Source organism: Xiphophorus couchianus, chromosome 6, assembly GCF_001444195.1.
Source record: "Xiphophorus couchianus chromosome 6, X_couchianus-1.0, whole genome shotgun sequence".
Lineage (NCBI taxonomy): Eukaryota > Metazoa > Chordata > Actinopteri > Cyprinodontiformes > Poeciliidae > Xiphophorus > Xiphophorus couchianus.
In genome coordinates this window covers 4,542,606-4,660,393 of record NC_040233.1, presented here as the reverse complement: position 1 = coordinate 4,660,393, position 117,788 = coordinate 4,542,606, and the positions used below count along the sequence as shown (strand labels likewise).

General features: G+C 39.2%; 3 protein-coding genes and 2 long non-coding RNA genes across 6 annotated transcripts; all 5 read left to right on the top strand.

The window, feature by feature from the left end:
• The first annotated feature begins 504 nt into the window (after nt 1-504).
• LOC114146832 (phosphoglucomutase-1-like) lies at nt 505-37,671 on the top strand. Its single transcript, XM_028021227.1, has 11 exons — nt 505-762; nt 32,196-32,358; nt 32,507-32,653; nt 33,331-33,456; nt 33,549-33,739; nt 33,885-34,039; nt 34,151-34,266; nt 34,337-34,472; nt 36,017-36,200; nt 36,277-36,405; nt 36,865-37,671. Exons 1-11 carry the CDS (start codon nt 505-507, stop codon nt 36,952-36,954), a joined length of 1,695 nt encoding a protein of 564 aa, XP_027877028.1. The 3' UTR covers nt 36,955-37,671.
• LOC114146834 (uncharacterized) lies at nt 7,174-10,516 on the top strand. The gene is made up of 6 exons (XR_003595970.1): nt 7,174-7,551; nt 8,142-8,247; nt 8,995-9,064; nt 9,179-9,353; nt 9,489-9,654; nt 10,313-10,516. It is a non-coding gene; the product is annotated as an uncharacterized LOC114146834 (long non-coding RNA).
• Nucleotides 19,073-22,415, top strand: LOC114146835 (uncharacterized). The gene is made up of 6 exons (XR_003595971.1): nt 19,073-19,450; nt 20,041-20,146; nt 20,894-20,963; nt 21,078-21,252; nt 21,388-21,553; nt 22,212-22,415. It is a non-coding gene; the product is annotated as an uncharacterized LOC114146835 (long non-coding RNA).
• Nucleotides 37,672-39,348: 1,677 nt separating the features above from the next.
• On the top strand, nt 39,349-45,119 carry leprot (leptin receptor overlapping transcript). Its single transcript, XM_028019956.1, has 4 exons — nt 39,349-39,507; nt 39,882-39,957; nt 42,562-42,745; nt 43,790-45,119. The coding sequence occupies exons 1-4, from the start codon at nt 39,492-39,494 to the stop codon at nt 43,904-43,906; spliced, it is 393 nt and encodes a 130-aa protein (XP_027875757.1). The 5' UTR covers nt 39,349-39,491; the 3' UTR covers nt 43,907-45,119.
• A 4,175-nt stretch (nt 45,120-49,294) lies between these two features.
• On the top strand, nt 49,295-117,080 carry LOC114146139 (cAMP-specific 3',5'-cyclic phosphodiesterase 4B-like). Of its 2 annotated transcripts, none has more exons than XM_028019954.1 (18): nt 49,295-49,585; nt 55,208-55,269; nt 67,619-67,730; nt 73,332-73,579; nt 81,919-82,113; nt 82,209-82,245; nt 82,763-82,833; nt 85,566-85,615; nt 102,185-102,297; nt 110,154-110,247; nt 111,994-112,190; nt 112,282-112,380; nt 113,178-113,342; nt 113,631-113,730; nt 113,873-114,027; nt 114,304-114,426; nt 114,517-114,699; nt 114,928-115,269. In XM_028019954.1, exons 3-18 carry the CDS (start codon nt 67,689-67,691, stop codon nt 115,267-115,269), a joined length of 2,214 nt encoding a protein of 737 aa, XP_027875755.1. In that variant the 5' UTR covers nt 49,295-49,585; nt 55,208-55,269; nt 67,619-67,688. The 2 variants fall into 2 exon arrangements, with proteins under 2 accessions (XP_027875755.1, XP_027875756.1); XM_028019955.1 differs by lacking the exon at nt 49,295-49,585 and adding an exon at nt 50,072-50,207 and having other exon boundaries at nt 114,928-117,080.
• The last annotated feature ends 708 nt before the right edge of the window (nt 117,081-117,788 follow it).

The window sequence follows — 117,788 nt, the reverse complement described above, 5'->3', positions numbered from 1 at the left end:
CATTACCAATTACTGTGATTGTGCTAAATATGTTTTTATTTGTTGTTGTTGTTGTTGTGTGTTTTAGGTTTCTGTAAGTCATGTGCACATGCTGCTGATGGATGAGATGAGAAATGCCATCCCTGTTTTTTCACATCATTACCAGGAGCACAGCTGCATCCTTTCACACGCTGATAAATAACCCCCCACTCTGACACACACACACACACACACACACGCCCACATACATAGTTCTCTCTGACTGGACCTGGAGCCCTGACAGTGATCTCCCTGCACATGTGTGAAGGAGCGTCTTCAGTTACCACCCTGCCTCTGCACACACATTAGTTTGCAAAGGTTATTTTGAGCTGCAGACGTCCTTCTGTAACCCAGTGAAATAATAGGAGGAGTCGAGCTCTTCACTGTCCATTCTGTTCCTCGGAGCTCATTACTGCGGCTGACGGAGGGGGGGAAAAAAGTGTTCTCTCTGCATGGAACTTCAAGTTGGATCCTCATTTTAAAGCGATGGAGAACGGGCCTCTGCAGGTCCTGACCTTCCCCACGGCCCCTTACCCCGACCAGAGACCAGGAGCCAGCGGCCTTAGGAAGAAGGTTTATGTGTTTCAGTCCAAGAGGAACTATCTGCACAACTTCATCCAGAGTATCTTCTCTTCCATAGACCTGCCTGACCGTCAGGGTGCAACCCTGGTGGTGGGAGGAGACGGACGTTTCTTCAACAGAACGGCTATCGGGGTCCTCGTTCAGATGGCAGCCGCCAACGGGGTCAGTCGGTGTGTGTTTGCGTGAAGGGGCGCGTGTGTGAGGGTGTGTGTGTGTGTGTGTGTGTGTGTGTGATCACTAAAAAAGTGGTTGGCTGCACACACAAATACTGCTGACTCTGTTTACAAATAACTATGCATGTCAGTGTCACCTGCCCCATCACTTGATTGTATGAAGTGATGAAATATTTTGGCTGTGTTGCAAGTTTTTTAAAAAATTTTTTATCTTTAGCATTTTGTCACTTTACAACCAGATACCTCAATGCATTTTTTTTTTTAGATTTTATGTTGTCAAATCCATTTTCATTTGGGGGCCGGATCAAGATCATGAATGTTCTCAAATGTCTGGTTGGTTGTGCCACAACATCTTAATTAAACCGTATTAACAAACTGTTCAACTAGAGAAAACAGCTGTCTCTGCATTAAATAAGTACTTCTTAAAATTAAATACTGTTTTCACTTTGAACAGTCCCTACAGTATTTTGCGATTGTTTTTCTGATTTCTTTCAAAATAACTGATTTTGTGGAATTAATTACAAAATATTTCCAAGCAATTTTGCATGTATCGTATAACGTCAAATGTGACTTTTAGCTACTCGTCATATACATCACAGACTACAATTGACATTAGTAAGGTTGAGGCAGCAGCGTAGTAACAAGTAAAAAACACTGCCACCTACTGGTTTGTTTAGCAGTCATTTAAACCCGATGTTTTGACCATTTTTCCAAAATAATTTAATATAAACTCAGAGTTATGCATTAACGTGAAAAAAAATGGAGGGATCTGATGATTGTCTGTGAGTTTCCGTGATTGTGGAAATGGAAAATATTGATTTATGTAATTTGGCGTCAGGAGTCTAGAGGGCCACATAGAAAGCTATGATGGGATGGATTTGGTCCCCAAGCCTCGAGTGTGAAAGTATTCTGTAAGTTGGAAATATGAGGCAAATTATTCATGTTTTTGTTCATTTTTGCAAATGAAAATGTTAAGTGTGTTCTCAATTGATAAAACATCTTATTTGCTATAATTTTTAAGAGTGGGCATACGTTTAAAGTCACTTAAAGCAGTGGTCCCCAACCCCCGGGCCGCGGACCGGTACCGGTCCGTGGACCAATTGGTACCGGGCCGCGGAAGAAATAATTAAATACTTCCGTCTCGGCACGCAACCCACCCCCATCCCCCCGGTCCGCAGCGAATTTTCGAAGTCTTGACCGGGCCGCGTTACTAAAAGGATTGGGGACCACTGCTATAATGAATCCAAAAAAAGGAACATAGAAGAAAAAAAACTTTCTCGTGTGCACCATTGTAGCCAGCTTTCTCTCAACTTTACCTTACCTTCTGTCGGGATTTGAGATTTTTGTGTTTATTTTGAGTTCTCTGTGTTCTGAGTCCCTGTGCTGTCCTGTCCTCCCCTTGATTGTTCCCTGGTGTGTCTCATTTCCTTTATTACCCTCTGTGTATTTAACTCCACCAGCTTTATTCCGCCCGTCAGCGCCTGGTCATTGCCACATGCATGGTCCTTATGCTAGACTACTGGATCCTGCGACTTCCGCACCTGGGGCTGGCGGAGTTGCAGCAGGAGGCAGAATGGGAGCGCCTGACGGCGGTTGCCGTTCTGAAAGGCAACACTCTGCCTCCCAAGCCGCACAGTCTCTCCGCCAGCCCAGACCCAGCGTCTCCAGAACCAGCACCTCCAGAGCCCGCAGCAGCCCCCTCTCCTGTTTCTCCTGCCCCCACAATACCTTCAGCCGTTGCTGTCTCCGTGCCTCCAGCCCCTGCGTCCTCCACACCTCCGGTCGTCACCGCTGTGGCTGCCGCTCCCACGCCCACAGCAGCCGTTGCTCCTAAGCCTGCTCCAGCCCCTCGGCGAACAGAGCCCACTCTCGCCTTCGCTCCGGTCCCCATGGTGATGGGTTTCCAGGCGGCCGCCTGACACCGGGCCGACAGGGGGCGCGGCTCGGGGGCGCGGCTGATGGCGTGGCCTGTTCCCCGTAAGTGAGCCTTCGGGCCCAGTTAGTGGGTTCTTGGCCCCTAAAGAGCTTCCTAGTTCCTCCGAGTTTCCTAGCGTCCCCTCCAAGCTCCCTAGCTTTCCCTCCGAGCTCCCTAGCGTCTCCTCCAAGCTCCCTAGTGTTCCCAATGTTTCCTCGTTGCCCCCTAGTGCTCCTCTCGAGAACCAGCCTCCTAGTGCTCCTCCAGATTCTCCCAGAGACTCCTTGTCGCCGCCTCCTGTGGCCCGGTCCCTGCGCCGACGTCACCTGGCAGACCCGCCTCCCACAGCCTGGCCTCTGTGCCGACGTCGACCTCCGGACCAGCCTCTAGGGGCCCGGCCCCAGCACCGACGTTGCCCGCCGGACCCACATTTGGCTCCTTCCTGTGTCTCCGCCCACCCTGCTGGGTTGGTTTTTGTTGTTATTTGGACTCTGGCCCCTCGTCCTGCGCCCCTCCACCCACCCTTGTCAGGTCCTCGTCTCATTTGGTGTCATCGTGCTGTCTCTGTCTTTACGCCGCACCTCCTGGTTCCCGTCCCCAGTGCCGCGGATGTCCTCTGGACCTTCTCCGGCGCCGTAGACGCCCGCCGGACTTTCCCCGCGGGTTCCATCTCGGTGCCTCTGCCCACCCTGATGGGTTGTTTTCTGTTGTTTTTGGACTGCTGGCTCCTTCGTGTGTCTCCGCCCACCCTGTTGGGTTGTTTTTTGTTGTTATTTGGACTCTGGCCCCCCGTCCTGCGCCCCTCCACCCACCCTTGTTGTGTTTTGTTTTTCAGACTTTGAACCCTACACTGTATTGGTCCTGTACTTCTGTGGCTTTTTCATAGACATAGATGTACCCATTGCTGCAAACGTCAGCTGCACAGTCGATCGTTTCCAGTGATACCCGCTCATCCTCCGCCTTAAACACCAGTTCTCCACACATCAGATATGTGTAAATGCTGCTGGTGTCAGAAGCAATGGAATGTCTCCAGCAAATGACGGAGGACAGATGATATAACTGAGTTCCATTTTTCACAGGAACTTCCAGGGCTGGGTCAGGTATCACAGGATGTCTATCATCTGGACTGTCCGGCCATGGCAGTATCAGGGTCATCACATCAGTGTCATTAAAAAAGCAATCCCTCTTTTTGTTTGACTTGCAGGTGTCGCAACTTTCTAAAATTAGACTCCAATAATCCTCCAGAAGAGTTGATGTAGTGTCATTTTCTTGTTCCTTTGGCAGAGGAACGACAGGACCAAGGTCACGAATAATTCGTGAACACTTCTGACAATGTTCACAGTAGTCAGTTATATATATTTTAGTGTTTGTGTAGATGCCACACTCCGCCAGATAGTGCAACATGTAAAACAACAGGACTCCTGGCCTGTCCTGATGTTTCACATCCTTAATTTTCAGAATATCAATTAGTTCATTCTGAACAGCAAACACTTCATGTGCAGGAAAGTCTCTTCCTGGATGGCACATTGCTGTGAAGAAGCATCTCGCAAACAATGGTGTCGCTGAAAAAAGTTCAGAAATCTCCTCAGGATGCTGAGCCACAAACCTTCTAACAACAGTCAAATTAATTATGCTTTGCATTGTGGAATTCATCCAACAGTTAAAAAAGGAGTTGGAGAATTTACAAAAATACATGGCTGGGTAAATATTTACATCCATGGCATCGAAATCGTTGGTGTCATTCTGATTTCCGTCTTCCGAGTTTTCTTCTTCAGAAGACCATTCTTCTGATGAAGAAAGCTCAGACACTTCATCAAAATGTGGCACAACATCATCCTTATCTTTAGTGTCCAGGTTCTCACAGTGGTCTGTGTGACTTTTAATTTCTGTGTCCCCAGAGAAGGTTTCAATTTCCAGCTCCACTTTGCTATCAGGAAGACAGATGCTTTCCAAAGCAGCAGTTTCTCCAGATGTCTTTACTGTCAAACACTTATTGATGATAACTTCCTCGACTTTAGAGGAAGCATCGATGTCCTTCTGATTTTCAGGAAAAATGTCAAAACTCATGTACTTCCCTGTCTTAAACTCTACGAATTCTCCTGAAATCATATCGTCTTTTACATCGTCTTCGGACACAATGTCAAAATCAGAGGACTCAAATCGTTCATCTTCAGATGAGCTCTCTGAAGAACCATCACTGTGTTTTTCATCGTCTTCGGAGACAAAGTCAAAATCAGAGGACTCAAATCGTTCATCTTCAGATGAGCTCTCTGAAGAACCATCACTGTGTTTTTCATCGTCTTCGGAGACAAAGTCAAAATCAGAAGACTCAAATCGTTCATCTTCAGATGAGCTCTCTGAAGAAACATCAGTGGGTTTTTCATCGTCTTCGGAGACAATGTCAACAACAGAGTAGTCAAATCGTTCATCTTCAGATGAGCTCTCTGCATAAACATCCTTGTGTTTTACACATTCTTCAAAGAAATCTTCAAATCCAAAATACTTCATACGTTCATCTTCAGATGAGCTCTCCTTTGAAACATCCTTGTGTTTTACATCGTCTTCGGCGACGACGTCAAAATCAAACTTTTCTGAACTTTCATCAGTTGATCTCTCTGCTGAAAGGTCTTCATCTTTAATGCGATATCCCAGCAACTTTTCTACTCCCTTCGTGACAAGATACCCAAGGCCCCAACCGATGGTTAAAATCATCTTGACTGTAGTTGAAATGGTTTCTAAAATCACTGTCCGAAATCGTCTCTCTATCAAAGTGTTGTACCTCCAACGGCGTTGAAAAGCAAACTGAGAATTCTTGGATTCCAAATGATAATAATATTCGCTTGAACCTTTATGACATCATCGATGAGAACACCGATGACATGATGATGTCACACGACCTGTGTCAGGTTCTTGTTTGTTTTAGTTGCTATGGAAACACAAGGAGTTATGTATGAGATAAAACTACTGTCAATTAAAAATGCATGCGTAGACATCTAAATTTGTGAATTGAAGTCAGTAAATGTGCATAAATGTAAGTTTTGTATTTGTCCTGTTTTTCAACTCATACGTACGTGTAACTTTACCTATGAGAATACTCGTAAACAAATAAATTAATACAAGTGTTTTTGATTGGTTTTATAGAGAGTAAGTATTTTCCCAGAACTTAGACACACATCAGTCACATTTAGAAACTGGCTCTAAACCATCTGCTTGATCTATTTTGAACTGGGAGTGAGGAGGATCCTCTTCAACTTATCATGTCTTGCCTTAATTACTTGCTCTGTTCATAAGGAAAACATTTAACGACGTCTAATAATGACATTATTATTGTTTTTTTTTACATTTGAACTCAGTGAAAAGGATGATTCACCAAGCAGATCATCAGCCAAAGAATTTTATGTCTAATCTCACCTTATTTATTTATTTTTTAATTTTCTCATTTTCTAACACCCCCATCTCAGCCTCTTTTCTGTGTTTTTATGAATCGCCCCTTTCAGAGATCTTCTGTTTACTCTTACCACTGCAGCATAAAGTGACACCCTACCCAAAACATTTGCAATGGAGATTTTATTCTTGAGTTTGCTTCTTTGATTGCATTGCAAGACCAGTTAATGTGGTTCTTCCAGTTTAGCTGCGTTTTGTCGCCCCCTCCTGGTCACTTTTGAGTAATTGAGTTTTTTTTCCCTGTTGTGTTATTAAACATGTTGCAATAATAAAAAAAGAAACATAATAAAAGTAGCAGCAGACAATAACTGAACAGTTTGCCAGTAATTTGTGGCACTTCAGTTTAAGTTCAATTTAAATTAAGACCAGATCAGTTTTTGGTCTCTTGAACAGAAAAATATTTTTATTCTCTTACCATAAAACTAGGGTTTAATTTCCTTTTATTCCTGGACTCAATGAAAGAATGTCATGTCAGCTTCATCTTCAAAAGATATCTACTTTGAAAATTGGTGACGTGTTAAATTCTTGTTACTTGAACATAAACGAAACATAGAAACATAAACAATGATAACTCAAAATGCTTTTCTGAAATACTGAGTAAGGTTTCTGTGTAACGATAGGCTGTTCTAACTAAATGTTGTATTTTTACATGAGAAAATATCAACCATTCATTAATGCATTAGTGTGGATTATCAATCATTAAGATGAAACCATCCTAATACCTTTAGCTGAACTGATGTAATTATTCCTGTGCTGCGGTTGTTACCACATCTTCATTTCTTGTTTTCTCATTTGGATTTCTTTCTGAGGTTGGCAAGTAGGACACGGCTTGTTCAGATCCACATCTGGGTAGAGCTTAGAAATCATTTACTTAACTGATTTGATCTCTTTCAAAGAGTCCAAACTCACTGTTATCCTTTGCTGTATTTTCTACAGTTAAATACCACAAAATGCCCAGTAAAACTACCATAAGACATCTTTACAAGTAGTTACTGTAATTTGCATTGCATTATGGGTATAGTACATAGTATTACAGTAATTTACTGTATGTTTTGAATTTGCAGTAATTTACTGTTTACACATTACAGTAGTGGTACTGTACTTATAATATACAGTAAGAATTATATTTGATTTCCAACCGTCATCATAGCTGCTTCATCGTGGTTCCCTGTTTCTGTATTTTTACTCCTTTAGTGGTTAACATATTTTTAAGGCAGAAAGAGAGAATGTACTTTTGTTTTTTTCACATACTAGCTAACATTAATATGCAGTTTATCTAGCTACGTCATCAAGCGTGGCTTCGCTTCCAACTGTTTTCTGATGACGTTTGTTTTAAACTCCGAAGCTTTTTCTCTCCAAGTGCAAGTGCAGCTCTGTCTCCGTGCTGTGGGCTCACACTGCTTCAGCTCTTCAAGACAGGTAAAAAAACACTTCTTAGAAAACTGTTTGAAGCCAAAGCCTAGTCTGGAAATGTACATTTTAGATGGAGTTAACGTAACTTATAGCATCATGCTATAATGCTATAACTTAGCATTTTAGCATGAGCTGGTTTGTGCTGGTTAGCCTGGTAACATAACGTTACCTTTACGTTACTAACTCTGGTGTTTTATATAACTGGCATATTGCAACCTTATAAGTTACGTGTCTGTAAATGAGGTGAAAGATAGGAAAATATGATGTTCTTATTTTTTGAGCTGGTTCGGAATTAACGTTAGCTAAGGTGCTAATTTTACCGTTGAAGGTTTTAGCTTGACTTTTGCCGCTTAATCTTCCTCGGGCGGCTTTGGGTTGAGATGAACTCAGTGCTGAGTGTCTGTTAGCATTGTTGCTACATCCTTTGTCGAACAATATAACCTTAACTGATAATTGATCCCCCCCCTTTTCCTTTTACATCTAATGACTGTTCATTTGTTTAAACCATGATCTTGCAAATGTTAAAAGTGCAGATTAGCTACGTAGGTCAGCAAGGATGAATTTCTAACTTTGTTCTTTTTTTTCCTTTTCTTCAGATGACCTTTTTTTTTAACTCCCAAGCTTTTTCCCTCCAAGTGGCTGTGCAGTTCTGTCCTGCTGACTGCTAACATAGCTTCATCTCTTCAAAAGACAAGACAACAGGTAAAAAGACAGCTCTTCAAACATATTTGAAGCCACAAAATAGTCTGGAAATGTAGAGGAGCAGCTAACCTAATCTATAACTTTGAGCTTGCTACTGCTGGTTAGCCTGCTAAAGTACCATTACATCTCCAACATAGTGTATAAGAGTCTGTAAATGAGGACAAAGGTGAAAAACATTAAAGTAGTTTCTGTTATTTTTTGAGTTGGTTCAGCCACAGTGGCAGGTGGACAAAAAAGTTAATTTCCAACCCTGGTTACATATAAGGACTGTTCACATGTTTAAACCATGCTCCTGTAAATTTAAAGTTAAGTCAGTACTAACAGGTGCAACTATGTACAGGTGTAAATTCTGCAACATTTGTACTTCAGAATTTACAGAATTTTGTAGTCATGTGAAGAAACATCAACACACAGCTAATTATCGGTTTGCATGTGGAATAGAGCAATGTCCTGCTTCCTTCAGAACATTTTCTGCATTCAGGTCCCACATGCACAGGAGTCACCGCCATTGCAGAAGTCAGACTGAACACTTGTGGAATGTAATGCTTTAAAAAATGCATTTAGCCCCACAAACTGTCATTCACATCCGCTGTTTCAGAGTGGTAGCAGGATGTAGGGGTAAAGTCTAGTCTGGTCTCCGGGATGAGGTTCTCAAAGACCTGTTGTAATCTGGGTGAGCTGGCCCTTTAAATATAAATTACTACCAGTAATTCATATTTAAGAGAGTTTTCCTTTTATGTTTTAAAGGTATCTTCCACCAAGATGTCTGTTGAAATGGAAATGACCTTACCCACTACACCAAGGGTAATCATGCTTGGTAAGAGGAATATTTTCTATCACTATAATTTTTTTGTAGCAATGTATGTAATTGTTATGGTAGTCTGTACTTTTACTCACTAGCGTTAGCCTGACAAGGGTTTGTCTATTTTAGGAAATAGCTTGATGTCTGCAACCCGGTGGATGGTCAGTATGGAGGAGAAGGTATTTTTCGAGCCAGAGCAACTACATGACTTTGCCAGCGTCCTTGCTGTCTTTTTTGGGTCATATTCTGTCTTCAATCTGGAGTATCAGGAGTCAGCATCCACCACGCTGGAGATGATACAATGGTAAGTACTCTACACCAAGCCATTTATGACTTAAATTTAATGACAGTTTGACTGATGACGAAGAACCATAGCTGATTGCTGTATTGTACGTCTTCCTTAAAAAATACAATTAATATATTTTATTTCTGTTAAAAGATTCTTTGTGAGGATCAATCCAGATGTTGGTACCAAATGCACAGCCAAAGTCGGTACAAGCCGCAAGACGGGAAGTCTTGTCAAGAGGAAAGTAGTCAGTGTCAACTTCCAGATCACCACCTTCTTCCAACAACTTGCTGAATTTGAATGGAGGACTTCCAACTAGGTAAGTATTTTACCAAATGTAAATGTTTATTATTTTGTTGTCTTTTCCTCCTATCTTGCATGCTCTGACTTTACTTTAGCCTTTTTAATCTGATTTTAATGATTATTTATAAATGGCATGTGATTCCTACACAATAGCCCTTTAGAGTAGCCTGCATCTTTTCTGTGTCCGTGGTAAAAAGTGGATGTCGCTGCATCTCTTAATAAATCACAGAAATGTATAAGTGTGTAGTCGTTTAAGTGTGGTGTATTTTTATACTATGCAGTTTTCAGTTTATTAGGCACACCTTTGCAGTAATCCGTCAGCACCAACAAAATGACTAAAAAGATTGTTGTACTTCATCGTCCCCTTGGGGACATTTGTAGGACGCAATCTTTTGAATTACTGAAGACTGACTGACTGCTTTTGCCATAAACGATCCAAAAACCTGAAGTGAAGCCAGTCCTGCTCATTCTTTATGCAGCTTCTATTATCACTTCAGTCCAATTGATTTTTTTTTTAAACAAATTATCAACTTAATGCTACTTTATGACAAAGATTTTATGCATGTGAACATTGTCACTTCAGCTTAATTTGTCAACTTCCTGTCGATTTGAAAATGTAGATAACTTCCTGACCATCTCATGACCTCCCACATTGTCTGTCTTATTCTTTACAGTTCAGCTTCCACAAGATGGATCCCACTGATTTTGTTTGACGAATGGAATAAAAGTTCTTCTGATGTAGGAAATGTGTTCTATGGTTTTGTTGTTTTACAGCACATTATATTGTATTGTGACATTGTTTTTTATGACATTGCGAATATGTAAATGGATTTTATTTCTACAAATCTGCTGAAAATAAATACCTGTTATTCACAGTACTTGGACTAAAATTTCTTTTATGAAATTTTTCGGTTTATGGTAAAATATTCTTATCTTAAAGAAATGTAAACTTTAATTTACAGTAAACCTGACATTATGTTGTGAAACAAGTTTACAGTAGACCAGCTTTACTATAAAATACAATTACTGTAAAGCAGTTATAACTGTAAAGCACACTCACAGTAAAAATTAACTGTGAAATATCATAACAGTAAAGGTACTGTAGAATGGTAATTACAGTAACTTGCTGGCAACACTGTTGCCAGCAAGTTACTGTAAAATTACAATAAAAGGTCTAACAGTATATTCTACATAAACTGTGACATTTTGCTAATTGTAGAAATGATTGCTTACTTTTCTTTCTGCTCAGCTCAATGAGCCATGCACTGCCTTGCAGGAAACTGTTGTAACTTCAGTGTATTTATTTTTTAAATGCCACTCTGGCAATAAAGCTGTGCACAATTGTGAAAATGAAGGAAAACTAACTCAGGGCTTGCAAACATTTTACAAGCAAAAATCTAAAAACAAACTATTCAGCCCCCCTGAGACGATGCTTGAGCTGCTGCCTGTCGCTGCGATCACAGCTGCAGGTTACGTCTGCCTTGCTCTCCTCAGTCTCACTAACTTTTCCTGGCCAGTAGAATCAAAATGATCCCCACATCATCCTGCTGCCACTGCCATGTTTCACTCAACACACTTTGTTTGCAGGGATAAAAAACTGATTTAAAAAATGAAAGAAGAAAAAGGAAAAGATTTTCTTCACTTCTGATATTATTTGAATAAACATGCAGAAAACATTCATATGATGAGCCATCAAGACATCAAGCTGCTTATGAAACACTAAATTGTATACACAATGTACAGTGGTAAAAAAAATAAATAAAAACACTGTTAGAATAATTAACAAGAAGAAAAGCTAAACTCTGTTCTGTTCATTTACTGATCTATTGTTGGTAATATTGTAGCATTGATAGAAAACATACATTTTGCAAGTTTTCTGAAACACAATCTTTTACTATCTTTAAACCATAATCTTAAATTATAATAACCTGTTGTTACATTCGGCTTAAAGCAGAACTTACAAATACACACAAGGGAGATCTGTCCCAGGAAATCAGGTAAGGTATGCTACACCATTAATTTGGAAAAATAAATAAATAAATACCCAATCACTCAATAAGAAATAAGTTGATCCTTAGCAACAATTATTTATTCAAAAAGAATTACAATACTACAAAATAATAATAGCTTATCTTGATAAATAGATCGATAACTCCATTCCCTCAAAAAAAATAATTATGGTTACTCGGTTTCAATCAGCAAAAGACCTAATTAATTAAATGTCCAAAATTTTCCCATCCTTATTTCAAAGAGATTATTGTCCACAAAGCAGTTCCATATCCTCGAAAAATAAACAAAGTCCTGGAAGTATTTCCCCAAGTCCCGATCCAAAACGAAAAATCCTAACGTCCAAACCCCTCCCCAAAAAGATACGGAAAAAGAGTGGTACCACCAAAAATCCCCAAAAAGAAAAGTACAGTCCAGATCTCACCGGGAGCGTTTCTCTTTCCCCTCGGTGGCGTCCTCTCGCACTGGCGGCGTCCACTTGCACCGGGCGCCGTTTCCTGGGTGCAAACTCCGATCCAGTTCCTAAAATACCATCTGTGGCACGGGGCGATCTTTGATAGGTGTTTTTGATGTCTTTCCTTTGATTTTTACTAGTTTTAAACGATCAGACAAGTCAAAACTCCCGCAGCACAGATCCTACGGTCAGCGTCTTCCTCCCCGCTTGCGCCTCTCGCACCGACGCACACACCCCTTTTTTAATTACTAATTCGTTCCACACACACCTGAACATATCAGGATTTACCCGAAATCAGTTATAAACAGTGGAAATTGGAATACTTTTTAACAATGAAATCACAGCAACTGTTCTACACGACAGGTTGATACATTTACTTTTTAATGTATTTATTTAGGAAAAAACAAACATAGTGGTTATGTTACACTGTTTAGATTTCACTGTGTTGTGTAATGAATTTATATTTTCTATTAGTTTCACTTTCTGAAATGATAACAAATATATATATACATATTTTTTTCATGATCCTCCAATGTTTGAATGGTACTTGCATATTATATCCTTTGAAATGTTAAAGCCTGAACATGTAAACTCTAATTTAAGACCAGGTTGGTCAGTCGGCTGATTTACTCATTAGCGGAGCTCGAAGACTGAAATGCGTTTTTATCAGTCGGATCCATCATTGGCTGGCTGCAGCAATCTATAAATAAAAAGACCCGTTCTTTCAAAATTTCATAACATAATAAAATGAACTTAAGGTGATTTATTTGGTCTCACCTGTTGTCTGCTGAGTTACATACAGCCTTCCTGTGAAGTGTGGTAAAAGTCTCATTTTTAATTACTTAACTACTTTTAGTTTATGATGACAAAATCCTGACTTCTCTGGTTTTCACTGCTTAGCTGTGTCATTTATATATTTCCTCTGTCCTGTTGTACAAAGGTTTTTTTTAAACATTTGATCTCCAAAAATATAGAAATGTTATGGATGAAATGAGCAACTCACCAATCGGTAAGATGGGTACCAGTCTCCACATCATCTTAGATGGTTTCTGAATTTGTTCTTCATAAATGAATCACAGAGAACTGAATAAGATATGAGGCAAAAAGTTATTTGCACAAATTCCTTCTCCACTGTGAAACTAATAACAGCTGAATCATCTAGTCATGTTGAATTCATGATGTGCATCACGCAAATCTCCTTTGCATTAGAAATCTCTTCTGAGGACAATAGTCTTGTTCAATGTGCCCCTTTTTTAAATTTGAGCCCCTGCCCCTCCATAGGTCTCTGCACGGCCCTGCTCCCTCCCACCCCGGGCCGCGGTAATAAAAGGTTGGAGACCACTGTTCTTAAAGTTTAAGGTAGAACATGTCAAACTTTAGTCTTTCATGACTGGCATCCTCCAACTTTTAGCTGTTCCAAGTCCAACACATCTGAATGAGATAACTGAATGACTTACTCATCCACTCAACTTTCTACTGTGTCCTGCTAATATGCTAATTATGTGCAATAGTTGTGATTTAGGTGTGTTGACACAGAGATGCATCTAAAAGTTGTAGGACAGTGCTCTCTTGAGGACTGGAATTGGAAACAGCTTGGGCCAGTTTTGAAAAACCATCTTTCTTTCTTTTTTTTTTTAATCATACATTTTCAGTGGCTTAAAATCCCTCCAGCAAAACTCCAGAGAGATTTCTGAAATTAGCACTTTGAATCAAAGCTGGTCCTCCCTTCCCTGTTTCACAGATTTCATTCTCATTTCTGTTGTTTACAAGAACGACAGCCAAGTCCTTGGAAAGATATAACGTAAAGTTGGCTAGCGAACTGAGACCAGCTAGTTAGCCGACAAATATCAGCTTTCAGAGGAGCAGAACAGCATGAAGCCATGATATTCTACACAAGTAGCACATAAATGCTTCTGCTAAAGTCAGCAGGCGTTTGCTCCTTTAACTACTTCAATCTCTATGTTCATCTCTTAAAAAGTAATTGGCTCGTTTTAAACTGACACTGACTTGAACTTTATTTGACCACTTGTGACTGAAGTAGCATCTAATTATTTTTTTCCCCTCTTGAGTAACTCAAGGACTCAAGTATGTCAGTTAACCTTTGAACCACAGTTCCTAGGTTAACTCAAATACTTAAAACAAAAATGTCCTTCAAGAAATAAACAAAATATTAACTTGGGCAGGAAGCTAATGTTTTGTTTATTTCTTGAAGGACATTTTTGTTTTAAGTATTTGAGTTAACCTTGGAACTGTGGTATGGAATATGTAGTAGTAATAATAATAATAAAATCGGGTTTCAAAATGTAATAAAACAAAATTAAAACTGCATTATGTAATGATCGAAAATTTGATCAAATCCAATTTTCAATCCCTTAAGCCACACATGTAATAACATTGTGTGGCGTTTATTACAAAATGTGAAAGTAGTTATTAGGGTCATTGTAGATTCATATAAAGCAGAGAAGAAGTAAACTTCTGGCCCCGACAGGGGGCGCGGCTGATGGCGTGGCCTGTTCCCTGTAAGTGAGCCTTCGGGCCCAGTTAGTGGGTTCTTGGCCCCTAAAGAGCTTCCTGGTTCCTCCGAGTTTCCTAGCGTCCCCTCTAAGCTCCCTAGCGTCTCCTCCGAGCTCCCTAGCGTCTCCTCCGAGCTCCCCAGTGTTCCCAATGTTTCCTCGTTGCCCCCTAGTGCTCCTCCCGAGAACCAGCCTCCTAGTGCTCCTCCAGATTCTCCCAGAGACTCCTTGTCGCCGCCTCCTGTGGCCCGGTCCCTGCGCCGACGTCGCCTGGCAGACCCGCCTCCCACAGCCTGGCCTCTGTGCCGACGTCGACCTCCGGACCAGCCTCTAGGGGCCCGGCCCCAGCACCGACGTTGCCCGCCGGACCCACATTTGGCTCCTTCCTGTGCCTCCGCCCACCCTACTGGGTTGGTTTTTGTTGTTATTTGGACTCTGGCCCCTCGTCCTGTGCCCCTCCACCCACCCTTGTCAGGTCCTCGTCTCATTTGGTGTCATCGTGCTGTCTCTGTCTTTACGCCGCACCTCCTGGTTCCCGTCCCCAGTGCCGTGGATGTCCTCTGGACCTTCTCCGGCGCCGTAGACGCCTGCCGGACCTCCTCCCACGCGGCGGACGTCCGCCGGACTTTCCCCGCGGGTTCCATCTCCTGTCCCTCCGCCCACCCTGATGGGTTGTTTTCTGTTGTTTTTGGACTCTTGGCTCCTTCCTGTGTCTCCGCCCACCCTGTTGGGTTGTTTTTTGTTGTTATTTGGACTCTGGCCCCCCGTCCTGCGCCCCTCCACCCACCCTTGTTGTGTTTTGTTTTTCAGACTTTGAACCCTACACTGTATTGGTCCTGTACTTCTGTGGCTTTTTCATAGACATAGATGTACCCATTGCTGCAAACGTCAGCTGCACAGTCGATCGTTTCCAGTGATATCCGCTCATCCTCCGCCTTAAACACCAGTTCTCCACACATCAAATATGTATAAAAGTTGCTGGTGTCAGAAGCAGTTGAATGTCTCCAGCAAATGACGGAGGACAGATGATATAACTGAGTTCCATTTTTCACAGGAACTTCCAGGGCTGGGTCAGGTATCACAGGATGTCTATCATCTGGACTGTCTGACCATGGCAGTATCAGGGTCATCACATCAGTGTCATTAAAAAAGCAATGCCTCTTTTTGTTGGACTTGCAGGTGTCACAACTTTCTAAAATTAGACTCCAATAATCCTCCAGAAGAGTTGATGTAGTGTCATTTACTTGTTCCTTTGGCAGAGGAACGACAGGACCAAGGTCACGAATAATTCGTGAACACTTCTGACAATGTTCACAGTAGTCAGTTATATATATTTTAGTGTTTGTGTAGATGCCACACTCTGCCAGATAGTGCAACATGTAAAACAACAGGACTCCTGGCCTGTCCTGATGTTTCACATCCTTAATTTTCAGAATATCAATTAGTTCATTCTGAACAGCAAACACTTCATGTGGAGGAAAGTCTCTTCCTGGATGGCACATTGCTGTGAAGAAGCATCTCGCAAACAATGGTGTCGCTGAAAAAAGTTCAGAAATCTCCTCAGGATGCTGAGCCACAAACCTTCTAACAACAGTCAAATTAATTATGCTTTGCATTGTGGAATTCATCCAACAGTTAAAAAAGGAGTTGGAGAATTTACAAAAATACATGGCTGGGTAAATATTTACATCCATGGCATCGAAATCGTTGGTGTCATTCTCATTTCCGTCTTCTGAGTTTTCTTCTTCAGAAGACCATTCTTCTGATGAAGAAAGCTCAGACACTTCATCAAAATGTGGCACAACATCATCCTTATCTTTAGTGTCCAGGTTCTCACAGTGGTCTGTGTGACTTTTAATTTCTGTGTCCCCAGAGAAGGTTTCAATTTCCAGCTCCACTTTGCTATCAGGAAGACAGATGCTTTCCAAAGCAGCAGTTTCTCCAGATGTCTTTACTGTGAAACACTTATTGATGGTAACTTCCTCAACTTTAGAGGAAGCATCGATGTCCTTCTGATTTTCAGGAAAAATGTCAAAACTCATGTACTTCCCTGTCTTAAACTCTACGAATTCTCCTGAAATCATATCGTCTTTTACATCGTCTTCGGACACAATGTCAAAACCTGAGGACTCAAATCGTTCATCTTCAGATGAGCTCTCTGAAGAACCATCACTGTGTTTTTCATCGTCTTCGGAGACAAAGTCAAAATCAGAGGACTCAAATCGTTCATCTTCAGATGAGCTCTCTGAAGAACCATCACTGTGTTTTTCATCGTCTTCGGAGACAAAGTCAAAACCTAAGGACTCAAATCGTTCATCTTCAGATGAACTCTCTGAAGAAACATCAGTGGGTTTTTCATCGTCTTCGGAGACAATGTCAACAACAGAGGACTCAAATCTTCCATCTTCAGATGAGCTCTCTGCATAAACATCCTTGTGTTTTACACATTCTTCAAAGAAATCTTCAAATCCAAAATACTTCATACGTTCATCTTCAGATGTGCTCTCCTTTGAAACATCCTTGTGTTTTTCATCGTCTTTGGCGACGACGTCAAAATCAAAGTGTTCTGGACTTTCGTCAGTTGATCTCTCTGCTGAAAGGTCTTCATCTTTAATCTGATATCCCAGCAACTTTTCTACTCCCTTCGTAACAAGATACCCAAGGCCCCAACCGATGGTTAAAATCATCTTGACTGTAGTTGAAATGGTTTCTAAAATCACTGTCCGAAATCGTCTCTCTATCAAAGTGTTGTACCTCCAACGGCGTTGAAAAGCAAACTGAGAATTCTTGGATTCCAAATGATAATAATATTCGCTTGAACCTTTATGACATCATCGATGAGAACACCGATGACATGATGATGTCACACGACCTGTGTCAGGTTCTTGTTTGTTTTAGTTGCTATGGAAACACAAGGAGTTATGTATGAGATAAAACTACTGTCAATTAAAAATGCATGCGTAGACATCTAAATTTGTGAATTGAAGTCAGTAAATGTGCATAAATGTAAGTTTTGTATTTGTCCTGTTTTTCAACTCATACGTACGTGTAACTTTACCTATGAGAATACTCGTAAACAAATAAATTAATACAAGTGTTTTTGATTGGTTTTATAGAGAGTAAGTATTTTCCCAGAACTTAGACACACATCAGTCACATTTAGAAACTGGCTCTAAACCATCTGCTTGATCTATTTTGAACTGGGAGTGAGGAGGATCCTCTTCAACTTATCATGTCTTGCCTTAATTACTTGCTCTGTTCATAAGGAAAACATTTAACGACGTCTAATAATGACATTATTATTGTTTTTTTTTACATTTGAACTCAGTGAAAAGGATGATTCACCAAGCAGATCATCAGCCAAAGAATTTTATGTCTAATCTCACCTTATTTATTTATTTTTTAATTTTCTCATTTTCTAACACCCCCATCTCAGCCTCTTTTCTGTGTTTTTATGAATCGCCCCTTTCAGAGATCTTCTGTTTACTCTTACCACTGCAGCATAAAGTGACACCCTACCCAAAACATTTGCAATGGAGATTTTATTCTTGAGTTTGCTTCTTTGATTGCATTGCAAGACCAGTTAATGTGGTTCTTCCAGTTTAGCTGCGTTTTGTCGCCCCCTCCTGGTCACTTTTGAGTAATTGAGTTTTTTTTCCCTGTTGTGTTATTAAACATGTTGCAATAATAAAAAAAGAAACATAATAAAAGTAGCAGCAGACAATAACTGAACAGTTTGCCAGTAATTTGTGGCACTTCAGTTTAAGTTCAATTTAAATTAAGACCAGATCAGTTTTTGGTCTCTTGAACAGAAAAATATTTTTATTCTCTTACCATAAAACTAGGGTTTAATTTCCTTTTATTCCTGGACTCAATGAAAGAATGTCATGTCAGCTTCATCTTCAAAAGATATCTACTTTGAAAATTGGTGACGTGTTAAATTCTTGTTACTTGAACATAAACGAAACATAGAAACATAAACAATGATAACTCAAAATGCTTTTCTGAAATACTGAGTAAGGTTTCTGTGTAACGATAGGCTGTTCTAACTAAATGTTGTATTTTTACATGAGAAAATATCAACCATTCATTAATGCATTAGTGTGGATTATCAATCATTAAGATGAAACCATCCTAATACCTTTAGCTGAACTGATGTAATTATTCCTGTGCTGCGGTTGTTACCACATCTTCATTTCTTGTTTTCTCATTTGGATTTCTTTCTGAGGTTGGCAAGTAGGACACGGCTTGTTCAGATCCACATCTGGGTAGAGCTTAGAAATCATTTACTTAACTGATTTTATCTCTTTCAAAGAGTCCAAACTCACTGTTATCCTTTGCTGTATTTTCTACAGTTAAATACCACAAAATGCCCAGTAAAACTACCATAAGACATCTTTACAAGTAGTTACTGTAATTTGCATTGCATTATGGGTATAGTACATAGTATTACAGTAATTTACTGTATGTTTTGAATTTGCAGTAATTTACTGTTTACACATTACAGTAGTGGTACTGTACTTATAATATACAGTAAGAATTATATTTGATTTCCAACCGTCATCATAGCTGCTTCATCGTGGTTCCCTGTTTCTGTATTTTTACTCCTTTAGTGGTTAACATATTTTTAAGGCAGAAAGAGAGAATGTACTTTTGTTTTTTTCACATACTAGCTAACATTAATATGCAGTTTATCTAGCTACGTCATCAAGCGTGGCTTCGCTTCCAACTGTTTTCTGATGACGTTTGTTTTAAACTCCGAAGCTTTTTCTCTCCAAGTGCAAGTGCAGCTCTGTCTCCGTGCTGTGGGCTCACACTGCTTCAGCTCTTCAAGACAGGTAAAAAAACACTTCTTAGAAAACTGTTTGAAGCCAAAGCCTAGTCTGGAAATGTACATTTTAGATGGAGTTAACGTAACTTATAGCATCATGCTATAATGCTATAACTTAGCATTTTAGCATGAGCTGGTTTGTGCTGGTTAGCCTGGTAACATAACGTTACCTTTACGTTACTAACTCTGGTGTTTTATATAACTGGCATATTGCAACCTTATAAGTTACGTGTCTGTAAATGAGGTGAAAGATAGGAAAATATGATGTTCTTATTTTTTGAGCTGGTTCGGAATTAACGTTAGCTAAGGTGCTAATTTTACCGTTGAAGGTTTTAGCTTGACTTTTGCCGCTTAATCTTCCTCGGGCGGCTTTGGGTTGAGATGAACTCAGTGCTGAGTGTCTGTTAGCATTGTTGCTACATCCTTTGTCGAACAATATAACCTTAACTGATAATTGATCCCCCCCCTTTTCCTTTTACATCTAATGACTGTTCATTTGTTTAAACCATGATCTTGCAAATGTTAAAAGTGCAGATTAGCTACGTAGGTCAGCAAGGATGAATTTCTAACTTTGTTCTTTTTTTTCCTTTTCTTCAGATGACGTTTTTTTTTAACTCCCAAGCTTTTTCCCTCCAAGTGGCTGTGCAGTTCTGTCCTGCTGACTGCTAACATAGCTTCATCTCTTCAAAAGACAAGACAACAGGTAAAAAGACAGCTCTTCAAACATATTTGAAGCCACAAAATAGTCTGGAAATGTAGAGGAGCAGCTAACCTAATCTATAACTTTGAGCTTGCTACTGCTGGTTAGCCTGCTAAAGTACCATTACATCTCCAACATAGTGTATAAGAGTCTGTAAATGAGGACAAAGGTGAAAAACATTAAAGTAGTTTCTGTTATTTTTTGAGTTGGTTCAGCCACAGTGGCAGGTGGACAAAAAAGTTAATTTCCAACCCTGGTTACATATAAGGACTGTTCACATGTTTAAACCATGCTCCTGTAAATTTAAAGTTAAGTCAGTACTAACAGGTGCAACTATGTACAGGTGTAAATTCTGCAACATTTGTACTTCAGAATTTACAGAATTTTGTAGTCATGTGAAGAAACATCAACACACAGCTAATTATCGGTTTGCATGTGGAATAGAGCAATGTCCTGCTTCCTTCAGAACATTTTCTGCATTCAGGTCCCACATGCACAGGAGTCACCGCCATTGCAGAAGTCAGACTGAACACTTGTGGAATGTAATGCTTTAAAAAATGCATTTAGCCCCACAAACTGTCATTCACATCCGCTGTTTCAGAGTGGTAGCAGGATGTAGGGGTAAAGTCTAGTCTGGTCTCCGGGATGAGGTTCTCAAAGACCTGTTGTAATCTGGGTGAGCTGGCCCTTTAAATATAAATTACTACCAGTAATTCATATTTAAGAGAGTTTTCCTTTTATGTTTTAAAGGTATCTTCCACCAAGATGTCTGTTGAAATGGAAATGACCTTACCCACTACACCAAGGGTAATCATGCTTGGTAAGAGGAATATTTTCTATCACTATAATTTTTTTGTAGCAATGTATGTAATTGTTATGGTAGTCTGTACTTTTACTCACTAGCGTTAGCCTGACAAGGGTTTGTCTATTTTAGGAAATAGCTTGATGTCTGCAACCCGGTGGATGGTCAGTATGGAGGAGAAGGTATTTTTCGAGCCAGAGCAACTACATGACTTTGCCAGCGTCCTTGCTGTCTTTTTTGGGTCATATTCTGTCTTCAATCTGGAGTATCAGGAGTCAGCATCCACCACGCTGGAGATGATACAATGGTAAGTACTCTACACCAAGCCATTTATGACTTAAATTTAATGACAGTTTGACTGATGACGAAGAACCATAGCTGATTGCTGTATTGTACGTCTTCCTTAAAAAATACAATTAATATATTTTATTTCTGTTAAAAGATTCTTTGTGAGGATCAATCCAGATGTTGGTACCAAATGCACAGCCAAAGTCGGTACAAGCCGCAAGACGGGAAGTCTTGTCAAGAGGAAAGTAGTCAGTGTCAACTTCCAGATCACCACCTTCTTCCAACAACTTGCTGAATTTGAATGGAGGACTTCCAACTAGGTAAGTATTTTACCAAATGTAAATGTTTATTATTTTGTTGTCTTTTCCTCCTATCTTGCATGCTCTGACTTTACTTTAGCCTTTTTAATCTGATTTTAATGATTATTTATAAATGGCATGTGATTCCTACACAATAGCCCTTTAGAGTAGCCTGCATCTTTTCTGTGTCCGTGGTAAAAAGTGGATGTCGCTGCATCTCTTAATAAATCACAGAAATGTATAAGTGTGTAGTCGTTTAAGTGTGGTGTATTTTTATACTATGCAGTTTTCAGTTTATTAGGCACACCTTTGCAGTAATCCGTCAGCACCAACAAAATGACTAAAAAGATTGTTGTACTTCATCGTCCCCTTGGGGACATTTGTAGGACGCAATCTTTTGAATTACTGAAGACTGACTGACTGCTTTTGCCATAAACGATCCAAAAACCTGAAGTGAAGCCAGTCCTGCTCATTCTTTATGCAGCTTCTATTATCACTTCAGTCCAATTGATTTTTTTTTTAAACAAATTATCAACTTAATGCTACTTTATGACAAAGATTTTATGCATGTGAACATTGTCACTTCAGCTTAATTTGTCAACTTCCTGTCGATTTGAAAATGTAGATAACTTCCTGACCATCTCATGACCTCCCACATTGTCTGTCTTATTCTTTACAGTTCAGCTTCCACAAGATGGATCCCACTGATTTTGTTTGACGAATGGAATAAAAGTTCTTCTGATGTAGGAAATGTGTTCTATGGTTTTGTTGTTTTACAGCACATTATATTGTATTGTGACATTGTTTTTTATGACATTGCGAATATGTAAATGGATTTTATTTCTACAAATCTGCTGAAAATAAATACCTGTTATTCACAGTACTTGGACTAAAATTTCTTTTATGAAATTTTTCGGTTTATGGTAAAATATTCTTATCTTAAAGAAATGTAAACTTTAATTTACAGTAAACCTGACATTATGTTGTGAAACAAGTTTACAGTAGACCAGCTTTACTATAAAATACAATTACTGTAAAGCAGTTATAACTGTAAAGCACACTCACAGTAAAAATTAACTGTGAAATATCATAACAGTAAAGGTACTGTAGAATGGTAATTACAGTAACTTGCTGGCAACACTGTTGCCAGCAAGTTACTGTAAAATTACAATAAAAGGTCTAACAGTATATTCTACATAAACTGTGACATTTTGCTAATTGTAGAAATGATTGCTTACTTTTCTTTCTGCTCAGCTCAATGAGCCATGCACTGCCTTGCAGGAAACTGTTGTAACTTCAGTGTATTTATTTTTTAAATGCCACTCTGGCAATAAAGCTGTGCACAATTGTGAAAATGAAGGAAAACTAACTCAGGGCTTGCAAACATTTTACAAGCAAAAATCTAAAAACAAACTATTCAGCCCCCCTGAGACGATGCTTGAGCTGCTGCCTGTCGCTGCGATCACAGCTGCAGGTTACGTCTGCCTTGCTCTCCTCAGTCTCACTAACTTTTCCTGGCCAGTAGAATCAAAATGATCCCCACATCATCCTGCTGCCACTGCCATGTTTCACTCAACACACTTTGTTTGCAGGGATAAAAAACTGATTTAAAAAATGAAAGAAGAAAAAGGAAAAGATTTTCTTCACTTCTGATATTATTTGAATAAACATGCAGAAAACATTCATATGATGAGCCATCAAGACATCAAGCTGCTTATGAAACACTAAATTGTATACACAATGTACAGTGGTAAAAAAAATAAATAAAAACACTGTTAGAATAATTAACAAGAAGAAAAGCTAAACTCTGTTCTGTTCATTTACTGATCTATTGTTGGTAATATTGTAGCATTGATAGAAAACATACATTTTGCAAGTTTTCTGAAACACAATCTTTTACTATCTTTAAACCATAATCTTAAATTATAATAACCTGTTGTTACATTCGGCTTAAAGCAGAACTTACAAATACACACAAGGGAGATCTGTCCCAGGAAATCAGGTAAGGTATGCTACACCATTAATTTGGAAAAATAAATAAATAAATACCCAATCACTCAATAAGAAATAAGTTGATCCTTAGCAACAATTATTTATTCAAAAAGAATTACAATACTACAAAATAATAATAGCTTATCTTGATAAATAGATCGATAACTCCATTCCCTCAAAAAAAATAATTATGGTTACTCGGTTTCAATCAGCAAAAGACCTAATTAATTAAATGTCCAAAATTTTCCCATCCTTATTTCAAAGAGATTATTGTCCACAAAGCAGTTCCATATCCTCGAAAAATAAACAAAGTCCTGGAAGTATTTCCCCAAGTCCCGATCCAAAACGAAAAATCCTAACGTCCAAACCCCTCCCCAAAAAGATACGGAAAAAGAGTGGTACCACCAAAAATCCCCAAAAAGAAAAGTACAGTCCAGATCTCACCGGGAGCGTTTCTCTTTCCCCTCGGTGGCGTCCTCTCGCACTGGCGGCGTCCACTTGCACCGGGCGCCGTTTCCTGGGTGCAAACTCCGATCCAGTTCCTAAAATACCATCTGTGGCACGGGGCGATCTTTGATAGGTGTTTTTGATGTCTTTCCTTTGATTTTTACTAGTTTTAAACGATCAGACAAGTCAAAACTCCCGCAGCACAGATCCTACGGTCAGCGTCTTCCTCCCCGCTTGCGCCTCTCGCACCGACGCACACACCCCTTTTTTAATTACTAATTCGTTCCACACACACCTGAACATATCAGGATTTACCCGAAATCAGTTATAAACAGTGGAAATTGGAATACTTTTTAACAATGAAATCACAGCAACTGTTCTACACGACAGGTTGATACATTTACTTTTTAATGTATTTATTTAGGAAAAAACAAACATAGTGGTTATGTTACACTGTTTAGATTTCACTGTGTTGTGTAATGAATTTATATTTTCTATTAGTTTCACTTTCTGAAATGATAACAAATATATATATACATATTTTTTTCATGATCCTCCAATGTTTGAATGGTACTTGCATATTATATCCTTTGAAATGTTAAAGCCTGAACATGTAAACTCTAATTTAAGACCAGGTTGGTCAGTCGGCTGATTTACTCATTAGCGGAGCTCGAAGACTGAAATGCGTTTTTATCAGTCGGATCCATCATTGGCTGGCTGCAGCAATCTATAAATACAAAGACCCGTTCTTTCAAAATTTCATAACATAATAAAATGAACTTAAGGTGATTTATTTGGTCTCACCTGTTGTCTGCTGAGTTACATACAGCCTTCCTGTGAAGTGTGGTAAAAGTCTCATTTTTAATTACTTAACTACTTTTAGTTTATGATGACAAAATCCTGACTTCTCTGGTTTTCACTGCTTAGCTGTGTCATTTATATATTTCCTCTGTCCTGTTGTACAAAGGTTTTTTTTAAACATTTGATCTCCAAAAATATAGAAATGTTATGGATGAAATGAGCAACTCACCAATCGGTAAGATGGGTACCAGTCTCCACATCATCTTAGATGGTTTCTGAATTTGTTCTTCATAAATGAATCACAGAGAACTGAATAAGATATGAGGCAAAAAGTTATTTGCACAAATTCCTTCTCCACTGTGAAACTAATAACAGCTGAATCATCTAGTCATGTTGAATTCATGATGTGCATCACGCAAATCTCCTTTGCATTAGAAATCTCTTCTGAGGACAATAGTCTTGTTCAATGTGCCCCTTTTTTAAATTTGAGCCCCTGCCCCTCCATAGGTCTCTGCACGGCCCTGCTCCCTCCCACCCCGGGCCGCGGTAATAAAAGGTTGGAGACCACTGTTCTTAAAGTTTAAGGTAGAACATGTCAAACTTTAGTCTTTCATGACTGGCATCCTCCAACTTTTAGCTGTTCCAAGTCCAACACATCTGAATGAGATAACTGAATGACTTACTCATCCACTCAACTTTCTACTGTGTCCTGCTAATATGCTAATTATGTGCAATAGTTGTGATTTAGGTGTGTTGACACAGAGATGCATCTAAAAGTTGTAGGACAGTGCTCTCTTGAGGACTGGAATTGGAAACAGCTTGGGCCAGTTTTGAAAAACCATCTTTCTTTCTTTTTTTTTTTAATCATACATTTTCAGTGGCTTAAAATCCCTCCAGCAAAACTCCAGAGAGATTTCTGAAATTAGCACTTTGAATCAAAGCTGGTCCTCCCTTCCCTGTTTCACAGATTTCATTCTCATTTCTGTTGTTTACAAGAACGACAGCCAAGTCCTTGGAAAGATATAACGTAAAGTTGGCTAGCGAACTGAGACCAGCTAGTTAGCCGACAAATATCAGCTTTCAGAGGAGCAGAACAGCATGAAGCCATGATATTCTACACAAGTAGCACATAAATGCTTCTGCTAAAGTCAGCAGGCGTTTGCTCCTTTAACTACTTCAATCTCTATGTTCATCTCTTAAAAAGTAATTGGCTCGTTTTAAACTGACACTGACTTGAACTTTATTTGACCACTTGTGACTGAAGTAGCATCTAATTATTTTTTTCCCCTCTTGAGTAACTCAAGGACTCAAGTATGTCAGTTAACCTTTGAACCACAGTTCCTAGGTTAACTCAAATACTTAAAACAAAAATGTCCTTCAAGAAATAAACAAAATATTAACTTGGGCAGGAAGCTAATGTTTTGTTTATTTCTTGAAGGACATTTTTGTTTTAAGTATTTGAGTTAACCTTGGAACTGTGGTATGGAATATGTAGTAGTAATAATAATAATAAAATCGGGTTTCAAAATGTAATAAAACAAAATTAAAACTGCATTATGTAATGATCGAAAATTTGATCAAATCCAATTTTCAATCCCTTAAGCCACACATGTAATAACATTGTGTGGCGTTTATTACAAAATGTGAAAGTAGTTATTAGGGTCATTGTAGATTCATATAAAGCAGAGAAGAAGTAAACTTCTGGCCCCGACAGGGGGCGCGGCTGATGGCGTGGCCTGTTCCCTGTAAGTGAGCCTTCGGGCCCAGTTAGTGGGTTCTTGGCCCCTAAAGAGCTTCCTGGTTCCTCCGAGTTTCCTAGCGTCCCCTCTAAGCTCCCTAGCGTCTCCTCCGAGCTCCCTAGCGTCTCCTCCGAGCTCCCCAGTGTTCCCAATGTTTCCTCGTTGCCCCCTAGTGCTCCTCCCGAGAACCAGCCTCCTAGTGCTCCTCCAGATTCTCCCAGAGACTCCTTGTCGCCGCCTCCTGTGGCCCGGTCCCTGCGCCGACGTCGCCTGGCAGACCCGCCTCCCACAGCCTGGCCTCTGTGCCGACGTCGACCTCCGGACCAGCCTCTAGGGGCCCGGCCCCAGCACCGACGTTGCCCGCCGGACCCACATTTGGCTCCTTCCTGTGCCTCCGCCCACCCTACTGGGTTGGTTTTTGTTGTTATTTGGACTCTGGCCCCTCGTCCTGTGCCCCTCCACCCACCCTTGTCAGGTCCTCGTCTCATTTGGTGTCATCGTGCTGTCTCTGTCTTTACGCCGCACCTCCTGGTTCCCGTCCCCAGTGCCGTGGATGTCCTCTGGACCTTCTCCGGCACCGTAGACGCCTGCCGGACCTCCTCCCACGCGGCGGACGTCCGCCGGACTTTCCCCGCGGGTTCCATCTCCTGTCCCTCCGCCCACCCTGATGGGTTGTTTTCTGTTGTTTTTGGACTCTTGGCTCCTTCCTGTGTCTCCGCCCACCCTGTTGGGTTGTTTTTTGTTGTTATTTGGACTCTGGCCCCCCGTCCTGCGCCCCTCCACCCACCCTTGTTGTGTTTTGTTTTTCAGACTTTGAACCCTACACTGTATTGGTCCTGTACTTCTGTGGCTTTTTCATAGACATAGATGTACCCATTGCTGCAAACGTCAGCTGCACAGTCGATCGTTTCCAGTGATATCCGCTCATCCTCCGCCTTAAACACCAGTTCTCCACACATCAAATATGTATAAAAGTTGCTGGTGTCAGAAGCAGTTGAATGTCTCCAGCAAATGACGGAGGACAGATGATATAACTGAGTTCCATTTTTCACAGGAACTTCCAGGGCTGGGTCAGGTATCACAGGATGTCTATCATCTGGACTGTCTGACCATGGCAGTATCAGGGTCATCACATCAGTGTCATTAAAAAGGCAATGCCTCTTTTTGTTGGACTTGCAGGTGTCACAACTTTCTAAAATTAGACTCCAATAATCCTCCAGAAGAGTTGATGTAGTGTCATTTACTTGTTCCTTTGGCAGAGGAACGACAGGACCAAGGTCACGAATAATTCGTGAACACTTCTGACAATGTTCACAGTAGTCAGTTATATATATTTTAGTGTTTGTGTAGATGCCACACTCTGCCAGATAGTGCAACATGTAAAACAACAGGACTCCTGGCCTGTCCTGATGTTTCACATCCTTAATTTTCAGAATATCAATTAGTTCATTCTGAACAGCAAACACTTCATGTGGAGGAAAGTCTCTTCCTGGATGGCACATTGCTGTGAAGAAGCATCTCGCAAACAATGGTGTCGCTGAAAAAAGTTCAGAAATCTCCTCAGGATGCTGAGCCACAAACCTTCTGACAACAGTCAAATTAATTATGCTTTGCATTGTGGAATTCATCCAACAGTTAAAAAAGGAGTTGGAGAATTTACAAAAATACATGGCTGGGTAAATATTTACATCCATGGCATCGAAATCGTTGGTGTCATTCTCATTTCCGTCTTCTGAGTTTTCTTCTTCAGAAGACCATTCTTCTGATGAAGAAAGCTCAGACACTTCATCAAAATGTGGCACAACATCATCCTTATCTTTAGTGTCCAGGTTCTCACAGTGGTCTGTGTGACTTTTAATTTCTGTGTCCCCAGAGAAGGTTTCAATTTCCAGCTCCACTTTGCTATCAGGAAGACAGATGCTTTCCAAAGCAGCAGTTTCTCCAGATGTCTTTACTGTGAAACACTTATTGATGGTAACTTCCTCAACTTTAGAGGAAGCATCGATGTCCTTCTGATTTTCAGGAAAAATGTCAAAACTCATGTACTTCCCTGTCTTAAACTCTACGAATTCTCCTGAAATCATATCGTCTTTTACATCGTCTTCGGACACAATGTCAAAACCTGAGGACTCAAATCGTTCATCTTCAGATGAGCTCTCTGAAGAACCATCACTGTGTTTTTCATCGTCTTCGGAGACAAAGTCAAAATCAGAGGACTCAAATCGTTCATCTTCAGATGAGCTCTCTGAAGAACCATCACTGTGTTTTTCATCGTCTTCGGAGACAAAGTCAAAATCAGAGGACTCAAATCGTTCATCTTCAGATGAGCTCTCTGAAGAACCATCACTGTGTTTTTCATCGTCTTCGGAGACAAAGTCAAAACCTAAGGACTCAAATCGTTCATCTTCAGATGAACTCTCTGAAGAAACATCAGTGGGTTTTTCATCGTCTTCGGAGACAATGTCAACAACAGAGGACTCAAATCTTCCATCTTCAGATGAGCTCTCTGCATAAACATCCTTGTGTTTTACACATTCTTCAAAGAAATCTTCAAATCCAAAATACTTCATACGTTCATCTTCAGATGTGCTCTCCTTTGAAACATCCTTGTGTTTTTCATCGTCTTTGGCGACGACGTCAAAATCAAAGTGTTCTGGACTTTCGTCAGTTGATCTCTCTGCTGAAAGGTCTTCATCTTTAATCTGATATCCCAGCAACTTTTCTACTCCCTTCGTAACAAGATACCCAAGGCCCCAACCGATGGTTAAAATCATCTTGACTGTAGTTGAAATGGTTTCTAAAATCACTGTCCGAAATCGTCTCTCTATCAAAGTGTTGTACCTCCAACGGCGTTGAAAAGCAAACTGAGAATTCTTGGATTCCAAATGATAATAATATTCGCTTGAACCTTTATGACATCATCGATGAGAACACCGATGACATGATGATGTCACACGACCTGTGTCAGGTTCTTGTTTGTTTTAGTTGCTATGGAAACACAAGGAGTTATGTATGAGATAAAACTACTGTCAATTAAAAATGCATGCGTAGACATCTAAATTTGTGAATTGAAGTCAGTAAATGTGCATAAATGTAAGTTTTGTATTTGTCCTGTTTTTCAACTCATACGTACGTGTAACTTTACCTATGAGAATACTCGTAAACAAATAAATTAATACAAGTGTTTTTGATTGGTTTTATAGAGAGTAAGTATTTTTCCAGAAGTTAGACAAACATCAGTCACATTTAGAAACTGGCTCTAAACCATCTGCTTGATCTATTTTGAACTGGGAGTGAGGAGGATCCTCTTCAACTTATCATGTCTTGCCTTAATTACTTGCTCTGTTCATAAGGAAAACATTTAACGACGTCTAATAATGACATTATTATTGTTTTTTTTTACATTTGAACTCAGTGAAAAGGATGATTCACCAAGCAGATCATCAGCCAAAGAATTTTATGTCTAATCTCACCTTATTTATTTATTTTTTAATTTTCTCATTTTCTAACACCCCCATCTCAGCCTCTTTTCTGTGTTTTTATGAATCGCCCCTTTCAGAGATCTTCTGTTTACTCTTACCACTGCAGCATAAAGTGACACCCTACCCAAAACATTTGCAATGGAGATTTTATTCTTGAGTTTGCTTCTTTGATTGCATTGCAAGACCAGTTAATGTGGTTCTTCCAGTTTAGCTGCGTTTTGTCGCCCCCTCCTGGTCACTTTTGAGTAATTGAGTTATTTTTCCCCTGTTGTGTTATTAAACATGCTGTGTTATTAAATAATAAAAAAAAAGAAACATAATAAAAGTAGCAGCAGACAATAACTGAACAGTTTGCCAGTAATTTGTGGCACTTCAGTTTAAGTTCAATTTAAATTAAGACCAGATCAGTTTTTGGTCTCTTGAACAGAAAAATATTTTTATTCTCTTACCATAAAACTAGGGTTTAATTTCCTTTTATTCCTGGACTCAATGAAAGAATGTCATGTCAGCTTCATCTTCAAAAGATATCTACTTTGAAAATTGGTGACGTGTTAAATTCTTGTTACTTGAACATAAACGAAACATAGAAACATAAACAATGATAACTCAAAATGCTTTTCTGAAATACTGAGTGAGGTTTCTGTGTAACGATAGGCTGTTCTAACTAAATGTTGTATTTTTACATGAGAAAATGTCAACCATTCATTAATGCATTAGTGTGGATTATCAATCATTAAGATGAAACCATCCTAATGCCTTTAGCTGAACTGATGTAATTATTCCTGTGCTGCGGTTGTTACCACATCTTCATTTCTTGTTTTCTCATTTGGATTTCTTTCTGAGGTTGGCAAGTAGGACACGGCTTGTTCAGATCCACATCTGGGTAGAGCTTAGAAATCATTTACTTAACTGATTTGATCTCTTTCAAAGAGTCCAAACTCAAAGAAACAAACTTAATTCATTGTTTATCCCAGTTTGACAACAAGGAGAAAGTTTAGTTTTAGGACAAAAAACGTTAAGCATCAGTTTTTTCCTCAGGACATTCAAGGCTGTTGCTTCAAAAGACCAACATGAGCTCAGTGTGTTTGGAAAGAGGATTTTAAGTGTTTGTAGTTTATGTAAAATTGTGTCTCATCCACACCACCTTTGGTGCTACAATCCAACTATGTATATTCTACATAAACTGTGACATTTTGCTAATTGTAGAAATGATTGCTTACTTTTGTTTCTGCTCAGCATGATGAGCCATGCACTGCCTTGCAGGAAACTGTTGTAACTTCAGTGTATTTATTTTTTAAATGCCACTCTGGCAATAAAGCTGTGCACAATTGTGAAAATGGAGGAAAACTAACTCAGGGTTTGCAAACATTTTACAAGCAAAAATCTAAAAACAAACTATTCAGCCCCCCTGAGACGATGCTTGAGCTGCTGCCTGTCGCTGCGATCACAGCTGCAGGTTACGTCTGCCTTGCTCTCCTCAGTCTCACTAACTTTTCCTGGCCAGTAGAATCAAAATGATCCCCACATCATCCTGCTGCCACTGCCATGTTTCACTCAACACACTTTGTTTGCAGGGATAAAAAACTGATTTAAAAAATGAAAGAAGAAAAAGGAAAAGATTTTCTTCACTTCTGATATTATTTGAATAAACATGCAGAAAACATTCATATGATGAGCCATCAAGACATCAAGCTGCTTATGAAACACTAAATTGTATACACAATGTACAGTGGTAAAGTTACATACAGTTACATACTGAGTTACATACAGCCTTCCTGTGAAGTGTGGTAAAAGTCTCATTTTTAATTACTTAACTACTTTTAGTTTATAATGACAAAATCCTCAGCAGTCATACAGCAAAAAGTGGCAGAAGAAGTGAAGTTCTTCACATCAAAAGTAAAATCTAAGTCAGCAGAATAGTTGCAGCTCCTGCATCGAACCGTTCTGGTTTCAGGCGCGCAGCCAGCATCAGTGAAACGCTCTCAATGTTCTCTGGGTTTAAATTACATCGCCTCCGAGTGGCTCGGGCTTTTTTAGCTCAGCAAATTTATAATACGGGGTTAAAATACACTCATCCGTGTTGGAACTTGTTCTTAATGTCGGCGTTAATCCTAGTTCCACTTACATGTAGAAGGAAAGGGGACATGCCCGCACCAATCCCCTCTGCCCCGACTCAAACGGTCCCGTGTGACGTTTCCACAGATTGGCCGCCTTATCATTGGTCACCATGGGATGATGTCAACGCCAGCCGTGTCCTGTGTGATCAGGAAATACAAAGCCATTGGTGGGATCATCCTCACTGCCAGCCACAACCCTGGCGGACCCAATGGAGACTTTGGCATCAAATTTAACACAGCGAGTGGAGGTATGGCAATGTGAGAGAAATAATGCCAGACACTAAAACTGACAGTTCAAAAGCTTCTTTTGGATAATACAAAGATGCATTTGGCAACTAAACCAGGGCTTATGAATATCGATTTGGCTAGAAAAAAATTCTTCTGCATTCCTTCCAGGTCCAGCCAAGGAGGAGGTCACGAGCAAGATCTACCAGCTCAGCAGAACCATCGAGGAGTTTGCCATTTGCCCCGGATTGAGTGTGGATCTGAAAACGCTCGGCAAACAGGCGTTTGATCTGGAGAACAAGTTCAAACCCTTCACAGGTGACGGGGGTTACTAACATTCTTGACTCAGTCCCACCACAGGTTAAGGAGTTGAACGGGTTTTTCAATTAGTCTGGATCGTTAGACACAGTGTGAAAGTGAACCACACCAGCTGAAAATGTATTAAATGTTGCAATTTTGGTCCCCAATCGAACTGAGTCTACCTGACTATATCAGGTGTGAAAATATCCTAAGAAAACTGTTAATCACATAAGTTTTGTGGCATTGTGTATATATATATATATATATTTTTTTTTTAGTTACGTGCTGCAGAGCCCTCTAAAAGTACTCACACCTTTTGAACTTTATAACCACATAGCTCAATGATTTCTATTGGAATTTTATGTGATAGACAAACAAGCAGAAAACTGTTGTAGGTAGTTGTCAGCCAGGCAACTTGATCTACATAAAACACCTAAAGAAGAAATCCTCATATAAGGGAGATTTGGAGTTTCACAACATTTGAGAAGAACAATTACCTCCCTTATAATGTTACCAACTCCTGAGGATTTAAACCAAAGGCTTAAAAATTCGAATACTTCTTGCAAATCGAGAAAGTAGAAGACATTCGGTAGATTAGTTAGCATACAGACTTGTAGATAAGCTTTTAGACATCGTCCTACTGTTCTCTAACTTGTCTCTAATGTCATTTGGTTTCTACTGTTTGTTGTGTTCAGTGGAGATAGTTGACCCTGTGGAGTCCTACGCCAACCTTCTGAGGAACATCTTTGACTTTGCGGCTTTGAAGGAACTTCTATCTGGCGAGAATCATATCAACATAAGGCTGGACACCATGCATGGAGGTGAGCGATGTTTTTAACTCTGAAGAATCCAAGCTTCTGAAAAATAAAATCGTCTTAAGCCTCCCTTTGCTGTAACTCTGTCTGCTCCCCAGTGCTGGGACCATATGTGAAGAGAATACTGTGTGAGGAGCTGGGCTGCCCAGCAAATTCTGCCATTAACTGTGTCCCGTTGGAAGACTTCGGAGGTCAACCGCCCGATCCGAACCTTATGTACGCCACAGACCTGGTTGACAGCATGAGAGACGGACAGTATGACTTTGGAGCAGCGTTCGACGGGGACGGGGTGTGTTCAGTTTTTTTGAGGATTTATACTAGAAAGTGAAATGAAACTCCCTTGAAGTGCAGGTTGTTTAGACTATTGCTAAAAGCCAATTATGCTCAGATGATCTGAACTTAATTTCGAAGCTCTGCCTGTGATTTCTTTCTAGGACCGCAGCATGATCCTGGGTAAGCACGGCTTCTTCGTCACCCCGTCTGACTCCGTGGCTGTGGTAGCCGACAACATCTTCTGCATCCCGTACTTTCAGCACACGGGCGTCAGAGGCTTTGCCCGCAGCATGCCCACAAGCACGGCGTTGGACAGGTAAAACTCTGACCAAGTATCGACTTAACCCCCTGTTTTTAAGACGCTCAATCAGGTAAGCAGCATTCCCTGTTTGTGACCAAGAATACTTTCTCATCGAACTGTCCACAGAGTAGCCAAAGCAACGAAAATAGAGCTGCATGAAACTCCCACCGGCTGGAGGTTCTTTGGGAACCTGATGGACGCCGGCATGCTGTCTTTGTGCGGAGAGGAAAGCTTTGCAACAGGTACAACTTCTCCTGTGAGATTTAAAGAGGTTATAGTGTTTGTGAGTTGGAAACTCTAAAATGCGTACAGGCGGGGACCACATTCGCGAGAAGGATGGGCTTTGGGCTGTGCTGGCATGGCTGTCCATCATCGCGACCAGACGGCAGAGTGTGGAGGATATTTTGAAGGATCACTGGCTAAAATATGGAAGGAATTACTTCACAAGGTGAGTGGCGAACATGCAACAGGCAGTATCCTTCCCGTTTCATGGCATCCTTGGTGAAGATGGGTAAAAAGTTGTAAAATGGCTCCATATTTTATTGCAGTAGCATAAACAGACATGTTGATTTGTCTTACTGTGGAGATTTGCTTTAACTTCTGTACCGTTTTCCTCCGGTAGCAATTTCCACTTCTGATACTGATGCCGATATCTGAGGTTTAGTCTCTACCGATAACACAAAAACAGTGTTGAATTGACTTAAAATGTTTCCTGTTTTAAATACTGAATTATAAGTGTATTTGATAAACTTCTGAACCAGTACAGCACACTTAAATACACCAATAGCTTTACAATCATGTAAAAACGATGCAACTTTGATTTGTTCAATCAATGAACTTAGGAGTAGAGCAGCCAGTTTAAAATAAACAATAAAGAAACTGAAACTGACAGAAAACAATAGGTTGACTATGTTGGTCAAACATATGAAATTAAACTGAAAAAACTCCCTTTTGAACATTATATTTGTTTTAAATATAATGTAAAACAAATAATAAAACGTGACGTCGCTCAGAGCACGACCGAATAGAAATAGGCAGAATAGATCTTCAGTTATGGACGAGGCACATTGTAACCAAAACTTGATCAATAAAATAATTGAAATGACTGAAGATCTGGGGAGGCATAAGTGAGAAGAACATTTTTTTTAGTCATTTCCGGCCTTTTGGAAAACAAAACCCCTCTTTTACTTTATTTGGACGCTTTGTTGTTTTTGAAGTTTTGAAGAGTGTCTAAGGGAACGCTCTTTTAAGTGTACGCCTAAAGAAACGTTTTAAATTTATACGGGACATTGTGGTTTTGTAATTAAAAGTTCCTATAACCCTAAGAAGTTCAAATTACAAAATAATATTTCAGATAAACTTTACTCCAAAAGTATTCACGGTGCTTCACTTACTCAACATTTTGTTATATTACCGCCTTATTCCAAATTGTATTAATTACGTTCTTTTCCTCAATGTTCTATTGACACTGGGGTTAATTTTATGCTATTTTTTGGAGTGTTTTTGTAAATTTATTAAAAGGTGAGGCGTTTTCTAAGAAATGTTCAGTGCGTCGTTGATGATTTTGTTAAAAAAAAACATTATTTCTTCTTATTGAATTTGATTCCTAAAAACATATAAATGCTTTTCACGCAGCTCTACCAGCACGTGTCAGTAATGGTGCTGTCAAAGCATCAGTGCTTTTCATTTGATCTGTCTATTTTGTCGTGCTCTGGTGAATTAGCAACAGCATGATGCGTTTAATATAAATATTGTCCAATTAAACCTCCTTACGGGTAGAAAGTTATTCCAAGAAGAAGAGTGGAGAACGTAAGTGACACCTAGTGGAGAATTGAATCCTTTGCAGCTGTATGCTATCATGAGCTGATTTTAAGTCCTTTGATTCTTCTGTGATCCACTGATAACCGACTGCTTTGCGAGTCCACGTAACATACGCTATGAAATTTCTTGAATCTCTTTTTTTTCTTGTTCTTCTTCACCTATGTCCTCCAGGTATGACTATGAGAACGTAGACATAGATGCGGCGTGTGACATGATGGAGGACCTGGAGATTCTGATCTCTGACAAGTCCTTTGCGAAGCAGAGATTCGCGGTCGGGGACAAAATCTACCAGGTGGAAAAAGCCGACAACTTCGAATACACCGACCCGTTGGACAGCACCATAACCAGGAATCAGGTGGGCAAGTTTGTAGTCGTTGTGTCTTTTTTCTCTTGATGTAAGCAACAAAACCATCTATCTGTCTCCACTGCAGGGACTGCGGATCATCTTCTCTGATGGTTCCAGGATCGTCTACAGACTGGGTGGGACGGGCGCCGAGGGAGCCACCGTCAGGATCTACATCGACAGCCACGAAAGGAAACTCCTATTTGAAGAGACGCAGGTAAAGAGGCAGAAACGGTGGGTGGCTCACTCCGAACACAGTTCGAAGCAGTAAGATTAGCAGCAGCTACATCTTCACATACACAGGGCAGTGCAAAAAAAAAAGAACTTTTGCACATTTTGCCACATTGCAGCCATAAACTTCAATGTACTTTATTATATATTTAAAATATCTTCCAGTTCCGGTGTCATGTTCCTTACAACTTAAAGTTTATTGATATATGAGAATGTGTTCTTGCATACATACGTCATTACCATTATATTACTAGAAAACGGTGTCCAAGCAACAATATTACCGTTTATCGCAATAACTTCTGGGACAATTTGTCGTCCGGTGACACTTGTTGCTGTGATGGGCTCAGTTGTGATGCAACCAAATAGCTTGTTGTAAGTTGGTCACTGGATCTCGTGACGTCCAGTGGGGATCAGTCTCTGACCTCACGGTTCTCGTTTGGGACAGGTGATGCTGGCACCCCTGGCGACCATTGCTCTGAAGATTTCTCAGCTTCACCACAGGATGGGTCGAATCGGCCCGTCGCTCATTACGTAAACCCTCCCCCGGATGCCCTCAACTTACAGGATTTTTTTTTCTTTTTCTGTTTTGTTTTATTGTTCTGCCTTTCATTTTTCTATAAACAGAGCAGGAAGTCAAAGAGTGAAAGCACTGTGTGCAACAGATGAAATTTCTGACTCATATTTGTAGTTTTCCTCATGCATCTGGTATGTAATCGAGTGTGATATTTTTGTTTTGTTTTGTTTTGTTTTTTTGCCATTTATCTGCTTTGTGCTTATGGATTTTTATCTCAGTTTGGTTTGTGCCAGATCAGAGTAAGTAATTATTCCACACAGCATGTCTCTGTTTCCTTCCACTGTAATTGTTTTCTTAATATTAGGACTTGGAAGAAAGATTGTTTTCTGAAGACTACTATCAGCTGAATTTCACATAATCAAGACAGCTACATATTTTATACAATGTTATATTTGAATACAGACACTGACTCAGTTAAAAACATGGTAATAAAACAAACTTCTTTCTTTAAGCTTCAAACTTCAATCGTTTATGTTCTCTAAATTGGGGAAATTAAAACTCCTCAGCGAATAATAACTTAAAACTGAGCAAAAACCAGCCCACCATTAAAACCAGCACTCCAGAAAATTAGAAAAAACAAAAACAAGGCAGCATTTCATTATATTGTTCACCAGAAAAAATTAACTCTTTTTTTTTCCCTCTGTCATCATGAATAAACCCACGTTTCTTTGTACCGTGTGTCGTTTCTGTCTAATATTTGTTACAAGCTCAGGATGAGACGGAAAGACTACAGTATGAAAGAAGAATATTTTAGCTACAAGTTTCCATCCAGACATCGACAGCAGTATCTGCTCCAGCTCTGTGATCACTGACACCCGTTGAATTGTTGCTTTCTCTTGGTTTCTGAACCTGAAATCTGTTAAGACACCAACACAGTCAGGTTTTTCTGTGTTCTGCGTTTCTACAATAGACAGAGGGGAAAACAACTACTAAAAACGTGGAATGATAGTCATAACGTGAAAAAAACACAAAACATTTTGATAAGTGACTCAGGTATATGGTCGAGAAAGATACGCTTCCACAATAAAGAAAGATTCACATGTGAATATATTTATTAATCCAGCTGGTAAAGTGTTTTGTTTTTTGAGAAAACTTGAGTATATTTATTCAGTGGGGCTGCAACTAACAATTATTTTAGTAATCAATTAATCTGTCAGTTATTCGGCTGACTGATTAGTCGGATAAAAAAATGCCACATTCTACAGATTTTTCATTTAACCACTTAAGATTAATTAATTTATTTGCATTACAAGATGTAAATAAACAAATAATTCAATTCCTTTCTTAAAATATAAAATAATAAAATATTTTTTATTGCTTCTCCCTGTGCCTGCGTGGGTTCTCTCCGGGTGCTCCGGCTTCCTCCCACAGTCCAAAAACATGACTGTCAGGTTAAATAGTCTCTCTAAATTCTCCCTAGGTGTGAGTGTGTGTGTGTATGGTTGTGTGTCCTGTCTGTCTCTGTGTTGCCCTGCGACAGACTGACGACCTGTCCAGGGTGACCCCGCCTCTCGCCCGGAACGTAGCTGGAGATGGGAACCAGCAACCCTCCCGACCCCATTAGGGACAAGGGTGAACAGAAAATGGATGGATGGATTTTTTATTGCCTAAAATGCAATAACAGCAATCATTTGGTAAATCTGAACCAGGTGAAACTAAACCTTTACCACTTGAGGAGTTTTGGATAAACCAGACTTACAAAGGTGCTATTGTTTTAAATGCAAAATAAATATAATGATGTGGTGCACCAAGTCAATATAACAAAAATGATCTTTTTTGAGTTTGTTCCCCAGTCAATTATTAAGAATTATCTGGGGTACAATAATTATTAACAACAATTGATGTATCACAATTAAATAAATCTGATTAATTCCTTCAATCCCTTTGGGAATATATGAAACATATCTAAAAAATAAAAAAAAAACCCACCTAAAAACTAAATCACTTACATATTCCCCAACTGACAATTCTTTGTTCCCAACACTTTTTTGTCAAATTTTGTCTCATTTAAGACGTACTTGAATATTTAAACAACAGAAACTTAAACAAAATACAATATTATTTAGATGTGACTGTATTTAAGTTGAGATTTAAAAGAACTGTAAGCCTCTGTGCAAAAGCTCCAGCATTTTATTTATTGATTTCTTTTTTGTATTATTATTTTTGAATTTTAAAAAATTATTTGTAAAATTATCTTTTCATATTAAAAAGAAATATTATTTTAAAAATAATTTAAAATAATTCTTAAAATCGACATTTGTACAGTCTGGGATAGCTGTAAATCCAGACAGACGGACATTGTGTCGCATTATGTTTACCACGGTGGCTGGGGACCAACATGGTACTGTCGCTTTAAGACAGTCATGTGACGTAGCCTCAGGAAACCCCGATGGAGGAAGCAGGAAGTTTGTCCAGCAAGACAAGACGCCTCGGATCATAAACAACATTCAAAGAAGAGAATAAACATCTTACAGGGAGAATTTAACAGATTTATAACAATGGCTGGGATTAAAGGTACAGTGCTGAAACATTTCCGGACAGGTTCAGGGGTTGACAGTTTGGGGTTTTGATAATTTTTGACGACCTTCTGCTTCAGAAACTTTTGTTAGCTTTTGTTTCTAACCCTTCATGAATCATTTTCACTGACAGTAGACGGTGTGACGTTTTACAGGATATTTATTATCACATAGAAAATATATAGACTTTGTAAACTGCTTACTGGTTTTTGTGCTGCCTTAGCCTGGGAGTGCAAAACAAAACTTATAACAAATATTGTAGCGAGTCCGTAGCTAAGGAAAGATTTAGCCTTGCGCGTTGCACTTTCGTTTTCATTTATTGCTGCTCATTTATTGCCGCCAAGTGATTAAATTTCTGACATCTCCTTTTAGCTCTGGTTGGTCTCTCATTCAGCGGCGCCATCGGACTGACATTTCTTCTTCTGGGCTGCGCACTGGAGCAGTACGGGTATGTTCGGACAGCTCACCACGCTGCACTGCATTTTTACATTTGCACAGTAACAAATCGGCGTGTCCTATAAATAGTTAGGCTAAGTATCTTCAGAAAAAAATTATTTCAATTAAAACATCCTAACAAAAACCTAGAAATGACTTCCAAATGATACCTATGCTAAAATGTAGGCGGAGCACAGCATTTCAAAATTGGACATTCTGGAATATTTAATGTTCAGCTGTGACAAGAAAACCCCAAACGATTATTTGTTGCCAAAAAAAAAAAAAAAATTTACAAGCCAGTTTACAGCATTTGCCAAAAAAGTTTTGCTAGCAACAGGGCCGGTGCCAGCCTTTTGGACGCCCTAAGCACAAATTATTTATGTACCCAAAGAGGAGGAAGATCAAAGCATTTCTTCCATCGATTATAATGGATGAAGATCTTATCCCCTACTCCAACGTCTCTCTGCCAAAAGCATATTTATTTTTTAAATGTCTTTGTTGGAAGCAAAGCGGAATCAAAGTCAACTTCCTTGTTTGTGTGAAAAGCTGATTCTGACACTAGGAACTCATTTCATTTGTCAAGTTCCAGTCATGACATCAGTGTGCAGAAAGTTACAAAATAGATGGAAAGATGCATTTAAATCTAAAATGCTGTTCAACAACCAGAATTATGCAGGTTGCGCACTGACAACTGGTTGATCTGTGAATATTGTCAAGGTTGTTGGCATGAAAAAAAAATTTAGCAAGAATTTTAATTTCCTGAAAGGAATTCAAAAGCCGACTGAGCATCAGAGGTGGGTAGATTATCTGAAAGTTGTTCTCAGGTAAGCATAGTGGGACTTCACCATATTTTCACTTAACCCTCCTGTTATGTTCCGGGTCAAATTGACCCGTTTTAAAGTTTGAAAATTTTCTAAAAATAGTTGGAAGTATTTTTTTTGCATGAAACTTTTCCTATTTGTCTTAATAGGTGAACTCTACATATCAATTGAAAATTTATTAGTTTTACACATTTGTACCAAACCCTAGGTCTACTTTTTACACAGATACTGTTCGGGTCAATTTGACCCGGCAGTCAGGTTAAAGTGCAAAAAAAGATTAAAAAATGTCCATTTCTATATGTTTCCTTGCAGCTATGAACCATATTTCACCACACAAACACCACACACATCCATGCACACCCCGACACACACAAGCCCACTTTCTCACTATTCTCTTTACTTCACTAGGAAACTGCGAGAAAGCAGGTGTTCACACAACTTTTGAGGAGAACTTCTTCTGTTCCTGTGGACAAACTCCACCCACACTGAGTGACACTCAGCAGAAGTGGAGGGAAACATAAATACTCTCTGCATGACTCATTTATCTTGATTTTAATCAGCAGGTCAATTTGACCCTGAACAGTTTGTGTGTCTCAAGTTCAATTATAAAGATCACCCATTGAAAAAAAAAAAAAAAGTGTAATATAAAAATATTTACCAAAAATCAATTTCAAGGAAATTATAGTTTTTTTGTGTCTAGGATTTATTCAGTAAATATTAAAAATGCAAATTCCATTTTTTATGTCCAAATGAGTGAATGAGTAGGTTGTTGTCATTGATCCTTAATTTGGGAGAAATAATCAAACATCATTGCACAAATATGAATTGAAATGGTTAGTATTGGAGTTAATAATCAGATAGAAAAATGTTTTGGAGGAATTTTTTGGTTTCTGACACTATTGCATGATTAAACACTCCCCGGGTCAAATTGACCCACGAACATTATTGCTGTACCTCAGAAACGAACATAACAGGAGGGTTAAGTAGAAGTAGAAAGTAGTAAAAGAAATAGCAGCACAATTAAATCACTTTCAAACCAAATGTCTATCAAATTTAGCTCAGAAACGTATGACTGATTTAGACATTTTTAGGTCTAATTTCAGTTTAAAAAATACTTTTAGTTGTGTCGGAAGAATAAAAAAAAAAAAAGTAGTTCAAAACGCATCACTTACTTTGATTAGAAGGAAAATCTAAAGACTTTTCCAGAAGTGCTAAGCTTAGCTCTGCAGGCTAGCATTATGACAGGTGTATCATTTTAAAAGCTTTTTGTTTTTTCGCCCTTAACTGTGTCCCAAAATAACAAATAAATAGATTTATTTTTTCCAAAAATACATTTATAACTGACTAATATACTGCTGCAGAGTATATTTTTACTGTCCACATTCAAATAACAGAAGGGCAATCTGCTGGCCATCTTTTGTAATATCTTCTTAGATGCTTTGAAAAATAAATCCTTCTCAGCTCAAACTGAAACCTACGTTGTTGTTTTTTTTTTGCAGCCCTCTCACAAATCAAAAATAAGAAACTAGATGACGGATGGGCCTGAGCTCTGCACTTTCTGAACTCATCTGTGTTTTGCGTCGGTCTCTCCAACACCTTCTTGAAAAAAATACGTAACGCCGACTTGGTTTTAGACAGTCTGCTCCTCTAGCATTCGGTACGGGACGACTGACCTGACAGATCACATGTAGTTACCAGTCGTTGTCTCTGAGCCCCAAACTGGGATGTTTTGTCATCACAGAGGGAATACTTTGGTGTTTGATCTGTCCCCCACCCCCTCCTTCCATTTCTCACAGGGTATACTGGCCGCTTTTTGTGCTGATTTTCTACGTGTTGAGTCCCATCCCAACCTTCATATCCAGACGCCTGAGTGACGATGACTCCTCCAGCAACGCATGCAGGGAGCTGGCCTACTTTTTAACGACGGGGATCGTGGTGTCGTCTTTTGGGCTCCCCGTTGTCTTGGCCCGAAACAGTACGGTGAGTTCTCTTTGCTCCTACGTTTATGTGTCCGGAGCCTTTCCAAAGTATTCACAGCCGTTAGACTGCTTGGGCTGGATATGCGGAAATTATTATTATTTTTTTTTTATGGCAAACAATTACATTCAGTGTTAAAAAATAAAAATAAATAAAATGTGAATACGCACAAAGATGAATTGCTTCAATGAAGTTTTAAGTCAGAAAACCAATGAAATTTGTGATCTGATGCATATTGTGGCGACATTCTCTTGAGGCAAAACATTTTGAGAATTTTATTTATTTATTTATTTATTTTCTTAAATTTTTTTTCATAGTAAAATGTTCCTATAAAATAGATAAAAGTTTGTGATTGGAACATGGCAAAATGCAAGCAAAAAAGGAGAGAAAAGAATAAATAGGTTTTTTTTATGTAATAGTGATGGCAGAGATGGGTCTAGGAGTAACTTTAGTTGAAAGTGCAATAACGGCATGTTATAGTGAGAGACAGGGGTCAGGGGTTACTGTAACCACTGCCTGTCAACGTGCTAATGAGTCACGAGTGAAGGATCAAACATTGTTGAACACGTTTTTTTTTCTGAAGTATGAGCAGTGGAGAAGACGCTGAGTGAGAATGTAAACTGCTTTTGTGTCAAAAAAAAAAATAATTTCACATCAGTTTGAAAGGCTAATAAATAGATTCATCAACACAAAAATAAATATATCTATAATTTCTATATGTTTTAGATCTTTTTCTAAACACATAATATAGCTCCAGTTGCATTTTTTCCCCATTAATTACCTGTTTTATTTATTTCAGCCAACAAAAACGTTTTCTCAAAATCAGTTTTTACTATTTTCTTAATTTTACTTCACTATAATAATTAGTCATATTTTCCAAATTTCAACTTTTAACATTTTCCCTAACGCCAAAGCATTTTCCCAGCGCCCCCTGCGGGCCGACCAAGCAAGTTCTCTGGAGGTTGGAAAAACCCTTCAAGCAAGCAAGTTTTTCCGACCACCACGGCGCCGTGTCACGTGCTTACGACCCAGTCTGCTCTCTTACAGATCCAGTGGGGCGCCTGCGGCCTGGTGATGACGGGAAACGCCGTCATCTTCCTCACCATCCTCGGCTTCTTCGTCATCTTCGGAGGCGGGGACGAGTTCAGCTGGGAGCAGTGGTAGAGCGCGTGGAAAGCGCTCGGGCAGACGGGGCGGGTAGTTGGATAGCGAGATGAAGCGACGGCAGATCGAGGGGCGCGTTTGTTCTGCGCTGAATCGGGAGGGTGTAGAAAGAACAAAACCTTCACCAAGATGATTTTATTTTTTTCATTCGGGGGATCGGGGGGTTTAGATTTAGCAGGCAGTACTTTTTATGCTTATGAATGTGCCTTAAGTGTGTGGGACCGTAGGGACTCCGAGGCCTCCAGCCCCTATAACCACCAACTCTATCCATTATATCCCAGGTGGTTTAGCTTGCCTTAGCTTAAACTCCCAAAGTGGCCTCTTATCGAAGCTATCATCCTCATCACCGTGCCTCAGTTTATTATTATTTTTGGATCCCAGTCATTTTGAATGGGGTCCAAAAAGGAAAAAAGGTTGTAATTCATAATGCGAAGCTTACTGTCTGTTCTGAATCATGGCTTGCGTTACACAAGCGCTGTTCGCTTTTAAAAGTCGGAAGGTGTTAAACGACCGCAGGATGCAGGCCTGAGGCGTTTCTTACTTCTCTTTGTATTTTTTTTTTTTTCTCAAGACTTTTTTGTTTTTTGGTTCTTTCTCTTCATGTCGCAATTGTTTACGTCTTCACCAAAGATCACTTCCGACTGCAACAGAAGAAAAAAAAAAAAAAAAATTGATGTATGTTGTCCAATCCAGAGAAAGTTTCCTGATTCATTTCACGAACGAAAAAAACAGACACTAATGATCATGGTTAGTAATTCTTTTTTAATGTTTTTTTTGCGCAATTTGAGTAGCTCATTCTGCTAACGTACGCTTTGAAGCCAAGTGCACTTCTCCACACTGAACTTATCCATAACCGTCTGCCTTATGTGATGTGTGTTTAATTAGCAAAGAAATCACTGATGTTTAACTTGCTTTCTCTTGAATCAATATTACAGCCTCATATTCTGTTTGTCGTTGTTGATGGGAGTAAGACTGTGTTGCCCCTCTCATTGAAAACTGTAGTTATTGTTCTATATCATATTCTGTTTCTTTAGCATTAGCTTCACATCTGGGGGTAAGATAATATATTTTGGTAAAACTGACACTTTGTCTCCTTGTAGAATTTCTATTCTTTATGTAGTAACTTCCTTACACACTAAGGAGAACATTGAGGTTATTTTACGAGCTCCAATCATGTTCTCTAACATTTAATAAAACTTTGTGTTGTAAGTGTGCAGACTCTTATTTTTTATTTCCTTTTTTTTTCAGGTGCTTATGCTTTAGGAATTGGGAAAACCAAACTACATTTTTGCAGAGTTGCACTGATTAGAGGTTTTGTGACCCACGTACTTAACTTTTCCAGTGTCTCTTTAAGGACTTTCAGTTACACAGTTAATCTTTTTTTTTTACTCTTGATATAAATAAATGGAAAATGCATGTTTTTACAATTATTTATATCAAAATAAAACAATGATTTTTCTCTAAAATGAAAGCCCAAAGTTGACTTTTCTACAGAATAAACCCACTTTAAAAACATTACAGCAGATGTCAATTAGCTTCTTACAAGGCAGATAATCTCATTTTTTCTTTTGCTCACCTGAGGATGTAAGAGTGCGCCCAAACACGTTCCTTTTTTTCCCTACAAGATCATTTGAAAATAACTTCTTTAAAAAAATGTCTTGAACTTTGAGAAAAACACTCTGGTTTACTACATGTTGGATGATTCAATAAATCATTCATTCATCGTAACTATATAGGAGAAGATTTCTGTCGCGAAACGATAATTTATTTTGTTCTACTTGGAGCAGCTGATATTACACAGCTCCGCAGTGACCTTAAAGCAGACAAATTAATTAGAGTTGACATTTTAAATAGATTTTGGCAAATTATTAGGATTTACCGTGATTAATATGGCTAACTTTCATAATGGGTTTCTGTTATTAGAGCCTTACTTTGAGCATTAGATTCCTAGTAGACGGCTAACGTTTTCTAATTCGTTTTGTTCCGTCACAAACAGAATTGGACTCTTAAAACACAACAACTTTTCTGTAATATCCGTTTCGCTCCAAGAAGCAAGCCGAAGGAATAGCAGTCATTCCTCCATAGAAAGTGTAGTTATCTTTCTAGAAGCTTCTTGCTGCGTTTGTGCCTCCTCCAGCTTCAGTGAAATTCAAAAACGACGACGAGATCTTCTTTCCTCAGTGGCGACTTCCACACTGATGAGTGTTGCTTTCACCCGGGCCTGCCAAAACTGAGGTATGGTAAATCAACTGGTTGGTTACATTCCAACCAGTTAGTTAGTGGTCATTTAAATCACCATCTAATTTCTCTTTCCGTCTCTTCATTTTTGCTTTTTCATTCCAGAATGTCTTTTTATGGAGGTTAAGCTTCTCTATGAGCAGCTGACCCGCGGATGCATGGAACGTGGCAGGGTAGGCTTCAACAAAAGAAGCTAACATCTAATCGCTAACATCTGTTTACTTGGATAAGGGGAGGGGATATTTACACTTACAGGTAGGTAAAGGTAAGAGACTGCTGTGTTTTTGTTTTCTACTGACTCCACGGCAACCTGAATTCGACCGAGTGTGCCAGCCGGATGGCGCTAAGCGTATCGGTAGGCCCGCAGCCGTTGAAGCGGAGTGAATGGGAGCTGCCGGAAGAAGAGTTGACAAAAGGATCACAGTTTTTGTCTTACTGCATATTTTCATAACTAAAATAAGTTACTGTTGCTACAGCAAAAAGACTAGCGCTCAGTAAGTGCCTCTCTTGCAAGTGAACTGAGGTGAAGAAAAGGAGTTTGGAGGAAATCCGTCTGACTTGAATTTTGTAATGAGAAGCTTTGCCTGTCAGACAAGTGCTGGTATGAACATATGCTAAATAATTTACACGGCTTTGAAATATTCAGAAAGCAACATGTAAAAAAAAAAACCAACTCGGCAGCATTCAATTCAAATACAGATCGGCAACCTCTGCGTACAAACCGCCAAACAAAAGAACAATAAAAGCCAACATTATTGTAGACGGGGTTAAAGAGAACTTGATGAAAATCAAGCTGTGAACAACTTGAGTGGTTTAATTACGTCCTCTGGTGATGTGTGTTAGAAAACAACAAACCTTTACCACCATGGAGGACGTAGTTTTTGGGTTTTTATCCACAAACAAAAGGAGGCCCACAGTCTGTGGATAAATTCATGCTTGCATGAATGACATCTGTTCTGCCTGTTGCCTCCTGTAATTGCATTTCGCAAAGGATTGGGCACAGCGGGAATGGTGTTATCATCATCCTGGATACTTTAATATATAATATTTCTGGGTGAAAAATAGCCTTCGGAGGAGATAAATATCTAAAGAAAGCATGTACTATGTGAGACAAAGGAGGGTGTAGGCTCTTAAATTTCCTATTGTCGTCATAGAGATGGTGGGACGTATGTCCAATTTACACAGCCAAGTGGAGCCGGGAGGACAAATGCCAGTGGGCCACCGTAGTTCCTGTAATAATCTCCAAGCATCTCCTCATCAAGTTTTTTTTTTTTTTTTTTGTCATTTAGAAGCAGATAAAGTCCTTCATATCACCACAGTTTAAGAAAATCGTTTTGCTTAAGAAACCAAGTTGGTTAAGTTGATATCGGAAGAACAACTTAAATGTTTTCATCAGTGAGATAGAAACATGTATAAGTTGTTTTCAGATGTACAACACAAAGATCCCAGAGGGATAAAAGGAACCCACAAAGAGAGACTTTAAAAAAATATATATGACAGATTGAATTTCTATTCAGAAAGTGTGAAAAGGACACAGGAGAAAAGAAAAATGAAAAAGAAAAAAAAGACCCAGGGACATCCATTCATCGTTTTTTTTTCCAGGACAGCTGTTGCCTAGCAACAACCAAGGCATCAAAATGACTCCAAAACATGCCTGAATGAGGCCTTGAATGTGGCGCAGCAGAAGTTAGGTGAGACTGTAAATTATATCTCACTGCTGCTGGAGTTTTTGAACACCTTAGCCAGTGTAGAAACAGGCACGGAAAAACAGAAAGTACCCAGTCGTACTTTCTGTAACAAAATGATATTTACCAGATCCTGAAATGATTTAAATCTGATCTCCAAGGTATAAAAACACACAATAGTTCTCTACTGTTATGTGTTGGACAAAGATGAAGCTAAATTTGGAAACTGTGTGTAGGACGTATAGAAGAAAGTACTGCTTCCATAGATTCAGCAATGGCTCATCATAAAGTATGTACTGTCTACCATGATCGAGTCAGGAGTTTTGCCAAGTTAGTTATCTGGTGTATAAAAGATCTGTGTTGATACATTGCCAAATGGGAAACTGTCACTCAGTCTGAGAATGTTTATTAGGTCATTTTCAAGCAGATCCCACAAAGTTTATTCAAAGGTCACTTTGTGGAATGCTCAAAGAAGTTGCAGCTCCTTGGTGTAATCCCGCGTATAACATAAACTTTGAAGTTCATGACAGTACAAGCAGAAAAAGACTGAACAAATATTAATTGTGGAACGATGGCCTTTGGACAGAAGAGATGTTTCATAACCTTTGACAAAAGTCAAACACATCATCGCTAACACCTCTAAAGCTTGGTGGTGGTTTGACGATTTGGGTTTGTGTGGCTGTCACTGTACAGACTAAGCTTCTTGTTCTACAATCAATTACGAGACCACCTGTCTGTCAGGTGAGGGTTCGAAATGTGTAAAAAGGTGCAGACCAACATTCCTGCTCAGTGATGTGATGGAAATGATCACATCAACTTAATGCTGAAAAAAAAGAGAGTTCCAAAAGTTATGGAGTTGAATTGTGGTAATAGTTTTTCATGTACAGGTTCTCTTTTGATTTTTTTTTTGTGTGTGTGGTGTGTGATTTCTTTGTTTTATGATCCAGGCTCTCAGGGCCAGGGTCCGGCAAGTTTTAGATGTGCCCCTGCTTTGACACACCTGGTTCAAATAATCAGGTCATTAACAAGACTCTCAAGAACTTGACTGCACTGATAAGATAAGCCAATTGATTGAGGGTAATTGGACCATGTGAAAGTTACAGGACACTGGCCCTTGAGGTCTGGATTTGAGGATTCATGTTGAGGCTTCAACTGACCCCAACACCAACAACTATTGAAACAGCAGAACGGTTTAGACAGTTTGTTGAAATATGTGGTTGGAGCAGATGTTCTTCTATCAAAGGAAAGTTTCAGGATGTCACTGAAGATGATAGGTGAGTGTTATGAAGCAGACAAGACAACGGAGGAGAAGAGGTTCTTATAGGTGGACGGAGTTTCCTGAGAGGAGGTGAGTCTATCCACAGAGGTTAAGGTTGACTGGTGGTGGTAAGTGGTGGGGGTTTTTTTGTCATGTTTTTTTCCCCTTTTGTCTTCCCTTCCAGATGGAGGAGGAATAGATGAAAGATTGTTGGAGGGTGGATAGGTGGGGGAGTATGGCATATTGGAGGTGAAGAGACTGAGCAGAAGGAGCTTGGAGATTAGTTTTCGAATGAGACTGGACAGCGAGGAGACAGGACGCAGAGATCCAGGAACGAATGAGACAATGACCAAAACAAGTTTCCCACTCACTGAGATGGAATTGTCAGGCCAGTCTTCCTCAGGGGAACCCACTCATCCTGAGCTCCTCTTGATTGTGCTTGGTGAGGTTCATCTGTGGGAGTATATACCTATCTGCCACATTTGGCAAAGATGAGAGGTAAGAATAACACACACACACACACAGCATTGAATGGCTCTGTGCATTTTTAAAATGATCCCTACAAGTGTCTTTTTCTTCTTTTTTTTTTTAACTATCGCAGCATAATTTCCTTTAAAATTGTCATGAATAAAAATGAAATATTCTATTAGATTTTGATACAATAAAGTCACTGGCATAGTTATTTATTCTTGAGGTAAGGTAAGAAAAATCTAAAATCTTTAGTACCGTGATTAGACCGTAAACTATGACTATCAGGAAGGTTTCCAGACAAAGGGCCAGAGGGCTGTTGCTTTCAAACAGACAGATTCATTCCCTTCTGGGTGGAAATCTAATAGAATCAGGCTGGAGTGGAAGTGGGAGAGCGGCCGCACGGGGCGCGCGCGCGATGACAAGCCATTGGTAAAAGGGCTTGGTTAGCTGGGATTTACGTGGTCGCGGTTAAAGCCAATCGATGTGCTCGTGGAGTCGTGAAGGGGAACGAGCGCGAATGGGACAAATGGAACCTGATAAAAGGGGGCGCGTGCCTCGGCAGGCTCGCCGTGGGACGGACCGCGGAGCAGAGAGACAGCAGCTTCGTCGGAGGGAGGACACAAACCACCGATAAGAGGAAATTCATTCGGTAAAGCAGCTCTTAGAAATGTAAATATTTTTGCCTCGCAGAGCTTTTCGTCGAACTTATTATTATGAGCCAAATTGTTGTGTTTTTTTCCTTTTTTTTTTTTTTTTTCGGCCGCCAGCCTGGAGCTCTCGCGACGTTTCTTTGAAGTTTTGACATATTTGCCATCTTCCTAAGTCTTATCCAGAGAAGTCCTACTGTGAAAACGTTAGATTTATGTACAGGGCTTCCGTCATTTGATGCGCAGATAACACTTTTTACAGGAAACATCTTTTGTACCCGTTAATTGCGCAGGTTTGTTGCATTTCTAGGCTGCTGCCCTCCTTATCTTTGTTTCCACTTTGCGGTGAAAGCATCTCTCTTCTTTTCGACAGTTCCGTTTCATTGTGTCACGTTTCAAAGACTTTTCTTAACCGGCGGTAACATGATAATGACATGTTTTTTAGATCGTAGTCAAATGGAGTTAAGTTTGAAGAGTGTCTGAGATGTGTACTTAGGATTTAAGACAGGTAAAGAAGATGCAAAAAGAAACATTTAGGTCAGTGTTGAGCACAGTAAGAGAGGGATTGGCTGCTTTGGTCTTTAAACTGTCTTCTGCCATTAGAGAATCAGTCAGTTTATTTACCAATGAAAGAACAGGCAAATGAGTTTAACCTAAAGGGCACGCTGATAGATAGCTTTAAGTAGGCTGTAAAAGAATAGAATGCCTGAAGTATCTGAATGTATCTGCTTACAGAGTCAGCAGGAAAATCTTTGTTACTTTTTCTTTTAAGTGTTTGCTTGAAACATTTAAAATCTTGACAAACAATACGTCTCGTAACAAATAATTGAACAGCTGCTCTGTTGTTTAAGATTTTGAGGTAAAATGATACTATGTTGCAACACTATGTGAGTGGATGTGTGATTTTTAGGCTATGGTCCTATTTTGTATAACATGCAGAAATATCAATCACAGAGGGCAAATAGGGATTCATAGCTAATACCTGATTATAGTGTTCATCCTATGTTTCTTATCTATTACAATCAATGGAAAAATCAAAAATAGTACAACCTCTTTCACTTGCAAAGTTTCACATCTCAGATGATAAAAAAGAGCATGATAATGTTTTTTACACCTAACCTCAAGAGTACAAAGTCAGTTCCATACTGTTCTCATTAGTAAAAACCATAATGGAAAGTAGATTTGTTCATGTACAGCTCTCTTAAAGTCCCAAAATAGCATTTCACTATGGAATTTGACTGGACTGTTTCTTCATTCAGTTTTTTTAGTGTTGTTTTTTGTGCTGTCCTATTATAGATTTTCCTCAATGTTTGGGATCTTTGTTTTGTTGCATGGTCCAACTTCAGCCACAATTTGACTGTGGCAGCTAGCTCATATAATGATCACTCATATAGAGTGAGCTACATTTAAATTTTATACCCTCAAATGCTTCGGTACTCAGAAAAGTTTGTGGGCCTCCTAACCTGCAGCAGTAAAGCAAGCCCGTCACCCTTTCACCACAACGCTTAAATGTTTCTAAATGTTGTTTTTTTTGCCAATATGCTAAGTTTTGTATTATGTCTTTTGGCTTAAGCATCTTTACTTTTGTCTCATCTGTCCAAGGAACATTATGCAGAAGATGGATAATGATTCTTTTGGATGGAACTTTGCCATCATGTTCTTTTTAAAAGGAAGAGGCTTTGGCAATCCTTACTTTCGCTGTCGTTTTGTCATTGTACTGCCATACCAACCACTGATGCTAACTCCTCAGCAAGGAAATCAGCTACTGGCTGTCTTAAAAATCGCTAGATGACATCATCGCATAATTTACATATTTGATCATATGTGATTCAGAAGAAACCATTGTCTAAGGCAGGGGTGCCCAAAGTCGGTCCTTGAGGGTCAGCATCCTGCATGTTTTAGTTCTCTCCCTAGTGGTAGTATTAACCTCCTCAGCAAGTCAATGTTCTTCTTAGCCCTTCTGATGAGCCATCATTTGATGCAGGTGTGCTAAACCAGAGAGAGAACTAAAACATGCAGGACGCCAGCCCTCGAGGACCTCTGACTTTAGGCACCCCTGGTCTAAGGCAAAAGTGATAAAATACTCTAAACATTAAGAAATGAACTTTATGAAATCATTTAATAATGTCAGTTGAGTAATGTAAATATTCCCTTGATATTATTTGATATCTACCACAACTGTAAATAATAGAAGTAAAAACAATGGGCGAACAAATTAGAGTTAGTAATATTGTTTAGTTTCAGGACTGGTGAGTCTTAAATGTCCAGTCCCTCATTTGAAGGAGCTTCAGTTGAATTCACATTTCTATTAATCAACACAAGCCATTGATTCATGACTGGAAAATTACATTTCCCTCTCTTATGTAAATCAGATTTTTGGACATTCTTCCCACAGATCTCGGCAACAGGTTGCAACTGTTGCTCTGTTTCAAATTAGCTTTACACATCAGAAACTCCGCAGTGTTCCACTTTAAGCCTGCTCCAGAGCTTTTGTGTGGTCTGTGTATGTTGGTGGTGTGACCTCAGCAGATCACTGTGCTTTTAGTCTCATTGTGCGTTGAAACAACACCGCACATCCAGCTGCTTTTCAAAGCGCTTGCCAGACTGATGAGTCAGTGATTGGCTGCTTGGTGGCGTCAATGCTGATGTTATGCTGCCTTCTCTGTCAGGGACTGTTGATGCTTTTGACTTCCTGATGATGTGTACATGGCCTGTCTGTGTCAGGCATTTTGTTGTTTCAGACTGACTGACTGTCAGTCCTGGGAGCCGTGCTGTTCATTCAGCTAACAGTGAATACAGAGAGCATTTTGTCACGTTCTCTTGTTCGTGCGCCTCCTGTAACTGTCAGAGGAAGACTGCTGAAATTGTGCTGCAAATACGTCACATGCAACTCTTGATATTCTCCTTATGGGGACCTTTTCCACCAAACTGTTAGTGGGCTTTTTTTCACCAATGTTTAGAACGAGACGAACCCCGACCCGAACACAGAAAACAAGAGCTATTGTAGTCCCCGTTTGCTGCTGGACCAAAGGAAAAATCTGCTTACGTCAGGAGTTACACAGGGGGGCGGGCTCACAGGGAACAGCAGCCAATGAAAATCTTGTTAAACACCGTTGAGTTTAGCTTCGTATTTTAATCAGTGCTGTTAATTGATTAAAAACTGTAATCAGATTAATCATACTCTAGCGCTGTGATTAATCCCTCTGCACAACTTTGTAAGCTTGAAATGTAAAAAAATAAATAAATAAATCACAGTTTCAAAACATCTTTAACCCTCCTGTTATGTTCCGGGTCAAATTGACCCGTTTTAAAATTTACAAATAAAAAAAAAAAAATAGAAGCATTTTTTTTGCATGAAACGTTTTCTATTTGTCTTAATAGGTGCACTCTAGACATAAGTTGAAAATTTATTCATTTTACACATTTGTACCAAACCCTAGGTCTACTTTTTACATCGATACTGTTCGGGTCAATTTGACCCGGCAGTCAGGTTAAAGTGCAAAAAAAGATTTTAAAATGTCCAATTCTATATGTTTCCTTGCAGCTATGAACCATATTTCACCACACACACACTCACACACAAACACACGCAACCACACACACACAAGCCCACTTTCTCACTACTCTCTTTACTTCACTAGGAAACTGCGAGAAAGCAGGTGTTCACACAACCTTTGACGGGAATCTTTTCTGTTCCTGTGGACAAACTCCACCCACTCTGAGTGACACTCAGCAGAAGTGGATGAAAACATAAATACTCTCTGCATGACTCATTTATCTTGATTTTAATCAGTGGGTCAATTTGACCCAGAACAGTATGTGTGTCTCAAGTTCAATTATAAAGATCACCCTTTGGTAAAAAAAAAAAAGTATAATATAAAATAATTTACCAAAGGTCAACTTCAAGGAAATTATTGTTTTTTTGTGTCTAGGTTTTTTTCAGTGGACATTAAAAATCTAAATTCCATTTTTTATGTCCAAATGAGTAAATGAGTAGGTTGTCGTCATTGATCCTTAATTTCTGAGAAATAATAAAACATCATTGCACAAATATTGATTGAAATGGTTAGTATTGGAGTTAATAATCAGATACAAAAATGTTTTGGAGGAATTTTTTGGTTTCTGACACTATTGCATGATTAAACACTCCCTGGGTCAAATTGACCCACGAACATTTTTGCTGTATCCTAGAAACGAACATAACAGGAGGGTTAAGTAAATCTTATATTGGCGCAAATCAAATGTCTTTATTTTCCAGGTTTTCATATTCATGAAGGTTTAACAGAAGCCGTTTTGTTTCTGATGTTAATTTAGAAATGTGTGCTATGAACTGGTTGTGCTTCGGTGGAAGAATAATTCATCGTAGTAATAAGTCGGCTACATACCGGCTTGTTGTAATGCAAACTACCATCATGGTGTTTTTAAAAGCGAAATTTAGCTGAGCGCTCCACTTTCTCGCTTCACTCATCTTTTCACTTGCGTTTGCGAGTTCGCATTATTGACTGCAGTACAAGACCTCGTGACTTGCTGCTTTAAATAAGGTAACCCTCCGTGGGAGATCAATTTGCATTATATAATAATAATGTGTTAAACATTTTAGATTAATCACATGCCTTAACATTCACAGCCCTAATTTTAGTCAAATTAGGGTTGTGTTATTAGCTTCCATTTTCCATCTATGTAGAGTCATAAAGCATTAGTAATAAATTAAGGTGGAGATATTGAGTCTGATTCTGGGATAAAAAATATTTGTGTTGTTAGAATGTTTCCACGCTCTACAATATTTTACAAAAACAAATAAATTACTGAGACATTCATGGTGCCATAATGATGACCAGTTCTTTTACAGAATCACTTCAAAAGTATCTCTGGCACCAGCCTCTGTTAAGTACTGGAAGCCTTTTGTGAAAAAGCCTGAACAGGATCACAGTTTTACAGTCACTTTTGTTATAGCGTTGTCATTTAATTCCTGGTTATTCTTCTCATATTTTCTGTCATTCAGGTTGGCAGTCTGCTTTCGCAAATTCAGCTTCAGCTTTCATCACTGAGACTACAGCTTCATCTGTAAGTAAATTGACTGCATGGACCAAATGGACTGAACTTATATATATATCACCTTTCCAGCCATGTTAGATGTGTGGATGGAGTGTAAAATCTTTTATGCTGCTAGGAATCGGCCAGCATGTTGCGCTCCAGTAAAATTTTCAGTGTCAAGTCGGAAAAAGAAAAATGTGCTTTAAGATCTAATTGCCTTTAGTTGAAACAGAAGATCTAGAATTCCTGTAAAATGTACTGCTAAGATAAAATATAATTGTTAGTTGTGATAATGCTGTCTGCGACATATATTTATTGTTAAAAATGTAGTTGTTGTTTTTTAAGTAAACAAGCTTATTTCTCATAATGTACCTCTTGGCTGAAAGTGGGTACATTTTGCTTTTGGTTGATTCTCAATTTGAAATCCATGCGGATTAATTCGGCTAAGAATTACCTGACCTCTAGGGAGAAATTATAAAGAATCAAATTTTCATTATAAGGTGGCTAGTTTATCCTTCAGTTTGAACAAGATAATAAAAACATAGAGACATCTCAGAAAAGTCACACACTAGGTTGTGATTCAGCAGAACATTGGGAATTCCACATTCATGATCCCAATAAACACACACTATTCAGATAGAGGGTTCATCAGAAGTGTACAACATTCACTTCAAAGGCATGAATGTTGTACAAAATCCCAGCAGCTTTAGTGGGTAATAGAAACCTTTCTCCTTTAACTTCCCCATCATGACAGTTTTTCACCCAAACAACTACTACTACTCCATTTATTTTTTTGATTTAACATTTTAGATAATTCTAAACCACAACTTAAACTCAACCTACTAGCCAAGTTCTGTCCTTCTAACTTATTTAGTATTTCTTAGTGTCTCTGGGAACGGTAAGTTTGTTTTGCTTGTATCCATAAAGTGCTGACAGATTTCCGCAGTGACAGTGCCTCATCAAATTTCCACTCGGGCCATTGAGTTTGAATGTGGGCTCATATTTCTTTATTTTAAAATGGGTCGGATCAAATTATTGGTTTCGTTGAGCAGAAACGCAGTGACTCACTAACTCCTACAGCTGCCATTTATGTGGCCCTCTTTCCTTTGTTGCAAAAAAGGTCTGGGATGAAATAATTATTTATCTGTGTCATTAAAATGTAGGTGAGGTAAAAATATGAGTGCCTCATGAATCATGTGTAGCTTGGAGTGTAGTGGAGGGCAGTACAAAATACAAAATATTTTTACATAACAGATCAATTCAATTTATTTATACAGCACCAAAACAACCACTTCAATCCAATTAAGCAGGAAGATTTAAAGTCAATTACATCTAATTTGAGCTTACTCAATAAACAATGCCATCCAGTCCAAAGCAGCTTTCTGTCTCAGGACCTTTTGTAAAGCTTGAAATTATTGTTGTTGCTAAGGCCAAGTTTGAATAATGATTTTATTTGCAACTCTAACGTAACAAGCAGCACATGTGACTGCAGAACAGTCCTGGGACATTTGGCCCAGAAGGTTTGGTCTGGCCATGCTCTCTCTCTCGGGCCGTACAGCAGGGCAGTGGGCTCCCTGCATGTGGCCTCCATAGCGACGTCATCTTTCAGCTGCCACAAATCCGGGTGTTGTTTCTCTCCCTCCTCGGCAAAACTCCTCTCAGTCCTTTCGGATCTGAACGGCTCGTTTTTGCTGCGCAGAATGTAAACACACACGCAAACAGAAAGAGAAATATTTCCACTTTGGCCCAGTCCGTCTCGGTCAGGACTGACTGACAGCTACAGGATAGAATTGGTATAAATGCCGTGTTCAGGAATTGTCACATCTACGTTAAAGTTACATTTATTTCAGCGATTCTGTTCTCGGAAAAATACAATATTACATCGGGCCGATAAAAAATGGATTTTGTTACAGAAATGTTGTGGTTCACACGATCACGGGGAAAACTGCTGAGTTAGCAGCGTTTCAGCTCATTGACACCATCAAGGAAGGTCACGTCACAAAAAAGGTCATTGTAAATCAGGGCTCACTATGTGCTGTATCTTGGCATGTTATAGGAAAACATGAGTGTAGACCTGTCATGGCAAGCAATAAATCAATTAATTATATGATAAATTAAAACAAACTCAATAACTTCCATTTGCATGATTCATTATTTTTTACCAAAAACTGCATGACAAGTTTTCAATCTGGTAATTTGATCTCAACTAACTCCTAAGAAGAAATTGTCCTTCTTTTTGAAGGACAATTTTGTTTACAGAAACTTCATAATTCATGTTTTTGTCTGTTTTATTTATTTATTTTGGATATTTAAAATGTCTTCCAATTCCAGTGTTTTATTTTGGATATTTAAAATGTCTTCCAATTCCAGTGTTAAATGTTCATCAGAACTTAAAGTTTCTGTGCCCTCGCATTAGAATTATATTATTTGAAAATGGTCTCAAAATAACAATATTGTAGTTTATCACAATAACTTCTGGGACAGTTTATCTTCCTGCAGAGTTTATCTTGATAGGCCTAGGTGAATGTTTGCAGAGGTTTGCCAAAGCTCTTTCCAGAGGTGACATGAATTTAAGTGGAAAAAATAAGCGAGATAGAGGATCCAGTGTCGGCTTTAGTCAAAAGTTAAGAATGCTGCTGTTGTTTTGGAATGACCTCAGGAATCAGGAATGTTGGTTTGCAAACCACTAATGCAACCGCAAGGTCACGCGCGCACACACACACGCACACACACACACACACACACAGCCTCCTACAGAAAGTAATAGCTGGAATGTAAAGGGTTAAAAACAGACGGATATTAAAATTGTTTTAGATCACATTTCTGATGCGCATCGATCTAAAAGTAGCTGTGAAAGTAGTCTGAAAAGTCTCAACAAGCTGGAATATGTTTGGATATTCCTGTTTTCCCTTATTTAATCTCAGTCCAGCCCAGTCAGTGTAAAGACAGCTGCACGAAGTGCAACCACTGCTCTATGTGTAGGACATGCCTACACAAACAGTGTGGGATGGATGGATAAGATTAGAAAGACCAAGCAGAGAAATCCTCCACTGCATTCCAGCAATGATTTGAATGCATCATTTTGAACATTTATTCCTGGGCTCATTGTGGGGTGATATTAATTGATGCCGTCTTTACAGCCTTTTTGTATTAGTAGTTATATATTTGCAGTTTTTGTGCTGAATAGGTGTTCCACATTATTGTTTTATTGCTGTTTGCAAATATAAACACTGTCATCAGATTAAATACTAATTTATTGTCCAGAAATTTGAACATATAATTAAGGAAATGAATTTATTTCTCCAATTTCCTCAGGGAGTCTTCCCAAGGGATCAATAAAGTACAAGTCTAAGTCTAAGTCTTTTATTCTTATGTAAAAGTAGTTATATATTTGCAATGGTCTGTGGGCCTCTTATAAAGAGCATCTAAGAGACCCAAATTTAAATCTACCGCTAGTAGATTAAAATGTATTTATTTAGGGATGTGAAAATGATTTATATCCTTCTCAGTAATTGATGGTTAAGTCTTCATTGGTTTGACTTAGTCAAACACCTCTTTAAAATTCCCACCATCTTTTTGCCAGTTTCCACTATCATTTCCTAAGGATGCACTGATCCACTTTTTTTACTTCCAATACCGATATCTGAGGTTTAGTATTGAACACTACTGATTGAATACAGAAACACAACTAACTTGGCTTAAAATGTTTCATTTTTTTAAACACAGGTATAAATGTACTGAATTATAAATGTATTTTATACCTCTGCACCAGAACAGAGCACATTTAAATACACTAATAGCTTCACAAACTTGGTCAAACATGTAAAATAACATGTAAAAAATTAGCGCTCTTAGGCTGCATGTTAGAGGTCTCCAGCACCAGTCAAATCAAAGGGCAAAATTACCTTAAATGATTAAATTACCTGTGCAACACAAATGCAGTTCAGCATTGTATGTAGTATTTTCATGGTGTTAAAAAATAAGTGATAAAATATTTAAGCACTGTACATCAATTCTGTCAAAACATCACAAACACAAATATTGCACTTGAGAAAAGCCAAAAAATCAACAACAACAAAAAAACATTACAGTTATTGAATAGGCGACTTCAGGACACCAATTAAATGAAGTAGTGCATTTTAATTTATTGATGATCTACTTAAACCCAAACTGGAAAACATAGTAAAAATAGAAATCCCAACAATGCACTAAGCTTTCGGAACAAGTAGTTTATCATAACAATACATAAAAATAGTTGCTGTTCCTAAGGTTTCACTCCCATTCAAATCGAAGTTGTTGCTGTCTTGTGATCTATTGTACTTACTTCCCAATTCAGCAGTGAAACAGGAAGGGAGTTTATGAAAGTACACACAGAATAAAATCTGCGTTTCACTGAGAGGAGAGGCAATTGGTAAGTTGGATCAGTTCATTATCTTGTCATTTACCTTTGATATAATTTTATCTTCTTTCATTTTTAAATTGGATCTTGTAAATCGTTTTTCTGTTGTGTGTGTGTGTGTGTCATAATTGTAACACACACAGCTTGTTGAAAGGCCTTACCGCTGGATGTGAGTGAATTTTGATGTTATAACACTGACGCACAGAATGTCTTTTATGACAACAGAGGTGCCTTTGTTTGGGTATTTAGACCTTTAAATGTATGACAATGATTAACTGACCCTGCACAGATCTCCATTGTATAGTTGTGCTATGTGACAGATTCATGAGTTAGTTGGGTACATTCTGTTTCTGCAGTCTACCCTTTTTATACATTTTGACATCCTAGTATTGAAACATAGATAATTAAATATCAATTACATGTAGCTTCTGACTGAATAAGTGTAAACATGTACAGATTAACAGGAGTTAATCTAATGTACTCTGGCTAGCTGGATGAAATTTATTTGATAGTACATTAGATAAACTGATCTGTCTGAGCACTGACTGACAATAAATTGGACTTTTAGTGTTTTATCTCCGTTAGGATTAACACAAAACAATAATTAGAAAAATTTGGTCTGATGAAACTATAATTAAAGGGTTTGACCATATTGACTAGTGTTATATTTGGAGGAAAAAAGGGGAAAAGTACTAGAGCACCATCCCAACTGTACAGGGTAGACTCATGCCATGAGGAAGATTTACAGCAACAAAGGACTGATGCACATCATCAAATATCATAAACATTATGCGGAAATGTTGACGAAACATCTCAAAACATCACTCTGGTAGATGAAGCCAGGGGGAATTAAATGGGATTTCCAAATGGAAAATGATCCTAATTAGTTACGAAGTTGCCAAAGAACAACAATGTCAATGTTTTAGAGTGTCCATTAAAGCCCTTATGCCAGTGACATGGAAAATATGTCTGCAGAGCTGTGCGTGTGGGGGTGTGCGGGCGTGTGTGTGTGCGTGTGTGTGTGTGCATGATTGCAAGGCAGCCTACAAACCTGACTTGGTTATAAAGGCCAGGAGGAATTGGCCAGAATTCAATCAAACTGATGTCAGAAGTTTATAGAAGGAAGTTTGAAAGGCAACTAAATATAAAAAAAAATGTCTGTCAACTTCTGAAATTGAAGACAATTGTTAAATTATGTAAAAAACATTTCTGGAATAAATAAATAGTTAGATCTAGAGTAATGTCAGACAGCTGATTATGCCTTTTCTATTCATTCAACGTAAATATCTGGTTTCACCTTTGTCTGCTGAAGTGTCTCATGATTTGTCCAGTGAGCCTAATCGATATATTAACATCAAATCATGTTTCATACAGTAAATCTGTACTTTTTACAAGCTTTTAGTGGTAAATGTTTAGTCTTACAAATTGACATTCAGTGAATTTACATTTTATTGTACGGTACCTTAAAAACTGTCATCATTGAGCCTCCATTGCTGAGTGGAATATGTAGCTAAATGAGTTTCAGTTAATTGTTTTTGCATTGTCCTTGAGATGTAAATTGTGCAGAACATCTCAGTTTCCTCTTCATGAATAGAAGCTCTGGCACAATAAGTCCTAATGTACAGTAAAACGTTCAATTCCTTTGTAGCAGGAACTAATCGCCGTATATCTGCAGCTGCAGCCAATCATCAGGGAGGGGGCTTTTTGAAGAGGAAGCAAAGATGAGAAGTCATTTCAACTATATCCCTATAAAACAGCAAACCTTTGTATACCAGTCTGAATGCAGTCATTTTCTCAGGCTATACTGTCCACATTCATTGCAGAGCTAATAGCAGAGTCTTAACAATTTCTCTTCAGGTCACCTTTAATTGAGTTATTAGAAATAAATTAGAGATAATGTTGATCACAGTGGCGTAGCAAGCTTTACAAAAGTAGGGATGTGAGTTAACTGCGAAGGAAAACATATCAAATGCACATGCCACGATGTCCAAGTGTGTTCCCTTGTATTTTTCTTAAATCCTGCAGTTTTGCTTTGTAATTTCTGCCACTTCATGGTGTACCTTGACGTGTCGGTTTTGTTTTCATCCAAGGAATAGCTTTAAGTTGTGAACACAGTTGTTTGCGTTTCAACAAAGTGGTTCATGTATGAAACACACATGAAATTTCATGCTTTTCTTTGGTCCTGAGGATCAGGAACAGGCTTTCAACACCACAAATTACTGTTCACGTAGATAGACATATGCGCTCACATCAGTTTCACCGCACACTCTGATGGGTCACACAAAGACAACGCCACATAGGTGATTTATTATTATTTTCTTTTTAGCAAACTGCATGAAAAGTGGAAGTTTTAAAAACACCCACATGGTTTTAGATGTTTTAAGCGCATTAGCATTACTAAAAGCAAGAATTAGTTTAAGAAATATCATTGTTTTCACTGGTTGTTTCCATGAAAGAAAGTGGTTCCTTTGACCAATCAAAGAGATGGAGCTGAGGTAGCATTTGCTTCTTTGAGAGATAAATTAGATTTTATTTCTCATTTCTCACAAAAATGATAAATAAATCCCACAGGAAGAGATGTTTCTATGAAAACATTAACACATTAGCACTGGAGCTAGTTGCATGGAAAAGACCCTCTGTTAATAGTTCTCATTGGTGACAAGAATTTAAACATCACTGTTTGGGATTCTTCCTAAGGTTGAAGCCGAAACAGTATTACTGCAAGGGGGGTGAAGAATATCGTCTTGACTGAAGCTTGAAACGTTTAATTGTATGTTGTGGGTAAGTTCTCGATAAGTGGTCTCTTTGAGGTTCAGAGTACTCCCCTGGTTACCTATTATAAAACTCAGTAAGGCTGTATACACAGTCTTACTTTTTGAGCGTTTTTTTTTTTTCTTCTTTTTTTGTAGTTTGTAAGCTGATCAGGTGTTCATGGTCTCAGATGGCAAGAACACACAGTGACCTGATGGACCTTTTCCTGAAATATTTATAGTTCTCAAAAATGAAGGTTTACATCTGTCTTTGCAGGGCATTACAGGACCTCACCACTCACCAGGACCTCTGATCATTTACCTCATTGAAAGATCACTTTACCTTAACTGTGACAGATTTCCATTTAGCATGTTGGACAAATTAATACTGTGCCTTAGTGTATTTTCAAAATATTAATCAATGTTAAAGAAATTCTCTTTCTCTCTCGTGAAAAACATTGAAATACATCCATCTTCTATTGTATTATCATCCCCCGACCTTTAATTTTAACTAAGAAATTTTAAAAAATGCGAGATCATTTTTTTAATCTTACAAAGTCATGTGCCACACCTACTGGCACTCCTATGAATTTGTATGAAAATAAATGAAGCGTTTTAATTTGCACTTTTTAAGAATTTGTCAGTGTTGAGGAATTTTTAAATAATTAGATGTGTTTTCTTGGGTTACAAATACAAAGCGACTTAGATGCCCATTTTTATTAGACAGTTTTTACAACGGTGAAAAACAGGAGAACATATTATTCAAGTAAAGAAGATGTGTGTTAGGCAGCATAAATCTAGGTAGAAAGTACCTTCTTGTTTAAATTTGCCCATATATACAGTCAGCAATATAAGTGAAGAGGATGGCGTAAAATGTAAATCAAAGCTTGCTAAAGAAAAATTACATAACTTTTTTTTCTATTAAAAAAACGTTTTAGCTACATTTATTTACTTTTTAAACTTTGAATATACCTTCTACTTTGTGTGCAAGATAGAAAGGCATACTCTTCTCCAAGAAGGCCATTACTATAATGAACACAATGTGGCCACTCTCCAAATTTAGAGGGCAGCAATTTGACTAAGTGGGTGTGGGAGCTGAAGACCTAACCACAAGAACTGTCAGTCTGAGAAAGTAATATCTTAGCTTCTAATATAATGTAAACTACTATAATATCTAAGCAATCTGTCTTGCCTGCTAGACCGTAATGAGGATTGGGCGGAGGGGCTTGGATGTGACATTGTATTAAAGCTGCAGTCAATATTAGTTGAGAGTGAAAGTCCAAACACAGAAAGAGGAAGTGGATATTTGATCATTTTCCAAACAAACCTTGAAAATTAAACTGAACCCTTTTGGTTAAACTTTATATGTTGTCACCTTCCTAAAATAATGGCTTGTCATTTTTTTTGCCTGTAAATGATGTAGGTTAAAAAAATCACTTTTGGCAAAAAAGGACAAGTCATTATTTTTGGAAGGTGACAATATTGAACCTTCATTTTATATATTTAAAATGTCACAATGTATAATTACAGTCAATTCGGAAATGTATTCTTTTTACGGGTCATTTTCTTTCATAATAAAACTTGGTCACCTTGATCTTTCTAAACATCTAAAATTATTTTGGGTTAGGTTAGGGTTTGAGTAAGATTATCCAGGTTGCTGTATATTATGCTATGTTTTGTGGTGATGCCGTTTCAAAGCAATGCTGTCATGCTAAGCAAACTCCGTTTACTGTAGAGTATGTTCATTTCCTTCTTATTTCAAAAATCCTTCTCAATCTCAATGTAAACAGTAATAACATTCCTTGTCAAACATTTTAACAATATGCTATATGAAATATGTGATGCGTTAAGTCAGTCTTTTTTCCCCTCCCATCATTAATACTTTAAAACCGAATTCAGATCCACCACATATATAACCTGCAGATCCACCTACTTATTTTTCAGAGAGAGGGGTCTATGGGTTATTGAATGCAGTAGTCGAACTGAGAATTGGATTGCAATGAAATAAAAACAAACAGCTATTGACTACATGTAGAAAATCCTTTCGACATGTCTTATGGAATTATTGAAGAAGCAAGTTGAATTTAAAGATTGAACAATTCCTCCAAACGTCTTCCACCTGGTGTGGCTCCGCTGTTCATGTTATTAACCATCAGCAGTTTTAGATCCTAAATAAAGCTAAATACCTGTATGATTTTTCTTTTGCCATCTTAGCTATTATGCTAACCAGCTAGAGATAGCTAGCTGTCTATGTCAGGAAGGAGGAAGCAGCTGTAACATTACACACAGCTGCATGTTTTGGAGGCTGAGAGCAAAGTTCTTTAGTTTCCAGGAGATAAACGATCTTTTGCAATTAAACAGCTTCATTTGCAATCGCAGCAAAGACATGAACCACAAGGCAGGGCCTGCCAGGCAGGGCTGATGTGGATGGAACTCAGCTGGGGTCAATACGGACATGGAAAACATTGATACGTTTCTGTCACATTGATTAGTCACTCATGTCTGCCTTGTGGTAATTTTCCGTCGACTCTGGTTGTTTTGTTATTGATGAGGGTACAGCCACTGCCTCCAGAGCTGGCTGACCAATGACAGAAGATTGACCTCAGGCAACACAGACCATGCTGCTTAAGATGCAGCTCTCTTAACACTGAGGTATTGTTATAGTGAGAAAATTGCATGTCTTGTGCAAATGTTTTATTTATACCCTCTCTCCTATTTCTTTCATCCATAGTTTTTTCTTTTAGTTTTCTATTAGAGGGTCATGGCCACCTCAATGCTGGCAATTTAAAATTGGCCGTGTCTGAATCAGCACTGACTGCAGTTAATTCTGTGGGATGCATGAATATCCGTTTCAAACTGTGTGGCTTTGTCATTTGAATACTTCCTGCTATTGTAGAGATTTTCATTCATAATAATTTTTTGTCTCTGATTCTAAATATTGTATATTACCGTTAAAAAAAGAAGCTTATAAAAAACGTTTTCTCCCTCATCTCTTCCACACTTTTTCTCTCTACCTTAGTTTTTTCTTTTACAGAGCTCTCACTTAGACAACTTTCTTCTGAAAGCTGAACCTCCTGCTTGCTTGCTTCATTGCAGATTGCTCTCATTAGCACCACTTTAGAGTTCCCTGCCATTTCAGATGTTCGCATCAGATTGAAAGATTCCCTCTGCACCGAGGGGTGATGCCTCATCCTTCTGTGCCCTTTTAATTCTTACAAACTCACTCCAACACTTCCAGATAGTTGATCTTAAATACTCTGTAAACACTCTACTTTAATTACAGTGGGATAGACAAGAGTTAGGGATGATAACCCAACTGAGCCTTACTTTTTAATGAGCGCACACAAATCAGGGCACTGCTGATATGTGTGTCTGTGTGTGTGTGTGGTTTTTACCTGGCTGGTCTCAGCTACCTAACATTATGTGTGGGAAAGTATCTATTATAATTTTGTAACGGTTTGACCTGGAGATATAGATTCAACTTATTCTGATCATTTTGTAAGATACAAGAAGGGCGCTGGGAACAGCAGCTGTGCCACACAATTGGAAGGTTTTGGGTTCTATTCCAACACATGTTCTATTCCTCTCTGCCACATGTTAAGGCACTTAGTCCCAGGTTGCCAGCAGATCTGTGTGTCAGTCTATGAATGTGTGTGGGTTTGTTTGTTATTACAGGCTGTAGAACAAATCGCTTTTAGTGGTTAGTTCATGAATTCAGTCCATTAAAATAAGATGTATGAGAAAGTGGTCAAACTATTATTTAAAGCTGCAGTATGTAATTTTTATAAGTGTATTTTTTAACACATTTTTTTTTAAAGTTGTATGTCATGACAGCATGGTAAGAGACAGATAATCTGAAAAAAATCAAGCTCCTTTTCTCCCAGTGCTACGTAGTAACAACCAATCAGAACCAGAAGGAGGGTCTTAGCGCTGTCAATCATGCTTATGTGCAGACAACTTACAGGGAGAACCCCTCACCTGGACAAATCAGTGTGGCAGGATTTGAGCGGAAACCCACCTTCAACTTCAACACCTGCTCCGCCAAAGAAAAATAAAAAAGCAGCTGGAACCAAACGGCTCCACTGACCCCGCTCCCAAGGACAAAGCGACCAGCCCGAGCCTCAAAACATTCTGACTCCGTGGGAATCCCACTGAAAAACAGATTTTCTGCACTTCAGCCTGAGCCTCTGAGTGAAACCTCGCCTTCAAATATCAACAATGAGGCAAGGGCAACACATCCACCCCCCAAAGGACAAAGCGACCATCAGGAAAACAAAAGGCATGCCAAAAGTGCTTATTGTTGGTGATGAGGCAGTAAATGGAATCAGCCAAGTTTGTAATGCCAAGAAAACGAGAGTGATTTCTTTCGACACTGTATCTGATTTAACTCACAAAGTACTCTCTCTAGGGGCGTGCTGTGGTGGCGCAGGGGGTTAGCACGCCCCACGTTTGGAGGCCTTAGTCCTCGACGTGGACGTCGTGGGTTCGACTCCCGGTCCCGACAACCTTTGCCGCATGTCTTTCCCCCTCTCCTCACCCTCCTACCTGTCTGCCTACTGTCGAAAAATACGAGCCACTAGTGCCGCAAAAACTCTTCGGAGTCTCACTAAAACCAGGAAGATGGAGCACATAACATCAGTTTTAAAGTCGCTACACTGGCTCCCTGTAGTTCAAATAATAGACTTTAAAATACTGTTGTTAGTTTACAAATCACTGTACGGCTTTGCACCACAATACATTAAAGATCTGCTGTTGTTGTATCAACCTTCCAGAACCTCTCAGGTCTTCCGGTTCTGCTCTGCTCTGCATCCCCAGAACCAAACGAGGAGAAGCAGCTTTCAGAATCTATGCACCACAAATCTGAAACAAACTTCCAGAAAACTGTAAAACAGCTGAAACACTGACTTCCTTTAAATCTCGACTAAAAACCCACCTGTTTATGATTGTATTTGAAATGTAATCAATTACAAATTTATTGATGGAACTTGACTTAATGTAATGTTTTGATTGTTGATTCTATGTTGCATCACTTTGTGTTTTTGTTTGTTATGATGTAAAGCAGTTTGACATGCCTTGCTGATGAAATGTGCTATACAAATAAAATTTGATTGATTGATGTGAATTGTGCTTCATAAATGCACTTGGCCTTGCCTTATAACTTTAAATATCCAGATATACACAGATTTTGTAACCTTGTGTGTGCCTTCCTTTCTCTGTCTCCCGTTTGCAGTACTGCTGTAGCTTTTCAAAGCTGGACAGAGAAGAGGTGACAAAGGGAGTCTGATTAAGAGTCCCTCAAGATGAAGAAAAGCAGAAGTGCTCATGGAGTTGCACCCGGTGAGGTAAGTGCCGAATTTTCCAACCGTTCATCTGATTTTCTGTCCTTGTATTTGTTGGATTTGTGGGGGTTTTTTTCTCATTTGAATTTCTGCCCTTCACCTTTCACACACTGATGACACACTTTCTGAAAATGCTACACACCCCTACCCATCCGCTTTGCTCCTGAGCAAAAAGACACAATGTGGTGTAGCAGAAAAACACAGCGGCAGTTTGGCACAACGTGTCCAGAAGGTGGTTTGTGACTCATTAACAGATGACTGTACTATTCACAACAGACCGTTATTCAGCAGGACACACTGCAGAGAGGGACAGAAGAGGGCGTGTGTGTTGGGGTGTACATTCATATTTTAGGATGGAGTGTTATTTCTGTGTATAAGCAATTGCATAGTATGCATACTTCTAAATAAGCCAGAGCATAATAAGAGTAAACACAGTGCTCTGCAGGAAACATTCAGATCATAGACTGATTGGAAATATGGATAAAAGGAAAAAAGGACAAAAAATGTGACAGAGTGGGCCATCTGTTTCTCCTCTACACAACTGGTGTTTATTACTGGCAGGAAAGCCAGATCGCTTACTTTGACATCCTCCAAATGGAGCTAGAGGACAGGCCAGACCCTGATGATGAAAGTGTCCCTTCTGCGACTGGCCTCCCTCTGCTCCTCTCCACTCATACCACAGCATATCTTAATCAATATTTAACAAACAGAACACAATAAATTCTTGTTTTGGGGTTTTTTACACCTAAAAGAAATGTGAAGAAATTAAAGATATTAAAATGAGGTTGAACTGCAATTATCCTAATTATCAGAATTTGGTGGGGCGTATTGGTGATAGGATCCTGGAACGGATGGAGACATTAATGTAAAGATCCAATGGGCTCTGCTAACCTCACATAGCAAGGTTTGGTTAGACTAAAGGACATACATCTGCACTGCCTTAGGGGCTGTATTATGTGTATTCCAGGCACATAGTGCCATTTTATAGCCCAATAAAGTAACTATATTAACTTCAGTTGATACAAAAAGGCTATATGTATCAAATATGACTTTAAGGAAATTTTGCTTTAAAATTGGGCCTCTGTTTCTTTAAAAACTCCTGCTCTTCCTGAAACTCTGTCTTCAGGAAATCGTCACAATATTTTTTCCTCCATCAACACTTTCACCACATTTTCACCAGAGTTTCACTGAGAAGTAGCTCCTGTAAAGAGCTCAGCAGATGAGCAGTTCCAACAGGTGTTTGCTAATTGCTGCTGGCTAGTCTGAAGGAGCTGAGTGAGGGAGTCACGGGAGGAGGGCTGATCTGTGAGGCATAAACACTGAAGCATGGAAACGGCAGCTCAGAGGAGGAGCTGAGCCTCGAAGGAGCCAGGTCCGTTTTGCATAGCTGAATGTTATGGAGATTAAAGGATTTCTCAGATATCAAGTCAACACTCCAGGTATGCTTTTGATGAGGAAATAACATTCTGTAAAGCTCATAAAAAGTTTAATTTTATAATACTGCCTCTTTAAAAATAGGCAATTAATAATCTTTTAAAGCCATAGAACAATAGCGACAGATCGGTTAATGAAGCGTGCACTTTGAAAAATCTTTGGCAAACCTTCACACCAGAAACAATTTGTTATAAATTAGTCTCCTTTCAACAGATCATCCCTTCATAACATGATCCACTCATCAATAAACAAATAAATAATGAATTAGCAACTGTAGTTCTGATGCATAGAATAACCACAGGACTCCTTAATTCATGTATAATTAGGGGTAGAAACCAGGTCTCATATGATGATGAAAATATTTCTCATCACTGTAACATTTTCCTCAAGAAGCGCTATTTATTTATTCATTTACAGTTAACTTGATGAGCAAGCACTAACATGGCTGTACACTATGTTGGCTAACAGCGTTATAGCTTGCACCTCCTTGAGTTGAGTGCATCGCTAAACCTTGGTGTACAATTTCATTCAGATGCAAATCAGCAGGCTTTATTACTTGAGTTATTTGCACGAACTGAGACTACCTACCCGCATTTTCTCTCTCTTCTACATCAAACAAAATTCTTGAGATTTCATCTTCCACCTTTCAATGAGATTCTACTTCTTGAATCTTTAAACCGTGAGTTCAATAATCACCCGAGAGTTCAGTCACCGCGCAGAGCTGTTAGATGCTGTCGCACACCTACCTCATTTATGAAGGCTGCCTTCAAAAAGCTTTCCTAGAAGCGCCTCGGAGACAGCAGACTTTTTTTTCTGTGCCAAGAAACCCTTTTTATTATCACAGAGTGTAGCTGTTCCAACTTTCTGCAAGGTTCATTGTTTTCCCCCCATTTAAACGGCCTTTTATAAGACATACTGCAGATTTAAGCTTTTTACTGCAACATAACTGATGCATGATCTCATATGTCAGACAGAACTTTACACTGGGAGTAAAGCAGTTGAATATTAAAATGCAAATTGGACAGAGTAGATATCATAGAGCATTAGAATCTCATGTCTTGAAGTCTGATATTGGTATTAAATAGCTAAAATTATTTAGTAGCGAAACATCAAAAGCCCTGAATTATTGACAAGGGATGGCTGCCTTTAATATTGATTTGACAAGAGCCTGGGATCAGTGGTTAGAGTAGTCGTGTTCTGTCAGACTGCATCTTCAGTGATGCTCTGCTGCAGGCACAATATATCTGGAATAGACGGGGGCAATAAATCAGACAAATTACTTTCCCTGGAAAGAGCAAGAGAGTCAACAGAGCTGTCCTTACTGCCTATCAGCCTGGAAAAACCATCAGAGTTTGTTTATTTTATCAGAGTCCTTTGCTCTTATTGTCAGGTCTCTGTTTTGCATTTAACAGTCTTATTGATTTTTGACTTTGTGCATCCCTGCATTCACTGGTAGTGACTTTTGTTTAAAAGGAGCTTTCAATCTTCCATTGAACTTTTTTAAAACAAAGGAACACTTGGGTGCCACGGTAATTTAGGCTAACAAAACATAAAAAACGACATGTTAAAACCATTCTAGCTTAAAAAAATTCAGTGACTGAGCCACCTATGTGAATACCAAGGACGATGTTAAGGTTACAAGAACGAGGTGGGGCGTACGTTTAGTCGTATTTTGGAATTTTGTCGTATTTTGTATTTTGTCGTATTTTCTAAGCATACCCAGATAAACCAGATAAATTGTTTAAAAGTGAGTAGATGTCATTTTATAAAGCAAATACTGTCAACCAGCCAAATCAGAAGTCTGTGTTGGACGCCTCTGCCAAACAGGACAACAGGTAGGGGCCTCTGATCGATGAGGAAAACGTGGATTGAATTGTGGAACAGAGCACAATAAAATAGAATTCACAACAAAATGTGGAATTTCACAGAATTTGTTTTTATAGGCAATCAGTGTTAAGTGTACAGTAGTTACTGTCGTTGCCTGGTGAGGCGGGGCTTGACTCAGCTCAGCTTTCTTATCCACACAAACAGAAAAAAACGGTTAGCAATGGCAAGGAAAAACTCACTGTCCTCCCCCAAAAAATAAATAAAATAAAATAAAATAAACTTAGCACAAGATTCAAGGCTACGGATTGGGAGAAAACGCGCTTTGTTGGCTCATGATTTGACTGAAGGTGTAGGAATACAGGATGGAGCATGAGTGCTAAATACAAAAACACTCATAGTGCAAGTTAGGAAATAAGAATGAACAAAGTCTACTATCCTGCTACTTTTAGGTTCACTCCTTCACCAACACCCGCAGGCTTGGACTTGTTAACCCTGTTCGAAGTCGATGTTTCTTACTTCATCATTGGAAAAAAAAAAACAGATATACAATATTGTGGTTGGGATATGAACCCATTTTCCCTGAACTGGAGCAGTACATTAAAGCAGACCTGCAGAAACACCTTTTAATTTTTTTCTAAATATTTGTCTCTATCAGGTAGAACAGATACTTCGGCATTAGTCATTGGACAGTGACTGTAAAGTAGGAAACAGTAACAATGTTCACCATAATAATGATGAGATTTGTTCTGTTAATTTACCTCACTTTAAGCTACTCGGTTTTCAGGCATACACCTGATTTATAAACTTTAATATAACATCTGACTGGAACTGATTTGGAAAATCCCTAATCCTAAATGACTGAAGGCGATAAGAGGAAGAAAAGACTTGCAGCGTCCATGAAGTGAAATAGTAGAGTTCTGAGATCTGGCCAGACTGTAGCTCTCATCTTTTTACTCTCACTTTCTGTCAGATTCAGTCTCTTGCCCACTCATCCTCTTCATCCACTCGCTTTCACCCTACACACACTGACAACAGACAATTTGTTGCCTGCCTCGTCCACGAGGAATTCCTCCCCCACCCCCTTCCTGCTTTGTCGTCATGAAGCCTCCACGCCTCCCTCCCTCATTTGAAACCTTTTGGCGTGTTTCATTTCCTCTTGCATGTGGTGAACATAAAGTGGAAGGAAATGAGCTCTGCCATCCCACTCCTGTTTCCCCCAGTGCTTTGGCTTGTTTACAGCCCCGTCGTTCCAGCTCGGCCCTTTGGACTTCTTGCTTAAACGCTCACATTAAGCTCACGATTTATATCTGGGACAGCTTCATAAACATGTCAATTGCCAGTTCAGGTGTCAAGTGGATGAAACAAGCTGTTATTCTTCTCCGAGCTGAAAAGTGATAAAAGATAAGCGTTGCTGCTGCTGTGAACAGGGCAGGCAGATTGTTTTGTGACTAAATAATTTCTCTTCTTTGAGACTCTGAAAAATTTTATTTGTTCTGTTAAACATTTGTCCATTCTTCCCCAAAACTTTCTGTGATGCTTACCGTTTGTGTTTACTCTTCTTATTTCAGTCTGTCCAATAAGTTGCGATGTAGTAATCGCAACTATTAACGCAAATTCACTCAATGTTCGCAAATTGTTCACGGACTTGCAATTTTCACCAGTTATTGCAATTTTTCTGCTAATCTGACTTAATTTTTTTCTGACCAATCACTGCAAAAACCCGGCTGAATTTTGACCAATTTCCCTAGACCCCATTCTAATTTAACTTCCTGTTCTACGTCGCCTCTTAAAAGCCATGTCTGACTCTACAATATGTACAATAACTCTTTTAAGAATTTTTTATTATTACGATCTATGATGTTTAATTTCTCTGTGGGCCCTAGAAAGTATTTTTGAATACTTGTAAGTACTTGGAAATATTATTTCCACTTTAAACATTAACTGTCTCTTTTTCGAGAAGGTTATGGGCAACAATTAAAAAATTTTTGTAAGGTCCTGTTATGGGAAAAATAAAGCTTAAAAAATATTCAGAACTTTTACCACAACTTTTTTGAAAAAAGTACCACAAAATTAGTAATCTTAGGCTGCAACAATCGCAAAAGTGCATCGCAACATCATGGATTGCCTGTTTTTATTATCCTAACATTCACTATTACTATTGTTATATCAGATTTTATCAGTGTTTTAATTCTTTTGTCCTACATGTACAACAGTGATACCTGTATTTCAAGGACACATTCCATTTTAACTTCCTTTTAATAATGTTAATCCCAATATTACTGAGTTTTCCTCAATATTGAACAAAAGGTAAAAGCTATAAAAAAAAATCTCCTGCTTCTTTAGGAGAATACAGATCCTCCTGTGGGACAATGCGCCACCGGCAGCACTCTCAGCGTGGAGGTGTGCAAAGTGCACAGGCGCTTTTCTGGTAACCTACAGCTGCCTCCGTTGTCCTGGCGGCAGGCAGAAAAGGAGAGGGACCGGGGCAGGCCGCTGACACCAGAGGAAGATCCCATGACCCGAACAAGACCCACAAGTTTGCCCATCGCCTCCCTGCCGCGCATCGACATCACACAGGCCGACCCCGACAGGTGAGGCACCAGCAGCTCCATGCTACACTGCTTCTGACACAGCAGCCATGGGAAAGTATGCATTTCCATTGATCATATTTGACATTTCAAAAATACATTTGCTGAGTGGAAATGAGACAATTTTGAAGAAGAAAAAAAAACGTCCGGTTTTTGATTAAAAAAAAAAGTTTTGGATGAGGTGGGGGTTTTTTGGTCGTATTGAAATTGGTTCATTTCGCAAAACTGTGCATCACACAAGTCAGATGATCAACAACCGGATGTTGCTATTGGATGACAGGAAGTAGTTGGTGAATGATAGGACAGCATGTTTTTTAATGACCAATTGTGTGAACAAACATATCACATATGATTTTAATTGTTTCTTATTTAACGGAGTCAATGCAATTGCAAAATTGTGTTTTTTCAACATGTATATTGACAGTTTTGTGAACATTGGTAATGGAAACGCAGCTTGAGATTCCTCCTTTTTTATTATCCCTTTTATTTCTATAAAATAATCCTGTTGGCATCTTGAATAAAAAGAGGCCATCGTTTTCACAATGCTTTCTCCCTTTTTCAAAACCGTAGAGAAGTGGCATGTGTCATTTTGTTAAATGTAGAAGTTGATCACACAGCTCTGCAGTTCTCCTCTTTTATTACCATGAAAAGTTACACAAAAAGGATTTGGTACGACTGGTTCAGATCACTCTAACACGTCCACTAGCTGTAGCTTCTGTAGGGAGGCTATGAGGACAAAAACAGCAACTTTCCTCCTATTCTGCTCAAATATTTGTCACAAATTGTTTGTAAATTTAAAATTCATGATTCTATTTCTTTATTCTTGTCTTAGGACTTTAAAAAAAAGTCAGCAATAAGCATAATCTTGTTTTATAGTGAAAGATCACAGGGTTTTGCAACATTTTTATTAAAAAAAAAAAAGCACCCCAGCAGTGCAAATAAATTATAAATGTCGGTCTTTAATGCACAGTAGTGGAAGATGTTATTCAATGCAGAAAATTGATGTGAAAGATATTTTTTTTATTATTGCCGAAATGCACTTAGCCAGATGGATCCTTTGTTCTTTGAATTGCTACTTTAAACTACACAGTGAAGATTTCTCTGCAGTTATCAAGTGACCCTTTCATTTGCCCCTTTCATCTTTCTCCTGCTCATATTCAATGTCCCACATCAAATGGTCAATTTATCTGCCACTGATCTGCACTGTGGGTGCAACTTGGTGTCTTTCTTTTAAATAGGTTTCTGAACTATTACAACCTTTCCTAAAGAAATCAAACTTTTTGACGTTTTCTTACTCTTAGTATGTTAAATAATTTTGTTGATTTAAATTAGATTTTGATTGCCGAGGTAATGATCTGGTATGAAATTGTCTCTCAAATTGTTCAATCTAACTAGATCGTTTACTTACAAACTTATTTGCAAACTCCAAATTTGCTGAAGACTAATTTCATCAGTAAAGTCCCAACTTCTGAGAGATTTCTTTTTTTTAGCTGAGTTGGAATCAGGGAAAAACTATACTCAGACTTTCTAAAAAATATATTGTCTTTTGACTTGGACTTGAACAATCTTTGTCTCAGACTATCAAGGATGAAGCCACTAGGTAAGTAGGTCAGAGATAGCAGCTCTGACAGAGATGTGAATATTCCCAGTGAAAGGGTGCGTTTGATTTATTACCCAGGGACATCTGTGGGCCGTGAGGTGTTAATGATTCATAAAAAAGCTGTTCACATTGGCTGTGACTTCATCGTATTTCTCTCAAGCTGAACTCTGCATTAAACGACAGCAGTTTAGAACAAACTTGTCACATTTTGAATGAAACCTTTACAGCTCTATGTAGCGACGAAATGGACTTTGAATGTTGCTAAATAAATAAAAAAATTTCACATAATTTTCTGAAGGCTTGGTCCACAAACGGAGAGCAAACACAGTGGTATTTAGCACCTACTCATGTTTGTTGCTTCAGTTAATAAGGTAAAGTGTAACCCTTTCCTAATTAGTACATAAACCAGGAAAGACAATCTGCACAACAGCTCATGTCAAACTGTTAAAAACTTGTTAAAAAAAGGAATCCAAGACCGACTTCACACCTGACACCAACATGAGTGATCTGTTCGTCTCCCTAAAGCGCCAAATACTCAGTCATCGATGAGTTAATGAGATGCACCCATTTAATTTATTAACACGAATAACAAAAACAACCAATCGTATTGCGGCAACTCAAAGCCTTTAGGGATCTAGATGTGATAAAGAGGATTTGTTGAAGTTCATAGAAAAGTAATTTAAGGGGCTTTAGCATGGTTGTTTGGTGCCCTATAAACAGAGGAGAAATGATGTTACTAATGCAAATTACAGTACATTAACAGGTACTGCTGTACATCAGCATTGTAGGTTTGATATGTCCTCTAGCCATGTTGTATAATAACTTAATCATTTTCAAATTCTTGAATATTGTTTATTTTATTCCATTCAAAAAATATACACAACTCAGATGACTTAGGTCTTTGAGTTTTACATAAAGTACAATTTTTGCAAAGAAAAATAAATCTGTTGGGCCACACCCCAAAACTTGGGGATTTGAGCGACTGCCCGATGTTAGTCTAGGTTTAAGCAGCACAATACACACAAACATACAGTTGAGGTTAAAATGATCCATATCCCTGGCAGTTTAAAGGCTTAAACTGATTTTTTTTTAAATTTTCCAATGTGTTGCTTTTCATTGGAAATAATATTAATATTTTGGAGAGGTTCAGCCATAGTCTTATCTTGAATTCAATGCCAGAAAATGTAGAGGGAGCGAAAGATTAGTGATATTAAGTGTGCCTTAAAACCTCAAACACCAAATATTTTTTGGCCAGTTTCTAGTTCAAACATCTCAGTACACTTGAATTAAGACAAGTTACTTACAAGTAACTTTTCAGCAAGTTATAGGAGCTTGTTTTAAGTAAATAATTCCTTGGTATTGATGAAAATGTTCTAATTCCACTGGCAGATAATTTAATTTACAACGTGGGAAAAATGACTTGTTATTAGTGACATAATCTAATCTAACATAATCTGGAACTATTACTTTTTCATCAATACTAAGGAATTATTGACATAAAGCAAACTGCTATATCTTTCTGAAGAGCCACTTTTAAGTTAGTTGTGCATCAACTCAAGAGGCAAACTAATTAGCAACATTTCAGCCAAGAAAATTGGTAATGGCCAAAATCCAAATCGGCAGGTCAAGCTTTTTAGAGATTGCAGTCGGCCAAAACACTGCAATCGCTGCACCCGTAGTTAAAACCCCTTATGCAATGTTTTCTTTTCTGTATAGTAGGTAGACATTTGAAGTTTGACTGCTGTTAATCTAGGTCAGAAACCAACAGTTCCTCAGAGCTCTCGCTTGAGAAGCAGGCGATGAACAAACTTCTTTGATGTCACTTTGAAATACGTTTGCAAAAGTTGACGCCTGATGATGACGATGATTTATTCTAGTACGTTCTGACCTAGAATGATCCCTGACAGAAACCTCAGCCCTGCGCTGTCCCTGGTTAGAGCACATGCTGTGGGACCTGAAGTAGCTGCATTAGTGGCTCAGGGTGACGCAGGTCACTAGTAGACATTTCAGTCACATCACCCAGAAACAGCTGCCTGCATATCATAACTCAGATCTATGTATGAGCTTTAGATCTATTAGGAGATTTAAACCACTGTCATTTTGACAACAGTAGAGTGGAAACCTTCTTTTACAGCTGCTCTCTTAATATATTGAAACATTCTCGTGATGAGCTCTGCTGTTTGAACATGGTTTTATCATAAAGATGTTGCATTGCATTTAAATTTTTGGCATGCAGATGAAGACCCGGGAGCTTTTTCATCCTCCCTAAACTTTTCCAGCAAAATTCAATTGCTCAAAAATGTACTTATAGTTCTGTCGAATGGCTTATCTTTCTTGTCTTTGCTTTGTGGCAGCCACAGCTGAGCCTCGGGGCTCAAAAAACATTGTTTCTGTCCAGTTAGATGTGGAAAATGTTCCACAGAGCTTCTGTTTGGCTTATCTGAGTTAACTCTGCGCCCGCACAAACGCTCTGGGAGGCAAAAGTGATTTTTCTTTCACCACAACATAATTCTAAATAAACATCAGCAAATAAATTAATTTTATATGCAAACACTTGCATATGAAAAATTCAAGTGTTTGGACAAAGACGAGTGTTACATTTTTTATTTATTTTTTTTATGCTCACACACACCACATGGAGAAAATTGTTTTGCCTTCATGTGCCAGGGCAGCTTTGCTCTACAAAAGGAAATCTGGAGATGGTATCCTGATTGCTTGGCTGACTTTATTAAATTAGGGTTGCATCTTCCATCACTGTAGACAGAGTGCATTAATAAAATATGAGCCTGTGTTTGTATGACCTTCAAAGTTTTGCATTTTTTGTGCGTGTACAGTAGGAGTGTGTGCTAGTTTCACTTAGTTTTTCATTGTTTTAGTTAATTTTCTTGTTTTTGTAGGGAATAGGCTTGGGTGTGTTTGCGTGTGTGTGGTCTGTGGGGACATTAAAGAACAAATTGCTCAGTTTTTGTTGCATCTCCTAATAGCAAAGCAGCAACACTTCGCTTCCCGTGTCAATGGCAGTTTTGGTGAAGTCAGATTTATTTGTGTAGCACATTTCAGCAACAAGGCAATTCAACGTTTGCACAGCATAAAAATGTAACAGTAACTAATTGAGAAACAAGCAATTACATCACATTTAGTCAAAATCATCAAGCACACACATCAAATATATCATTATTGTCCCAGAAATTATCAATGAAAGGCAACTCTATGCAGGTGGGGTTTTAGCCCTGATTTAAGGGAACTCAGTGTTTCGGCATCTTTGCACTTTTCTTGAAGTTTGTTCCAGATTAGTGGTGCATAGAAACTGAATGCTGCTTCTCCTTTTAGCTCAGAGATGAGGCACAAATTCATGTTAAGCAAACATGGAAGGATACTTGGAACAGTAAACATGAATTTCTTCAACATATGTGAGTCAGGTAGTGAGGTAATTAGTCTAGGAATTGGATTCAAGTGTGATAACCTGGAGACGCATCTAAAAGTTGCCATAAAGAGTTGGAGGTTGACACTTCTGCTTCCATTCTTTGTAACTTGTCTCATTCTTTCGCAGCCTGAGTGAACCGCAGACACGTTTCGACGTAATCTGGAAAACGCTTTCCTTTTCAATAGCTTCTCTTACCTCAGTGCTTCCTCTGACATGAAGCAGAACAAGCTGCAAGTTTTATTGATCCAGTAGCAGTGTTCACACCAAAGAATGTTAAATTAAGTACTTAGTTGGTCTTACTCTCTAAAGCCTCGCAACATTTGTAGTCGTCGTATTCAGCTCCAGCTCAAATTGTTTGACTACATTGCAAGGTTCAACAACTCATGTTCTCACTTTGTACGGCCCGATGCTCGGATGTGACCTGACAGCTCACACACTGTACGCTTTCACGGAACAAGGTAGCCTTGAATCCGGAACCATGAAGAAGCCGACCTTCTTCATCATCTGGTTAGGAGAACACTGATAATATGTAAAGAAATTGAGCTCCTCTGCATTCTCCCAGTGCTCCCAATTCTATCAAGAAATAACCAATCAGACTTTGATTGGCCTCCATGTGGCGCTGCTCATCCTTCTTTCTCCTTCGCCTGTTTCTTTTCTGTCATGAGCTTCATACTGATAGCAGAGCCTGTTGTGAATGCTAAGGCTAGTCAGTATGACCCACTGATGACAGCAGAAAAAGGGTTTTCCTTTAACAGTAAGATGTTTCACAACCATTAGCACATTTAACAGCATGCTCCTGAGGATGATTGATAGCAATAAGACCCTCCTCCTGACTCTGATGGGTTGTTTTTGGTCTTGAGCTGTGCATTTCTAGTATTTCGGCAATAGTAGCTCGGCGGGAGGTGGAGGAAATTGATCTTTTCACAGATTATCTGTCTCATATTATACAACGTAGTGACAGTTTTAACAAATATGTCAAAAAAACAGATTTTGTACAAAAGTAACACACCGGAGCTTTAATGTGCCGTTTAGCACATACAGGGTATTTATCATCACTGCCTGTATTTCTGGTGGCTGGCTTTACCTAAAAGGTAAATGTCTTTTCTTTTTTCTTCTCAGCATGTTTACAATAGATCGGTCTGGTTCTGCTCAGTTTTCCACATCAGCGAGATGAACCAGCTTTCAGGCTTTTCAAGACACTTTTTGGGATGAGGGTTGTGGACATTCAATGTATAAACAATGGCAACTTGTCAAATCAAAACTGTGCCGTGGCTCATGTCACAACCAGAAACCTGAGGTGTTTGGTAGGACAATAGGAAAGTGAAAACTAAACTTTTGGTGACCAGGCTGGATTATAATGTAGCGGTTAGCGGTTAGCAATTTCTCATACAAAACCATTTCTTCTTACTCTAATTAAGCTAAATTGAGTTCATACCTGCTTATCCTTGCAGGGTAACTTTCTCCACAGGCCATTGGGTGAGATGCACATTAGTGATTATTTCTAAAATAAATCGTATTCCATATATTGCGCCTACTTTAAACCATTATTCCCCTGCAAACATCCATGGTTTTAAAACCTCAAGTGAAAGTCAGTGGAGACGGTGAACAGGCTGACTAATCTGCAGCTGGGTTTTAATATAGAGTAGTAAGGGACAGTCGGTCAGATAAATAGAGCGACTCCCTTTCCACTCCCAGTGTTCCAGCTCAGCTCAGCCTGTGACCGTCTGCCAAGCCGACGTTATCCTGGCGCTTCGCTCGTTACGGGACAGAAAAGGGAAAAAGGAATCTGAGTCCGTCAGCAGACACAGAATCGTTGCGATCTGTCGTTCGATGAGAAAGGAAGAAGTGGAGGTGAAGGAAAATGTGGCGGAGATCCCCCAGGTGCAGAGCTCGGTACTTTGACTTCAGTGAGGAGGTGGTCAACAGACCACACCTTGTTGCTCCCAGGTGACCTTTACACTACCTTCCCTGTACTAAGCCTATTGTTCTTCTGTATTTTTTTTCCATCTGACCAATCGGTGTGGACGATATTGAATTTATTGTTTCCTGTAAATGTTTAGGTAGTACATGGCTAGATTACAAAAATTTGATCTATGCTATTATGTGTTGCTAAGGGAAGATAGTAAATGTTTCATCTCTTGAAATCTCAGACGTTTGTAATATTCGCAGTTAATCCCAGATTTACCAAAATTTGAAAATATGGCGTTTTCCTGCTTGTCTCAGATTAAGAGATTAGATTTGTGTGGGATAAGCATGGTGGCAATGTTGCTGAAAGCGAGGGGATTTAATGATGCACAGGACAACATGGATACGCTGTTGGTCTTGAATGCGTTTAATCAGATTTTGCACATTTCTCATTAATCCGTGCTTCGCTGGCAGAGGTGTGGAACTTTTCATCCCAATGGCGGAGCTAACCCCAGATGTAGCGCTTATTACAGCGGTGCCGGTAAATTCAAGGTAAATGTTGACATATTGCTACACATGGACGGTTTTTGTCAAATTGTTTTGACAGAAAATATATACTAAACTTCCAGAGTTTCTTCTGTTACATTTTTTTTTTCATGGTTTGTTGCATCTGTTGGCTCCTCTTAGTGCTGAGGCTCTGACCTTTCAGTTTAAACTTCTGACCTCATCATCTGGTTATATAATATCTGGTACTCTCCTCCTGCCTCAACTCTCTGGTGATGAATAGATTATCTGTCTGTGCTTCTGCAGTGGCTCACTGGGTCATTCAGCTGTTATGAAAAGGCAACTGCAGTTATTTTACTGCAGTTTACACCTACAAGCATTTTGAGTGCAACTTTTTAGGCTCTGGTCATGAAGAAGTGAATATTCTTGCCCGTTCTTTTTTTCCGGAACAGCTCAGAGTCTTTCAGATTGAATAGAGTGTTTGTGAACAGAAATTTTTGATCCTTCAGACAGATTCACAAAAGGATTGAGATCTGGACTTGGCTAACACATAAATTTGCTTTGTTTAAAATGTCTCTTGTAACTCTGGCTGTATGTTTATGGTTGCAGGTGAACCTACACCCAATATCAAAACTTTAGCAGGCAGTATTTAACAGGTTTTCTTCCAGGTAGCCTTTGGCTAGGCTAACTGGTCAATGGCTAGCAGGTGAAAGGTTAGCTGGTGAAAGACCAGCTGGTGAGAGACCAGCTAACCTTTGACCAGCTAACCTTTGCCAAAGGCTGGTCAAAAGTTAGCTGTGAAAAAGCCAGTTCAAGTTTTTTTTTTGTTTTTTTGTTTTTTTTTAAAGAAGGATTTGTATTCAAAATCATTGTTCAAAATCAGTTCATTTTGTTTGTTTCTTCTTTCAGCTTCGAGGTTGAAAATGGCCCGTCGTTGTGCTGCAGTCCATCAGACCCGCAGGTCTCTCCAGGCTCAGGATTGGTCCTGCACCCCAATCTAGCAGGTCATGGCCAGCGCAGAGAGTCCTTCCTGTACCGCTCTGACAGCGACTACGAGCTGTCGCCAAAGTCCTTGTCGCGGAATTCATCCATAGTGGGAGAACTGTGCGTTGTGGACATATATGGCATCAATCAACCTGCTGCCTAATCAACCCTTACTTGTTTCACATATAACCACAAGTTGTCACATTTCTTTTCAGGCACAACGAAGACCTGATTGTAACGCCATTTGCCCAGGTAACAGCTGATCCGTCAGAAAATCTGGGGCGGGGGAACAAACATTAATAACAATTCAGTGACATATTTAAAACAAACTTGTCTGACGCTTTTTAGATGCAAGGGGCTTATTGTTGCAGATGGCTTCAGAACTTCCTTAAGATGAACTTTTCTGCCACCTGGTGGATCTGAATTAGCATAACAAGGCAGATGGACAAACAAAATCTTTTCTTTCTTCACCCTGTGCAACTCACATGAAATATTCAGTCAAAATTTTTTAAAGTTAAAATTTTTTTATGTGCATGTACTGCATATAAGATTGTATTGAAAGACAATATTAATACATTTAAATTTTTTAAAATAAGACCAGACAAACTTTCTTGACTATTCTAAACACTGCTTGCATTCCTTGCATTCTTATCATGCAAATCGTCTTTCCGGAATAAATTAAGTTTGTTTATTTACTTGTTTTCATAGATTTGTGATTCTGCCCATAAATTCTACCTCTATGTATTAATTTTTGTTTTCCTGTTTTTAGGTTCTGGCAAGCCTACGGACTGTTAGGAACAATTTCACCACCTTGACAAATATACAATGTGCGTCTAATAAGTAAGTATATTTATTTTGTTGTTGTTCTACACATTGGTTTTATGTTCTAAATTAAATGGCTCACTGCAAATACACAAAATATCTTACAAATTATTTTCGATCTAGTTTCTATCGCAAGTATCCTAGTGCACTTGAAAAAGACAAAACTAATTTGCAAGTAACCTTTCAGCAAAATACAGGAGCTTGTTTCAAGTCATTAATGCTTTAATATTGATGGAAAAATACTACTTATAATTTGCCAATGAAGCAAGATATTTTTCTTATGTGATAAGAAGTAATGTTTTGTTCCACTGACAGATTATTTCACTTATAACTCGTACTTTTTCATCAATACTAATGAAAAGTTACCTTTAAGTTATTTTGACTTATTTCAAGTACACTAAAAATTAAACCAAAAATCTTTGGTAAATACTTGGTCTGTTTGGATGTTTCTGTCCAAACTAAAGCTATTTAAAATACTTATTTTTCTATTTTGTGTAGAAAAGGAGCTGAAACATTTAGCTGTTAAAAATGCCTCACATTTTCCTGAAAGAACTCGGCATGCCAATTTGTTTCCCCAGGGGGCGCCAAAACACCATAAACATTAATGCTAAAGTTAGGTTACAAATTGATTTGTTAAATTCTGCATATTTTCAGTGATGTGCAGAAATGAAATCCCTACAAACCACAGGGAGCTTTTATTTCTTTTTCTTTTGTGACAGAGGTGTTTGCCCCATTTTACTTCCTGATAGCTCAATATGAGCAGTTGCATCAGCTTGACCAGAGGTGATGCAACCTCAGGGAGAAGGGTCACTGTAGGTCTGTGACGGGTTCAGAGAATCCAGAGAGCAGCTGTTTAACCTTTTCTGCTTTGACGACAAACATGGTCGCTGAAAGCAAGACAGCACGAAGAGAGAGAGAGAGCAGCACTTTGTTTTATATGATTTCTTACACAGCGAGTTTTAGACATGTTCTACATGTTTGTTGAACATCAAGTAGGCAAATGTTTTTTTGTTTTTTTTTATATGATCGGACAAAACTGCAGAGTCATGAAGAGGAAAAGCAGGAACAGGCACACAACTGTCCTTCACAAATATGAAAATGTCTAAATGTGTATGAAAATATGGGGGGATTAAGCAGATTGCAGATCGAGATCACAAATTTTTGTTTTAAAAAAAGTTATTTTCGGATATCTTCCAGTGTAACCTGGACCGAGGAAGCAGCACCGTGTTCTCTCTTCTGTGTTAACATAATGCAGCCTGTTTTCCCTGCTACAACGTTTAGAAAATTAGGGTGGATGACTACAATCACCTGGGTGATTGATGACTATAGATGCAATTTATTCAGTTCACAATAGAAGACAATACACATTATTAGAGTTTTTGAGAACAAGATGAGATTTCAACAAGTTAAATGTTTTAATGTCTTAGCATTCAGGAATTACTGTGAAGGTTTCACAAATCAAAAAAAAAAATTTCTGAGTCATTGTAGAATGACTTAGTCCACTTTAATCAGACTTGGTGTTGAATATCCTAATTCTAAAGTGGTCTTGATTGTAGAAAACATTGTTCATAATCCTTTTTTGTGTTTTCACAAGTAGAATAAATCTCAAATTGAATTTTTAAAGATCCTCTTTTCAGCACAATCCAGGTCAGGTTTGAGCAGCCCAAATATTTTTATCTAGAGACCCAGTTGAGATTCACCAGAAAATAGTGAATGGCTTACAGGCTGTTGTCAACTGAGCCACCCGGACCAGCAGTCTGACTCCGTAACAGGCAACCAGAGAGCCGAAACAAGAGCTTCAAACATCGACGGTGTCACTCTTAAACCATTCGCCCTCATTTTCCAGGGTTTTAATTAGACACAGTCATGCTGACAGCAACAGGTTCACACTTCATCGCAGCAACTTGTGACATGAAATCTTGCTAGGCCTCAACTGTCTACCCAAGGTTGAGCACCGCTGGAGCAAGGCAGGCACGCCAACTGCTGTTGGTTGTTTCACCTTTGTTGAAATGGCAGCCATGACATGTAGATACACTCCAATAACTCTGCAGTCATGGGGAGTGTCAGTGGTGGACTTATAGAACTTATTTGTGCAAAAGAGGTGGAAGATATGAAACAAATGAGCCGTTTCAAAAACCTTCAGAATGTAACGCCACAAATCTGCAAGCGCTGTCCATCACCTAGCAACCCAAGAGGAGCTCCACTGCATTTGGCTTCTGGAAAAGACTTACCATCTAGAAACCACTTGCTGCATTTTTGCTAGTTGTGCAGGAGGCTCCACTTCTGCTTTTCAAATATGTATGGTTGTATAATTGTGCATCTGTTTGCAGCCATTTTCACGTGTGAGTGCAAACGTTGAGTTGGGGGGCCTGGCCAGCAGCAGCTTATTTGGATTGAAAGTGACAACAGCTCATTGTGAAAAGCGATCAAAGTAGGCTGAACTGAGCAGACCAAAGGTTCCTTCTCTGAGAATGGTTTTGTGCAAAAAATATAATGAACATGTTTTGTATAGGTCATAGACCTATTCTAACCTGCTCAAGGAAGCATAATAGATCGCCTGTAAACCTAAATCTGGGCCAGTTTTCTTCATGTTTTGTTGCATGAGGAGTTTTTGGTGTAACTAAAGTACAACATGCTTTTGCATCAGCCATTTGTATTGAGCCATTCTTGATTACCTGTGAGTTTTAAATTTTAAAAAAAAGTCTCTTAGTATATATTTCATAGGATTCTTGTCTATTTTCTTGTTACAGAAGGTCTCCTGCTGCAAATCAGCCTTCGGTCACCAAAGTCTGTCTTTCAGGTAAATGCACTTTCTGTCACAAACAAAATGCTGTCTCAGTGAATTTGCATACTTGATTCCACCTGCAGCAAACTCTTTAATCACTTCTTTTAATCACACTTTTAAGTCACTTCTTGCTTAAAAAAAATTTAACAGGCACAAGAAGTAAGAAAAGTAACCTCATTGTGCTCAAAAATATGCTTTCAATGTTATAAACTAACTGGTTAAAAAGCTTGACGTTCCACATTTATGTAAGTAAAATCTTTTTTATTTGAGCCTTTTGTTGGCCGTCCTTTTACACCTCAGGGAGAGAGCCGCTTTCCCAGCTTGTGATTTGCCTGGGAAATATCTCTGTCATAAAATGAGGTGTTGTCTACACACGCTTGAATCTAGTCCTGCCAGTTCCAACGGCTTCCAAGTTGGGTTCAGGTACACATGATGAACTTCACACTGTTAATTTCTGGCTCATCATCCAGTTCAAACAAACTGCAACAGACAACTTCAAAGGATTTTGAAAAACAGAAATTGGTGCACGAGTTTGAATTGTGCAATTTCACTTACCCACCGAGGTTCAGTTCACACAACCACAGTAATATCTGGGTATATTTGCGGAGAAAAAACCCACTCTTTTGTAGATAAAATTCTGGCCAAATATATTTTTTTTCTGCTCTTGAGATGTGTAGCTTTCTTGAATTGCAGTCAAGCAAAGTTAGTGCATGCACTGCATGCATCGTACATGCAAATTAATCTCCTGAGTTATTAATGCAGTAGATTATTATTCAATGAAAGCAGTAACAAAAATCCCATGCACAGCCATTTCACCTGTCAAAAATGGCAGGCATGCGGATGAGACTGCAGAATAATAATCGGTTTCAAAGTCAAATTATGTTTATGTGAAATACGGGAAAGAGAAGCGACAAAGGCAGGGGAGGGAGGCTGGAATAGATTATTGGTTCCTGCTGTACTGGTTCTTCAAGCCCAATTGACGTCAGCGATTGCCTGCACATGGGCGCTCTCAACTCCCTATCAGCACAGATGGGCCGCGCGCGTGGCGTCCCGCAGCAGGAAAAAACACCAAAAAAACACAAGGCGGCTGCAGAAATCTTACTGTCCTTCCTCCACGCTCCTCACAAACCTTGACCTTCCCCAAGTAATCGCTGACGGTCTCTGCAAACCGTCTCATTAGGCTCGCTTGTGACGCACTGTGGAGATAGAAGGAGGGGAAAATAAAATAACCGTCCAAGACGAATGTTTTCTAGACTTCCATATCGCATGGAAAGAAACTGTTCAATCCTCTACTACTGGCCTGCTTCCTCTGTGGGTTTATCCCCAAAACTCTTTGGCTTGAAAAGATACCGTTTTGTATCTTTCTGAGTTTCCATACCTTTTTTTTTTTAAATATGTAAGCCTGAAAGGAAGACTAAAACAAAATCCAAATATGAGATAAAGTCACCCCAACTCCAGACTGTTAAAGTTCTGAACATACAAGCCAGACACAGCACAAGAGGCTGATAAATGAAATGATCAAAAGTAGTAGAAACATGACCTTGGCCAGTGGGTGAAAGTGCTTTCATAGACTTCAAACGAGAATCAGGGGTTACAATAAAATCAGCTCAGCACCAAATGCGTCACTGGAGGCTTTTCACCTTGTTAAACATCTTACTCTTGTGACGTGAGGCGGGGAGGATTGGAGGGTGGTGGGGTTTAGCGGATCGCGTCGCAGTTCACCAAACGCCTAACAGGCCCCATCACACGCAGTCTCGTGAGTTGGCAGCCAACAAAGGACTCACTCTTCCCTGACTGATTCCGATTAGAGGCTTTGCTCCAAATGATCCCCGATAAATTCTACTTCACTGGGGAAAACAGAACTTGACGTTGACGTCTCCAAGCATCAGAATTGAATTGTTGAGGAAAATCTTATCACTCGTATGAACTGAAGTGTTGTCACGACCGACCGGCCTTCTGCTCACGGAGCAAAATGATTGCAGTGAATAAACGTTTTAATCAGTTAATGAGAGCCTGAGGAGTTAAACGTTTCAGTCAATACCAGCTGAAGAGCGGTCAGAGAACTAGAGAACAGTTTGATCATTTTTTTCTGATACTTTGGGTACTAGCATGTCATGTTGACCCTTTTTATTGTTTTGGTAATTGAAGTATGCTGTAAAAACAAAGTCTTACCAAGTACTATGGGTATAGTTTCTAGTGCAAATATCTTAGTTTTGTCTTATTTTAAGTGTAGTGACTTACAAGTGACTTCTCAGCCAAATTTACGACATTGTTTTAGGTCAGTAATTCTTAAACATTGATGTAAAAGAACAAGCTCCACTGGCAAGTTTTTTTTTTTGTACTTATAAAAAACATTTTCCAATCATTATAAATGAAAAACTTGCCAGTGGAATTACTTGATTTTTATTTATACTGACTTAAAACAAACTCTAATAACCTGATTAAAGTTACTTGTAAGTTCGTTTTGTTCGTTAAAGTTACTTGTAAGTTTGTTTTGTCTCTAGAAACTAGACCAAAAATACTTGATAAGTTTTTTTTTTTCAGCGTAATAAAAGTTGTGAATGTGAAAATGATATTCTCCATTATATGAAAACACAGAGACTAAAATTGTCACAAGAACGTGAACAAATTAATACATCCGAGTGCTCGGTGCATCTTACAGGTGCTGCTCTGTCTTTCTATAAACTGTTCATTTAATCAATCTTCAACGTTGCATAAAATGTTTCTATCTTTTTAAAAATTGTGTGGCACTTGGTGCTTTTATTCATTAATATCTTGACAGATAGAAAGGTGCTGATTGGTGCAATTTTCTTTTCAACTTTGTTCACATCGCAGCCAGATTTTTCTTATGTATTTCCAGCTCTAACACCATATTTTTAATGCTTGATGGCTACTGATGCTGCTTAATTAGAATGTGAGCTAGCTTTAAAACGTACAGCGTGACTCGGGGGCTTCATTATGTTACACAATGTGACAAACTAGAAAGAATTCATCCTCCAGTGAAAACCTTTTTAAAGCCTGTGTAACACAGACTTCCATGACGCCTGCATGGTTTTGCATGCTGATGCTTTACCTGAATAGCATGACAACGCTCAGTTTTCTACAGTATTTAATCTGATTCATGCTAAGTGAGAGCGATAAAGTGCATTTTTATCATTAAAACCTTCAGAATTAATTCACATTTATATAAATATTAGAGGACACTTTGAGATAAAGCACGTTTTATTTCATTGTTCTGATTAGATTTGTATTAGTTCAACACCTTACGGAGCAAAAACACAAGCGTACTTCACCACTTTTTACAACTTTGGAGCAGTTCCTTTACCCGCTTTATTAGCGAACCTCTGCATGTGGATGCAATTTTATTCCATCACTGAATATATTGGACATAAATTAAAACTAACATTTAAAAGTGTTACATTTTGAAAGCTCATCAGCCACAAGGTCATTAGCATCTACAACAACTCTTTGAAGAGAATTGTATGACTTAAAACAAAATTTATGTTCCCTCTGGGATTAAGAATGTCTTTGAATTGACTTGTACTTTAAAATGTTTTCAATGGGTGTGCAGATTTTTATCTACACAGAAGACTGCTAGTAGATTTTATGAGGTCTGTAGCAGAGACCTTCCCATTTAAAACACCTAGTACCAAATGGAACATGTCGAAAGTATCTGGGCAGCGTAAACGTCTGCTACCAAAAGCACAAAAACTTCATACTAAGTGATCAGATTTTAGTTGATTTTTACTCTCTGGTTCAACAGCTACTCTGCTCTCTAGTGTGTTTTACTACAGACAATAATCTACCAGGATATTCCTTCTAAATAACTGGATGCATGAACTGTTTTTCATTGTTTGAGACTGGAGTCATTTCAATAGGGCAGCTTTTCTGTTGATGCACTTTGGCTAGCTAGTAGCTGGAAAATTACGCTGTTTATTGAAAGTGGGGATAAATATTGCTTGTAAGTTTTTACTGGGGTAAAACCTCAGAACAAAACCCCACAACAAAAACAAAACCATTTTTCTAATTTTATGTCAGTTCTGATGTTTGGTTTGGTTTCTTATGTTTTACCACTGAAATGAGGTTCTAGTGTTGTTATGCTGTTTCTATTGTAAAAAGTTTGCCAGCTATTCCCTTTTATGTCCACATACCGTATAACCAATATCGCCTGAATCCAAGCTTCTAGCTCTATTATATCAAATGGAAAAATTAATGTAGACCCTTTTTAGTTCCAAGGTTGTTTTGAATTAAAAACGTTCCGCAATTTTCCCTTATCCTAAAATCAGAAAAGTGCAGCCTCTGTAAATGACATTCCATAATGGCACTTCTTATCCAAAGCTAATTTGAAAGAGTCAGTTCTTGCTTCCTGTCAATCTGTAACTGGTTATCGGGTATTTTGCAACAATTTAGAGTCTTATTATTGTCAGAGATGCATTTAAGATACTTATCAGACCGTTTTATGTTCAGAGACATTACAAATAGTCTTAAGGGCTTCATCTCGGATAAAAGCTTTAGTTAGCACATTAAAGCATTAAAGCAACTCAATGTCTGAGTATGACTGGTTTTGAAGAAAATGACTTGCAAGCTTGTCAGAAGACTTCCGAGACAATGCCAGCTGGACAGAGGTGGAAATGTTTGTCTATAACTTACAGCATGATGGCTAAGAAATCAGCAATAGAGTGATGAAGCGACATTCTCAAGATTAGTGGGCTGAAAGACTTTAGAAGTGAATTGAGAAACAAGGGATTACAGATTAGATTGTTAGTTTTCCTGCTCAAAGTTGAAGAAATGCTGTTTCTTTCCCACTAACGCCTTTCTTGTGCAGAATGCGGGTCAACGTGCCGTAGCCCCACTTCCTTCTGTTTTTACCACGGTTGATCCAACGTCAGCAGCAGATAAAACGATGCTTCCTCACTGTGTTAAATTAGATTTTTATGTTCACGCCATAATCACTTTTTTCAGTTGACTTAATGAATCATCAGTGGACTGAAGGTTTATAGCACTTTTCTAGTCACATTCACCCAGTCACACTTTCAGATGCACACACATCTATACACCGACATGCACATCGGGCCAACTTTGGCTTAATCGCCTTGCCCAGGGGATCAGCGACATGTGATGAGAAAAAGCTGGAATTGAACCTACAACATGCTGATTGCAAGACAACTCTACCAACTAAACCATACATCAGGGTTCCCCCAAGGAAACTTGCTAAGCCTGGTGGTAGGGACGCTAGGGGAGTCCACCAGCGTGTTTTAAAGTTAAAAAATGTTTAAAGTTGACAGCAACTTAGAAAATATTACTGGGTAATTATGTGTCATTGGAAGACATTATTGAAAATACCTGATCACCAACTTTAAAGTCTTAAAAAGTGGCAAACATAAAAAAATATATATATGTATACACCAATTTTTTTATGAAACAACTGATCTATTATCCTTCACTTGTTATTTGGTTAGCTGAAGTTGTTAGCGTGTAGAACAGGAAGTGATGCGGAGATCCGGTGAATGAAAACAAAAGACATCTGACCTCAGTTTCAGTTCAAAAACATGAATAATAAATTTTTTTGTGTTGGAGTTCTCATAAAATTAGTCCTTTATTCTTCAAAAATAATGGCTTCATTCAAGTAATAATACGATTTTATTCTCGTATGACTTCAGCTCTATTCATGTGTCATGATTAGATTTTTTTTTTTAGCCTGACCTTTTATATTTCATTGTAGAGTCGACTTAAATTCAAAGTTCAGATGATCAGAAGCTGTTAAACACGCTTGTCAAACAATATTGCTGCGTTGGCTGTACTGATATCACTCCAAACTATAGAACCCCATGGAAAGCACTGGATTTTTTCCAAAAGTTAAAATCTCCAGAAACCAAAAATTCAATCAATTGATAAATTCGATTTATCGCACAGCCCTACCGCAAGCCGGTGCTTCTAAAACAGGGTTTAAATCTAAACGTGTCACTGCTGTTTGCGGATTTCCTTAGAAATGTCACATGGATCAATGTCGAGAAATCCATGAGTATAAGCCGACACCTAAAAGCAGTCATTTGTGTTGAAATGCATTCTTCGTTTATTTTGATCCTCTTCACTGAAACACAATACAACAGAGGGAGGAGCATTTACCAGAAAACACGTACGTATGTAGTGACGCAATAACTTGGCATCCACACAGATTTCTGCTTAAGGAAAGAAATACCCAACCTGTTCCTAATTGGTTTTTTTGTTTCTTTTTCATAACACCAACTCTCTCTTTAACCTTATTTTAGCAATGAAACCAGTTTGGTGGGAAATCCTTCATGCTGCCCTGATGCATTAAATAATAAAATAAATTTTATTTTCCTTACCTACTTTTGATAAGCAAGTCAAACTGATTAGGGTGGTTTTTTTTTTACTTTTTTCGCTTAAGGATAAAACTGATATATCCAAAGGAAATGACAGTGACTGAAATGAAGAGGTAAACATTCTTAATAAAGGGCGATACTTAACTTTGTGCGTAAATTGTCCGGGGCGTGGGGCCGCACACAATGGTGATTACTCATTAATCTTTTGTGCCTTTTTGTAAACATGCTCTAAAGCAAGTCATGAATGGCTTATCCGAAACTGCAAAGGTAAAAACACAATAGCTTGAGCTGTAGTGTTTTGTTTTTTCTTTAAGCTGTGGAATATTTAGAGTGAAGTATACTTTAAGGAGTTGGTTTTAGAGGCATGACAAATTATAAGCGTTCTTTTAAGTAGGAATTATCTTATCCTCCTACAAAGTAGGTTTGTTTGGCAATTCCTTTAACAATTATCGAGAACTCTTGAGAATTGTGCATCAGAATTTCCCATAATAAAAGAGGGAAACAGAGTTCTGAGTAGTTGAATCATTTCTTGAGAACCTCAAAGGTTTTAAAGTTGGGGAGCACACATCCCCCACTTTTGGACTTCAGGAAACTTTTTAAACAAGCTAGCCAAAAATAAAAATAATATTCTTTAGGGTTAGTGCGATTCAGTTCACCCCATATTCCACAGTCCAATATGGACATAAAAGTTGATTTAAAGCTCTGGACAGGCAGAGATGAAATGAATGCAATCCGAATCATTGTTTTAGGTGCTATAATAATGCTGCGTCTTTTTCATTTACCATAAATCTGATAAGATCCTGTAGAAAACTGCCAGGGATTGAATGTTTTTTGATTCATTGTGAAAACATTTGTAGGTATTATCTGTCACTGTGATTCAGTGAGATATCTGCGACTTTGTTTCTTGAATGTCACTTGAGCGGCTGATCCGTCAGCCTACTTCATGTTGTCACATAGGTGCTGTTCAAGTCGTTTTCGAATTTCCGTTTGAGGCTTTAGTCAGGTCTTAGTGTTTGAAATTGAAAGCAGCTTTTTCAAAATTACAATTGCTCTTTAACTCGGGGAATGGTTGCTTAGGATTGCACCCGACCGACACGAAGTAGGCCGCATCACAATTCAACCGATGCATCTCTGCATCAATGTTTAAATAAATATGAACAATTTCTTAATTCTGAGGAGGAAAATAGCTTCATTCTGCTATTTGATCCTCTTTTTTTAAAAATAAAAGTTCAAATATAGAAACACGATACACAATTTATTGTTTTTAATGAGTTCCTGTAAACGGGTTTTCATAAACAAGAGATGAATGGGTTGTTTGGCATACAGACAGCTGACCAGACGCTTTACTGCACGCCTGATGGTCAGAACCGAGCTGATCCGTCATATTCAGTCTGGCCAGCGGTCTCCACTAATGCCTGCAGCAGCCACTCTGCTCCGCAGCGAGAATCCATTTCACATTTTCCGGCGCCTCGGCCAAAGGAAGGGATCTGGCGGGCCGAGAGCAAGTAGCCTGCTTAAGTATTTGAATTATGCCATTGACGTCAGCACAGTCATAAACTTCAGCTCGACCCATCCCTCAAACTTCCCCGTGCCAAAACGGCTCCATGGAGCATTGTGAAGGAGCCGTCAGACTGGTCTTCCTGGGGTGCGTGTGTGTGTGTGGGGGTGTGCGTGTGTGTGTGTTGAAAGCTTTTTGTTTTGATAGGTGAAGAGATAACATCAGAGTTGTAAGCTATGCAGAAACTTAATCAGTGACAGTTGTTTGTGAAGATGTGATTGACGGACGGTTTCAGGGTTGAATCGACTTTTTTTTTTTTAATGTCCATGAGGTTCTTAGGAAAATGCAACAATTAAAAGTGACAGCAAGCTTATTTCAATCTGTTCCAAACTTATCTTTTTTCGCACACTTATTAGTTTCAACATTTAGAGATCAAAGAATACTAAATAACATCGGTGCATTTAGCTCAATTAAACCAAAATGCAACTATTATCTCTCATTGTTCCTCTACACGTTTGTCCGTTCATTTAGAAATATACATTTTAAATTTTATGAAATGGTCCAAACCAATAGAAGATATTTGCATATAGAGCAAGACACCTACTGGTTTTCTTAAACCAGCACACAAAGAAAATGATTGACACAAGCTTTGTTGAGTGCGAGCAACATTGCTGTAGGTAAGTCGGCAATCACTACCAAGATCTTTAAAATTGCACGTTTCCCCGTCACGTGGACTCCAAGCTGACTTTTCACCCAAAGACCAGGTTAAAGTCTCACTGCGAATATTTTTTTTTTTGTTTCATTTTAAATATAATTGCAAAACCTATTTTTCCCCTCTGACATTTGAGGATGTACTGACGTAGATGTGGGGTGATGCAACTGTAAATCAATGTAAACCAGTGAATCATTAAACCACCCCAACACCTCCCTTTAACACACACACACACAGACACACACTCCTTCATCTCCAGCTCTGCAAAGTCACAACAGTGTGAAAGCGTTGCATGTATTGTCGTCAAAGGGCTCGCGTTATCCATGGAGTTGTGATGGAGAATGGGACTGTTTGCATACGTGCTGATAGCTTAGCAGTATTTAGATTTAATCAGAGGACGGTGACTCAAGGCTGCAGGTCCTTCAAGTTCACAATAAGTGATTACTAGTAGCCCGATCCTCCTGTGCAAGTTTCTGGAAATGCATTTTTTTTTAAAAATCAGAAAAAGTATTTTTCAGTCCTGGTAGTTTCAGCCTTTTGTTGAAAACTGACCATGTTTTGCCTTAGCCTACTTTTGAATAAAAACAACTCAATCCGTATTAGTCAGGCGCAAGTCACCGAGTCATTACTAATTAGCAACCTCAGGTTTACGTCAAACATTTTTTTTAAACTGCTTATGGCAACTTCTTGACTGATGTGACTCGGTTCACTAACAAAAGTAAAGGGCAAATTTTAAGCCCTTTAAAATTTTACTAAATATCACTCATGCTTGAAAAACTGGTTCTCGTGATAATCATCCGTATATTTCTGTAGGTGACTCTAGTTCCAGTTCCAATTAAATCATGCGTCACATTTCATTTTATTTTTTATTTCATTCACTCATTATTCAATGTGAATAGTTCATGTACTGATTAAAAGAAATCATGAATGAAAAGTGCAAACTTATATCTGCAGACATAATTCTAATACACAAACAATAAAAAATAGACAACAAAACGTCAGCTTATTTAACGCCATTTCACTTCAACATAATTTTCAAATTTTTTTTAAATGCAGAAAGAGGCTTAGATTGTTTTTTCTCGCTGTCAAGATACATTAGTAACAAAACATGGAAGTAATTAAGTGCCTTTTAATTATGGAGCAGAAAAGTTTTAAAAAACACAATAGGGAAATAATTGATCAAATAAAGTGACATTTTAAACAGATTTTCAAAATCAATAAGATAATTGTTGAAAATAGTCTCCAGTAGGCAAGAAATGCCAAATTTTTTGCTTCAACTAAAATGGATGTAATGGGCCGAAATCATGGGGAGAGAATCATTGGTCGGCCCCTTCAGAGTCCCTGACGGTGTGAAAATGACCTCAGCAAAGTAGATGGACTTTCTGACTGATCACTTTCTTTCATGGTTCAAAAAGAAGAGCCGTACCTTCAGTAGCAAAATCATCTTCATGCATGACAATCCACCATCTCATGCTGCAAGGAATACCACTGTGTCATTGGCTGCTATGGGCATAAAAGGGGAGAAACTCATGGTGTGGTCACCATCCTCTTCTGACCTCTGACCTCAACCCTATTGAGAATCTTTGGAGTTTCCTCCAGCAGAAGATCTGAGGGTGGGATGCAGTTCATATCAAACCAGCAGCTCTGGGAAGATATTCTGACATCCTGCAAAGAAATTCAAGCAGAAACTTTCCACAAACTCACAAGTTCAATAGATGCAAGAATTGTGCTGTGATATCAAAGAAGGTCCTATGTTAACATGTAACTCTGTCTGTTAAGATCGTTTTGATTGAAACAGCTTTTGATTTTAGTACATGTGGCCACTTAATACTGCACATTCAAAGAATGACCTTTTGCAGTTCTTTATAATCCATAAAATGTTTAGAAAATCTGCTGTGCATAATAATTTGGAACAGAGCATTTTGAGTTTTTTATTTTTGAAAAAAATACTGTTCTCATTAGGAGCTTTGTTCAGTAAAATTTGATTTATAGTGTAATAGTTCATGACTTGAAAATTATACTGACCATCATTTTCATTGACCATTTAAGAAAATGTGAGTAAATGTCACTTGCATAATAATTTGGAACATGGTATAGATTCCTAAATACAATCACCATTATCTTAACATAAATTCAGAATTGGAGAGTGAGACAGAGTACATAAACTAGGTCAGGAGTGTCGTGTTCATGTTTTTGGTACCAATAAGCTTTGTTAAATAAGACATCTTGAGAATGGCTGTACATCTTTACTGCTCTTTTCGTATGAATGTACATTTTGGGTAACTCCAAGAAGTGTTTTAAATTAATGATTAATGTTTTAAATTAATCATTGCCATGATTGTATTGTTGCATAAAATCATGGCAACAAAATAATCTGTTCTCTATTAAAGAACTTCACCATAATCTCACATTAGTAAAAATGTTTTCCAGATGTTAAAATGATCTAAATTGACTGTCTTCATTTATCAAAGCCAAAATGAAGACGCTGCATGTGGAAAACTAATCATGCTCATCGTTTATTGATCATCAGCAAAGAAAACCACCTGAAAGCAGGACTTTTGGCAGGTTTTGCTGGGGTCGTCCGTTATCGCACGTAGGGAAAAACAGGAGACATGACATAAGATGTAATTGTTGCGCTCCATAAATCTTGAACAGGTTATAGAGCCAAACCTTTTGAAGTTCATGGAAGTTCAGGGGAAAACAATATTCACAAGTGGAAAGATTTAAGACAGTTGCCAAGGTTTCTTGTTGTTGCTTAAGAGAATTACATAAGACAGTTCTAACTTCATAAGCCACACCTTAAATGTTGAAATTCTTGAGAGCAGGAATAGAACAACTGTGGCTCTTTATGGAAGAGGTACTTTATTCTGAACAGTATATGGCAAAGTTGTATCTGGAACAATAAACGTTTGACTAAAGTAGAGATGTTTAGCAATGTTGGCATGTTGGAAAAATAAAAACAAAATATTAGCTTGCGCTAAATCCTATGCACAGTGTTGGAAGCTTGATGATTGGAGTCCTGCAGTCATTGAGTTGCTGGCTGCGTTTCCATTACAAATGTGTGCAAACATTTGTCGATATTCCGCTAATGTTGGGGGAAAAAAACAACACAATTTTGCAATTGTGATATTTCCATTGAATAAGTAATGCAATTAAAATGGCATGTAAATATGTTTGTACACACGCCATCCTCCTTTTGTTTTCGCCAATAGCAGCGTCCGATTGTTGATCTTGTGACTCGTGCAACACACAAAAAAAGGTTTGTATTTAAAAGGGTTTCTATTGCATTTTTACAAAGTCATCCTAGCACAAAAACGTTTCCATCACATTTCGGGAGTTTTTTTGTTTTTTGTTGTTTTTTTTCTAAATTGACGTATTTCCGTTAAGCTTCTTCATTTAATATGGTAAATGTAAATGCAGGTAATGACTAATTTCTCTGTATACCAAAGCATTGTAGAATCAAATGTGTGTCCGTCTGTCTTACAGCTGAAGCTTGGTCCAGACTACCTCGTGAGCAATTAAGCAAATTTAGAGTGTGCCACTGTGCAGCCTAAATATTGTGAAATCTTCTTTTGTACAATTGTAGTTAGTTTATTATATCCCGACATGTAAAAAGTCTGAATAAAAAGGGTGTACTTTCATTTAGACATAAGGAAATATACTTTTTGTGATGTTTTAATACTTGTACTGCAGGGAAAACTCCGCTCTAGATGTTAGAATAGCATTATTGATGAAAAGAAGCTGTAGATAGTTTGAGGTTTGAGACTTGGCTAGGGTGAAAAGGATGTAAGGGGAAGGTGTCTTGGTGGGACCGAAGGCCTGGACCCGGCCCTGGTCGTTAGTGCAGTTGATGACTCTTACAGAAGCTGTTTTGTGGTCCTCGAAGGGAGTGAAGGAGAGCGCGGATGCAGACAGAGTCTGTCTGCACACTGAGGTCTGTTGTCCTCTTTGCAGGTTTCAGCATGTGGCTAAAACATTACTGCCTCCCAAAAAAATCAACTTCCACTGAAAAAGGAAAGAAAAAAAAAACAGGCTGGAAAAGTACCTGTCTGGAAGCAGGTTTGTCAAACGGATCGTGCGTCACTCCTTCGTTGACTGGTGATTCTGTGAAATGTCAGCCCACTTAGCTTTGCATTTATGATCAGCTGAAGGTGATGATTGGTTCAGCACTCCATCAACTCGGTGTGTGTGTGCATGTGTGTGTGTTACTTGGTTTTTCTTTTGAAGTTCAGCTCAAACATATGATTATTACACAACTCCAGTTAGAGAATGATAGCCTCAGGTTTTCTTTAGACAGAAAGAAACATATCCCCCGCTTTTTCTTTGAGTCATCTCCTCCAACGCTGGTCAAATTTTCAGTTGATTCTGAATCATAAAACAGTTTTTTTTTGTTTGTTTGTTTTTTTTACTTTTTGAGTGCCCGAATTTAAATAAATAGATGGCATCCTCCAACAGGGTTTTGTTACATGACACATCTCAAGCACCTGTATATTGTTACATCCTACCTCTGAGTTAATAGTCATTTTATTTCCTTTTTCATTTTTGAGGAAACCAGAGCACATGGAGTATACCCATGTATAAACTCACAGAACATCCAAATGCCACAGAGAATCCAGAGCCTTTTTCTACAGAGAGACAGTGTTAACAACTGGGCCACCCTGCACCCAAGACTGAATGACTGCAACCTTTGCAACAAATATGATCAAATTATTAAAATGCGAAGACAGGGGCGTGCTGTGGTGGCGCAGGGGGTTAGCACGCCCCACGTTTGGAGGCCTTAGTCCTCGACGCGGACGTCGCGGGTTCGACTCCCGGTCCCGACGACCTTTACCGCATGTCTTCCCCCCCTCTCCTCACCCTCCTTCCTGTCTGTCTACTGTTGAAAAAATACGAGCCACTAGCGCCGCAAAAACTCTTCGGAGGAAATAAAATGGGAAAAAAAATGCAAAGACAATCAACTGACTTTTGCTTAAATGGAATATGCACAATAAAACACTGTCAAATAACTAAACATACTGGCCATTGTACAAAAAAATATATACATTGAATAAAATCTTAATCAAACAAAATTGAAAACCTGCTAAGCCCGGTGGCGGGGGTTCTAGTGCAGTCCACCAGCAGCTGATCGTGTTTTTGTGTTAAAAATGTTACGTTGCATAGAGTTGGTGGTGCACAACCAGGCATCATTATCTGGAAATAATAGAGCATGAGGTCAACAGGCAGGTGCAGGGACGGCACAATTGGTGTACAACCCTTCGCGCCCAGTTCATTGCGCCAACTATAAATTTAGCTTAAGCCGTCTTTACTGGTAATGTTCCTGGTGTATAAAATCCCCTATCTGAAATAAACAATGTGTAGCCTGGTGGGGGGTTTATAAATGGGAATACAATCAATATATTTGACATGTAACAAACAGTAACATGTCAGTATTTAACCAGCATAAAATTCTAAAAATATTTGGTTACTGGTTGTGTATTTTTACTCCACTGCCAGATGTCGACGTCAGTGGCTCTTTGATGCTACTGTGATGAGATGGTAGAATAAATTTGTAGCTGGTCTGACTCTTGTTTGACTTAAAATATCTGAATTACTGCCTATCTGATGACATGACCATTTTCTCCTTCTCCACGACATTCTTCTTATTTTCAAGCAGTTATGAGGAACAGTGGCAAAACCTGAAGCTTCTACCGCGCATGTTACTTAAAAGGTTGCTGCTAGGTAACAAAGAAGTGAGAGAGTGAGTTGATACCACCAACCTTTGTTAGCTGGGCCATGATGGGTCAAGAGGTCAAAGCCTTTCCAGTATGTCATGCAGTTCGGGATCGGAGTTCAGTGAAATTGTAGAATATTCTATTGGATGTATTTTCTATTCACATTGATCACGTATCTATTGCAGTAAATCTTATTATTGCTTTATCAGCCAGTATTAAGTTTGGTTTTAGCCAAGTTGGGTGTCTCCATTGGCAGTGTGTTCCTCACTGTGGTGGTGTGAATATTGACAGGGAATTGGATGGCCCATGAGACTGAGAACAAAATAACATAATTTTTGTCATGCAACTGCGACAATGAAAACCGATTTCATCACATCAACCCAACCACACAGGGTTCTTTGGCCTTCCAAAAAGTGGGTTGAAAAGAATAAGCAGTTACCTAGATTACTGAAAAATTGGTTCTCTTTGTTTCCATCTATGCCTGTGATGGGATGGCTGGTACCCCTCCTCAGCATAGACACACAGAGAACAAATAACCATGCACATACTCAATGACACACAAGGACAATTTGAAAGTCAAATCCTTAAATCTACTTTGATTCTGTTCAAACAGAAAAAACACAAGATTTGGCTTGAAAAAGGAGCTTTGAACAGAAAGTGTCGAGTTTTACTCCGTTTCTGAGAGTTTTGACTCACAGATTATGTGGTTCCTCTGAATAATTTGGACTGCGACGCTTGCCATCCACTTGTACTCTATTTTATAAGCAAATGTTCTTTTGTTATAACTGTGGCATAATTTGTACAAAAGAAAAGAAAACTGCAGAAATTTCACTTTCTTTATTGTTTCGAAGTATTATTCTCATCATCTTGTTCTGATCACAGTTCAAAGTGGGCGGCTTCCTCAGCTGTGCAATATGTCTGAAGTTTTTTTTTTTCTTTTTTTACTATTCTTTGTTAAAAAGTGGTGGTAAAAAATCTGTACGCCATCACTGTTCTTTGAAAGGCTTTGATCTGCTATATTGACGTGAATTGGAGAGTAGCACGCTGGCTGTCTTGTTGTGTTAAGCATATGGACTAAATTCCTTCCATGTGTGAAGCCCTATGAAGTAGAGATCAGTCTTTTCCATCAGAAAAGGGAAGGTAGGGAGATCCAGATGCATTCAACGGTCCCTCCCTGCAGAAATTTTTCCTTTGTATTTTCGTCTTTTCTTTGTTTCTTCATACTTGCACACGTCTTATTTCTTTTAAACCCGTCTTTTTCCTTGTAAGTACCCACGCTCCTGGCAGATGTGAGTCATCGCTGGAAACGGCAGAGCTATTAAACCGAACAACATTGATCCAGCGTTTTTTTTGTGTTTTTTTTTTTCCTGATCCACTCCATGTTTTGCAGAAGTTCGCGGCCAAAGAGGAAGTGCTTTGGTTTCTTTGGCAGAAGCAAGGCTCTAGCCTGGCTTCCCCCAGTCAGTGTGGGGAGTGAAAATTTGCCTCTCATGTTGCTTGTGCAAACAAGTGTTGCTGTTTGATATAAATTTTTTCCTTCCTTCCAGAGAGTTTGAGAGGAAAGAGGGCGTTTGTGAGGCTCACGGTGGCGTGAGCTGCAGCCGAGACAGTTCAGCAGAGGCACGACCTCATGTTTCAGAAAGGAAGTCATCGGGAGAGGAAGAAACGGGGTCTTTCTCTTTGAAGCAGTGACAAAGTGCTTTTACGCTTCTTACCCACAGAACTTTCACAAACACAATACAAAGGACAACATCATGCAAGTGAAAATAAAGTGAAAGTTTTTCTTTTATCCAAACGTCTCCTTAGGAGGGGAAAGATATAGAGTCACTGTCCTTCGTGGTTCAATGGTGGGGTCTCAAGCACGTTGGCTGTAGGAGGCAGTAGGTCTTCCTTACTTTCACGCCACTTGTTCCGATGAGTAGCAATGAAAAGGGGAGAAGTTATTGAGAGTGGCTGAGGAGAAGGGGTGGGGGAACCAGACAGAGTGGGAGGGGGGGTTTGTAGAGTTCACCAGTGCGAGGGGAAGAAGGGGTACATGGAGAATGAGGCTGCACATGAATAACTCTCCCCTCAGTTTGTCTGGAAAATCCAACTTCCCTGAACTCTCTGAGGCGGCATAGAGCTCTACGGAGATGAAGGAGCTCTGTGTGCACCCATCCCCCTCTTCCTCGGCATCTTCCGGACATTCCACGGGCCAGTCCCCCGTGCAAACTGCAGGCCATCCCGCTACCCTCGGACCGCCACGCGCCCCGTCGGCAGGCTCGAGCGCGGCCATGGATCCGCTTGGACCTGACTACGTGTCCGTGTGTCTCTTGGCAGACGAGTCCTACCAGAAGCTGGCCATGGAGACGATGGAGGAGCTGGACTGGTGTCTGGACCAGCTGGAGACGATACAGACGTACCGGTCTGTCAGCGACATGGCCTCCAACAAGGTAGGATGCTTTCTGTCTACATCAGAACTGTCCAACTTTTGGTTTCGGGAGTTGTGTTGGAAATGCGGGTTTCATTTCAAAGATGAACGAAGAGAGGGAGCTTTGGTCTCTCTTTGTGTTCAAGCTTACAAATAATACGATTGCGGTCTCAGTTTGTCCTTCTACAGTTTAAATCCTTGGTGCCTTAACACTAAAATATTAGAGAACAACCAAACTCTGAGACTGACACCATCATGACAGGACCGTTTTAATTCCGCTCCTCCACACTTCTGTAAAACTGCTTTATCTGCTGTGTGGTTGTTCATATGCTCAGCATATGCAAAATGTTTGTTGCCACATTGACGCACTTGCAAATCACTTTAGGGATCTCGGATACAAAAAAAAGGAGAAGCATGAATAGAGTGTTTTACATATTATACAACAAGGTGCCTGTTATCTCTGAAGATGTGTAAGTCCTGCTCCCTGGAAATGGTCGCATTTCATTTGCAGACATGCATTTCAGCTGACTGCAAAGGTACATGATCGTAGCTGAATAGAGGCAGCGTTCAATCCAGTGCGACGTGCACATGGGCTCTTTTGTCTTTATCTGACTGAGATGTTTAAGCAAATTAGGTAAAGAGAAAATTTTATAAGAAAGACCAAATTTAAGTTAAAGCATTTGAGGTCACCTGCAGTCACACGCACAGGCATTAACTGCAGCAAACATTTCACCCTCATTATGTGAACATTTGCTAGAAACGTTGCTAAGCTAATGTTTCAATAACATATAAATATAAAGTTCACACACTCTTTGTCGTACTCAGTTGAGGGGAACTCTGAAGTCTGTAAGCCAGCGTAAACATATTGCTAAATTTAAACAACTCACACAGTAGCAAGGTTTTGTATGTAAAGCTCCACAATATGCAGAATTACAATCATCAGTTTCAAGATGTGCAATTGCAAATGATTGCATCTTGGAAAGACTTTAACAGCCTCATGTCTACACCCAGTCACAACATAAAGCTAAATGACTGAGATGCTAAAGTTCAAGAATAGAAACTATTGGAAAAGAAGTGAAAAATTGAGAAAAATCTGTCGTTTGCCATCAATAACATTGTTATTATGTTAAACAATACTGTTGTGGGGTTTTTTGTGCAGTCTGAGCCAGATAAGCCCTGATTTAATTTTTTGTTTTCATTGTAGTTGAGCATCTTCAGACCCAGCCCATGAAAATCCCAGCTTTAAATAATCGTGGTCATGCTTCTGTCTTTTGTTTATTTTTGCTTGGCCTAAACTCTGTCTCCTTACTCACCATAGGTTTAGGTACTAAAAATCTATCCATTTAGTCTCTGACTTAGGTTTGGTGAAGTTATCTCAATGCTTGCAGCTACTTTTTGCTATTACCGTTTTATTTTTTAACATGCTTTTCCTCATGTTGCGCCCCTCGCTGGGCGGCACGCCACACACGTTGAAGAGCCCTACTGTAGCACTTATAGGGCATGGCCAATTTGCAATGCACATCTTGCTTGCTTGCCAATAGTACACTATGATGGGACATTTTCAAAATTTTGGAACTTTTTCTGACTCTGTTGCTGATAATTTACCCATTAACAGTCTAACAGCATTCCCCCTTATGGCAGCTCAGTTGAGGTTAACCTTGAAGCTAATATAGGCTTCATGGTAAGTCCTTGCTTACTGATGACACTAAGAAACTCTTAATGAATAGGTTTAACCCTACTTTTTTTTTTTTAATTGCTGACTACAGAAGTTTCGTAATATGAAGTAATGGGCTTTCAACTATTTTGTGGCTCAATAGGCGTGGGAAGTAGAAATGTACCAAAATGTGTGAAAAACACAATTGCATCCCATGCAAAATGCTTTAACTCTTCAGTTAGAGTTCATGTCATTGTCCTCGGGCAAAACACTGATTCCTACTTTGACTTATGGGTTCTTTGTGTCACCAGAGACACAGCTTAGAAGACATTGCTGGCAATATTCAAGAATTAGCTTCCTGGAGCAACAAAACATGAAACATTCTTGTACCTTTTGTTTACTGGCATGTTACGTTACCAAATTAAGATTTTCAGTCAATGTTTGAGTTGCCCATTGTGTCTCATTAAGGCTAACAGTATCACCAATATTACTGAGAGAACATACAGTGCGCATTCCAGGAAAGTTGTTTGAAAGCCATAATTGTAAACCATTTAATTAAACAATGCTATTAGAGAACATCTTGTGAGGTTGATATCTTTTTCTTAGAAACATCAGTGTCTACAACATAAAATCACTCCCTCGTTGAATGATTAAAATACTCAGAATTCATTCCCATAATTTGTGACACATGAGTAAATCCGGTCTAATAAAAGTTTTGCAATAATAAAAATGTTTATGTCAGACATATGATTTTATTAAGCTGAAACTAAACAAACATGCTGATGTTCAAGTTGAACTCATTGCTTCAAGTTTTGCTTTGATACACGAGGGTGCATCATTTGTACAAAGTTAAGCTAAATGACTACATTTATTACTTAACCTCCCCACTGGAAGTACAGACAGTATGGCGGCGTGAAATTATGAACACTCAGCCGGGGGTATTGTCCATTTCATCGTCCATTTGGTCAAAGGGGAGCTTAGAATTGGGAGGGATGTTGTCAGACCGTATGATGGGTGACTGTGACCGTGACACCTCCTTCCTGTCTTTTTTTATTTCCTCTGCCCTCCCCCTGGACCCTCTACCGCCTCCTCTGCTTTGCTTCCGGTTTTCCAGACTACAATAACTGCGCTTGCACACAGGTCTGGTCTTTAAAGCCTACTACGTCATTAGAGCTGGCAAAACAATGACCAGAAGGTCGTTGAAGCCTGCTGCAACGCCGCTTCCTGGTCAGGCACAGTGGCATTGTTGACCAATGCTGATTTTTGAAAGTGCAAAGGTCAACAGTTTATCGTGTTACTCTTCAGTTTCATCACTGTCCCAGATTTGTTGAGCGACTATGAAAGGATGTAAGAGTTTATTAGGTTGCCATCCAGTTTTATTTCTATAACCCATGATGCTATGCATTCATTATTTTTGCTTACGTATAGAAACAGTCCAAAAAAAAATGGGGGAATGTCAATTATTACACCTTAAATTAAACAGGATAAAACAATCATAAAAATTCATTACTCTTTTAAAGATTTTAAAGGAGGAGTTCTGGAAAACGAAAATGTTGGGTTTTTTTGTTTTGTTTTGTTTTCTTATTCATCAAACATCACACATGAATTGCGCTGCTACATGACAATTTCTCTTTGTCTTTGAAGATAGATGGCCTCATTGCCACTACCTGGGTCAAACTTTAGAAATGGTTTACAGGGGCACTAGCCCAAGACCCAATTTTTGGGGCGGCTCCACCAGATAAAAAAAAATAATAATTTTATAAATTTATGTTTGCAGACATGGTGCTTTATATACTAAACATAGACCTATATCAGATGAGTTGTGTTAATATTTTGGCATTTTTATAAGTATAAGCAATATTCCAAGTATTTGAAAATTATGAAGTTATAGTAATTTCTTTTGGGAACAACATGGTGTTTCTGGCCAATTCATACCATATTAATATATTCATACCAATTTAAGTATTCAGCCACTTGTACTGTAATTTGCATTAGTAAAGTAATATTTCTTTAGTAGATTGGGATTGGGCACCAACTAACCCAGGGGCCCACATCCATGTAAGTCTGGCCCTGGCTGTCACCCTAATCTGTAGAAAAATGTCATGAAAAATTAAGATTATTTTAAAACTAAATTTCCCAAAGATGTGGATAATTTTGGGGTTAACTGCAGTTTTATATTAATTAGAAGTGCATACTAGACGTAACACTTCACTGTGACTTTTGCTGTTTAACTAGAGTATCTACCCTAACCCAGTCAGTCCTACAGAAACACCAGGAATTAGATGGATTCATTTCACTCAAAGCATACCTCCCAGTTCCTCTGTTGCAACTATTATAGCAGCACGGTGGGCATCCGTCAGGAGTGCTGACAAAGAGCCCGTTTCTTTCCTGACCCGCAGGATGCATTTGAACCCATAATCAAAGCCGGGGGTGTCTCCGTTTCCAGCGTCCAAGGGCGCAGGTGTGTCCGGGGGGGTTTATGGGGACCACACACCCTGCTAACCGCCTGCCTGGTCAGGGTGACCTAAGAAGGGGGAGAGGGCGAGTCGTTTCCCTGACCCTCACTATCATTAGCCTCGCCGCACTCCCGTGGCCGATGCCTGGCGACGGCCTTGGACAAACACCACCATCTGAGTTCAGTTAGAGGAGTTTCTGCGCCCTGCGGGTTAGCGTGCGAGCGAGACCCCGGGCAAAAGACGAGCGAGTCGGAAACTTTAACTCGCGTGTGGCCACTCCAGCTTTGAAGCACCGCCGTCCTCCGAAGGGGGAAAAAATGACACAGTTATTGAAACAGATGCAGCAGTGGGTCTGCAGACGTAATGGACATTAAATTACAGTTCTGGTTCGCTGTTAGAGTGGTGAGGGGATCGGATGAGCTAACTCTAGTCATTATATTAAAAAAAAAAGTTCTTGCCTTTAAATCTTTATGGAAACTAAATGGCTGTAAACAAAACCGTGTTTCTGACTGTAACTTTTCTCAAGTAATTCTCGTTAAGGCCTTCTAGGAAATGTCTTTTTTTTTTTTTACTGTTGCTAAACTGTGAAAGCATGGGTGTTCACTGGGTGTTGACACCGTAAACATCTGCACACGCGAGGGACAGAGGCGACGTTGGCTCACTTTGGTCTTTGTCAGATTGCGCAGCTGCATTTTTGCAACATGTTCCCATGCTATTTCTACGAGTTCCAGTACTTCCTGCTCGTAACAGTTCAAACTCTTCCCAAAGGAATACATTTTCCTCATTTGAAAATTTCCACCACTTCTCTGCCTTTTTTTTTTTTTGTGGCTGAACTCGTTCTTAGGGACTTTTGTGTTGCGTGCTCAGGTATGTCAGTAGGCCGTCCGCCCGCCCGCTCGCCTGAGGCCACGCGAGGAAGCAGGATGTAAATGACTTGAGTGAATTACCTCTGGTAAGTAAAAAGGAAGTAGGTGGGGGCACATGCTCGGGCCTGCATGAGGAGGGGAGGAGCGACAGGGGCCTCCTCGTAGGCTGCGTTACCCAGTCAGTCAGGGCATTTTATCACTATGTTTCCTGCCTGACGCCACATCAGGAAAGAGAGAATAAGAGGCAGAAGCAGGCAGGCACCGGACTGAACACTTGTCACTTTTTTTAGGGCCTTTTGTGAACTTTTCCTTCGTGTCGGTTTTGGGTTTTTTTAAGTGACAATGGGACTATGTTGTTCTGAAAAGCAGAAGAGAAACTTTGAGATGTTCACAAGTTGGAAAAAGGTGAGTTTATTTTTTTGTGGTTGGAGTTTTAAAAAACGTCTGCTGTGTTTTAAAGACTAAGTAGAGCATGAATGAGTTGTTTTGAACTTGGATAGAAACTTTTCTTTAAAACTTTGTTTCAGTCTTGATCGTGAGAATTTGGGTCAGACAGTCAGAGCTGATTCCGTGGAGCAGCTGATTGACATGCACATATTCAGAGGAAACGTTTCAAATCTTTTTACTAGTCTAACTATTCCATCTGTTCTAATAATGCTTTTGTTTCAGCAAAATTGATCTTACTTTTTTCTTTTTTTGATGCATTTTTTTCATTTGTATGAGAACTCCCTGCTGATGTAAAACCTTGCACACATTAATGCAACTCGTCAGGCAATCTGACATGTCATCAGTGTGCCCTGCGTGTTCCAGCTGAACTACACGACCCTGAATTATCGACATTTGCCTCAAAGTTGCACAATTCCTTTACTTAGAAGAGTTGGTGACAGTTTCCCCATTTTCGTGAAGTAAAAGCCACCACATTCAGAGTACAGTTTTTTTTTTTTTTTTTTTTCATTTGATCGTCAGGGACTTACTGATTTTCACAAACAACCTGTGTGTGTGTGTGTGAGTGAGTGTTTTTTGGCTTCTTGGTGGAGTTGCTCAAGTTTCTCTGTGTCGAAGATGTTCGCCTCGGAGACCAGATCTACTGGTTTGAGTATAAAGAGACCCTAATGTGAGATTATTTCCCTCCTTTAAACTTCGTCAAGGCAGCTTTCACTTTTCGGGAAGTTAACAGTAGAGATGCACCGATGGGATTTTCCTGCCAGATACCGATTTTCCTACTTTCCTTTGTGGTCCGATCGGCCAATCACAATCATGACTGATTAGATTGTTTTTGTTTTTTTTTTACAAAGAGCTATAATTAATAACAAAGGAGAAAATTCACAGCAAATATTTGACTGAAGACCTATTTGATAGTAGTTAAAAAATTACACACTTCCTAACCTTAACCAGATTCTTTTAAAATCAATAATCATGAGGCACATTAGTTTTGATACATTTAATGAACAAGGAAAAAACTAAAATTTTCCCGTCATTCTGGGAACATTTGCCAACTCCAGGATATAGCTGCTTGATTGGTGCGTCTCCAGTGGCCATTATTATTATTCTCTGGGACTTTTGATGTGATCATGTTTCCTGTTAGGCAGCAGGAACTGAAAGTGACCATTTAGCAGCTTTTACATTTCCCATTTGTATTCATGTCAGGCTCAGCTTGCTGCAGAGCGTTCACATGCGCCTCGCCGTCTACGGCTCTGATATGATGCGGTTTATATTCAGAGAGGGGACCACCGTGGGAATGATAAAGCGGGAACATGTGACGCTGCTGTTGCTATGACACTCGGGCATCTGTGTGGCTGGCGAGCTGAACACTCCTGAATCTCATCTCGATTCGATCCTCTTTATAGGAACGAAACGTAAAAAGAAAATGTGGTTAAATAATCAGATTTATTAGAAAAAATTAATCAAATGAACAAAAAAAAAAAGCAGTCTGCTGCTTGGAAAGCCTTGCATTGCGCAGTGTGCGCTGCGTCTGTTTTGCGTTACTGAGCAGGGGGGAGTGGGACGAAAAAGACAGAGAGAGAGAGAGAGAGAAGATGTAAGGGGATTTTCTCCCAGCTCTTGTTTTCTGCAGCGCTTCACACTGCTGTGCGTTAAGTCGAGGGTGGGAGGCAAAGACGGAGAGAGACACCACACTCCTCACTCCGTCTGCCGCAAGGGACTCTGCAGATTGAGCATCCCACCCTCCCCCCATCGCCTCTGCTGCCTTTTTGCCATCCTCCCGTCGCGAAGCCTCACTCTATCCGCCGCTTGTCACTGGATAACGCTCAGAAGACGCCTGGAATAGGAACATCGATCAGGTCTCCTGGGGGATTCTGTCACTGTCTCCCTTGAAGACAATGGATGCGTCTGGGAGGAGGTACATCCGGAGGGCTGGGATGTAGAGGCTCTGCTGCCGCAGCACCCCTCCTCCGGAGACGGCGCGTTGTTTTGTTTTTTTTGTTTGGGTCTTTTTTCTTTCTCCCTGTGGTTTGGGTGGCTTCTGGAGCGCCAGGCTTGCAGGGCTGAGCTCTGCCTTGGGGGTCCACTCAGAGAGGAGCATTCGCTGCTTCTGCTGGGGAGCGCCAGGGGCTCTGGACAGCTCAGCACCATGCCTGAGGCCAACTACCTGTTCTCCGTGTCCTGGGGATACATTAAGGTGTGTTCCGCCAGAGAGTCGGATTCGAAAAGCAAGCCGGATTCGGTTTGAATGCGTCCGCCAGATCCCTTCCCACTGATTCAGACGACTGCGGCACGAACAAATGCGCATAAATACCAGTTGACTGCATGGCTACTATATTTTTGCACTTTGCGGATTTGACATCAAATACTAACAAAGACTCGCATAACGGCACATAAAAGCAGGAGAAATTGACATTAAGAGCCGTTTCTTATCTTCTTCTTCTTGTCTTTTCACTTCTAGTTCAAGAGGATGCTGAACCGGGAACTGAACCACCTGTCAGAGATGAGCCGTTCGGGCAACCAAGTGTCGGAGTACATCTCCAACACCTTCTTAGGTAAGCACTGCAGCATCACAGAACGACTGCAGCGATCATCAGAGCGTTGTGAGGCAGCGGCAGTCAGGAATAACAGAGTCAGCGACAGCTAGAGGTCATAAGGTGACTTAAGGTGATCCCTAAGATTCGTTAAACCAGTCGAATCCAGTCTGAAGAAGACCTCTGGCTGAGACCAGGGAGAGTTAGAAGAGACGATGCATTATTCAACAGAACAGCACTGGTTATAGTCTTTAAAAGCAGAACAGTGTTTCATGACTCACAACTAGCCTCCTATAGAACTCCCTCTAGCCTCTATTAGCTTGCAGCCTGCAGACACTCTATAACTCTTTGAAAACATGTTTAAAGTTGGCAATAATAGGAAGGGAAAAACAAAGAAGCATAAGCTTTCCTAACAGCTTGAGAAAACTGTTAGGAAAAAATTGTAGATGTTTTCCAGTCTATACATTGTCACCTTCCTAAAATAACAACCTAAGTCTTTTTTTGCCAAAAGATGATTTACAAAAAATATATATATTTATGTATTACTTTTGGCAAAAAATTATTTGGGTCATTATTTCAGGAATAAATCAGAACCAGATGCAACGTCACTCCGTGTGAAAGAGTAGGCCTGTCACAATATCAAATTCTGTTGGGTGATAAATTGTCCTAGAAGTTATCGTGATAAGCGATAATATTGTTGTTTTGAGACCATTTTCAAATCAACAATATAGTTGCCATAGTCATGCAAGAACACTCTCTCAATGTCCAAGAGACTTTCATTTCTAACATTTAACACTAGAATTGGAAGACATTTTAAATATCCAAAATAAATAAACAACAAATAAAGTGGATAGTGAAGTCCTTATGAACAAAATTGCCCCTCAAAATGTTTATCTGTTTTAATTGATTTATTGTTTATTGCAACAGGCCCATGTAAGAGTAGAAGTCTTGCTCTCTCTCGCTCTTCTGCAGCCTCTTATGGGAATATAGCAACATCTTTGCACATCTCAACACTGATATAATGAAAGTAGCTAACTTTGAGTTTTCTTCCTGCAGCAACAGCTTCCACACCAGAGCGCTGCTGTTATTGCATTTACTGTCAGGAAACAAAAAGTCAGTTTCAGAGCAGATTCTAGTCACCAGCAACACTTTCGCTGCATTTCAACCAACAAATAACAAAAAGGAAACGGCGTAGCTCTGCTTGTCTTTGAAGGGTTTTTCTTTCTGCAGTGCATCTGACAGGCGTCGGGTTCAAACACATCATTCTCCTGGGTTTTGTGGAGGATGTAGCTGAGACTCTTTTTTTTTCTTCTTCTCCGCTGCGGTGCATATGATCATCAAAATCATTTCACTGTGTGCGGCATGTGAGCGCTGCCAGCCAGCAGACAGACAGACAGACTGAATCACGCACCCTGACTTTGCCCGCATATTAACATGTCTCTCTGTCTGAGCATCTCAGCTGAGGATGAGCCGTTTTTGTTTCCACTTTTCCCTGAACTGTTGTCGCCTCCAGGTTTCGTTTCACAGAACGCGCCGCCAGAATATTACGTGGCAAAACATCTCATTAGCAAATCTCGACTGCTTTCGTTTAATCGCAGCGCTGTCGTCGCATTCGGAGTTTTTGATTTTAATTTAGTTTTTCCTGCAGTCAGTGGGAGTTTTAGTGGAGACAAAACAACTGTTTATGCAGCAACCTCTCTGCCCTTTTTAAATCATTTATTTAACCATCTCTTCTTCTTCTCCTCCTCTTTCCTGTGTCTCCCACAGATAAGCAGAACGAGTTGGAGCTTCCGTGTCCGCTCCAAAAGGTGAGGGAGAGGAAGAGGAAGCAGAGCCAGCAGCAGCAGGTTGGGATGATGACACAGATCAGCGGGGTCAAGAAGGTCAACCACACGTCGAGCACATTGGGAAATGTCAGCAACCGCTTCGGGGTCAAGACAGACCAGGAAGAGCTGCTCTCAAAAGTAAGCGAAATACAGGTGTTTTTAGCTCAAATTAGGCCAAGGTAAATCAAAACGAAAGGCTAACGATGTGAACTTGTGTGTTATTTAACAGGACCTGGAGGACGTTAACAAATGGGGGCTGAATATCTTCAAAGTGGCGGAGCATTCTCACAACCGACCGCTCACCTGCGTCATGTATAAAATCTTTCAGGTTAGTTCCTGTCTTCAACTTTCCTCATTATGTTTTTTTTTTGTCTGTATATAAAATCAACAAAATTCTAGCCAGGCTTGTAGAGATTATGAATTTTGCTGGGCAACAAATGGTCCCAGTAATTATTGCAATAAAGAATAATATTGTTGTTTTGAGACCCTTTTCAAGCAATATGTCAATAAATTTGCCCTCTCAAAAACCAATGGAATTTAATTTTGTAAGGAACACCCAACACTAGAACTGGGAGATATTTTAAATATTCAGACCAAAAACAATAGAGGAAAACCCCACAAAAAATACAAACAGAAAAACAGAAGTAAAAAAAAACAACACACAGCCGAAACCATAAATGAGATGGATTGTGAAGTCTCTGTAAACAAAATTGTCCTTCAAAACATAATATGCAAATATAAACTATTGAACTCCTTTTAATTTATCACGTCAGTGATTGATTAAACATTTATTTTTATTCTAAATATTTACTGTAAGTTGCAGTACTCCTAGCGATGCGTTGACATTTGTCATAAATCATTGGTCACGTATGTTGTCGTTCTTGTTAATTATAAATATTTTAATCCCTTCCATCAACAGATGAAAATTAGCCTCTGTGGCTAAATCTGGCATACTTTCTTAACATATTCAAGTTGATTAATATGTATCCTATCCTTTCATAAAATAAAATAAACTCGCAACAAATGATTTGCTTACTTGAACATGCTTTATCCAAGCTTTATTTGACACCAAAACATCTCCGCTTCATCATTTTCCTTTTTGTCCTCATCTTCGCCCACACTCAGGAGCGAGACCTGATGCGCACCTTCAAAATTCCCACGGACACCTTCGTGACCTTCATGCTGACCCTGGAGGACCACTACCATTCGGACGTGACGTACCACAACAGCCTGCACGCCGCCGACGTGGCCCAGTCCACGCACATCCTGCTGTCCACGCCTGCCCTGGACGTAAGTGGCCCAGAACTGACAGAATCCCAACTCTTTCCGTAGAGCTACGCGGTTAGCTAATGACTCCGTCACCAACGCCCCTTTCTAGAGCCATTTTGTCTCAAATGAGGCGACTTGCATTGCGTCATTGCTCAGCGCATGCCAGAGACGATGACACATGATGAAAGGATTGGTCTCCAATTGTTGTCTGTTACCTCGGCTTGTTTGGCCAGTTCATTACCAGCTGAAGCTTATTTCTTTTTCTTTTTTGTTGTTTATTTATTTTATTTGTTTTTTTTCCTCTTTCAGGCGGTCTTCACAGATCTGGAGATCTTGGCAGCCATCTTTGGCGCAGCCATTCACGACGTGGACCACCCAGGAGTGTCTAACCAGTTCCTCATCAACACTAGTGAGTCTCTGTGATTGATTTTTTTATTATTATTATTATTATTTCTTTTGGCTCACTCGTAAGATTTGCCAGAACGGTCTGAGGAGTCCAAAGGCAACATTGTGAACCTGGAGCGGTATTTAATTTCTTCCTCCATTGGCAGACTCTGAGCTGGCTCTGATGTACAACGATGAGTCAGTGCTGGAGAATCACCACCTGGCTGTGGGCTTCAAGCTGCTGCAGGAAGACAACTGCGACATCTTCCAGAACCTGAGCAAGAAGCAGAGGCAGATGCTCCGGAGGATGGTCATAGACATGGTGAGGAACAAATCAGCTCATCGCATGATAAATGAAAACGAGAGCGGGTATTTTTATTTCGACATCAGTCGTCGAAGAGATGCTCCCCCTTTAATATCGTGGAAAAGCCGCCATTTGGAGAAACGCCGCAAATATTTGATGCTAAATACAAAGTAGTTAGCTTGCACTACCTGCTGCTGTTGCCCATTTTCCATGGCTAAGCTGAATGATTATTTTATTGATTATTTTGTGACAATAAAGCTGAAATACCTCATATTCTCCCTTTTTGTCCTCCAGGTTCTGGCCACGGACATGTCCAAACACATGAACCTCTTAGCGAATTTAAAAACCATGGTGGAAACCAAGAAGGTGACCAGCTCTGGCGTCCTGCTGCTGGACAATTACACCGACAGGATGCAGGTGAGGGACGGCTCTTTGCCAGCATCCGTCTGTTAGAAACGCCACGAGGGGGAAAGCCGGACGCTCAGATCTGCCTTTCTGTGTCTGCAGGTGCTGTGTAACATGGTCCACTGCGCTGACCTGAGCAACCCCACCAAGCCTCTGGATCTGTACCGGCAGTGGACCGACAGGATCATGGACGAGTTCTTTCACCAGGGCGATCGGGAGAGGGAGAAGGGGATGGAGATCAGCCCGATGTGTGACAAGCACACAGCTTCAGTAGAGAGGACTCAGGTAGAGACCACACACTGAACTGTAGCCAAAGATTCATGGACCTCCATTTTTAAAATTTATCGAGGCAAATGATCTGCCTCGAGGCTTTGTCAAATTCTTCTAATTTATTCTATTACTTGATAAATCAACAGAATAATCAATAATTCGCTTACATCAGCCCTACTCCATACCGTACTAACATTCCTGGCCTGTTTCCTCTTTTGCTAACGTCTGCCTGATCTGTTCCAGGTTAGTTTCATAGACTTCATCGTCCACCCTCTGTGGGAGACGTGGGCCGACCTGGTCCACCCGGACGCCCAGGACATCCTGGACACGCTGGAGGACAACAGAAACTGGTACCAGAGCATGATCCCCCAGAGCCCCTCGCCTCCCTTCTACACCAGCGACGGAGAGGGAGGCCAACACGGCGAAGACTGTTCCCCAGCGAGTAAATTCCCCTTCGACCTGACCACGGATGACGGCACGCCGGCGGACGCGGCCGTCAGAAGCGACTGTGCGAGTAGAGGCGGTTCCTCTGACCTGGACGGGACAGAAATGACGACGTGCGACGTCTCGTCCGCAGAAACCTAGCCGGAACCCGTGGCGGTCCCAGAACGGGACGGTTTTTTATGCTGAATTTTTGTTTTTAATTGCAGTGGAGGCATCCTGCAATGAGGCTTTTTGGAGCTATTTGGCAACCAAGGCCTGTCTGAATGTTGGGCAAACCCCCTGCAAACAAGGCTCAGAAACCCTGTTGCGGTATGTTTTTGCTTGCCTGGCAAGGGAGAACTGCCGAGGCGCGGCTGGAATCGGAGTCCTAACAGACCGAAAGTGGGATTAGACGGTATGAATCTACGAACTGTGGAAAAAAGGACTTCCAAACTTGCACTTCAGGACATTTTTATCTTCGTGTAGAATATTTGTAATATCTCAAGACTAAATAACACAACCAAAAACTACTGGTCAGCAGGTTACTTGTAACCACGTAGTTTGTTTTTTTTAAACACTTGTCTAAAAAAAAAAAAAAGAAGGAGGAAAAAAAGTGCCTTTTTTTGTTTTCTTGTACAACCATGTCATTTTGTAAGAGTTTTTATAATTTATTTAACATGTTCATGTAGCTGTAAAATGTGTCCAGTTTTCTACAAGAGGACGTTGTTGTCTCGTAGTCTTCCAAACGTTCTGGCAATATTCTCAAGAAGAAGAAATCTGTTGACTTCCCAGCACAATTTGCACTTTGTGGCACACTGTAGAGCAAAGAGAGCGTGGAATGCTGTTTTAGAAAGACAGCGGACATGTGAAGCCAAATAATTTCATGAAAACAACCCAAATATATTTTGTTTATTATTGGGGGTTTTTGGGGGGGGGGGTTTACATCAAATTCATCAAAAAGACTATTACACAAGTTCTGGGTGGAAAAACGTGAACGTATCCAAAGATCATCTGGAAAATAACAAAAGCACTTTGATGATTTCAGTGTTGCTGAATCACAACCTTAAAAACTTCCTCTGCTATTCTGGAGCAACGTAATCAAATCCACAATTTACAATCCCTTATTTAAAATGTTTGAAACTTATTTCTAATAGCATTTCCCCATGAATTGTGAGTCATTTTAGAGCTTTGAATGATTGTGCACAGATTTTTATTTATTTTTTTTTTTTAAACACGTCCTTTTTTTTTTTGTACAACTCGTGTCGGGTTTTGTTTTTTTTTTGGATTGTTTTTTATTTTTCACCTCAGCACCTTGAAAATTGCCAACAGCCCTGCAGCTGGTTGCAGATCTGTTCCAACACTTCCTGAAAGGTACCATGATGTCTGGTGAGGGGAGATGAGTTCGTAGTCATAACATGACATTCTTCTTCTGTGAATGTGTGCACACTTGAGCGTGCAAATACGTGGTCACAGAACCACACAATACCGTCGCATGCAGCTGTACAGTGCCGACAGTAACGGCGTATTTATTACCTTTTTTTTTCTCCCCTTGTACAATGATAATATTGGTTGCTAATATTTACTGTATATTTGCTATTATTTATATGCTCTACCACACGTCAAATTACAGTTTGTGGTTTGTCTGTATTCAGTGAGACATTTTGCTATGAGACCGCCTCTTCATGTCATGGAAGTACGTTTTCTTTGAGGGTCCAGCCAGAAAAGTTTGTGTGTTCCGGCAAAGGCTGGATGTTTACTGCAGCCGATTGTGTACGGTGACGGGTCATTGTACAACTGTAGGAATATTTGCTGAAATATTTAGCATTGTTTCAAATGTATTTTTTTCAGTGTTTTCCTCACAGTATATTGGTTAAAAAAAAAAAAAAAAGGAAAAAAAAAACAACAACAACGGTATATGTTGTGCTCAACAAATGTTTTCTATGTGATTATTAAAATGAGCATGTGAAACAGAATCATCTTGTCCGGATGTCATTGAGTCATAATCTTTTTCTTTTTCTATCTTAGAACCCTTTACTAAAGTTTCAAACAATCTTGTTAACATAATTGCCATTTACTCGCACTTCTGTTGATAAATATCCATAGAAGTGTCCAAAGAATTGTGTGTCTTTGATTAGATACTTAATTGACATTTAAAACTTTTCTTTTAACTAAAATGTTGTTTTGGAGGTAGGGATGGATTTTTCTTGTATTGTTTATCATTCATCATGAAATGTTTCTTATCACAATAAAAAAAATGTATTTATATTCTATAAATGCCAATAAATGGCGTTTAAAAAAAAGTATATTTAATTTTTACCATTTTCTCCACTGTTTCACAAAAAGCATCAATACGTATCAGTAAATTCAGAAATATGTTTACATACATTAACTGTGTGATAAATCCCACTTTGAGTAACTGCCGTCCTGTCAAAGCTTATAAATGGGAATGTTTTTCAAGAATATTTGTGTTTCTGGGTTTATGAATGCAGTCCCATTCATAACACCGCCTAAAAAAAAGACATAATAAATCGTTTATTTTCATCGTTATCACAATACTTCCACAAAATACTGCGATAAAATTCTGAGTCCATATTCCCCGCTCCTATTCGGAGATACGATTTTTCTCTGACATAAATGATTTGTTTATTAAAATTGTACAGAAATCTGAACTAGATGTTTTG

Bases quoted from the DNA above. Each gene is read 5' to 3' on its own strand.
- LOC114146139 (XM_028019955.1), top strand. From the start codon at position 67,689: ATGAAGAAAAGCAGAAGTGCTCATGGAGTTGCACCCGGTGAG. The intron at 82,246-82,762 runs GTAACAGCTGAT...TCCTGTTTTTAG, and splicing joins TTGTAACGCCATTTGCCCAG to GTTCTGGCAAGCCTACGGAC. The intron at 114,427-114,516 runs GTGAGGGACGGC...CTGTGTCTGCAG, and splicing joins ATTACACCGACAGGATGCAG to GTGCTGTGTAACATGGTCCA.
- LOC114146832 (XM_028021227.1), top strand. From the start codon at position 505: ATGGAGAACGGGCCTCTGCAGGTCCTGACCTTCCCCACGGCCCCTTAC. The intron at 33,740-33,884 runs GTGTGTTCAGTT...ATTTCTTTCTAG, and splicing joins CAGCGTTCGACGGGGACGGG to GACCGCAGCATGATCCTGGG. The intron at 34,267-34,336 runs GTACAACTTCTC...AAATGCGTACAG, and splicing joins AGAGGAAAGCTTTGCAACAG to GCGGGGACCACATTCGCGAG.
- leprot (XM_028019956.1), top strand. The intron at 39,958-42,561 runs GTATGTTCGGAC...CATTTCTCACAG, and splicing joins TGCGCACTGGAGCAGTACGG to GGTATACTGGCCGCTTTTTG. The intron at 42,746-43,789 runs GTGAGTTCTCTT...GCTCTCTTACAG, and splicing joins TCTTGGCCCGAAACAGTACG to ATCCAGTGGGGCGCCTGCGG.